Source organism: Hemiscyllium ocellatum, chromosome 9 (assembly GCF_020745735.1).
Source record: "Hemiscyllium ocellatum isolate sHemOce1 chromosome 9, sHemOce1.pat.X.cur, whole genome shotgun sequence".
In the NCBI taxonomy this organism is placed as follows: Eukaryota; Metazoa; Chordata; class Chondrichthyes; order Orectolobiformes; family Hemiscylliidae; genus Hemiscyllium; species Hemiscyllium ocellatum.
The window spans coordinates 105,185,931-105,330,109 of NC_083409.1; the positions used below are offsets into that span (position 1 = coordinate 105,185,931).

General features: G+C 43.9%; 1 protein-coding gene across 1 annotated transcript; it reads right to left on the reverse strand.

The window, feature by feature from the left end:
* Positions 1 to 14,357: 14,357 nt before the first annotated feature.
* On the reverse strand, positions 14,358 to 116,493 carry LOC132818557 (vitellogenin-like). Its single transcript, XM_060829615.1, is given in 35 exon segments — positions 14,358 to 14,479; positions 17,236 to 17,397; positions 21,119 to 21,124; positions 24,272 to 24,431; positions 28,553 to 28,647; positions 29,138 to 29,232; positions 29,321 to 29,498; positions 32,155 to 32,284; positions 35,970 to 36,108; positions 36,207 to 36,349; positions 40,802 to 40,930; positions 41,611 to 41,823; positions 43,974 to 44,149; positions 49,928 to 50,413; positions 69,506 to 69,545; positions 69,548 to 69,650; positions 71,337 to 71,522; positions 73,290 to 73,378; positions 75,812 to 75,972; positions 77,281 to 77,410; positions 77,523 to 77,559; positions 79,271 to 79,299; positions 79,392 to 79,516; positions 84,609 to 84,706; positions 84,786 to 85,003; positions 87,478 to 87,696; positions 91,908 to 92,033; positions 93,721 to 93,886; positions 95,006 to 95,163; positions 96,538 to 96,691; positions 97,909 to 98,057; positions 108,744 to 108,905; positions 109,959 to 110,210; positions 114,980 to 115,131; positions 116,427 to 116,493. Coding segments are annotated over 35 exon segments (5,055 nt in total).
* Between the last annotated feature and the right edge of the window lie 27,686 nt (positions 116,494 to 144,179).

The window sequence follows — 144,179 nt, forward strand, 5'->3', positions numbered from 1 at the left end:
ATCCGGGAGATAGGGTCTTAGTAAAATCATGGACAGGGACTAAATTGCAGCCGGACTGGGAAGGGCCGTACCAGGCTCTTTTAACGACTGAAATGGCAATAAGGACGGCGGAGAAAGGCTGGACCCACTACACTCGGATCAAAGGGACAGTGGAATCTCCAGTTGAGGAAGAAGTCTGGACAGCCGAATCAACACAAGACCCGCTGAAACTCAGACTAAAGAGACTTTGAGTAACTGATTATACAGTGGTGACGCGAGCGCGGGGATTATTTCTGTAGGATTGTGTATTAAGTTGTTTCGTGTTTCAGCATGATGCTTAAAGTACTGGGACTGTTTAGAGTTATGATGCTATCCCTATTAGTATTGGGATTTTGTCAAATATCCTTTTCATATATATTATTAATGGTTCCTGAGTCTGATAATCCACAAGTAATAGACGCTGATGCACGCAGCTTAGTAAATTGTGGGGATGTAGATAATCAGAGACAGTACCGCAGCACTGAGATACATCTTAAGTCCTATGGGGATGGCCTTGGGGATGGTACTTGGTATCATAATCTCGTCACAGTACACCGGACCCCCTTCCAACAAGCTTGCGTTTGTCCCGATAAAAAGTGTAACCCAATATACCTGACAATAAAGAAAACCACATGGCATGAAGCAATTTTGGGCGGGGGCACCTATGAGATACAATTAAATGAAACATTTGGGATAGAAATGAAAGCACATGGGAAACATTTCGTGGGCTGCTGTTTTCGAATTAGCGTAGGACAGGGAAAACGGGCAGAATTACTGGATAATGAGATACAACCTTTCATCCCTCCCACTGATCCTAAAGTAGTAAAAATTATAGAGGTAAAGGACTTGAAACAGACCATCGAAATAGAAGCTGGGTATGGGAATGCAAATGCCTAGGTTGAATGGGTAAAGTATACTGTAAAAAGTCTGAACAAAAGCAATTGCTATGCATGTACCTCTGGTAGGCCAGTGGCCCAGGTGGTTCCCTTTCCGCTCGGTTGGAAGCGAGACAGGCAGAGCATGAAATGTATGGTAGCCCTGTACCAGGATGAGACTGCATGGAATGATAGGAATTGCACCTCCCTATCTCTGATGTTCCCTCCCTTGGAGAAGAAAGATGCAAAAGATCCCCCTGCATTTTTCACCGCAGTTGGAAATCACACGTCGTGTGTGTGTAGACGAGGTACAAGTCGGTCTAGAGATTTGGAGGAGCTGAAATTGTGTACAGAGATTAAAAATGCTACCGAAACGAAGAAAAGAGGGAACTACTCAGCACTAAAGGTTCCCCGAGCGGATCTGTGGTGGTACTGTGGAGGCAAAATACTGAGGCCCACCCTACCTCCGGATTGGAGAGGGATATGTGCAATTGTAGAATTGGCAATTCCATTTACCCTGGCATTTGAGAAGGAAAAGATAGTAGGGAAACAGGGAAGGGATAAGAGATCACTGTTAGACACTTCTTTCAATGACAGGATTTATCTCCATTTGGTAAAAGTCCCGGGGGGGGGGAGGCGTGGAGAGGAGGGGGGTGGGGGGTGTACCTGATGAATTCAAGGCTCATAACCAGATTGCAGCAGGCTTTGAGTCAGCTCTCTTTTGGTGGGTAACAATTAATAAAAATGTAGATTGGATAAATTACATTTTCTATACTCAACAGCGATTTATAAATTATACAAGAGATGTGGTTAAAGGAATATCAGACCAGCTTGATGCGACAAGTAGGATGGCTTGGGAAAACAGAATGGTCCTTGATATGATTTTAGCAGAAAAAGGGTGTGTGTGTGTGTGTGTGTGTGATGTTAGGAGGAAGCTGTTGTACCTTTATTCCTAATAACACTGCGCCTGATGGTTCAATTACTCAGGCCTTAAGGGGATTGACTACCTTAGCAGAGGAACTGGCTGAGAATTCAGGAGTAGACACATCTCTCATGGGATGGCTTGAATCATGGTTTGGAAAATGGAAGGGAGTGGTGGTTTCCATCCTTACTTCCCTGATAGTAGTAGTCGGGGTATTGGCGGCCATTGGCTGTTGTATCATACCCTGTATACGGGGACTCACCCAAAGACTGATTGAGACAGCCTTAATGAAACAGATGCCCCTAAAAGGGAATCAGACAGAAGAACTTTATCAACTAAATATTGAGGAGATGAGTGAGACCAAGTTGGATGAAATTTCCTGAATGATGCTGGCGAATTTCGGGAGCAATGCTTAAAAGAACAAAATGCAGAAGGTAACAAATGGTAAAGAAGGAAAAAGGGGAAATTTGTGGGATATAGGAAATTTATGTTTCTTCTGCAATTCTAAAATTCAATATATAAAAAATAACTGAACTCCATCAGTGCGTAATTGTTTCAGCCAGGAGCTGAGTCAACAAGAATGTGAACTCTGTGGAGGAAATGCTAATTGGTTTGCTGAGGATGTAACAAATGGTATCCCCATTTAGAAGGGCTTCGTGATAAGATGCTGGGAAGACAGACAGTTAAACCCAACATGCCTGTATAAACAATTGGTATAAACATCTGTTTCCCACTTTTACAGAAACACAGGAACAAATCCCATTTAGAAGGGCTTAGTGATAGGATGCTGTGAAAAGACAGGATGAGGGCAAATGGCCTGAGAACAGGAATGAGCATGTTTTTCACAGACAAGACCGGATAAGACACGAGATAAGCAGGAGGGTCTCAGGGAAGTGGAGGATGTAAACAGAGGGGGGAAACAATTAAATAAGAAAAAAAATAGGAACCAAATTGCATAAATATCGAATATTTGTTGAATTCGGTGTGTGTTTTGTCCCTGCCTTGTGTACATCACACCCACTTGCAAGTGTGAAATAAAGAGCTCTGCTGATTCAGATCTTGTCTCGCATTGAAATTATTGCAGTGAGTGAGCTTTGTTTCTCACACTTGTAAATATTCACATACACGCAGACACACAAGCCCTGTAAATATTCACACACAGAGAAACCTTGTAAATATTCACATACACACACACTCACACAAACCCTGTAAATATTCTCTCTCTCTCTCTCTCTCTCTCTCACACACACACACACATACACGCACACACACACATACAAAAGGAGAAAGTGGGGACTGCAGATGCTGGAGATCAGAGTTAAAAAGTGCAGCACTGGAAAAGCACAGCAGGTCAAGCAACATCCAAGGAGCAGGAGAGTTGACATTACAGAGAAAAGCCCTTCATCAGGAATCAGGATTCCTCTAGATGTAGGTTTGCTTGCTAAGCTGGAAGGTTCATTTTCAGACATTTCGGCATCATACTAGGTAACATCCTTAGTGATCCTCCGGACAAAGCACTGCTTTCTATTTATATGTTTGGGTTTCTTTGGGTTCGTGATGTCATTTCATGTGGTGATGTCATTTCCTGTTCTTTTTCTTGGGGGTTGGTAAATTGGGTCCAAGTCAATGTGTTTGTTGATCGAGTTCCGGTTGTAATACCATGCTTCTAGGAATTCTCGTGCATGTCTCTGTTTGGTTTGTCCTTGGATTGGATGCGTTGTCCCAGTTTAAGTGGTGTCCATCCTCATCTGTATGTAAGGATAATGGTGAGAGAGGGTCATGTTATTTGTGGCTAGTTGATGTTCATGTATCCTGGTGGCTAGTTTTCTGCCTGTTTGTCCAACGTAGTGTTTGTTTCAGTTCTTGCACTGCATTTAGTTTCGCTTGTTGTCTGTATAGGGTCTTTCAAGTTCATCAGCTGCTGTTTTAGTGTGTTGGGCTTGTGTGTGTGTGCATGAACGTTTACAGGGTTTGTGGGCTACCATGATGCCAAGGGATCTGAGAAGTCTGACAGTCTTTTTCGAGATATCTTTGATGTAGGGAAGAGTGGCTAATGTTTCTGGACCTGTTTTGTCTGCTTGTTTGGGTTGTTGCCGAGAAATCGGTGGACTGCGTTCATTGGATTCCCGTTCTTTTTGAATACATTGTGATTTTCCTCTGCTCTGAGTAGTTCCTCTGTGCTGCAGTGTGTGATGGTTCTTTGGAATAATGTTCTGATGCAGCTTCGTTTGTGGGTGTTGGGGTGATGCTTCTGTAGTTCAATATTTAGTCCATATGTGTTGTTTTCCTATAGATGCTGGGTTGAAGTTCCCCATTGGTTGTTCACTCTACTGTGACATCTAGGAATGGCAGTTTGTTGTTGTTTTCCTCCTCTTTAGTGAATTTTATGCCAGTAAGGGTATTATTGATGGTCTTGAAGGCTTCCTCTAATTTGCTTCATTTAGTGATAACAAAGGTGTCATCCACATAGTTTGGGTTGGTGGTTGGCAGAGCTATTTGTTTGAGTCTCTGCATTACTGTCTCTACCAAGAACCCTGATATCAGAGATCCATTGGGTGTTATATTGGTTTGTCTGTAGGTTTTGTTGTTGAAGGTGAAGTGGGTGGTAAGGCAAAAGTCCACTTGCTTGATGATACTGTCCTTGCTGATGAGTTGGTGGTGTCTGGTGAATGTGTCTTTGGATCTTCTAATAGTATAATCAGGATTCCTACTGTGGTTGTCCAGCACCGCACTCTCGACCCACACACAAACCCTGTAAACGTTCATGCACACACAAGCCCTGTAAGTATTCACACACACATACACAAACCCCAGAAAACATTCACATTCACACACACACACACACACACACACACACACACACACACACACTCATAAATCCTGTAAATATTCACAGTCGAAAAGTGTGGTGCTGGAAAAGCACAGATGGTCAGGCAGCATCCAAGGAGTAGGAGAATCAACGTTTTGGGCATAAGCCCTTCACCAGGAATGAGGCCTGTGGGCCGGGGCACTGAGAGTTAAATGGGAGGGGGGTGGGGCTGGTGGGAAGTTAGCTGGGTATACGAAAGGTCGATGAAGGTGGGCGTGAAAGTGATAGGTTGGAGAGGAGGGTGGAGTGGAGAGGTGGGAAGGAAGATGGACAAGTAGGACAGGTGAAAGGGGTGTTGACAAGTTGGAAGATTGGGACTTGGATAAGGGGGGATGGGGAAAATGAGGAAACTGGTGAAATTCACGTTATCCTATGCAATTGGAGGGTCCCAAGGCAGAAGATGAGGCGTCCAGGTAGTTAGATTTTGGCGATGGATGAGGCCCAGGACCTGCATGTCCTTGGCAGAATAGGAGGGGGAGTTAAAGTGTTACAGTGGGCAGTAGAGTTGGTTAGTGCGTTGTCCCAGAGATGTTCTCTGAAATGATCCGCAAGTTGGCATCCTGTCTCCCTGATGTAGAGGAGACCACTTTGTGTCCAACAGATAAGAGTAGATAACATGTGCGGAAGTACAGATAAATCTCTGTCGGATATGGAAGGATCGTATGGGGCCTTGGACTGTAAATGTTCCCATGCATAAATTCTGTAAATGTTCACAAACACCACCCCACTATAAATATTCACCTACCTCATAAATATTCCAACATTCCACCTCTCCAGTAAATATTAAAAGCAAAATTACCATTGTCTCTTTCTGTCATTAGAGAGGAACAGCAGATGGTTGTTTAACCTGAGGGTCACCACGCCTCAGGCAAGAGGTGAGGTCAGGAAGGTAGAAATTCCATGGTGACCTCAGTAGGAATTGAACCCACACTATTGGTGTCACTCAGTATCACAAACCAGCTCTCCAGCCAACTGAGTGAATGCAAATACTAATGTACGTCACACACGCTCTAAATATTAACACAAAACTGGTTTCAATTTTCATTTCCAAGTCCTGACATGCCAGATGTTTTGGTAGAAATCCCATCACCCAAACCTGGCCTTTAGAAATGGCCATCCATGTTTGCGATTTTCTTTCCTACAGTTTGGACTGGATTAGGAATGGGAGCTGGCACCCTAGGGAGATCCTGAGAAGCTGATGGCTCCTGAGCCAGGCTGCATTGATAGCTTGCCTGTGGTCTCCTGCAAGTGTTTGCAGAATTTCCTGGAAGCATCATTGTGCACTCACCCATTGTCCCAGCCTCACCAATGTATGGTCCTGCACCTACTTCCCTTGACATTTTAGGATAAGGACGGCAGTTTCTTTCCCTGAAGGACATTAGTAAACCACCTGGGTTTCTCCTGACAATTGGTTCATGGTCATCATTAGACTCTTAATTCCAAAATTGTGTTTTATTGAGTTCAAATTCTATCATCTGCCATAGCAGAATTGGAACACAGGTCCCCAGAATATTACCTGGGTCTTTGGATTAACAATCCAGTGATGGTACCACTTGCCTCCCTCAGCAGTTATGGAACAAAATGGCAAGCTAAAAGGATTCCTGAAGAAGGGCTCATGCCCGAAATGTCGATTCTCCTGCTCCTTGGATGCTGTCTGACCTGTTGCGCTTTTCCAGCAACACATTTTCAAGCTAAAAGATAAACCCTCCTTGATGTTCAGTGAGCTGACCCCCAAGGACTGACCTTGGCTGACCCCTTGATCAGCCCTGACCGATGGGTGACAGTGGGCCCTCTGACTGAATTCAATACACTTCCCTGGCTGACTTCCGGCCACTCTGTAGATTGGTTTGAGTGGAACAGCTGGACTGACTGTGGTCTATTCCCTGGACTGTAATGATACAGAGACACACCCCCTGTCCCTTCATCCTCAAACCCCAAAACCTCCACTTGACTCTGACCACCCTCAAGTGGACGATTGACTATGCCCCAGTCCTTGGCTGTTGGAAGCTTACTGTGCCAAGAGCCCTGACTCTTAATTCTATGTAAGAGTATTGTGGATTCTTGATTCACTTGAGAAACATCATCATGTAATCCAGGCTAGCAGTACTGCGAGTTGGAGTTCTGATCTCTGGTTAAGTTTGGGGGAGGGGGCAAGATCTGATAGAAATCTATGCAATTCTACCAGGACCAGACAGGATCAATGTAGGAAAGATCTTCCCAATGACTGGGAAGTCCAGAACCAAGGGATCACAGTCTAAGATATGGGGTGGGGTGGAAGGGTGGCCTTTAGGGCTGAGATAAGGAGTCGCATCTTCACCCAGAGAGCGGTGATGCTGTGGAATTCATTATCACAAAAAGGGGTTGACGCCAAAACATTGAATGTTTTCAAGAATGAGGTAGGTTCAGGCTAAAGATGTCAATGGATGTGGAAGCAAAGTAGGGACAGGGTACTGAGTCGGATGAATAGCCATGATATTTTGAACATCAGAGCAGACTTGAAGGGCCAAATGGCCTGCTCCTGCTCCTACGTTCAATGTTTAAGGCTTAGTCTGTCCTTTCAGGTGGACCCATAACATCCCATGGGAGTAACTTGAATTCTCCCCAGCATCCTGATCAATGGAAAAGTCAAGGTTCATGACACATTTCCAACTTTACAGCAATGATTAAACTTAAAAAAAAATGTTTTTTTAAAATTCGCTAATGGGACATGGGTGTTGTTGGCTGGTCCATTGTTTATTGCCCATCCCTAGTTGCCCTTGAGAACGTGGTGTTGAGGTGTTTTACTGAACTGCTCCAGTTCATGTCCTGGGTGTTCTTGTGCATGAATCGCAGAAGGTTGGCCTGCAGGAACAACAAGTAATTAGGAAGGCAAATGGGATTTTGTCTTTCATTGCTAAAGGGGTTTAGTTTAAAAGCAGTGAGGTTATGTTACAGCTGTACAAAGTGTTGGTGAGGCCACACCTGAAGTACTGTGCCCAGTTTTGGTCTCCTTAATTGAGAAAGGATGTATTAGTAGTGGAGGGGGTGCAGAGGGGGTTCATTAGGTCGATTCCGAAGTTGAGGAGGTTGGCTTATGAAGAGAGATTGAGTAAACTGTGATTATATTCATTGGAATTTAGAAGAATGGGGGAGATCTTATAGAAGCATATAAAATAATGAGGGAATAGATAGGATAGAAATAGACAGGATGCTTCCACAGTCGGGTGAAACTACGACAAGAGGGCATGGCCTCAAGATTAGGTTTAAGACTGAATTGAGAAAGAATTTCTTCATCCAGTGGGTTGTGAACATATGGAATTCCCTGCCCAGTGAAGTCGTTGATGATACTTCATTTTTAAAATGAAGACAGATTTTTTTTGAATAAAGGAATTAAGGGCTATGGTGAGAGCGTGGGTAAGAGGAGCTGACTTCATGAAAAGATCAGCTATGATCTTATTGAATGGTGGAGCAGGCTTGAAGGGCCAAATGGCCTCCTCCTGCTCCTAGTTCTTATGTGCTGTAGACAGATGCACAATGTTGTAGGGAAAGGCGTTCCAGGATTTGACCCAACATGGAATCATAGAGTCATAGAGATGTACAGCATGGAAACAGACCCTTCAGTCCAACCCGTCCATGCCGATCAGATATCCCAACCCAATCTAGTCCCATCTGCCAACGCCTGACCCATATGCCTCCAAACCTTTCCTATTCATATACCCATCCAGATGCCTTTTAAATGTTGCAATTGTACCAGCCTCCACCACTTCCTCTGGCAGCTCATTCCATACTCATGCCACCCTCTGCATGAAAAAGTTGCCTCTTAGGTCTTTTTTATATCTTTCCCCTCTCTCCCTAAACATATGCCCTCTACTTCTGGACTCCCCAACCCCAGGGAAAAGACTTTGTCCATTTATCCTATCCATGCCCCTCATGATTTTATAAACCTCTATAAGGTCACTCCTCAGCTTCCAACACTCAAGGGAAAGCAGCAGTGGCCTGTTCAGCATCTCCCTATTGCTCAAACCCTCCAACCCTGGCAACATCCTTGTAACTCTTTTCTGAACCCTTTCAAGTTTCACAACATCTTTCTGACAGCAACAAGACCAGAATTGCATGCAATATTCTAACAGTGGCCTAACCAATGTCCTGTACAGCCGCAACATGATCTCCCAACTCCTGTACTCAATACTCTGACCAATAAAGGAAAACAAACAAACACCTTCTTCACTATCCTATCTAGCTGCGACTCCACTTTCAAGGAATTATGAACCTGCACTCCAAGTTCTCTTTGTTCAGCAACGCTCCCTAAAACCTTGCCACTAAGCGTATAAGTCCTGCTAAGATTTGCTTACACCATGGAAACAGACCCTTTGGTCTAACTTGTCTTTGCTAACCAGATATCCCAAATTAACCTAGTCTGAGTTGCCAGGATTTGGTCCTTATCCCGCAAAACCCTTCCTACTCACAAACCTATTCAGGTGCTTTATAAATGTTATAATTGCATCTAGGAACAGTGCAAAGTTCTGTTTTGCGTGCAGACAAAACAGACAGGTCACACCACACATAAGGCATTAGGATAATAGACCAGAGCGCGGAAAATAATATTATGGCTGCAGAGAAGGTGCACAAAGAATGAGGTCAACATTAAATTTAAAAGTTGAGCGCTCCATTTGGAAATCTAATAACTGCGGGGAAGAAGCGGTTGTTGAAGCTATTGGTATCTGTGTTTAAACTTTTGTATCTTCTGCCCAATGGAAGAGGTTGGCAGAGTTTATAACCAGGGAGGAGGGGTCTTTGATGATGTTAGCTGTCTTTCTGAGGCAGTGAGAAGTGTAGATGGATTATAGTATCTATGGTGTTCCCAGTGTCCTCAAGTCATTCTCTACCTTCATTAATGATAAACACTCCCCTCTCCCTTACCCTTCCATCCCATGGGTGCTTTAATAATCTCTGCCTCCTGAATTGTTCATCCTTTTGAATGATAGCTCACACCCAGCTCTAATCCTCAGGCAATCACCAGCCTGACTTAAAGACATCAATGATTCCTTATTATCACAAGACCAATATCCTCAGGTTCTGTACCTATTGTAACTTTGCTGGCAGGTTCATACAGAGAAATCCACTGGTTTAAGGAGGTGTCTCATGAACACCCTGCCTGCATTCCTCACACACCCCAGGAACAAAGATCTTTTCAAAATCATCCCCAAACCTTCATCAACCATGTTCAGGCATCATCAGCAAAAGACACACTCATGTCAGCAATGATACAATGTTCTTGCAAAATCAAAATGAGGGGAGTTCCAATTGAATATAATGATAAATTTTCCAATGGAAAACCTCCCCAGCCTCCCGAATGCCTGACAGATACAGGAACTGGTACATAACAGGCAAAATTCATGGCAATTCAATTTCTGCCTAATTTCGATTCCCAGTGCATGCAAAAAGCTAAGAAAGATTTGCATTCATTTCGCATTTTTCCTGTCTGACAATTTGATTGATTGATTTCATTTCTTGTCACGTGTACCTAACTCCAGTGAAAAGCTTTGTTTATGATTAAGTACAGGCAGATCACGATAAGCAAAGACATACAGATCATAGGGTGAAGAATACTTGGCCAGAGTGAGGCATACAGGTTACACTGCACAGGACGTATATGAGGCAAGATCTACATGAACAAGTTCAACATTGTTTCGAGTTAGAGAGGTTCATTCAGCAGGCTAATAACAGCAGGGAAGAAGCTGTTCTTCAACCTGTTGGTCTGTGTTTTCAGGTTTCTGTATCTTCTGCCTGACGGGAGAGGTTGTAGCATTACCGAGGTTGGAGGGGTCTTTGACGATGTTGGCAGCCATTCACTGGCAATGAGAAACACACAGAGATGGGAAGTTGGCTTCTGTAATATCTGGGCTGTGCACACAACCTTCTGTAGTTTCTTAAGGTTCTGGGCAGAGCAGTTGCTATTCCAGGCCGTTGTGCACCCGGACAGTATGGTATTCCATGAGATCCAACCTTGCCACTCAGTGTCCCAGAATGCCTCACTGAAGTCCACATTGATCACGTCTACCTCTGTGCCTCATTAATCCTCTTTGTTACTTCTTCAAAAAACTCAATCAATTTCATGAGAAGTGATTTCCCACACACAAAACCATGTTGACTATCCATAATCAGTCCCTGCCTTTCCACATACATGTATATCCTATCCCTCAGGATTCCCTCCAACAACTTGCCCACCAATGATATCAGGCTCACTGATCTATAGTTCCCTGGTTTTCCTTACCACCTTTCTTAAATAGTGGCACCACTTTAGACAACTTTCAGTCTTCCGGCACCTCACTGTGAATATTAATGACACATATATCTCAGCAAGGGGCCCAACAATCACTTCCCTACCTTCCCATAGAGTTTGAAGGTACACCTGATCAGGTCCTTGGGATTTATCCACCTTTAATCATTTCAAGACATCCAGCACATCCTCCTCTGTAATATGGACATTTTTCAAGATGTCACTATCTATTTCCCCACATTCTATATCTCCCATGTCCTTCTTCACAGTAAACACTGATGCAAATTACTTGTTTAATATCTCCCCCATCTCCTGCTTCTCCACACGAAGACCGCCTTGCTGATCTTTGAGGGGCCCTATTCTCTCCCCAGTTACCCTTTTGTCGTTAATGTATTTATAAAATCCCTAAGGATTCTCCTTAAGCCTATTTGCCAAAGCTATCTCATGTCCCCTTTTTGGTGTCTTGATTTCCCTGTAAGTATATTCCTACTGCCTTTATACTCTTCTTCTAAGGATTCACTTGATCTAACCTGTCTATACCTGACATATGCTTCCTCCTTTTTCTTAACCAACCCTCAATTCCTTTAGTCTTCCAGCATTCCCATACCTACCAGCCTTTCCTTTCACCCTGACAGGAATATACTTTCTCTGGATTCTCATTATCTCATTTCTGAAGGTTTTCCATTTTCCAGCCATCCCTTTACCTGCAAACATCTGCCTCCAATCAGCTTTTGAAAGTTCTTGCCTAATACCGTCAAATTAGCTTTCCTCCAGTTTAGAACTTCAACTTTTAGATCTGGTCACTATTTTAAAACTAATAGAATTATGGTCGCTGGCCCAAAGTGCTCCCCCACTGACACCTCAGTCACCTGCCCTGCCTTATTTCCCAAGAGTAGGTCAAGTTTTGCACCTTCTCTAGTGGTACATCCACATACTGAATCAGAAAATTGTCTTGTACACACTTAACAAATTCCCCTCCATCTAATCCCTTAACACTATGGCAGTCCCAGTCTATGTTTGGAAAGTTAAAATCCCCTACCATAACCACCCTATTATTCGTACAGATAGCTGAGATCTCCTTACAAGTTTGTTTCTCAATTTCCCTCTGACTGTTAGGGGGTCGATAATACAATCCCAGTAAGGGTATCATCCCTTTCTTATTTCTCAGTTCCACCCAAATAACTTCACTGGATGTATTTCCAGGAATATCCTCCCTAAGCACAGCTGTAATGCTATCCCTTATCAAAAACGCTATTCCCCCTCCTCTCTTGCCTCCCTTTCTATGCTTCTGTAGCATTTGTATCCGGGAACATTAAGCTGCCAGTCCTGCCCATCCCTGAGCCATGTTTCTGTAATTGATATGATTTTGGTGTTACATCACCAAAAATTAATAGAAAAGTCAACATTTTACACAAAATCTAAGTGGGAAATTTGAGAGATCTAATGTGAATTTAGAGAGTTGTGACTTATCTTGGGTTGGCCCCAGAAGAAGTGAAGAAAGCTTCAAGACCCTTGTGAATAACTAAGGGAATCATTTCAGGGAAGAAGAGAGTTAGAACCAACAAAGTATTTGTTAAGTTAATAGTGCCGACTTTGTTCAATTTTGTTTTTAATTAGTTTTTGTTTGAAAACGTGACATCATGTGATAGTTTACTTTCAATTAATTACTACATGTCCAAATTTCTCTTTAAACATGAATGTTCTCTAACAGGTTTATAAAGCAGGACTCAAAACTGCAGATTGACCAAAGCAGCGCTAGAGCTTTTAATAGTACAGGGAGGCATAAGGAGTGGTGCCCATGGATGAGGAAGGATAAAGAGTCACTTAAAACTACCTTCAGAAGGGAGTGGGAGCCGATGGCAACTAACTGCTGCAATCTTCACCCGAGGACCTAGCAGGTCTGTCACAAGAGATCAATTGACCTGTGACCAAGATGAATATAACTTCAATTATTTTAAGGTGAGGGGTGAAATATTTAAGAGACCTGAGGGGCAAACTTTTCACACAGAAGGTGATTCATATGTGGGATTAACTGCCAGAGGAAACTGCAGATATAAGTACTGTTACAACATTTAAAAGACATTTGGATGGGTACATGAATAGAAAATGGTTAGGGGGATTTGGGCCAAATGTAGACAGGTAGGACCAACTTATTTCAGGAATCTTGATCAGAATGGACAGGTTGGACAGAAGAGTCTGTTTCCAAACTGTATGATTCTAAGATATTTCCTACTCATTAAATGCAAAATACTGCAGATGCTGGAAGTCTGAATGCTGGAGAAAATCAGCAAGTCTGGGCAGCATCTGTGGAGATAAAGCAGAGTTAATGTTTTGAATTTGGTATGACTACACACACACACACACACACACACACACACACTGTGTTGGCCTTTCCCTCTATTAACACCTGCATACACACAAACAAACTGACTCACTGGACTTTCCCTCCATTAGTCAAGACGCATCAAGACTACTTGTAGCAGCCATTCCTGTTCCACTGTCTAGCAAGACAGATAAAACACTCCTGTTGTGTATACCTGTGTGTAAATCTGTGATAAATCTGTGTAGATATCAGTGATTTATCTGTGTGTAAACAAGTGATATTTTTGAGATATATCTGTGATACTTCTGTGTGTATATCTGTGATATATCTGTGTGTAAATCTGTGATATATCTGTGATATATCTCTGTGTATATCTGTGATATATCCGTGTGTATAACTATGTGTATATCTGTGATATATCTGTGTGTATGTCTGTGATATATCTGTATGTATATCTGTATTTATATCTGTGATATATTTGTGTATAAATCTGTGTTATATGTGCATGTATATCTGTAATATATCTGTGTATATGCCTGTGTTATGTATGTGTCTATATCTGTGATATATTTGTGTATAAATCTGTGTTATATATGCATGTGTATCTGTGATATATCTGTGTATATGCCTGTGTTATGTATGTGTCTATATCTGTGATATATCTGTGTATATTTATGTGTCATGTATGTGTGTATATCTGTGATCTTTTTGTGTATATGTATGTGTTATGTATGTGTGTATATCTGTGATATATCTGTGGTTCTTTCAAACAGTTACTAAATGATCTGGGAGAAGAGTGAATTCCCCAACATCTCTTTTTGTAAATAAAGCTTATATTTAAAAAAAATGATTTACTGTAACACAGATTATGTGCAACATACAAACTGTGTGCTCAATGAGAAAATTGCTTGCTAAAAGCTGATTTATTGAGTTCTACAAATGACAATTCACTGCATCTAAAACTAATTCATTTTAAAAGTTATTGAATGTGTCCTTATTTCATTGCGTCTTTATCTCTTCAATTGCAACTGTTGTACGGCTATTTGGTTACAGTCTTTGCATCAAATCGACATAAATTCCAGTCATTTTGCTTAACTGCAGCCGGAAGGACATGAACAGGCGATGTGAGCTTCAACCGTGTCTGTCAAGTCTTCAGTTTTCTGACCAAAAGTGGTGGACGCCAGCAACTCATCGCTAGGATTTGCTTGAGAATCTGCAAAATATTACATTGTGTTTACTTTGGCCTGTGGGTAAAGCTACCCAGTGTATTATAGTGACACTGCTGTTCGACTGAGATAAGGAGACTGTGGTCAAGACTCCCAGAAGCATCTCAAAGCAATCCCCATATAACGATGATGGCAGTGAACAACAGGAGAACTTCAAATAGTTCCAAAGTATCCAACTAAACTGTAGGGAACCAATTTGGTATCCTCAAGTGAAGGAGGTAACAAAGGTGAAGAGATTTAGAATCTTAGAATTGAATTATAGAATCCCTGGAAGAACAACACCAACCCTCCAAAACATATCTCACCTAGACTTACCTCCTATCCTATCCCTGTAACTCTGCATTTCCCGTGGTTAACCCACCTCATCTACACATCCCTGGACATTATGGGCAATCTAGCATGGCCGATCCACTGAACCTGCACACCTAAGTGTGAAGTCATTCACTTTGGTAGGAGTAACAAGAAGATGGATTAGTGGGCTAATGGTAGGCTACTTGCTAGTGTGGATGAGCAGAGGGATCTTGGAGTCCATGTACACAGATCTCTGAAAGTTGCCACCCAGGTAAATAGTGCTGTGAAGAAGGCATATGGTGTACTGGGCTTTATTGGTAGAGGAATTGAGTTCCAGAGTCCTGAGGTCATGTTGCAGTTGTATAAGACTCTGGTGCGGCCTCATCTGGAGTATTGTGTGCAGTTTTGGTCGCCATACTATAGGAAGGATGTGGAGGCATTGGAACGAGTGCAGAGGAGGTTTACCAGGATGTTGCCTGGTTTGGTAGGAAGATCGTATGAGGAAAGGCTAAGGCACTTGGGGCTGTTCTCATTGGAGAAAAGAAGATTTAGGGGAGATTTGATAGAGGTGTACAAGATGATTAGGGGTTTAGATAGGGTTGACAGTGAGAACCTTTTTCCGCTAATGGAGTCAGCTGTTACTAGGGGACACAGCTTTAAATTAAGGGGTGGTAGGTATAGGACAGATGTTAGGGGTAGATTCTTTACTCAGCGGGTTGTGAGTTCATGGAATGCCCTGCCAGTAGCAGTGGTGGACTCTCCCTCTTTATGGTCATTTAAGCGGGCATTGGATAAGCATATGGAGGTTATTGGGCTAGTGTAGGTTAGGTAGACTTTGGTCGGTGCAACATCGAGGGCCGAAGGGCCTGTACTGCGCTGTATTTTTCTATGTTCTATGTTCTTTTGGACTGTTGGTGGAAACCATGCAGACACGGGGAGAACGTGCAAACTCCACACAAACAGTTATCTGAGGGAGGAATAGAACCCTGGTTTCTGGCATTGTGAGGCAGCAGTGCTAACAACTGAGCCGCCTTGCTGTCCCATCAATATGCAGTTAGGAAGAGAGCTTTAAATTGCAAGAAAATACTGATGGAAGGTTCTGTTACCGCGGAGTTGGGTGGACTGTGGATTGGAAAGGCAAAACACAAAGCCAGGGAATGCGACTGACGGTAAGTGTACAGAGGGATTTTTAAACATTGAAGAGAATTCCAAAAGCAGCATGCCTCGTGATAGGCTCAAAGTGGAGGTCAACGAGAATTACTCATGGATCAGCGCTCTTCATATTGGAAAGCATGGAGAGGGATAGCATTATTTATAAATGCTCTCCGAATCTCAAATCTACTCCTACTGGCCTTGCATAACTCACTTTTCTGTTCTATATAGAGTTGTAAAAAAGTTGTTTCTGTTGAAGAGATTATTAAAACATATGGGATCCTCAGTTTCAATAATAGAGGCAAAGAATATAAAAGAGGGGAGGCGATGCCCTAATGGTGTTAACACTGGACCGTTAATCCAGAGCCTGTGACAATGTCCTGGGACCCAGGTTCGAATCCCATCAGGTCAGATGATAGAATTTGAAATCAATAAAAATCTGGAGTTATGTGTCTAATGAGGACAGTGAATCAATTGTCAGGAAAAAATCTATTTCACCAATGCCCTTTCGGGAAGGAAACTGCCATCCTTACCTGGTCTGGCCTACAAGTGACTCCAGACCAAGAGCAATGTGGTTGACTCCTAACTGCTCTCTGGGGCAATTAGGGATGGGCAATAAATGCTGCTGAGCATTTTAAAAAGCAAGGATATTAACCATCAGTAAACAGCTGATTAGGTCTCAGCTGCAGCATTATGTCCAAAAGAATGTAACTTGAAGATAAGTAAATGGGTGTATTTTATTTTATTTTCTCAGAAATTCTAATCTCCTGATTATACACATCTTTTATTTTCCCCCAACACTATTGCCATATTGCAGTGGATTTCATATTCCTCAACACTTCCTCCTTGTATGTGTGCAGATGCAAGATACAGTGAAAAGCACTAAGTGAAAATAATGTAATTAAAATTCCACTACCAGAAAAGACACACGTGCGGCCGATGAACCAGTGACAAGCAGAGCACAGAGCAAGCAACGCTTATGTGAAAAAGGTGATGGGGAAGGTAGGGACTAAAGTCAAAACAGAATTAGAGGGAGAAATAAAGCACTTCACTCCCAGCAATACCTACCACTCCCTAAAGAGGTGCAAAGTATTTGTGACTGGGTTCATGAGGAAAGGATAGGTGGAGTGGGTCTGATTGGGCAGGTCTTAACACACATTGGCACAGGTGTAACGGACCAAATGTCATCTTGTCTGCCTCGTGGTTCTATTCTGCAATGACCATAATATCAAATTCATTCACTGTTATGGAATAACAAAGACTGGACAGCACAGCCACACAAACAACCGAGGAAACATACCGGCTGGAAGGCAATGAAAGCCATAGACAACTGGGACTGTCTGAGTTGGTGTGCATCCAACCTGGCACCGTAAAACAGGGTCAACAGTGTAGCATTTGGATTCCTGTCCGTGTATGTTGACTGAGTTCTCCAGCTTCACAGTCTGTTTCGTCAGTTTGCAACCTGAAAGAGTAGTTAAGACAAAAGTTAGCTCCTGCCCACGGTCATGTATGATAACTGGAGTTAGCAGACTGTTTCTGATGGCTCTGGGACCTGGATTTTCATCAGGTTCAGTCTTGAGTGGCAGAATTTGAACAGGAGGCAGAGTTTGGGCTGGAGACATTTTCTTAGTTTCCCACAGGCTGTATCTGGATTTTGTTTTAGGACTTCCCATATTGATCTTGGTGGTTGATAAGTTGTTGGAGGGAATCCTGAGGGACAGGATGTACATGTATTTGGAAAGGCAAGGACTGGTTAGGGATAGTGAACACGGCTTTGTGCGTGGGAAATCATGTCTCACAAACTTGACTGAGTTTTTGAAGAAGTAACAAAGAGGATTGATGAGTACAGAGTGATAGATGTGATCTATATGGACTTCAGTAAGGCATTTGACAAGGTTCCCCATGGGAGACTGATTAGCAAGGTTAGATCTCATGGAATACAGGGAGAACTAGCCATTTGGATACAGAACTGGCTCAAAGGTAGAAGACAGAGGGTGGTGGTGGAGGGTTGTTTTTCAGACCGGAGGCCTGTGACTAGTGGAGTGCCACTAGGATCAGTGCTGGGTCCTCTACTTTTTGTCATTTACATAAATGATTTGAATGCGAGCATAAGAGGTACAGTTAGTAAGTTTGCAGATGACACCAAAATTGGAGATGTAGTGGACAGCGAAGAGGGTTACCTCAGATTACAACAGGATCTTAACCAGATGGGCCAAAGGGCTCAGACGTGGCAGATGGAGTTTAATTCAGATAAATGCGAGGTGCTGCATTTTGGGAAAGCAAATCTAAGCAGGACTTATATACATAATGGCAAGGTCCTAGGAAGTGTTGCTGAACAAAGAGACCTTGGAGTGCAGGTTCATATCTCCTTGAAAATGGAGTCACAGGTAGATAGGATAGTGAAAAACGCGTTTGGTATGCTTTCTTTTATTGATCAGATTATTGAGTACAGGAGTTGGGAGGTCATGTTGCAGCTGTACAGGACATTGGTTAGGCTACTGTTGGAATATTGTGTGCAATTCTAGTCTCCTTCTTATTGGAAAGATGTTGTGAAACCTGAAAAGGTTCAGAAAAGATTTATAAGGATGTTACCAGGGTTGGAGGATTTGAGCTATAGGGAGAGGCTGAACAGGCTGGGGTTGTTTTCCCTGGAGCGTCAGAGGTTGTGACCTTATAGAGGTTTACAAAATTATGAGGGTCATGGATAGGATAAATAGGCAAAGTCTTTTCCCTGAGGTCGGGGAGTCCAGAACTAGAGGGCATAGGTTTAGGGTGAGAGGGGAAAGATAGAAAAGAGACCTAAGGGGCAACTTTTTCATGCAGAGGGTGGTGTGTGTATGGAATGAGCTGCCAGAGGAAGTGGTGGACGCTGGTACAATTGCAACATTTAAGAGGCATTTGGATGGGTATATGAATAGGAAGGGTTTGGAGGGATATGGGCCAGGTGCTGGCAGGTGGGATTAGATCGGGTTGGGATATCTGGTCGGCATGGACGGGCTGCAATGAAGGGTCTGTTTCCATGTTGTACATCTCTGTGACTCTATTTGGACAAGTGTTAATGGTGTAACATTATGTGACATCACTCTGTAGTAAGAGGTGAGAGGACAATATTTTGAAGACGCTTTATATTTAATAATTTTTGTGGGCCTTTGTAGTCAAATAGTGGAATGCTGGCCTTCATATCTAAAGGCCTGGAGGTTAGGGATGCAAACATTATGCTGCTGTGAAATAAAATCTGAATAACCCCCAGTTAAAACATGTGAGAAAACCTGGGCACCACACCACAGGAAAGATGCTTTGTTCCTGCAGGGAGCTCAAAGCAGGTTTACAAGAAAGATACCCAGACTTCAGGGGTTAGGTTATGAGACAAATTAGTCCTTTATTCTCTAGAATATTGAAAGGTTAAAGGTTGATCTAATTGAGGTGTTCAGGATATTTACAGGGAAAGACGGGGTGGATAAAGATAAACTATTTCCACTGGTTGAAGATTCTAGATCCAGGGGAGCATTGTCTAAGAATTAGGGCCTAGCTATTCAGGAGAGACATTAGAGAAAAACTTCTACACTCAAAGAGTAGTGCAAGTTTGGAGCTCTTCCTCAAATGGCAGTCAATGCCAATACAATTGTTAAATTTAAATCTGAGGGAGACAAATTTTTATTAAGCAAGAGTATCAAGAGATATGGGCCCACAGCAAGCATATAGAGATCGGCCCACTCCTGCTCTTATGTTCCCCTGACTCAAGTTTGAAGGATTTTGAAAATGTCTGAGTTGCCTTTTTTTTGTAAAATGAAGAGATAGTGAAGAAAAAGAAACAGTACGTTGGACTATTTCTTCTTAAACAAGGCATGTCTTGGAAACTACATTATTCCAGATCATTGCTGGGTGGCACAGTGGCTCAGTGGTTAGCCTCACAGTGCCAGGGACACAGGTGCAACTTCACCCTCGGGTGACTGTGTGGAGTTTGCATGTTCTCCCTGTGTCTGTGAGGGTTTATTCTGGGTGTGCTGGTTTCCTCCCACAGTCCACCAAATATGTAGATTGGGTGGACTGGCCATGCTAAATTGCCCATAGTGTTCAGGGATGTGTAGGTTAGGTGGATTAGCCATGGAAAATGCGGAGTTACAGGGCTAGGAGGTGGAAATGCTCCTCAGCGAGTTGGTGTGCACTTGGAACATAGAACAGTACAACGCAGGACAGGCCCTTCGACCCTCGATATTGTGCTGACCTGTGAACTAATCTAAGACTATCCCATCATCATCCATATGCTTGTCAAAGGATTGTTTAAGTGCCCCTAATGTGGCTGAGTTAACTACATTGGCAGGCAGGGCATTCCATACCCTTACCACTCTGTAAGTAAGGAGCCTGCCTCTAACATTTGTCTTAAATCTATCACCCCTCAATTTGCAGCTATGTCCCCTTGTACAAGCAAATGTCATCATCCTTGGAAAAAGGCTCTCACTGTCCACCCTACCTAATCCTCTGATCATCTTGTATGTCTCTATTAAATCCCCTCTTAACCTTCTTTTTTCCAATGAGAACAGACCCAAGTTCCTCAGCCTTTCCCCATAAGACCTTCCCTCCAGACCAGGCAACATTCTGGTAAATCTCCTCTGCACCTTTTCCAATGCTTCCACATCCTACCTGGAATGGGGTGACCAGAACTGCACACAATATTCCAAGTGAGGCCGCACTAGCGTTTTGTACAAATACAACATGACATCACGGCTCCGGAACTCAATCCCTTTACCAATAAAATCTAACACACCATATGCCTTCTTAACACCACTACCGACCTGGGTAGCAACTTTCAGGGATCTATGTAGATGGACACCAAGATCCCTCTGCACATCCACACTACCAAGAATCTTTCCATTGACCCAGTATTCTGCCTTCCTGTTATTCTTCCCATGGTGAATCACCTCACGTTTAGCTGCATTGAACTCTATTTGCCACCTCTCAGCCCAAGTTTCTCCAAGCTCCCTGCAACCTGAAACATTCTTCCACCAACTTTAGTATCATCTGCAAACTTACTAGCACATCTACTTATGCCTGTGTCCAAATCATTTATAAAAATGACAAACAGCAATGGTCCCAAAACAGATCTCTGTGGCACACCAGTAGTAACTGGACTCCAGGCTGAATATTTTCCATCAACCATCACTCGCTGCCTTCTTACAGAAAGCCAGTTTCTAATATAGACTGCTAAATCACCTTCAATTCCATACCTCTGCATTTTCTCCAACAGCCTACCATGTGGAACCTTATCAAAGGCTTTACTGAAGTCCATATACACTATGTCAACTTCCCAACCCTCCTCCACATGCTTGGTCACCTTCTCAAAAAACTCAATGAGGTTTGTGAGACATGACCTGCCCTTGACGAATCCATGTTGACTATTTCTAATCAAATTATTGCTTGCTAGATGATTATAAATCCTATCTCTTATAATGCTTTCCAAAACTTTTCCTACAACTGACGTAAGGCTCGCTAGTCTATAATTACCTGGGTCATCTCTATTGCCCTTCTTGAACAACCGCACAACATTTGCAATCGTTCAGTCCTCTGGTATTAAACCTGTAGACAATGATGACTCAAAGATCAAAGCCAATGGTTCGGCCATCTCCTTCCTAGCTTCCCAGAGAATTTTCAGAAAAATCCCATCTGGCCCAGGGGACTAACCTACTTTCACACCTCCTTACTAAACTCAATCCTTTCAAGTCTAATAGCCTGTATCTCAGTCTTCTCCTCTACAGTATTCTCCTTTTCCTGAGTAAAAACAGATGAGAAATATTCTTGTTGGGCTGGAAAGCCTGTTTCCACACTATAGGGATTCGATGATTGCTCAAACCCACTTTATGACTGTTTTATAACAGGGACCTATGTCTGCTCCTCTGTTCACAAGGTTGGGGTTTGAGTTTAAATTGCCACTTTGGGAACACTTGCTCCAGAATCAGCTCTCAGCTCGTGTTTCCTGTTTCTGAGATATCTTTGATATGAGATCAAGTCGAAATATAATAGTTCTCCAGACGAAAACTTCTCAATATTACATTTCCTGAGCAAGCTGTGTTTGCCAAGTCTCTAACGAGAATTGCACATGATTATGGACATGACCACTTGTGCAACAGTACCAGAACATCATAACCCCAATCCTTTTTCTCTTCAAGAGCACCCACCATTCACAAGAAAGTGCTTTTCTTTTTAGAAAGAATCTCTACAGAGAGAAATTTCTTTTGTTCCCAAAGGATAAGCATTTATTTTTTCAGATTACAAATCATGTGCCTTGACCAATTTTGCATCTTCATTGTATTTATTTTGGTGTATAATCAATCAAGTTTAGAATCCTCGAGTACTTACTGTGTAGTAAGAGGGCTTCAGCCCATTGAATCTACACCTAGTCTCTGAAGAGCAACTCATCCAGACCCATCCCTCTACCCTACCCCCATAACCCCATATTTAACATGGCTAACCCACCTAGCCTGCACAACCCTGACACTATGGGTAACATAGCATGGCCAATCCATCTAACCTGCACATCTTTGGACTGTGGGAGGAAACCCACACAGACACAGGGAGAATGTGCAAACTCTACACATCAGTTACACAAGGGTGGAATTGAATCCAGGTCCTTCGTACTGTGAGGCAACAGTGCTAACCACTGAGCCACCGTGCCACCAATTCATTAAAGAAACCTGACTAGAACAATTATGCACTCTTCCAGCTTCCAATGCAATGACAGCCAGTGCCTTTTGGTGTACAGTGTCACCATATGGGGAGGGGCAGAGGTTAATTATTGTGGGGGAGCTGTCTGGCTGCATGTCTCTACAGCATTCTCTCAACACAGTCAGGGAACTTGCTGCAGGGCCCATGACAAAACCTCGCATGCGGAATCTCTTAATGTGGGGAGGCTGCTGTGTTGCAGTTACCCCTTGTTCTGTTGACCGGGAAATCTTCCTGTTCTTACTGCCTGCCTTAGGTGTGTTGGAAGGACTTACAGGCTGACAGTCATACAAGCATCGAGGCACACTAAAAGGCCCTTTGACTCATCGAGGCTATGCTAGTTAAAAAGCAACCACCGAACTATTTTAATTTAATTTTCCAGCACTAGGCCCATAGTCTTGTATGTCTTGGCACATCCAAACACCTCTTCAATGTTGTGAGGGTTTTTTCCTCTCCCACCCTTACAGGCTGTGACTTCCAGATTGAAAGCTGGAAAAGCGCAGCAGGTCAGGCAGCATCCAAGGAGCAGGAAAATCGCCGTTTCGGGCATGAGCCCTTCTTCAGGAATCTGTTTGAGAACGTGGCTGAAGAGCTTCTGGGCAGAGGAGATGACCTGGGGTGTGCAGTGAGAGAGGGACTCACTGAACTCCTTGTAGAGGGAGGAAGAGAGCTTCTTCAAGGAAGGCATCCTTGCAAAAGGATTCGCAGTAGGTTAAAATCTTCTAGGAGAAGGTGAGGACTGCAGATGCTGGAGATCAGAGCTGCAAATGTGTTGCTGGAAAAGCGGAGCAGGTCAGGCAGCATCCAAGGAGCAGGACAATCGACGTTTCGGGCCTGAGCCCTTCTTCAGGCATGAGTGAGTTCCAAATTCCCTACCACCCCTCTGGGTGATAAAGTTTGCCCTCACATCCCCTCTAAACCTACTGCCCCTCAACTTAACTCCATGCCTCCTCATTAATGATCCCTCCATCAAGGGGAATAGTTTCTTCCTGTCTCCATCCGTCACAGTTTTATGCATCTCAATCATGGCCCCCTCCCCTCCCCAGTCTATTCTGCTCAAAAGAGAACAATCTCTTCATGTGCTGAATGAATGAATGAATGAATGAATGAACTTTATTATCACATGTACTCAAATGAGTACAGTGAAAGGTTTATAACTCGCCACTGAATACTGTGAGGAAAATGATTCAGTTCAAATCCTTTTGAACATGGAAATCATATCCTGACACATTGGTCCGAATGCATCAAGAATAGCTGCTAGCAAGTATTTGGGACACATTAACCAGTTTGGGATCTGGAAGAAGGTGAAAGTGAGGACTGCAGATGCTGGAGTTCAGACTCAAAAGGTATGGTGCTGGAAAAGCGCAGCAGGTCAGGCTGCATCCAAGGAGCAGGAGAGTTGAAGTTTCAGGCATAAACCTTTCATCAGGAACTCGTGTTCATGTGATGCAAATCAGGACCTCCTGATGAAGGGCGTTTGCCTGAAACATCGACTCTCCTACTCCTTGGATGCTGCCTGACGGCTGTGCTTATCCAGCGCCACATGTTTTGACACTGGGATCTGGAAGATCCCAGGATGCCGAAATTCCTACTCACAGAAACAGAAATGATATCTTTACCGTCTTTACAGCTTTCCCCTGGCAGTAACCACGAGTGTGCGAATTTCAGAATTTCTCTGGTGCTGCGTTTATTTGGTTGTTGATATTCATTTCTCCTCAGGGAATCACTTTGCCCACACAATCCACATGTATTCTCAGCCATCCACGGCATCACTGAAACCTGGTTTGGAAAGGCAGAAGGAGAATTTCATGAAGTTGCAGGATAATCCTTCATTCAAGGCCAATCAAGTAACATTTCCGCCACAAAAATGTCAGGCAATGATTATCTCCAATAAGAGACACTCTAACCACTGTCCCTTGACCTTCAATGCAATTACTACCACTGAATCACCCACTCGCAACATCCTTGGGTTACCAATGACCAGAACTGATTTGGATTAGCCACATAAATATGGTGCTTAAAATAAAGCAAAGAACTGTGGATGCTGGAGAGATGAAACAAAATTGCTGGAGAAACGCAGCAGGCCTGGCCATATGTGTGAAGAGTTAATGTTTCGAGTCCAATTAACCTTCATTAGAACAGTGAGGAAAAAGTGGCATTTATGGTGAAGATGAAATTAGGGCTAAGGTGGGGAGAGGTGAGCAGAGAGGTGGAGACAGAGTCCAGGGAGAGAGAGGGGTATGAAAGGGGGAGGTAAAGGGGATTATTGATTGTATACTAAATACAGGATCTATAAGAACAGGTCATAGACAAGTAACACATCTCCTGGTTCTCTGAAGCCTGTCCATCATCTACAAGACACAAATCAGGAGTGTGATGAAATACTCCTCAATTGCCTCAATGCAGCTCCAATAACATTGAAGAGAAACACCATCCAGGACAAAACAGCTTGCTTGATTGGCATCACATGCACAAACATCCACTCCCATCACCATCGACACTCAGTAGCAGCAGTGTGTTAATCTACAAGATGCACTGCAGAGATTCAACAAAGTTCCACAGACAGAACTTTCCAAACATTACACCGCTTCCATCTAGAAGGACAAAGGCAGCAGATCCATGGGAGCAGCCCCACCTGCAAATTCTCCTCCAAGCCACATTCCTGAGTTGGAAATATATCGCTATTCCTTCAGTGTCATTGCTTCAAAATCCTGGAATTCCCTCCCTAATAGCATTATGAGTCAACCCACAGCTCATGGACTGCAGCTGCTCAAGGCAACTCACCCCCACCTTCTCAAGGGCAGCTAGGGACGGGCAACAAATGCTGGGCCCAGCCAGCAATGCCCATATCCATGAGTGAATAAAAAATATTGTTCTGATGAACATGATGATTTTAACTCCCTCAGTGCGCTAGGATTTATAGGCAGATTTGTAACGATGCTGCACCTTTAACAAGGTTATGTTATCCTTAGTTTTTTTCTCAGAGGGGTCATAAACGCAGAGATTCCAAAATGTCTGGGTTTATCCATTTGAAGAGGCTTTTAAGTTTGTTTTTTATCAAACCCTTGTACAATGAAAGGGGAGTGGCCAGTTCTCCCAGCTCAGGTTTTCTCTAATTTGGTTTGGGTTTGGTTTTAGCAGGCAGTCGGTGTTTGAGGCTGCTTGTCAAAGAAACATGACATGGAAGAATCTCTCAGCCATCTCTCCCTCTCTCCCTCTCTCCTGGAAGAACCTGTGTTTGATTTTTCCTTTTTGCCGTGTGGTTATGGGGACTGTTACAGGCACTTGGAATAACATCATTAAATAGTGATAAGAATCGATTGGGCTTTTAAATACTTAAGTTACTCCATATTCTGTTCTCTCTTGTTTGTGTTTTGTTCAGTAATCTTGCAAATAAATTCTGTTTTTGTTGAAAACTGAGGGTTTGACCAGCTGCATCACACCTGGATTATCCACATTACACCTGCTTAAAACAACGAGCAAAGTTAGGGTCTGGGCTACTTTCTTGAAATGTTTTGAGGGGGTCTGGCCTGGTCTATAACAGATTGTCCTACTGCTTTACACCATTGGATTTGCTCGATCTGATTCAAGTGGGAGTCTGTGATAGAAGTTAAGAAAATAGGCTTGATTCACTAATGGAAGCGGCAAGGACAGACCACTATAAATGCCGGAAGAAACATCAAAGAAGCGCTTCGCAGGAGGCTCCAGAGCACTGATGATGTCCCCTAGCCAGGGGACGAAAAGTTTGCAACAAAAACCTCCAGCTCGGCGAACAGAACCACTACAACAAGCACCCGAGCTACAAATCTTCGCACAAACTTTGATCACTAATAAAACGTTTAAAATCCACATCAAAGCCAAAAGGCACAGAAAGCTTAAAGCCATTGTGGGGAACAATTCAATAAAAACCATAGGGATGTGCAGTGTAAGCTTCAATGAGAGTGGACGCTGACTGCCCTGTTATCTATCAAGCTTTAAGATAGAAGCTTGGGGTGGCACGATGGTGCAGTGGTTAGCACTGCTGCCTTACAGTTCTGGATTAGTGGTGCTGGAAGAGCACAGCAGTACAGGCAACATCCAAGGAGCAATAAAATCAACGTTTCGGGCAAAAGCCCTTCATCAGAAATGCTTTTGCCCGAAACGTCGATCTTACTGCTCCTTGGATGCTGCCTGAACTGCTGTGCTCTTCCAGCACCACTAATCCAGAATTTGGTTTCCAGCATCTGCAGTCATTGTTTCTACCACATTGCTGCCTTACAGTACCAGGGACTCTGCATTTGATTCCCACTTTGGGCGCCTGACTGTGTGGAGTTTGCATATTCTCCCCGTGTCTGTGTGGGTCTCCTCCGGGTGCTCCGCTTCCTCCCACAATCCAAAGATGTGCAGGTCAGGTGAATTGGCCATGTTAAATTGCCAAGTCGAGGGTAAATTAGAGGGTAGGGGAATGGGTCTGGGTGGGTTACTGGGTGTGGACTTGTTGGGTCGAAGGGCCTGTTTCCATACTGTAGCGAACCTAATCATAGGTGTCACCCAGGACTTTCCTCACCTAGTACCAGTGAAGTGCAAAGTTACTGGTACTGACAGATTAGAACTGCCAGAGAGTGGCCCCTTAGCTTCTATCAGATGCAATAGCTCTTAAACCCTGTTGTTTCAACCATTCCAGTATTACTGCTTCCTTCTATGGGGAGTAACTGAAATCCTCAGAGGCCACCATCTCATCACCAATCACCCTTTACTTACAAATATGTAGTCTTTGACAATAGCACGGCCTCTCACTGAGTCAGGCATTCAGGGTCTCAATATCCCAGTCATTTTATATCAGCCAGAGCTTCCTGATTGGATCAGATTAACAGCCCCAATCAGGGAACTCATGTTCTATGAGGTGCAGTTGGCTGACCTCGTTACAATCATTACACTCAACGCAACACCAACACCTTTCCTCATCTCATAGGTCTGGGGTCAGAAATCAGGGACCCCAGAGCTGCTCCTGTCCAGGGCCCACAACCCCAGACTCTCAACTACCTCCCCTCCATCTTCGCTTTGTGCGCAATACCAGCACAGTGGCCTCATGTCTGAACTGAACACAAAGGCTTCACCCAACCTGAGACACAGTGAGGCTTCCAAGATCCTGGGGGTCTCTTTAATGATAGAGAAAGGATATAGCCCCCTTTCCTAAGCCCTTAGCATTGCACTGAGGGGTCAGCCTAGGGGTTATGTATTGAAGTCTCTCGTGTATAGAACATAGAACAATACAGCGCAGAACAGGCCATTCGGCCCTTGATGTTGCGCCGCCCTGTGAACTATTATCAGCTCGCCCCCTACACTATCCCAAAATCATCCATGTGTTTACCTAAGGACTGTTTAAATCTCCCTACTGTGGCCGAGTTGACTACATTAGGGCATTCCACGCCCTTACCACTCTCTGTGTAAAGAACCTGCCTCTGGCATCTGTCTTAAATCTATCACCCCTCAATTTGTAGTTATGTCCCCTCGTACAAGCTGACGTCATCATCCGAGGAAAAACACTATCAAATCCCCTCTTAGCCTTCTTCTTTCCAATGAGAACAGGTTCAGGTCTTTCAGCCTTTCCTCATAAGACCTTCCCTCCAGACCAGGCAATTGCCTGGTAAATCTCCTCTGCACCTTTTCCAATGCTTCCACATCCTTCCCGAAATATGGGGACCAGAACTGTACACAATATTCCAAGTGTGGCCACACCAGCGTTTTGTATAGTTGCAGCATGATATTCCGGCTCCGGAACTCAATCCCTCTATGAATGAAACCTAACACACGGAATGCCTTCTTAGTATAGTGGCAAGGTTTGTATGGTTCACAAACTAAATTCTGTTTTTATAAAAGTTGCAATTTTTAAAATCTGAAATGAAGATAATGGTAAGCACCTTAATCTCTTTTCCATCGAAGAAGAGATTTTTGAGGCCAACTTCTGGTGCTTTGATGGTCAGATTATTGTCACTTCTCTCAATGGCCAAGGATCCTGGAAAAAAAATAACAATCACAGTTAGAGAGAATCAATCACAAGTTGACCAGAACTTGAAGAGGAAGTTACAAATAAAAACAGAAGTTGCTGGAAAAGCTCAGCAGGTCTGGCAGCATCTGTGGCGAGAAATCAGAGTTAATGTTTCAGGTCTGGTGACCCTTCCCCAGTTCTGAGAAACATGAACTCTGATTTCTCTTCACAGATGCATCCAGACCTGCTGAGCTTTTCCAGAAACTTCTATTTTTGTTTCTGATTTACAGCATCTGCAGTTCTTTTGGATTTTATCCAACATTTTTCTAAACTGCTTCCTGCTGGCGACAAATCAGTTTGAGCCCTGAAATTGTGATTATTCAGATTAAAGTTTTATATTTTGCAATGCAAAATAATTCATAATTTAGTTCTTCCACACTACATTCCTTCTCTGCAACTCTTGAGGGCTTGGTGTGAAAGAAAGGCTTTCAACATTGATCTTGAGAAAGTATTGTACTTGAACCTGGAAGTGGTAGGCTTTTGACCAACATCTTGGTTCCATTGATGAACAGTTGGATCTTTCCTGCTTTTGTCGACTGTATTTCTATTTGACTTTTACAAAAGAAAAAGACAGTACGTTAGTCAGATGTGTAACCTCGTTGAATGCTTCTCATGGGCTGAACACATGCATGTCCCTTACCTGAAAGGTAAACTCAGCTGTACAATCAGTGATTCCGCACTGCGTCTTATCAGTACGATGAATTTCAGTTCAGGAGTACAATCTTGGACCAATACATGAGCACAGCCTTCAGGCATTTCATACTCAAAACATTCCTTGTTAAATGGGGTGAATTGGTTTTGCAAGACCCTGCATTCAGCTGTGAAACAGAAAAAAAATACAACAATCAGTTGCTTGGATTTCAGTAATAAACTGGTTTTGCGTTGTGGCGTTAGCATTTATGAATCCTCTCAGAAAACAAGCAGTACTCATTGAGGGCGCTGGATTTAGTATTTATCCCTTTATTAGTGGCACTCTGAGCACCATCTGCAGAGTGCATTGGCTCCCCAGACTCACTCTGACTGAACCTCCAGCACTCTGTGACTTCCACTGCTCAGAAAGGAAACAGTAAGAATGTTGTGGGAAAACCGTCTCCATTAAGGTACTCATTGAGTCACACAGACACAAACATACATCACCATTTCTTCATCATCTCCGTGTCTATAACCTGGAAGTCCCTACCAAACCACAATGGGACCACCAGCTGCACAAAGACTCCATTGGATAGTGGGAAAACCTGCTATTGCTTTCTCAAGGTGTTGTGCAATGATCATCCTAATGGCACCCAGTTCAGGGGAGTGAATCTTGCAATAGGAAAGATTTCATTCTTCCCAATATCTCACACCACTTCTGCAAGAATTGATGACTGAGGTCAAGTTTCAAGGACAATTTTGGTAGCTCACAAAGTGGAAGCTCTTGTGTGAAGCTTCATCAGCTTGTGTTGCCTGGCAACTTAGTCTTGGGAAACATTTTTGCTTTCTTTTATTCAGTCATAGGGTGTGGGCAACACTGCCTTGGTCAGCATTTATTGCCCAGAGGGCAGTTAAGAGTCAAACGCATTGCTGTGGGTCGGGAGTCACATGAAGGCCAGACCAGGTAAGGGCAGCAGATTTCCTTCCCTAAAGGACATTAGTGAACCAGATGGGCTTTTCTTGACAATCAACAATGTTAAGAAATAGATTCTTAATTTCAGATTTTCAAAAATTGAATTCAAATTCCAGCATTTGCCATGGCAGGATTCAAACCCAGGTACACCGAAATACTGTCTGGGTCACTGGATTAACAGTACAACAATAATACCACTTGGCCTTTACTTCCCCATCACATCACCTAATGGCAGATTGACCTTCTTCTACACACACTTAATCAGAACAGCTGTGGTCTTTGACCTCAACTTCTTTTACTAACTTTATCTTCACATCTCTTGATTCCCTCAGATTTTAAAATATCTGTCAATGTCAAGTTTCAATACATTCATTGATTGAGCATCCATATATCTTTAAAGTACAGAATTCCAGGATGACCCCCATATTCTGCAGCTGTGTTCCCCCGTCCTAGACTCTGGACACAGCGCAAAGAGTCTCTCGATTTTTACTCTGTAAAAGCCTCTCAGGATCCAAAATGTGCCACCATCTTCAGTCACTTCTCATAAGTCTGCAGAACTCAGGATGTTGCATAAAGGACTATTCCCATTTAGCTGATGCTCTCAATTTGCATTCATCATTCTAACAGTGACAAACATCTGGACCAGAATGTAAATCATAAGTTATGAAGTTAAAAATCACATAACTCCAGGTTATATTCCAACAGGTTTATTTGGAAACACTAGCTTTCAGAGCACTGCTCCTTCATCAGGTGGATGGACTATAACCTAGCGTTGTGTGACTTTTAACTTTGTCCACCCTAGTCAACACCGGCTTCTCCACATTATAAGTTCATTCCAGCAGATGAACTGGCCTCTGTTTTGTGCAGCTTGGAAAACCCATAGCAGATTAACTGTCAGGCAAAGGCCCAACATTGAATGCACATTGAATCCTTAAAGGAGAACTCTAAAGTCAGTGTACACATACAACAGTACAGAGTTAAGAACATGGGAACATAGGAACACAAGTAGGCCATTCAGCCCCTTGAGCCTGTTCCACTATTCAATGAGACCATGGATGGTCTGTGGCCTAACTCCATATATCTGCCTTTGGCCCATATCCCTTAATACCTTTGCTTAACAAAACTTTATCTATCTCAGATTTAAAATTAACAATGGATCCAACATCCAGTGCTTCTTGTGGAGGAGAGTTCCCAACATCTACCACTGTCGGTGTGTAGAAATGCTTCCCAACAATTTAGATAATATAATCTAAATCAATAATAGGATAACATTTAGATAATAAAAGGACAGGAGTAATAATGTTTTTACACAGAGAGTGGTTCATGTGTGGAATAAATGTCCAGAGAAAGTGGTGGCTGCAGGTATAGTTACAACATTTAAAAGACTTTTGGATAAATTGATAAATAAGAAATGTTTGGAGGGATATGGCCCAAGCACAGGCAGGTGGGACTGGTTTTTTTTTGGGACATGGTCGACAGGTCTTTTCCCTGGGTTGGGGGGGTCTAGAACCAGAGGGCATAAGTTTAGGGTAAGGGGGAAAGATTTAAAAGGGACCTAAGAGGCAAAATTTAACACAAAGGGTGATACATGTGTGGAATGAGCTGCCTGAGGAAGTGGTGGAGGCTGGTACAATTACAACATTTGAAAGGCATCTGGAAGGGTTTAGTGGGATATAGGCCAAGTGCTGGCAAATGGAAAGCAGATGTATTTAGGATAGCTGGTTGGCATATCTGGTTGGACCAAGCATTTGTTTCCACACTGCATGACTCCATGACTCTATGTCAGTTGAGAATTCCATTTTACTTGTTATTTCGCAGACTGAGGTCTAACCAAAATAAGATGCAAAAGCAGAGAGAATAAAATAATGTACCTGTAGATGTTGGTGAAACCATAGCTGGTAAATCAGCCAGGACAAGCAATCCTCTTTGCTGTACTGAGGGAGAGTTCACATCGAAAGGTAATGGTGCTGGGATGAGAAGGTTTCTGCGATTGAAGATATGCTGAATAGAAAAAGAAACAGCATCATGTTCGACTGAAAACAAAATTTGCTGGAGATCACAGAGGGTCAGGCAGCATCTGTGGAGAGGGCTAACATTTTAAGTTTAGGTGACTGTTCATCAGAGATGACATGAAATAGTGGGTTTGATTTAAAACACTGAGGGTGAAACTGTCTCCAACTAAATCCTAAACCTGCTCATAATAAGTGGATTCAAGGTTTCTGCAAATTTTTTTATTCATTCACAGGATGAGAGTGTCACTGGCTAGGCAAGCATTTATTGTCCATCCCTAATTGCCCAGAGGGCAGTCAAGAGTCAACCACATTGTTGTGGGTCTGGAGTCACATGTAGACCAGACCAGGTAAGGATGGCAGTGTCCTTCCTTAAAGGACATTAGTGAACCAGATGGGTTTTTCCAACAATGGAATCCTGGTCATCATAATTCCAGATTTTTAAAAGCAATTGAATCCATCTGCCATGGTGGGATTTAAATCTGGGTCCCCAGAACATTATTTGGGTTTCTAGATTAACAGACCAGCAAAAACACCACTCGGCCATCACCTCACCCAAGCAGAGAGGAAATCATATTACTATGAAATATCATTGCAGTACAGCCTTGTTCATTGTGTTTCTTCAGTACGAGCTCAGGTCTCCCAATCCGTGACTTAACGAAGGAAAACCAGCCAGGATTCCCACACCTAATTACATTCATGTTATGATTCCATATGATGGTCCCAGCAGGTAAGAAGAGAGAGGCATGTATGTTTTCAACTCCTTTTCATGCCCTCAGGACATCCCAAGATCATTGATGAAGTGGGTGTGTGTTTGTGAGAATAGTAAACAGCAGGATCACAAGAACAAAGAAACAAAGTGATTGCGGCCAGATACAGAGATTTTCAGTGAAGTTGTTTGAGGGGTATATGTTGAGTGGGACACCAATGAAAATTTCTTCCCCCTTTCTTTCTATTGTATCTTTGACATATGCCGAGAAGGTGCCTCATTTTAATCTGAGGAACATCCCACCCAACGACATAGAACATAGAACATAGAACAGTACAGCACAGGAACAGGCCTTTCAGCCCCCGATGTTGTGCCAAACATGATGCTAAATCAAACTAGACCCTTCTGCCTGCCCTTGGTCCATATCCCTCTGTTCCTTGCATATTCATGCTCTTGTCTAAAAGCCCTTTAAAAGCCCCTATCGTATCTGCCTCCACCACCACCCCTGGCAGTGCAGTCCCCACTCCTACCACCACCATCACCCTGGCAGTGCAGTCCCCACTCCTACCACCACCAACACCCTGACAGTGCAGTCCCCACTCCTACCACTCTCTGTATAAAACAAAACTCACCCCTCACATCTCCTCTTAACCTCCCCCCTCTCATCTTCAATGCATACCCCCTAGTTGTAGATGCATAGACCGAGCATTCTCACAGTTTCAAACTCATGAGGGGGTTTGCACAAAGCTGGTCGAGAGATACTCTGACTGCTCGTGAATTGATCGAAGACAAGCTATAAAGTATTTGGTGAACGAAGCAAAGGTATAATGTGGAGAAACGTTTGCACACAATGAGTGGTGAGGTACCTGCCAATCTTCTTCCCACTATCCACTCCATCCTCCTCTCTGACCTATCACCTTCAACCCCACCCCGATCTACCTATTGTACTCTTTGCTACCTTCTCCCCAGCACCACCCCCTCTGATTTATCTCTCCATCCTGGAGGCTCCCTGCCATCATTCCTGATGAAGGACTTTTGCCCGAAACATAGATTTTCCTGCTCCTTGGATGCTGCCTGACCTGCTGTGCTTTTCCAGCACCACTTTAGTCTCGACGCTGATTTCCAGCATCTGCAGTCCTCACGTTCGCTGAGTGGTGAGGTTGGTCTGGCTGTGAATGTGCTGGAGGAGGATGGCATAAGAGTTTACTGCAGCTGACACCTCACTGTGCCAGGATCTTACATAGTTAGGGTAACTGGCACCAATTCGCCTTGTAGTATTAATATAGGGCCCGTAGAGGCACAAGAGTAACTTGAGTAACAAATGGTAGCTTATTATAGAGTAAAGTAATAATGGGTTACATTAGCTTAAGATTGGTTAACAGCCCTACACTGATATAAAAAAAGAGGGTCTCTCCAACCAGCAACCAGGCTAACCACGTGAATAACCATCAGCAGTAATGGGAAGGTGGACAGACTGGAATAAGACTAACAGACAATGAGAACTGTCTAGCTCCTCCAATAGACTCTCATATCAGAGGATGGAGTTATACAAAGTTTTTGGAGTTAACTCATTCAGGTCAATCTCCTCATACAACAGTATATTCAATTCAAACAGTCAAAAGGGAATTAGATTGTGATTGGTAAAGGATTACAGGGAGAAGGTCAGAGACTGGCACCCGCTGCATTGTTCATCCAAAGAGCCAGTGCAAACACAATGGGTCGAATGGCCTCCTTCTAGTGATGATCACTGGAACATACAATTGAACATTGAACAGTACAGTGCAGCACTGAAACAGGCCTTTTGGCCCACCATGTCTATGCTGATATGATGCCATTCTAAACTAATCCCATCCGCCTACACATGGTCAGTATCCTGCTATTATTTGCCTGCTCATGTGTCAGTCTAAATGCATCTTAAAGGTTAAGATTGCATCTGCTTCTCCCACCTCCCCTGGCAGTGTGCTCGAAGCAGATACGATAGCAACCTTTAAGATGCTTTTTGTCAGACACATGGACATTACAAGGGTTATGCTAGAGTGTGCATTACACTTTCATGGGCAGAAATCAAACCAATCAAAACCTTTTTCCTCAGCACTGAGCCACAGTTAAAGATGAGGTTTAAGGTTTGATCCCAGGTCACCCTTGCTTCCTCTGAGCACTATTGGGCACTACAATTGGTTTCAGGAACCATCTTTCAAAAAAGGAAAGATTTGCTCCCAGTGGAATGGTGCCCATTGACCAGGCAAAAGCAACAGTGTCTTCTGTCAACCCTCTGATAGGTATAACACCTGAAAACAGTATGAGCCATTCATCATGAATGGCTCCTGGCAGAAGCTCCGGAATTTAAAAAAAATCATTCACAGGATGAGGGTGTTGCTGGCTGGACCAACATTTATTGCCCATCTCTAATTAGGTAGATAAGGGGTAAATGTAGGGGTATGGATGGGTTGCACTTCAGCGGGTCGGTGTGGACTTGTTGGGCCGAAGGGCCTGTTTCCACACTGTAAGTAATCTAATATAATCTAATATAATTGCAGTTATGAGTCAATCACATAGTTGTGGGTCTGGAGTCATGTGACTATATAAGGCTAGTGGTTTCCAGCTGTAAAGGACATTAGTGAACAACAAGGGTTTTTCCTGACAATCGTTTCATGGTCAACATTAGACTCGATGTGGAGCAGCTGGTGTTGGACTGGGGTGGACCAAGTTAAAAATCACACAACACCAGGTTTATTTGAAAGCACTAGCTTATGGAGTGCTGCTCCTTCATCAAATAAGCCTGTTAGGCTATAACCTGGTGTTGTGCGATTTTTAACATTAAACTCCTAATTTCAGCTTATTTTAAATTGAATCCAAATTTCGCCACCTGTTGTCCCAGGATTGACAGTCCAGTGGTAATGCCACTAGGCCAGCTGCTCCGCATAGTGTAGCAACACCACAGAGACAATGTTAGTGAATTGGGAAATACCTTTGGAGTTCGCACCACCACATCCAGCGTTCGCTGAGATGTTGCTGCCATAATCACCGAAAGCCGATGAGCGCGACTCCTTTGATGTCTCTCAGAGAATCCAAACAGGAAGGCGATTCCTGCGAGCTGGTCAGCAAGGCTGCAAGGGAAGTCAGGGGAGTTAATCTTCAGCTCATTGCTCTGAGTACACAGGAATGAAGTGGTAATTGTCAGTTAGCTCAGTAGACTGGCTCCTACATGTCTGCGGTTTCTTTCAGGCTTTGAGGTATTATGTCCCATTGTGCTTTAACCATTACTGCGGGATGGTGTTCAAAACGGCCTGTAGATGCTTTGGCCGCAATCCTGTAGTCTTGGCAATTTTTGCCCCATTTCAATGATGCCTGAAATTTTACAGATTCAGAAATGTTATTGCAGTTCATCAAATGCAGCAAAATTATTAAAAGGCTTTTTTACATTGTGATGCACCCTGTCCCATCTCCCAGAAACATCTAATTTGTGGTTTTTGAGCAATAAATTAAGTTGAAGAGTAGTTTGATATGTGACAGAGGCAAAATCCTCTCATATATTAAAGTTGAACTTTCTCTGCATCTTCTCTGTAGCTGTAACACTATATTCTATATTCTGTTCTGTACCCTCTTTGTTTTAATTAAGCACAGCAACTTCCTTCCAACAATTGACAATGGTCGCATAGACATCACCAAACTTCAGTTCCAGATTGTTAAAATTGAATTCAAACTCCACTATCCACTATGGTGGGACTCAAACCCAGGTCACTGCGGTATTGTGAATGCTTGCACCCTATCCAGGCAAATCATACTTTACATAAATACATCAGGATAATATGGTTCAAATTCCTGGTAAGCAAAGGCATGAGAGAATATTGGAGGTCGGTGGGAAAGTGGGTTTTAGATTACAGCCATGATCTTATTAAATAGAGGGGCACTATCAAGAGGCTGAATGGCCTAATTCTGCTCCTTTTTTGTGCACATGCATGGTAGCACAGGAGGATATAATTTGGCCCATTGAACCCATGGTAGTTCTCTATAAAGAAACAAATAAGCCCCATTGACTGCTCCAACTCTACTGAAAATGTGTTGCTGGTCAAAGCACAGCAGGCCAGGCAGCATCTCAGGAATAGGGAATTCGACGTTTCGAGCATAAGCCCTTCATCCTGATGAAGGGCTTATGCTCGAAACGTCGAATTCCCTATTCCTGAGATGCTGCCTGGCCTGCTGTGCTTTGACCAGCAACACATTTTCAGCTGTGATCTCCAGCATCTGCAGACCTCATTTTTTACTGCTCCAACTCTACGCCCTGCAGGCTTAGTTATGAGCATCTATTCAAATTCCTTTTGAAATTAAAATGCTGATATGTCTCCAAGAGTGGAAAATAACTCAGCTGCCTAGGTTCCTCTGCCAACACCTTCTAAACCCATGGCCCCTACCACCTAGCAGCACATGGGCAGCAGAGAAATGGGAATACCATCATCTGCAAGCTCCCCCTCCAAAGCTACACACCACCCTGACATGGAAATATATCGTCGCTCCTTCAGAGTCACTGGGTCAATATTCTGGCGCCCCCTCCTCATGGACATTATTGCATCCCCATGAACTGCAAGGCTTAAGAAGGCAGCTCACCACCACCATCTGGTGGGGTAATAAATGGTAGCTCTACCAGAGATGAGATTGAGGTGACAGGGACATCAGGCAACAACTCTAAGATGACTCTGAGGTGACAGGGACATCAGGCTGAGCTATTCCTTCCGATGAAAAAGTGTTTTGTTACTTTTGCCAAGAAATTCCAACTGAGTCATTGCTCCTTTATTCTAGATGTACAATCATTGTCTATAACAGTGCTCATAATGAATAGGAAAGGTTTAAAGGGATATGGGTCAAATGCAGGCAAAGTAGGACCAGACTGTTTAGGATACAATAGACAATAGACAATAGGTGCAGGAGTAGGCCATTCTGCCCTTCGAACCTGCACCACCATCCTCCACTGTCATCCCTGCTAAGGTATTGCACCTTTGGCCAGCTCCTCCCTCATAGCTCCATAGTTCCCTTTATTCAACAAAGTACTGTCACTTCTGATTGTATCCGTTCCCTCTCAAATTGCAGATTGAAGCTTATTGAATTATGGTCACTACTTCCCAATGGCTCCTTCGCTTTGAGGTCCCTGATCAATTCTGGTTCGTTGCACAATACCAAGTACCTGGTTGGCATGGGTGAGTTGGACCTAAGGCTCTGCTTCCATGCTGTTTGACTCTATGAGTACATAATAAACCTGAAGACCATCCTATGAACAATAAAATGTTTCTGATGATTCTGCATCCCGTTTTGACCCACAATGTTGGTTATTCCATTTCAAAAGTGAGGATATTATTTCAGAAAGTTTACAGAGGAGTAACAAATTATTCTTGAGTTTAGCAGGCTTAGTTCAGAAAATAGGCTCAAGTGTCAGTTTAGTTTTACTGAACCAAAGGGACATATGGTCACACATTGGAGACAGCACAGATGGAGTCTATTTGATTAATTTCCACTGGAGCTGCCAATCCTCCCCAATCCTCGATCCCATATTCTTCCTTTTCAAATATGAGTTTTCAAAAAAATGGAGGTTGTCGACATAGAAACTGCTTAGACTCTGTGACTGGAAAGAGAAGCTCAGCAATGATGAACAAGGATTGGAATCAGGGATGTATCTCAGAGAGGTTTGAGGGACAAGTCATATGAGAAAGATTTGCTGAACTCTGTTGCAGAAAGATCTGCAGCTTTGTTAAATCTTGTTGTCAGATCAGATCTGGCCTCAGGTGAGTGAATCGTAACATGCTTTATAAAACATTACCATATACAGGGGGTGGGGAAAGATGACATCTTCTGGACATCGATAGTTTCAGGCTACGGTTCTGTGACAATCAGATGTTACTATGACATAGCTACTTACACATGCTCAATAGCTATTCTTAGATTAAAAGTATATTCAAACCTTTACTTCACCACGCTCAGTGACCTCCATCAGCAGGAATCATTCCAGTTTCTTTTAACAAGTCCTGACTCATCCTGAACTGCCGATATCCTTTTCTTGCACTCTCATCCTCACTCCCTCCATTCCTCACTCTCTCTCACACTCGCTCATTCCCTCCCTCGCTTGCTCTCATACTCACTCATTTTCTCCCTCCCTCACTCTCACACTCACTCACTCCCTCTCTCACTCATACACTCACTCTTATTCTCACTCATGCCCTCACCCTCACACCCACTCATTCCCTCTCTCATCCACCCTCACACTCATTCATTCCCTCCCTCTCTCACTCTCACACTCAGTCATTCCATCCCTCCCTCAGTAACACTCACATTCACTCATTCCGTCCCTAACTCACTCACTCTCACACTTGCCCATTCCCTCCCACACTCACTCATTCCCTCACTCACTCTCACATGCACTCATTTCCTCACTCACTCATTCTCACATTCACTCCCTCCCTCACTCATACAATCACTCTTATTCTCACTCATACCCTCACCCTCACACTCACTCATTCCCTCCCTCACTCACCCTCACACTCATTCATTCCCTCCCTCACTCACCCTCAAACTCACTCATTCCCTCCCTCACTCACTCTCGCACTTGCTCATTCCCTCCCTCACTCACTCTCACACTCACTCATTCCCTCTCTCACTCACTCTCACACTTGCTCATTCCCTCCCACACTCACTCATTCCCTCACTCACCCTCACACTCACTCATTCCCTCCCTCTCTCAGAAACACTCACATTCACTCATTCCCTCCCTAACTCACTCACTCTCACACTCGCCCATTCCCTCCCACACTCACTTATTCGCTCACTCACTCTCACACTCACTCATTTCCTCACTCACTCATTCTCACACTCACTCCCTCCCTCACTCATACAATCACTCTTATTCTCACTCATACCCTCACACTCACACTCACTCATTCCATCCCTCACTCACCCTCACACTCATTCATTGTCTCTCTCCCTCAGTCACACTCACATTCACTCATTCACTCCCTCACTCACTCTCACACTCACTCATTCCCTCCCACACTCACTCATTCCCTCACTCACTCTCACATTCACTCATTCCCTCCCTCGCTCACTCACTCTCATACTCACTTATTCTCTCCCTCCTCCCCTCATTCACTGTCACACTCATTTCCTCACTCAACAAAGCTCTGTGTCAGAATCAGCACCTTGTGAAGAAACCCTTTTCAACCCTGGTGCATAAGGTCATAAGAAATAGGAACAAGAGTAGGCCATTTGGCCCCTCACGCCTCCTCCACCATTCAATTGGATCATGGCTGATCCAACATTCCTTATGTCCACTTTTCTGCCCTCTCTCTCTATCCCTTGGAGGTAAAAGTCCATTTTGTGAAAGTAACATGATGCGCCAAGCGCTGACACAAGCAAAGTCTTTTTTTAGGAATTGGGAATGCCATCCAGCTCCTGTGGCCTGTTCACCCATTCAGTCAGACCATGGCTAATCCGAATTGCAAATCCTTTCTCTTTCTTTCCACCCATTGATGTCTGAAGTAGTTGCACAGAGTCCGGTGTCCAGTTACCAAGTCACCTGTTATTTACACCTGCATAGTACCCTGGCTGTGACCAGCCAGCTCAGAGTGAGCTGAGGAGTTTCTAATCTCCTGGTGATAATTTTTTCTTTCTTTTTAGAGAAACAAACCAAAAATCCAAAAACACAAAACAAAGGAGGGCAATGTTTCAGACCTAGAGTATACAGACAGTAGCCAGCCAGCTTGGAGGCATCTGAGGAGATTCTAATCTCCTGGTTTTATATAGATACATATATTTTACATTCTCCTTTTTTGTTTTAGTGGCAGTCCTAGGCAGCAGCAGCAGAAGTGCAGGCAAGGCCCAAGCTACGGTGGTAGGAGCAGGCCCAGGCTCAAGCAGTAGCAGCAGTAGTGGTGACTGCCTGTGCAGCTGAATACAGTTCAAACATAAAGAGAAAAAAACAAGCACAAACAAACAATAAAGAAACCTAAACTGAAAAGAAACAAATATCTTCCCTCAACAAAAAAGGAGGGGGATGGGGAAAAGACACTCTTCTCTCCTCAGTACCAGCAGGAGCACATTGACTATAGCACCAGCCAGCTCAGAGTCAAACCTCAACTGGGGCGATTCTAATCTCCTGGTTTCATATATATACTTTCCTTTTCCCCTGGTTATATCGGTCGGCCAAAGCATTCCTGATTGTCCCAGGTTAACAACCCCAATCAAGAACCTCGTAGTTAACAAGGTCCACCTAGTTCCAATCACTACAATATCCTTCGCTTCCACAAATCTATCCACCTGAATCTTGAACAGTACAATTGTCTCTCATCACCTTTGTAGATTTCTTCTGTTTTTAAGAAAATTGTGCTTCCTGATTTTCGTCCTGAACAAATGAGTTCTAATTTTGAGATTATGTTCTGACATTCTTGAGAGAAAATTGGGTTTCTGTGTCTATGCTATCTAATCCTTTTTTCTTATTAAACCCTTCCAGTAATCCAGTACTGAATATTTGGGCATCCTAGAGAAGAAAATGTGGATTTTTTTAGTGTTCTATCCAGAAATAATACAGATTTTGATCAGACCCATGTGGTTTCCCTGTTGTACATTACCAATGCTCTGTGCACGTTAGGCATCTCAGCATCAACACAAGCTCGCCAGCTTCCTCCTTCTTGAAGTTCATCCACAAATAGTTGTAATGCTCGTTGGTCCATTGAATTATCCATATAGGCCTTTGTCTCATAGCCTTTCTCTTTGTCATCCATCATGATGGCTCGGGTTAGCAGTGAAAATATTGGTGGCACAGAGTCTCCAAGGAACAAAGACTGAGGGTGGAAAATTTAAATAAGAGCACACAGATTCTTACTCAGAAATATTCATGGAGAATGCTTCAGGCCATTGCATTTAATTGTAAATGTAACAGCCATTTATGTCATAACTTTAACATAGTTAACAACATTCCAAAATGTTTCACAGACAATGTTTAACATTATGTCACCTGGAAAGTTTTAGGGAAAGGGTTGGCACACTGAAGGACAAAGAAGGAAGGATATGCGCGGAGTCAGAGAAAATGGGTGAGATTCTTAATGAGTACTTTGCATCGGTATTCACCGAGGAGAGGGACATAGCAGATGTTGAGGTTAGGGATAGATCTTCAATTACTTTAGGTCAAGTCAGCATAAGTAGGAAGTGTTGGGTATTCTAAAAGGCATTAAGGTGATCAAGTCCCCAGGTCCAGATGGGATCTATCCCAGGTTACTAAGAGAAGGGAGACAGGAAATAGCTGGGGATTTAACAGATACCTTTGCAGCATTCTTGAATATGAGGGAGATGCTAGGGGACTGGAGAATTGCTAATGTTGTCCCCTTGTTTAAGAAAAATAGTAGGGATAATCCAAGTAATTATAGAGCTTTGAGCCTGACGTCAATGGTAGGGAAACTACAGGAGAGGATACTAAAGGATAGGATATATACCCATTTGAAAGAAAATGGGCTTATCAATGATAGGCAGCATGGTTTTCTACAGGGAAGTTCATGTCTTACAGATCTAATAGAATTCTTTGAAGAGGTGACAAAGTTGATTAATGAGGGAAGGGAAGTAGATGTTGTATGCACGTAAGGCATTTGATGATGTTGCCCATGGTAGGCTGATGAAGAAGGGGAAGTCGCATGGGGTCCAGGGTGTTCTAGCTAGATGGATAGAGAACTGGTTGGGCAACAGGAGACAGAGTGGTAGTGGAAGGGAGCTTCTCAAAATAGACACCTGTACCAGTGGTGTCCCACAGGGATCTGTGCTGGGACCACTTGTTTGTGATATACATAAATGATTTGGAGGAAGATGTAAGTGCCTCATTAGCAAGTTTGCAGATGACACTAAGATTGATGGAGTAGCAGATAGTGAAGGGAACTGTCAGAGAATGCAGCAGAATATAGATAGATTGGAGAGTTGGGCACAGAAATGGCAGAGGGAGTTCAATCTGGACTAATGCGAGGTGATGCATTTTGGAAGGTGCAATTCAAGAGTGAACTATGTGGTAAATGGAAAACTCCTGAGGAAATTGATGTACAGAGAGATCTGGGTGTTCAGGTCCATTGTTCCCTGAAGGTGGCAATGAAGGTCAATAAAGTGGTCAAGAAGGCATATGGCATGCTGTCCTTCTTCAGACGGGGTATTGAGTACAAGAGTTGTCAGGTCATGCTACTGTTGTATTGGACTTTGGTTCAGCCACATTTGGAATACTGCATACAGTTCTGGTTGCCACATTACCAAATGGGTGTGGATGCTTTGGAGTGGGGTGCAGAGGAGGTTCACCAGGATGTTACCTGGTATGGAGGATGAGGTTGAGTGGATTAGGATTATTTTCATTGGAAAGAAGGATGTTGGGGGGACCTGATTGAGGCCTACAAGATCATGAGAGGTATAGACAGGGTGGATAGCAAGAAACCTTTTCTCAGAGTGGAGGACCCGATTACTAGGGTTCACGAGTTCAAAGTGAGATGGGAAAAGTTTAGGGGAGATATATGGGGAAATGTTCTTCACTCAGAGGGTGGTGAGTACCTGGAATGTGTTACCAATGGAAGTGGTAGGGATGGGAATGATAGAATCATTTAAGATGTATCTAGCCAGATTCATGAATGTGCAGGGAGCAAAGGGATACAGATCCTTAGAAAACAGGAAACAGGCTTAGATAGAGGATCTGGATCGGTGAGGCTTGGAGGGCGGAAGGGCCTGTCCCTGTGCTGTAAGGTTCTTTGTTCTTTGTTCTAAATGGGACTAGTTCAGTTTAGGAAACCAGGTCAGCATGGATGAGTTGGGCCAAAGGCTCTATGACTCTATAACACCAGACCATTCAGGTTAACCATTACCTGCCAGAGATATTTAAGCAGAGACCATAGATGTTTGCTGCAGTTGCCTATAACTCATTAGTCAAGCTATTACCAATTCTGGTTATTCGAATAATTTAGCTATCATATACCTGCTGCGATGAAGATGAAGATGAAGATGAAGATGATGAAGTAGATGAGCTCGAAAAACTCGCTGTAGATCCTGAGCTGGATCTAGATGATGACTCAAAGCTTAATCGACCTTTGTTTCGTGACTGGAATTGAAGATCACTTGCATGAGTAAAATCTGGGAACTTTACCAAATACCCTATATATGTTTCATAGATAGAGATAGCAAGAGACAGAGAAAGAGAGAGATAAACAGAAAGACAGAAAGAGAGACAGAAAATGAGTGATAGATACACACAAATTCACATTCAAGCAACTATGGTGACTAGGTGGTTAGTAGTGTTGCCTTACAGCGCCAGGGACCTGGGTTCAATCCCATCCTTGGGTGACTATCTGTGCAGAGTTGGTACATTCTCCCCGTGTCTGTGTGGGTTTCCTCTGCTTTGCTCCCACAATCCCAATGACCTCCAAATCACAACTGTATGAGGGTGATGTGGATTGGTCACACCAAATTGGCCACAGCATCCAGGGATATGCAGGCTAGGTAGGTTAGTCATAGTAAATACAGGGTTATAGTGTAGGGGTTGGGATCCTCTTCAGAGGGCTGATGTGGACATGACGGGTGGAATGGCTTGCTTCCACACTGTAGAAAGTCTATTCTATGATTCTTTAAAATAATATCCTGAAGTTGTCCCAGAATATTTCATACCAGACAGGTATCACTTCAGGGATGTTTTCATTGGTGCTATATAGTCAAATGGCAGTAGCCAATTTGTGCAAAGGAAGGCCCACATACAGGAACTGAAATAAACAATTACTTTGGTAGTGCTTCTTAGAGAACAGGCAAAGGTGAGGACTGCATTTCCTGCTCCTTGGATGCTGCCTGACCTGCTGTGCTTTTCCAGCTTCTCTACTTGGAAAACAACTGTTGCTTCGGATACTGGGAGACTGTTGTGCTTTAAATGATTGACTTGAACAAGCATTCCTCCCTGGTTTAACATTTCATCCAAAAGACAACATCTTTGAATCTCTAGATTCTGCAATGTCAGTCCAGATGGCTTCCAGGAATTCTTAATTCCAGCTGTTGCTTTGTCAGGAGTACAGAAGAAAACCCATTTAGAGTTTTGGGTGACTGAAACTTACACAGTTTAGGTGAGAGAGCAGGAAAATACTGTTACAGGTAGTGTGTAGTGGTGACAAAGAATAGGTGAAAGATTTGAAGCAGTTGGAATTAATCATGGTTGAAAATACTACAGAGCTGTAATCCAATGGTCTTTATGATGGAGAAGATACTGATGTTTGGAAATTTGGCTTGAAGTAATCAGACTGGGAACATCCCTAGTTCAAATTTAGCCAATCAAAGGGAGTGGGAGTGGGAGAAGGAAGGGAGTGTGTTGGTGGTGTAGATGAAATCGGTTGGAACTGTTGATGACAGAAACTGAAGACAATATCTTTCTACTGTTTAACTGGAGGGAACTATTGATCACCAAGAATAGCAGTCTGGCCACAAGGGCATGTGGAGACATGGAGGACTTGAGAAAGGTGTTCAAGAAGCAGAACTGGGTATTGTCAGCACACACACAGCAACTGCACAGTTTCAAATGATGATCTGCCATATTTGATGTACAGGAAGAGGGAAGTGACAGATTTAACCCTGGAAGTCTGCTGATATGGGAACACAAGCTAATGCTGGATATGGCTTGATTGGATCAATAAAAATTGGAAGTGTAGCGGACAGTGGAGAAGGTTATCTCAGATTACAAAGACGTCTTGATCAAATGGGCTAAGATGTGGCAGGTGGAGTTTAATTTCACTAAATGCGAGGTTTTGCATTTTTTAAGACAAACAAGGGCAAGACTTATACAGTTAATAGTAGAGTCGAGAGTGTGGTGCTGGAAAAGCACAGCAGGTCAGGCAGCATCTGAGGAGCAGGAGAATCAAACTTTTGGACATAACTCTTCATCAGGAATGAGGTTTGTGGGCTGGGGGGGGTGAGAGATAAATGGGAGGGGGATAGGGATGGGGCTGGGATGGAGGGTAACTGGGAATGTGATAGGTACATGAAGAAGGTGGTGTGATAGGTAGATCAAGGTGGGGGTGTGATAGGTAGATCAAGGTGGGGGTGTGATAGGTAGATCAAGATGGGGGTGTGATAGGTAGATCGAGGTGTGAGTGTGATAGGTAGATCAAGGTGGGGGTGTGATAGGTAGATCAAGGTGGGGGTGTGATAGATAGATGAAGAAAGTGCTGTGATAGGTAGATCAAGGTGGGGGTGTGATAGGTAGATCAAGGTGGGGGTGTGATAGGTAGATCAAGGTGGGAGTGTGATAGATAGATGAAGAAAGTGCTGTGATAGGTAGATCAAGGTGGGGGTGTGATAGGTAGATTAAGGTGGGGGTGTGATAGGTAGATCAAGGTGGGGGTGTGATAGGTAGATCAAGGTGGGGGTGTGATAAGTACATGAAGAAAGTGCTGTGATGGGTAGATGAAGGTGGGGGTGTGATAGGTAGATCTAGATGGAGGTGTGATAGGTAGATCAAGGTGGGGGTGTGATAGATAGATGAAGAAAGTGCTGTGATAGGTAGATCAAGGTGGGGGTGTGATAGGTAGATCAAGGTGGGGGTGTGATAGGTAGATTAAGGTGGGAGTGTGATAGGTAGATCAAGGTGGGGGTGTGATAGGTAGATCAAGGTGGGGGTGTGATAAGTAGATGAAGAAAGTGCTGTGATGGGTAGATGAAGGTGGGGGTGTGATAGGTAGATCTAGATGGAGGTGTGATAGGTAGATCAAGGTGGGGGTGTGATAGATAGATGAAGAAAGTGCTGTGATAGGTAGATCAAGGTGGGGGTGTGATAGGTAGATCAAGGTGGGGGTGTGATAGGTAGATCAAGGTGGGAGTGTGATAGATAGATGAAGAAAGTGCTGTGATAGGTAGATCAAGGTGGGGGTGTGATAGGTAGATCAAGGTGGGGGTGTGATAGGTAGATCAAGGTGGGAGTGTGATAAGTAGATGAAGAAAGTGCTGTGATAGGTAGATCAAGGTGGGGGTGTGATAGGTAGATCTAGATGGAGGTGTGATAGGTAGATCAAGGTGCGGGTGTGATAGGTAGATCAAGGTGGGGGTGTGATAGGTAGATCAAGGTGGGGGTGTGATAGGTAGATCGAGGTGTGAGTGTGATAGGTAGATCAAGGTGGGGGTGTGATAGGTAGATCAAGGTGGGGGTGTGATAGATAGATGAAGAAAGTGCTGTGATAGGTAGATCAAGGTGGGGGTGTGATAGGTAGATCAAGGTGGGGGTGTGATAGGTAGATCAAGGTGGGAGTGTGATAGATAGATGAAGAAAGTGCTGTGATAGGTAGACCAAGGTGGGGGTGTGATAGGTAGATTAAGGTGGGGGTGTGATAGGTAGATCAAGGTGGGGGTGTGATAGGTAGATCAAGGTGGGGGTGTGATAAGTAGATGAAGAAAGTGCTGTGATGGGTAGATGAAGGTGGGGGTGTGATAGGTAGATCTAGATGGAGGTGTGATAGGTAGATCAAGGTGGGGGTGTGATAGATAGATGAAGAAAGTGCTGTGATAGGTAGATCAAGGTGGGGGTGTGATAGGTAGATCAAGGTGGGGGTGTGATAGGTAGATTAAGGTGGGGGTGTGATAGGTAGATCAAGGTGGGGGTGTGATAGGTAGATCAAGGTGGGGGTGTGATAAGTAGATGAAGAAAGTGCTGTGATGGGTAGATGAAGGTGGGGGTGTGATAGGTAGATCTAGATGGAGGTGTGATAGGTAGATCAAGGTGGGGGTGTGATAGATAGATGAAGAAAGTGCTGTGATAGGTAGATCAAGGTGGGGGTGTGATAGGTAGATCAAGGTGGGGGTGTGATAGGTAGATCAAGGTGGGAGTGTGATAGATAGATGAAGAAAGTGCTGTGATAGGTAGATCAAGGTGGGGGTGTGATAGGTAGATCAAGGTGGGGGTGTGATAGGTAGATCAAGGTGGGAGTGTGATAAGTAGATGAAGAAAGTGCTGTGATAGGTAGATCAAGGTGGGGGTGTGATAGGTAGATCTAGATGGAGGTGTGATAGGTAGATCAAGGTGGGGGTGTGATAGGTAGATTAAGGTGGGGGTGTGATAGGTAGATCAAGGTGGGGGTGTGATAGGTAGATCAAGATGGAGGTGTGATAGGTAGATCAAGATGGAGGTGTGATAGGTAGATCAAGGTGGGGGTATGATAGGTAGATCAAGGTGGGGGTGTGATAGGTAGATCAAGGTGGGAGTGACTGTCAAGTCTCTTCCAAGGATGCTTACTTTGAAGAGGTTCTCCTTGTCTCTGTACAAGTTTTCTCCTTGTTAATAGTAAGGCCTTGGTTAGTGTTGTTGTATAAAGAGACCTAGAAGTTCAGGTAGTTAATTCTTTAAAAGTTGACCACAGGTAGACAGGGTGATTGAGAAGGCATTTAACACACTTGCCTTCATTGCTCAGACCATGAAGTCTAAGAGTTGGGATGTCATGTTGAATTGCCCATAGGATGATGTCACTTGGTGATGGTGATGTCACTTTTGGAGTACTGTGTACAGTTCTGGTCACTTTGCTACAGGAAGGATATTATTAAATTGGAGAGGGTTCAGAAAAGATTTACAAGAATTTTTCTGTGGCTGGAGGGTTTGAATTAAATAAATAGGCTGGATAGCCTGGGACATTTTTCACTGGCGCTTTGGAGGTTGAGGGATGACCTTATAGAGGTTTTTAAAATCCTGAGGGGTATAGTTACAGTGAATAGCAAAGGTCTATTCCCTAGAATAGAGGAGTTTAAAACTAGGGAGTATATTTTTAAGGTGAGGGGAGAAAGGCTTGGAAATGACTTGAGGGGCAACTTTTTCACACTGAGGATGGTTTGTATGTGGAATGAACTGCCAGAGAAAGTGGTAGATGCAGGTGCAGTTACAACATTTACAAAACATTTGGACAGGTACATGAGCAGGAAAGGTTTGGAGGGAAATGGGCCAGACATAACAAATAAGATTAGGTTAGTTTGAGAAACTTGGTTGACATGGATGAGTTGGACTGAGGGGACTGTTTCCATGCTTTATGACTTTATGACTCTATAACAAGGATAGAAACAGATGAGGACAATCCCATTGTGCTGGAGAATGGAGCATGGTCAAATGTGTTTAAGAAAGCAGAAGAGATTGAGATGGCAAATATCCAAGTAGCATTCATTTGAACATATGGACTATCCCCCATTACAACACCCCTTAAATATTTATTTTAGCATTTCAGCAAGGCAGTATAGCAATGCTACAAATGAAATTTGCTGTAACGCCATTGACAAATTGGAGATACTGGTTCTAAAGTGCAAACTTTTAAAGCGTGTGTTGGCTGTAATGTGATTACATCGCCAGCATTTCAAGCGCTGTTTCGAAAGCATGATTTCTCTGTAATGCAGGGTTGCATGTTATAGAAGAACTGTCTGTCCTATCTGACTATAGATCTGATGTATTTGCTCAAGTCCTGCAGTGGAGCTTGAATTTAACAGGCCACTGATTCAGAGTTGAGAGTGTTAGGTGAGAGTGGAAGCTTAAAAGTTAAAATGGGAACCATTCAATTAATAACTCCAGGCAAAGCCAGCAGTGGAATGAATTAAATGCTCCTCCACAATAATCCACATTGGATACACATGCAATGGTGAAGACAAAGATATTTGTTGGACCCTCAAATTTATCATACCGAGTAACTATGAGGTTCAAAACGGAGCTGGAACATGTTCGAGTTGGCTTCCTCCTACAACGATAGACAAAATAAAAGCATATTGTCAGAAGTACTTTGTAGCATTCCAAAACATAGTGGTTAAATGAAGGTGCGGCAATGCTGAAAGATTTTACCTGTACTGATTTTGAGTCAAAGATCCAGGTCCTATGGTCTCTCTTAAATTTATGTACAGTGGTTGACTGTGATTTGATAATTTCATGGATACATCTACCATTTTTGCATCTTTTGGTGGCAGCGCGTTGCTTTGGAGAAGACCATGCCTTTTGCTGCCAAGACATGGTACTGCTGGAACTGCTGGAACTTCTGGAACTTCTGGAACTGCTGGAACTGCTGGAACTTCTGGAACTGCTGGAACTGCTGGAACTGCTAGTTTTTGATGAAGAGCTGGATTGTTGCCGTCTAGAAGGTTTACTGCGCCGGCCAGACAACCGGCTGGAGCTTGACTCACTTGATGATGAGGAGCTTGATGATGTGCGCTCAGGGCTTGCATTGTACGTTGACTCTGACTTACTCGAGGATGAAAAGGAGCTGGATTGGGCACGGGACTCAGTTGAAGACAAAGAGCTGTTTCTGATGTTGGGCCTGTGGGCAGGTCTTTGGAGCTGTTCTCTGTTACAGTTGCCACCCTTACATTTTACTCTGTTGTCAGGGAGATGATGTGCTGGTCGTGTAGGTTCTTTCTTGTGCCCTGACTCAACTGAAGAAGAACTACTGGAGAGCGAAAGGCTACTTTGTTTACTTAATGATCTCTCATGAGGATGTGCACCATCCCTTTTCTTTGATTGCGATGAAGATGAACGAGAGGAGGTTGAACTTTGACTCCCTGGTCTCAATCTTTCACGCTGATGGTGTAAATTATGCATTCCCTTTGATTGTGACGAAGATGAACTAGAGGAGGTTGAACGATAACTCTCTGACCTCCGTCGTTCATGCTGATGGTTTGAACTATGACCTGATTGTGACGAAGATGAACTAGAGGAGGTTGAACGATGACTCTCTGACCTCCGTCGTTCATGCTGACGGTTTGAACTATGACCTGACTGTGACGAAGATGAACTAGAGGAAGTTGAGCGATGACTCTCTGACCTCCGTCGTTCATGCTGACGGTTTGAACTATGACCTGACTGTGACGAAGATGAACTAGAGGAGGTTGAACGATGACTCTCTGACCTCCGCCGTTCACGCTGACGGTTTGAACTATGACCTGACTGTGATGAAGATGAGAGAGAGGAGGTTGAACGATATGACCTGTGGTATGATTCTCCATGCTGAGGATTTCCATGATGGTCATTATTTTCCTCATTTGAAAGTAACATTCCTTTTGGCTTAGGTTGCCCATGCTTGTTAGGCCCATGTTTGTTATTTTGTTGACCGTGCTTGCGGTGATCCTGGGGCAAGGTATCCATGTTCCTGGGTGTTGTCTGGGTTCTGTGTTGGTTCGGCGTCTGCTGTTTCTTATGTTCATGTGATTTTCTGGTGGTTCTTGTCAACTTTCTGCTTGACCCTCGGGAACTTGTTGACGAACTGCTTGTGGTGTACCTTTCTTTCTGCCTGACCTGTTGACAAGTTAACCCATAAGTGACAATTATTTCTGAGAAATAGCTTATATAAAAAAAAACATTGATGCACTTTGGAAGAAGGTGATACTCAATGAATAATAGCTCAGTCAGAAACTCCGAGGAACAGAGGCATCTTGGGTGTTTGTCCTCAGATCCATGAAGGCGATGGACAATGGTTTTTAGGGTGATTAAGAATTTTTTTATGGGATGTTAATTTTAATCAGTCCTGATGTAGATTATAAGAGCAAGGACGTTATGTTGGAGCTGTATAGAACTTTGATTTGGTCACACCATGTGTAGATCTGGTCACTGCATGATAGAATCCCTGCCTAAGGGAAGCAGGCCATTCAGCTCACACTGACCCTCTGAAGAACATCCCACCCAGATCCACAACACCCTACCCTATCCCTGTAACCCTGCATTTCCCAAGGCTAATCCACCTAGTCTGCACATCCCTGGACACCACCGGCAATTGAGCATGGCCAATACATCTAACCTCCACATCTTTGGACTATGCAAGGAAACCAGAGCACCCGGAGGAAACCCACGCAGACATGGGGAAAATATACAAACTCCACACAGACAGTCACCCGAGGGTGGAATCAAACCTAGATGTCTGGCGTTGTGAGGCAACAGTGATAACCACTGAGTCATCATGCTACCCCGAAGGAAGGGAGCAAGGATGCGATTGCACTGGAGAGGTGCAGAGGAGATTGACTAGAATGTTGATTGGGATGGGTTCATGGGAGAGGCTGGATAGCGTCAGGTTATTTTTTTAGGGGCACAGAAGGCTGAGACAGGTCTGGACTGAGGTCTATAAAGGGCAAAGATAGGGTAAATAGAAAGCAAGTGTCCCTCTCATTGAAGGGTTAATAACAAGAGGTGTAATTTTAAGGTGAAAGTCAGCAGGTTCAGGCAAGATTTGAGGATAAGTCTCTTCACCAGAGGAATCTAGTATGCACAGAGTGGGAGGGTAGTAGAGGCAAGAATCCTCACAAACTTTAAAAAGTACTTGGATGAATACTTGAATTGTCATAACATTCTAGGCTAGAGTGGTGCTGGAAAAGCATAGCAGGCCAGGCAACATCCATGGAGTAGGAAAATCGACGTTTCGGGCAAAAGCTCTTCATCAGGAATAGAGGCAGAGCGTCTGCAGAGTGGAGAGATAAATGAGAGGGGGGTGGTGGTGGGGGAAAAGTCACATAGAGTACAATAGGTGAATGGGGGTGGGGATGGAGGTGATAGGTCAGAGAGGAGGGTGGGGGAAGGTAGCAAAGAGTACAATGGGTGAATGGGGGTGGGGATGAAGGTGATAGGTCAGAGAGGAGGGTGGAGTGGATAGGTGTAAAGGAAGATAGGCAGGTAGGACAGGTCATGAGAGCGGTGCTGAGCTGGAAGGTTGGAGCTGGGGAGAGGTGGGGGAAGGGGAAATGAGGAAACTAGTGAAGTCACATTGATGCCCTGGAGTTGAAGTGTTCCGAGGTGGAAGGTGAGGCGTTCTTCCTCCAGGTGTCGGGTGGTGAGGGAGCGGCGGTGAAGGAGGTCCAGGACCTCCATGTACTCGGCAGAGTGGGAGGGGGAGTTGAAATGTTGGGCCACGGGTTGATTGGTGTGGGTGTCCCGGAGATGTTCCCTAAAGTGCTCTGCTAGGAGGCGTCCAGTCCCCCCAATATAGAGGAGACCGCATCGGGAGCAACGGATACAATAAATGATATTGGTGGATGTGCAGATAAAACTCTGATGGATGTGGAAGGCTTCAAGACCCCAAAAGAATTTCTGCCAACTTGCAAAAACAAGAGTCTTGAAATCAGCTGCTAATGTCAATGATTAGATTAGCTTACTTACAGTGTGGAAACAGGCCCTTCGGCCCAACAAGTCCACACTGACCCGCCGAAGCGCAATCCACCCAGACCCATTCCCCTACATTTCCCCCTTCACCTAACACTGCAGGCAATTTAGCATGGCCAATTTACCTAACCTGCACATTTTTGGATTGTGGGAGGAAACCTGAGCACCAGGAGGAAACCCACGCAGACACAGGGAGAATGTGCAAACTCCACACAGTCAGTCACCTGAGGCAGGAATTGAACCCAGGTCTCTAGCGCTGTGAGGCAGCAGTGCTAACCACTGTGCCACTGTGCTAACAGATTCATTTCGAAAAGCTTGTAACATCATCTCACCATCTCCTCATGGAGAACCCAGCAATTAACTTACAATTTCTTTACACGTCCATCTCTTTGAAGTAACTTCTTATTTGTAATTTGTGTCTAATTTGGAGTATCACTATTTCTTCCTACGTTTATTTACTATTAGTAAACTCATTATGTTTTCAAGAAATACTGGTTAAGTTGGCCCCTTTTCAAACATAAATTTATTTGGATCTTGGAGATAAGTATCCAAGAAGGGTGAGCAATTTTGTAACTTGATCTTGTTGTGACCAGCTGAGGGACTGGGTGAATTGCCCAAGGGAGCCAACTTATATTTCCTCAGCGTCTAGTTTGACAGTGTAAGGTAATCTGCCTGGAAAGTAATAATAATTTGGGAGATATCACTGGGGATCTGATTGCAATGTCACCCAGGATCCTCTGCTTCTGTTTCCTTTTGGGAATTCTGCCTTTAAGTTTACATTGTCTCTCCTTGTTCTTCCTATAAAAATGGATCATTTCTTTCTCACTCATAGAGCCACACAGAAACATGCCCTTCGGCCCACTATGTCTATGCCAATAAACAAACATCAACTTACACTAAAGCCAGGTAACTGCACTTGGTCCATAACATCTGGTATTTTAAGTGTTCACTTAACTATTGCCTGAGTCTCCCTGAAGTGCATTGATTTATTTTTCACCTTGTTAAATGAACACCATTAATGCAAACTGTTGTTTGGAGTTTGGAATATCTCATGAGAAGCTGTCATCCACTGGAGAAACTCAACCAGCATCTGGGACCTCAGACCTCGACTCTGAAATTTGCTCCACACACTGTTTTAGTCTCGTCACCTCTCCCTCCTCCTTCGAGGTTTTGCTTATACTTTACGTACTTCAATGAATCGAAAAGTGTGGTGTTGGAAAAATACAGCAGGTCAGGCAGCATCTGAGCAGCAGGAGAATCGACATTTCAGGCATAAGCCCTTCATCAGGAATTCAAAATGTCGATTTTCCTGCTCACAAGGTTACAAATACGTCAATGGGGGAGATAATAAATATAAAAGATGGTGGCTGGGTGATACCCATGTTGTTCACGTGGTCTTTTGGGTAGTGCAAAGCTACTTGGTGGAACTGTACTCATCCAGCCAGGTTCATGGATGCAATGTAGACAATTGTTGCATATGTCGAAATTCTAGGTGGGAGACTTCAATTGCCATCGTGATGATGCTGCTCCTTTAACAAGGTGATGTTGTCCTGGGTTTTATTTTCAGGAAGTCGAAAAAGCACAGGTTATGAAAAGTCTGGGGTTGAAGGGTTTTAGAGCCAATTTGATTGCAGCTAATAGATACTGAGTCAGGCAAAAGGCTTTTAAGTTAAAACAAAACCCTTATCCAATGAAAGGGGACTGGCCAGTTCTCCCAGCTCAGTTTTTCTCTGGTTTGGCTATTCACTGAAAGCAGTAAGGAAGTTGTAAAAGCTGCTGGATCCAAAGAAGCAGATCAATGTTGATCCTCTACTCTCTCTGACACCTCTGATGTAAGATGCTGTATTTGATTTTACCCTTTGTGTTTATGTGAATTGTTGCAATTATTTGGAACAGGATCATTAAGTTGGCATAATTTGTTGGTTTTTTTTGGATAGGTTAAGCTAATCTATATTCTGCTGTCTTTCGTTTGTGTTTCATTTGATAATCTTGTAAATAAAATTCTGTTTTGTTTAAAACTCCGGGGTTTGACCAGCAGCATCCCTCCTGAAATATCCGCATTACACCTGCTTTAAACAATTAGCACAATTAGGGTCTAAGCTACTTTCTTGAAATGCTTTGAGCAGGCCTGGCTGGATCCATAACACCATCAATAATAGACTTGTCACACTTGCATTAGTCTATGACAGTGCTGGTAGGAATGATGGTGGCTCAGTGGTTAAAACTTCTGCGCTATGGACCCGGGTTTAATTCCATCCTCGGATGACTATCTGTGTGGAGTTTGCACATTATCCCTGTCTCTGTGTAAGCTCCCTCTGGGGTGCTCGTGTTTCCTTCCACTGTCTAATGATGTGCAGGTTAGATAGATTGGCTGTGCTAAATTGTGCATTGTGTCCAGGGATGTGCAGGCTTGGTGGAGTACAGAGAACATTAAACATTACAGTGCTGTACAGGCCCTTGGCCCTTGATGTCGCGCTGACCAATGTGAAGGTTGTCTGGACTTGTCCGACCTGCCTAGCCCCTTTTCCACCTATCCACTCCACCCTCTCCTCCCTGACCTATCACCTTCATTCTCTTCCCCACTCACCCATTGTACTCTATGCTACTTTCTCCCCACCCCCACCCTCCTCTAGCTTATCTCTCCACGCTTCAGGCTCACTGTCTTTATTCCTGATCAAAGGGCTTTTGCCCAAAATGTCAATTTTGCTGTACTTTAGATGCTGCCTGAACTGCTGTGCTCTTCCTGCACCACTAATCCAGAATATGAAGGCTATCTAACCTACACTATTCCATTTTCATCCATATATTTATTCAATGACCATTTAAATGCCCTTAAATTTGGTGAGTCTACTACTCTTGCAGGCAGTGCATTCTACGCCCCTATTACTCTGAGTAAAGAAACTACCTCTGACATCCTTTCTATATCTATCACCTCTCAATTTAAACTCTATACAAGGAAAAATCTCATTGTCCACCCTATCTAACCCTCTGATTATCTTATATGTCTCAATTAAGTCACCTCTCAACCTTCTTCTCTCGAATGAAAACAGCCTCTAATCCCTCAGACTTACCTCCTAAGACCTTCACTCCATACTAGGCAACATCCTGGTAAATCTCCTCTGCACTCTTTCGAAAGCTTTCACCTCCTTCCTCCAGTGCGGTGACCAGAACTATGGGAAATGCAGGGTTACAGGGATAGAGTAAGGGAGTGGGACTAGATGGGATGTCATTTGGAGGGTTAGTCTGCACTTGAATGACCTGCTCCCACACTGTAGGGATTCTATGATTATATGATCACTGCGTACTTCTGCCACTGTGCTAGATTGGGTTAGACTTGCAAGGAACTTGGGCCATTAGGAGCTGCACAATTGTATTTGACCATAATCTGTAACTTTGTGGCCTAGCATATCCCACACCCCACCATCAAGTATTGTTCAATGAGGAGTTCAAAGTCTGTCAAATCAGCATTACGTGGTCTGATCAATCTGTCTTAAAACTGAGGTGTCAACCTGTTTCAGTGACAACACAAGACTGCTTTAATGCTAACCATCTGAGACAGCAAATGAAAGATAGAGCTAAGTGAAGGCTGGTAGGTATAGGGAATGCTGGATGACTAAAGAAATTGAGGCTTTGGTTAAGAAAAAGAAGGAAGAATATATCAGGTATAGACAGGATAGATCGAGTGAACCTTCTGAGTATAAAGGCAATAGAAATATACTTAAGAGGGAAATCAGGAGGGCAAAAAGGGGACATGAGATAAGTTTGGTAAATAGAGTTAAGGAGAATTGAAAGGGTGTTTACAAATACGTTAGGGACAAAAGGGTAACTAGGGAGAGAATAGAGCCCCTCAAAGATCAGCAAGGTGGCTTTTGTGTGGAGCCGCAGGAGTTGGGAGAGATACTAAACGAGCATTTTGCATCAGTGTTTACTGTGGAAAAGGACATGGAAGATATAGAATGTAGAGAAATAGATGGTGACATCTTGAAAAATGCCCATATTATAGAGGAAGATGTTGGCTCCCACCCCCCCCACTCCCCCCACCCCTCATGTGTCTCTCCACTCTGCAAGCTCCCTGCCTCTATTCCTGATGAAGGGCTTTTGCCCGAAACGTGGATTTTTCTGCTCCTCGGATGCTGCCTGACCTGCACCACTCTAATCTAGACTCTGGTTTCCAGCACCTGCAGTCCTTGTTTTTACCCTGTCTTGAAACACATAAAACAGATAAATCCCCAGGACCTGATCAGGTGCACCCTAGAACTCTGTGGGAAGCCAGGAAAGTGATTGCTGGGCCCCTTGTTGAGATAGGTAATTTGAATCCTCCCACTTCCTTCAGACCAAAGGGGTAGCCATGAGCATCCGTATGGGCCCCAGCTATGCCTGTCTCTTTGTTGGCTACGTAGAACAGTCGATCTTCCATAATTACACAGGCACCACTCCTCAGCTCTTCCTCCGCTACATTGATGCCACCTCGTGCTCCCGCGAGGAGGTTGAGCAATTCATCAACTTCACCAACACATTCCACTCTGACCTTAAATTTACCTGGACCATCTCTGATACCTCTCTCCCCTTCCTGGAGCTCTCCATCTCCACTAATGACGACCGACTTGACACCTACATTTTTTTACAAACCCAACGACTCCCACAGCTACCTGGATTACACCTCTTCCCACCCAACCTCCTGCAAAAATGCCATCCTGTATTCCCAATTCCTCCGCCTCCACTGTATCTGCTCCCAGGAGGGCCAGTTCCACCACAGAACACACCAGATGGCCTCCTTCTTTAGAGACTGCAATTTCCCTTCCCACGTGGTCAATGATGCCCTCCAACGCATCTCGTCCACATACCGCACCTCCACCCTCAGACCCCACCCCTCCAACCGTAACAAGGACAGAACGCCCCTGGTGCTCACCTTCCACCCTACCAATCGTCGCATAAACCAAATCATCCGCCAACATTTCCGCCACCTCCAAACAGACCCCACCACCAGGGATATATTTCCATCCCCACCCCTTTCTGCATTCTGTAAAGACCGTTCCCTCCGTGACTACCTGGTCAGGTCCACGCCCCCTACAACCCACCCTCCCATCCTGGCACGTTCCCCTGCCACTGCAGGAATCGTAAAACCTGTGCCCACACCTCCTCCCTCACCTCCATCCAAGGCCCTAAAGGAGCCTTCCACATCCATCAAAGATTTATCTGCACATCCACCAATATCATTTATTTTATCAGTTGCTCCTGATGCGGTCTCCTCTACATTGGGAAGACTGGCCGCCTCCTAGCAGAGCGCTTTAGGTAACATCTCCAGGACACCCGCACCAATCAACCACACCGCCCTGTGGCCCAACATTTCAACGCCCCCTCCCACTCTGCCGAGGACATGGAGGTCCTGGGCCTCCTTCACCGCCACTCCCTCACCACCAGATGCCTGGAGGAAGAACGCCTCATCTTCCGCCTCAGAACACTTCAACCCAAGGGCATCAATGTGGACTTCAACAGTTTCCTCATTTCCCCTTCCCCCACCTCACCCCAGTTCTAACCTTCCAGCTCAGCACTGTCCCCATGACCTGTCCTACCTGCTAATTTCTTTTCCACCAATCCACTCCCCCCTCCCCTCCGACCTATCACCTTCATCTCCTCCCCCACTCATCTATTGTACTCTATGCTACTTTCTCCCCACCCCCCACCCTCCTCTCACTTATCTCTCCACCCTTCAGGCTCTCTGCCTGTATTCCTGATGAAGGGCTTTTGCCCGAAACGTCCATTCTACTGCTCCTCGGATGCTGCCTGAACTGCTGTGCTCTTCCAGCACCACTAATCCAGACCCTTGCTGAGATATTTGTATCATCAATAGTCACAGGTGAGGTGCTGGAAAACTGGAGGTTGGCTAACGTGGTGCCACTGTTTAATAAGGGTGGTAAGGACAAGCAGAGAACCTGTGAGCCTGACCTCAGTGGTGGGCAAATTGTTGGAGGGGATCTTGAGGGACAGGATGTACATGTATTTGGAAAGGCAAGAATTGATTAGGGATAGTTAACATGGCTTTGTGCGTGGAGAAAGTGAGGACTGCACATGCTGGAGATCAGAGCTGAAAAATGTGTTGCTGGAAAAGCGCAGCAGGTCAGGCAGCATCCAAGGAGCAGGAGAATCGACGTTTCGGGCATAAGCCCTTCTTCAGGAATGAGGAGGATGTGTCAAGCAGGCTAAGATAAAAGGTAGGTAGGAGGGACTTGGGGGAAGGGTGTTGGGAATGCGAAAGGTGGGAGGAGATTAAAGTGAGGGTGATACTCGGCGAACAGAACCACAACAACGAGCACCCGAGCTACAAATCTTTGCACAAACAGTGAGGGTGATAGGCCGGAGATGGGGTGGGGGTGGAGAGGTCGGGAAGAAGATTGAAGGTCAAGAAGGCGGTGCTGAGTCCAAGGGTTGGGACTGAGATAAGGTGGGGGGAGGGAAAATGAGGAATTTGGAGAAATCTGCATTCATCCCTTGTTGTTGGAGGATTCCTAGGCGGAACATGAGGCGCTCTTCCTCCAGGTGTAGTGTTGCCATGGTCTGGCGATGGAGGAGGCCAAGGACCTGCATGACCTTGGTGGAGTGGGAGGGGGAGTTAAAGTGTTCAGCCACAGGGAGGTTGGGTTGGTTGATGCGGGTGTCCCAGAAGTGTTCTCTGAAACGTTCCGCAAGTGGCCTGTCTCCCCAATGTAGAGGAGGCCACATTGGGTGCAGCGGATGCAGTAAATGATGTGTGTGGAGGTGCAGGTGAATTTGTGGTGGATATGGAAGGATCCCTTGGGGCCTTGGAGGGAATTGAGGGGGGAGGTGTGGGCGCAAGTTTTGCATTTCTTGTGGTTGCAGGGGAAGGTGCCAGGATTGGAGGTTGGGTTGGTGGGGGGTGTGGACCTTTCGAGGGAGTCCCGGAGGAGTGGTCTTTCTGGAACACTGATAGGGGAGGGGAGGGAAATATCTCCCTGGTGGTGGGGTCCGTTTGGAGGTGGCGGAAATGACGAAGGATGATATGATGTATCTGGAGGTTGGTGGAGTGGTAGGTGAGGACCAGTGGGGTTCTGTCCTGGTGGTGATTGGAGGGGTGGGGTTCAAGGGCGGAGGAGCGGGAAGTGGAGGAGATGCGGTGGAGAGCATCGTCAACCACGTCTGAGGGGAAATTGCGGTCTTTGAAGAAGGAGGCCATCTGGGTTGTTTGGTATTGGAATTGGTCCTCCTGGGAGCAGGTACGGTGGAGGCGAAGGAATTGGGAATATGGGATGGCATTTTTACAGGGGGCAGGGTGGGAGGAGGTGTAATCTAGGTAGCTGTGGGAGTCAGTCGGTTAATAGTGAATGTCCGTGTTGAGTTGGTCGCCCGAGATAGAAATGGAGAGGTCTAGGAAGGGGAGGGAGGAGTCTGAGATGGTCCAGGTAAATTTGAGGTCGGGGTGGAAGGTGTTAGTAAAGTGGATGAACTGTTCAACCTCCTGTGGGAGCATGAGGTAGCACCGATACAGTCATCGATGTAGTGGAGGAAAAGATGGGGGGTGGTGCCAGTGTAGCTGCGGAAGATGGACTGTTCCACATATCCAACAAAGAGACAGGTATAGCTGGGGCTTTGTGCATGGGAAATCATGTCTCAAAAACTTGATTGAGTTTTTTGAAGAAGCAACAAAGAGGATTGATGAGGGCAGAATGATGGACATGATCTATATGGACTTCAGTAAGGCTTTTGACAAGGTTCCCCATGGGAGATTGATTAGCAAAGTTAGATCTCATGGAATACAGGGAGAATTCACCATTTGGATACAGAACTGGCTCAAAGGTAGAAGTCAGAAGGTGGTGGTGGAGGGTTGTTTTTCAGACTAGAGGCCTGTGACCAGGGGAGTGCCACAAGGATCGGTGCTGGGTTCTCTGCTTTTTGTCATTTACATAAATGATTTGGATATGAGAATAGGAAGTATAGTTAGTAAGTTTGCAGATGACACCAAAATTAGAGGTGTAGTGGACAGTGAAGGAGGTTACCTCAGATTACGACAGGATCTTGATCAGATGGGCCAATGGGCTGAGAAATGGCAGATGGAGTTTAGTTCAGATAAATGCAAGGTTCTGCATTTTGGGAAAGCAAATCTTAGCAGGACTTACACACTTAATGATAAGGTCCCAGGGAGTGTTGCTGAATGAAGAGACCTTGGAGTGCAGGTTCATAGCTCCTTGAAAGTGGATAGTGAATGCTTTCCTTTATTGGTCAGAGTATTAAGTACAGGAGTTGGAAGGTCATGTTATGGCTGTACAGGACATTGGTTAGGCCACTGCTGGAATATTACATGCAATTCTGGTCTCCTTCCTATCAGAAAGCTGTTGTGAAACTTAAAAGGGTTCAGAAAAGATTTACAAGGATGTTGCCAGGTTTGGAGGATTTGAGCTATAGGGAGAGGTTGAATAGGCTGGGGCTGTTTTCCCTGGAACGTCAGAGGCTGAGGGGTGACCTTATAGAGGTTTATAATATCATTAGGGGCATGGATAGGGTAAATAGACAAAATATCTTCCCAGGCAGTCCAGAACTAGAGGGCATAGGTTTAGGGTGAGAGGGGAAAGATACAGAAGAGACCTAAGGGGCAATTTTTCATGCAGAGGGTGGTATGTGTATGGAATGAGCTGCCAGAGGATGTGGTGGAGGCTGATACAATTGCAACATTTAAAAGGCATCTGGGTGGGTATATGAATAGGAAGGGTTTAGAGGGATATGGGCCGGGTGCTGGCAGGTGGGACTGGTTTAGGTTGGGATATCTAGTCGGCATGGACAAGTTGGATTGAAGGATCTGTTTTCATGCTGTACATCTCTATGACTTTGACTCTAAGTGATCCCATAATCAAGTGATCAGATGAAAGCTCTGCAGTCACCAATTGCAGCAGACAATTAAAATGATAACCAAAGGTGGCAGCTGTCAAAAACAGACAGGATATCAGCGCGAAAGTCAAAGGAAAAATGCATTTGCAAATATTTTCAGCCAGAGGAACAGAGTAGATGACCCACCTGCTGCTTGCTGTGATACACCATCAAAGAAGGTAATACAGAAGATTAGTTATCTCTGATATAAAAGAATATTTACCTGATGCCGAACATTGTCATGAGTTTTTCTCTTCAGTTTCAGAAGGGCTAATTTGCCTTTGGGCATTGTGGGATCTGACAAATCTGTGTCACTCATGTTACTTTTTCTCATCAAATGACGAACTCTTCCAATCAATTGCTCCCCAGATTGCAGCTGCAATTCGACTTGTAATTTTTTGATCTCTGTTGGTGTGATAACTACAAATTCAAAATGAAAAAAATCCTTGTTAATGTGCGTGATACATCTGTCCTGAACCAAAAACACAAAGGTCTGAACTGTCACATCCAATGTTCCTGCAGTTAACCCGTCACTTTTATGTTCCAGTTAAGAATGTTGCTGTCTCACAATCATGCAAAAGTGCTATTATAAGTTTCATTTCCAGATGTTTTGTTACTTTACTAGGTAACATCTTCAGTGGACCTCATGCTGAGCAATGCTGAAAATTCCTGCTTTCTATTTATATGTTTGGGTTTCTTTGGGTTGATGATGTCATTTCTGGTGGTGACGTTATTTCCTGTGGTGAAGTCACTTCCGGTTCCTTTTCTCAGGGGGTGGTAGATAAGGTCTAACTCGATGTGTTGACAGAATTCTGGTTGGAATACCATGCTTCTAGGAATTCTCATGCATGTCTTTGTTTGGTTTGTCCTAGGATGGATGTATTGTCCCAGTTGAAGTGGTGCCCTTTCTCATCTGTATATGTGGATACAAATGAGAGAGGGTCATATCTTTTTATGGCTAGTTGGTGTTCATGTATCCTTGTGGCTAGTTTTCTGCCTGTTTGACAAATGTTGCGTTTGTTACAGTTCTTGCACGATATTTTGAAACCCAAACATATCAATAGAAAGCAGGAATTTTCAGCATTGCTTCACCTGAGGTCCACTGAAAATGTTACCTAGTGAGGTAACGGAACATCTGGAAATGAACCTTTCAGCTCAGAAAGCAAGCCTACATCCAATACCTCAACCTGAGCTACACGTCTCAAAACTTGCTAAGCGCTATTTTAAATCAGGGCTAGGTCCCAAACAGATTCACAGGGAAAAGTGAAGGCCATTTAGCCCCTTAGGCCTGTTCTGGAATTCAATGAAACTGTTTCGGCTCTCTCCCTCAATTCCATTTTAGTATCTTGCTGTACATTCCTTGATCTAATTTATCAAGCACCAATTGTAACCTAAAAAAAGTTTCAATTATCTGAATGATACTATAAATAGCTCAAGCTCAAGCTTAAAAACAAATTGCTCACGGCAAATTGGTGTAGGGTAAATAAGGTCGAAGAGTTAAAGGCTCAAAGATTGGTGTGAGCAGAAGTGGGGTTCAGTCTTTTTACTCACTCATGGGATGTGGACGTTGCTGGCTGGGCCAACATTCATTACCCGTCTATAGTTGCCCTTGAGCAGATGGTGGTGAGCTGCCTTCTTGAACCGCTGCAGTTCGTATGCTGTCGGTTGACCCACAATGCATTAGGCAGAAGTGGGAACTGCAGATGCTAGACATTAGAGTCAAGATTAGAGTGGTGCTGGAAAAGCACGGCAGGTCAGGCAGCATCTGGAGAGCAGGAAAATCGATGTTTCGGGCAAAAGCCCTTCATCAGGGCTTTCTGGATGGGATTGGCTTGGAGGGGAACTTGCAGGTGGTGGCATTCCCATGTATGTGCTGGCGTTGTCCTTCTAGATGGAAGTGGTCATGGGTCTGGAGAGTGCTGTCTGAGGATTAGATTAGGTTAGATTCCCTACAGTGTGGAAACAGGCCCTTCAGCCTAACAAGTCCACACTGATCCTCCAAAGAGTAACCCACCCCCCTCTGACTAATGCACCTAACACTATGGGCAATTTAACATGGCCACTTCACCTGACATGCACATCTTTGGATTGTGGGTGAAAACTGGAGAACCCAGAGGAAACCCACACAGAGACCAGGAGAATGTGCAAACTCAACACAGACAGTCGCCCGAGGCAGGAATTGAACCTTGGACCCTGGTACTGTGAGGCAGCAGTGCTAACCACTGAGCCACCGTGCCACCCCAGAGATATTTGGTGAATTTCTGCAGTGCATCTTGTAGATAGTACACACTGCTGCTACTGAGTGTCAGTGGTGGAGGAAGTGGATGCTTGTGGATGCAATGTCAAACAAGGAGCTGATTTGTTCTGGATGGTGTCACGTTGCTTGATTGTTGTGGGAGATTGTGGGGTATTGGCAGTGGTAGAATGGAGCAGTTCTGATGGGACGGGAAATAGACAGGTAATAAAGAGTGTCAACAGATAAGTATAAATGGTGTGCGTAGAGTGTCAGCAGGCTAAGTAAAAAGTCTTTGCAGGTGATGAAAAGTGTCAGATGGTGTGAGTAACGTGTTAACAGCTGAATAGCTGAAGGGATGACCTATGAACCAATTAATTAACACAAAGAGATAATTACAAATAATCCACCTGAAAAGAGTTGTTATTCTGTGCTTCCCTCCACTTCACCTGATGAAGGAGCGGTGCTCTGAAAGCTTGTGGGTTCAAGTAAACTTGTGGACTATAACCTGGTGTTGAATGGTGAGTAAGCTATTTGGAGGGGATTCTGAGAGAAAGGATTTACATGCAATTGAAGAGGCAAGGACTGATTAGGGATCATCAACATGGCTTTATGTGTGGGAAATCGTGTCTCACAAACTTGTTTGAGTTTTTTGAGGACATGATCAAGAAGATAGATGCAAGCAGAGTGGTAAAAGTTGTCTACATGGACGTTTGCCAGGCCGACGATAAGGTTCCACTCGATAGGCTAGTTAGTAAAACTGGATCACGTGGGATCCACAGAGAGTTAACCAATTGGATACAAAATTGGCTTGATGGTAGGAGATAGAGGATGGTGGAGGGTTGTTCATTGGACTGGAGGCCTGTGACCAACAGCATTCCACAGGAATCACTGGATTCACTATTGTTTGTCATTTATATAAATGATTTGAATGAGAATGTAGCAAGCATGATCAATAAATTTGCAGATGACACTACAATTGCTGGTATAGTGGACAATGAAGAAAGTTACCTCAGAGTACAACGGGATCTCGAGCAGAAGAGCAATGGGCAAAGGAGTGACAGATGGAATTTAATTTAGATAAATATGCATGTTGCATTTTGGTAAAATAAACAGGGGCAGGGCTTACAGAGTTAATATTAGGGCACTGGGGAAAGTTGGTGAACAGAGTGGCTCAAGGGGTTCAGGTACATAGTTCCATAAAAGTGACGCCACGGATAGACTGGGTGGTGAAGAAGGTGTATGGCACACTTGCTTTTATACGTCAGAGCACTGAATGCAGGAGTTAGGATAACATGTTGCAGTTTGGAAAGATGTTACTAAATTGGGAAGGGTGCAGAAAAGATTTACAAGAATGTTACCAGGATTTGAGTTATTAGAAGAGGCTGGAAATGCTGGGACTGTTCTCCCTGGAGCTTTGGAGATTGAGAGGTGACCTCTGAGGGGTTTATAAATTCATGAGGGGCTGAGATAAGATAAATAACAAAAGTATTTTTCCCACCCGTAGGGGAGTTCAAAACTAGAGGGCATAGATTTAAGGTGAGAAGGGAAAGATTTAAAAGGAACCTGAGGGGTAACTTTTTCACATATATGTGGAATGCACTGCCAGAGGAAGTGATAGATGCAAGTACAGTTACAACATTTAAAAGACAATTGGACAGTTACATGGATAGGAAAAGTTTTGAGGGATATGGTCAGAAATCACACAACACCAGGTTATAGTCCAACAGGTTTATTTGAAATCACAAACTTTCAGAGCGCTGTCCTTTGTCACTTCAGAAAGGAGCAGCACTCCAAAAGGTTGTGATTTCAAATAAACCTGTTGGATCATGATCCGGTGTCATGTGACTTCTGACCTTGTCCACCCCAGTCCAACACTGGCACCTCCACATCATTGAGGGATTTGGGCCAAACACGTGCAAATGAGACTAGTTTAGTTTGGGAATCCTGGTCAGGATGGACGAGTTGGTCTGAAGGGTCTGTTTCCATGCTGTCTGGCGCTGTGACTCTCTATGCATACAGGCTTACAAAGCAAGAGGATGTGACATCATCACAGGGCAGCTACTTGGGTAATAACACCCAGAGTAGAACAGGAAGGATCAGATAATACAAACATAGAGAAACAGCAGTAAATAGGTTCAAAAGAAAAGAAAATGGTAAAAGTATAAAATTAATAGCTTTTTGTTTGTTGTTTGTTGTGCAGTAACTGCACAAATAATCATATAACCATTAGGAGACATGGGAACTAAATATTTAGAGGAATGTGATATTTCAAAACAACAAGCAGACAGAAAGAGCGATGGGGTAGCTTTGTTAGTATGAGATAGTATAAATAAAATAACAATAAATGTTATTGGACCAGAAGATCAAGAATCCATTTGGGTGAAGGTAAAATATTAAGTGTTGAAAAAGTAATCGATCACCTCCCACACCCCAGTAGCAGCTGTATGATAGGACAGAGAAAAAATCATGGAATCATGAGGGTGTTTTAAAAAGGCCATACCTTAAATCTTCATGTAGATTGGGATAGTCAGATTTGCGCAGGTGGCCACAAGGGAAAAAAAACCATAAAACATATTTGGGACAGTTGTAATGGATACAACCCAGGATTAGGCTATTTATGATTTAGGAATACATAATGAGGCAGACTTAATAAACAATGTTGGAGTTAAAAGAAACAATGACCAAAACATGTTTGATATTAACATTCAGTTTGAGAGGGAGAAACCTGGGTCAGAAAACTCTGTGCTAACTTAAAAAAAAGGGTAATTACAAACTTATGAGGCCAGAGTTAGCTGGCAAAATTGCTAAGTAGCAAAGACATTAAAGGAATAATGGTAGGTGTTTAACTCAATAGCTCATTGCTCCTATAGGAAGGGTGATGTGAAACTTGAAATGGTTCAGAAATGATTTACAAGGATGTTGCCAGAGTTGGAGGGTTTGAGCAATAGGGAGAGGTTGACTAGGCTGGGGTTGCTTTCCCTGGAGCATTGGAGGCTGAGGAATGACCTTATAGAGGTTTATAAAACCAGGAGGAGCATGGATAGGATAAATAGACAATGTCGCTTCCCTGGGGTGGGGGCATCCAAAACTGGAGGGCATAGGTTTAGAGTGAGAAGGAAAAAGTTTAAAAGGGACCTAAGGGGCAACCTTTTCATGCAGAGGGTGGTGCGTGTATGGAATGAGCTGCCAGAGGAAGTGCTGGAAGTTGGTACCCCACCACCAAGGATATATTTCCCTCCCCTCCCCTATCAGCGTTCCGCAAGGACCACTCCCTTCGTGACTCCCTTGTCAGATCCACACCCCCCACCAACCCAACCTCCACCCCCGGCACCTTCCCCTGCAACCGCAGGAAATGTAAAACTTGCGCCCACACCTCCACACTCACTTCCCTCCAAGGCCCCAAGGGATCCTTCCATATCCGCCACAAGTTCACCTGTACCTCCACACACATCATCTATTGCATCCGCTGCACCCGATGTGGCCTCCTCTATATTGGTGAGACAGGCCGCTTACTTGCGGAACGCTTCAGAGAACACCTCTGGGCCGCCCGAACCAACCAACCCAATCACCCCGTGGCTCAACACTTTAACTCCCCCTCCCACTCCACCGAGGACATGCAGGTCCTTGGACTCCTCCACCGGCAGAACACAACTACACGACGGCTGGAGGAGGAGCGCCTCATCTTCCGCCTGGGAACCCTCCAACCACAAGGTATGAATTCAGATTTCTCCAGCTTCCTCATTTCCCCTCCCCCCACCTTGTCTCAGTCGGTTCCCTCAACTCAGCACCGCCCTCCTAACCTGCAATCCTCTTCCTGACCTCTCCGCCCCCACCCCACTCCGGCCTATCACCCTCACCTTGACCTCCTTCCACCTATCCCACCTCCATCGCCCCTCCCCCTAGTCCCTCCTCCCTACCTTTTATCTCAGCCGGCTTGGCTCTCTCTCTCTTATTCCTGATGAAGGGCTTATGCTCGAAACGTCGAATTCTCTATTCCTGAGATGCTGCCTAACCTGCTGTGCTTTGACCAGCAACACATTTGCAGCTGTGATCTCCAGCATCTGCAGACCTCATTTTTTACTCTACAATTACAACATTAAAAGACATACATGATGAATAGGAAGGGTTGAAAGAGATATGGGCTAAGTGCTGGCAAATGGGACTAGATTAATTTAGGATATCTGGTCAGCATGGATGAATTGGACCAAAGGGTCTGTTTCTGTGCTGCTCATCTCTGACTCTACATATCCCAGTAATAAATAAGGATTACAAAAAAATGAAAAGACAACCATGGTTAACCAGGGATGATAAATATGGCATCAAATTGAAAGAAAAAATGTGCACAATTTAACTTAGTAGAAAGTTAGAGGATCAGTATAGGGCTAGAAAGTTTCTAATATTGAAGTATCATTACTGTGCAATAGATGTACATCAAATCTGCCACTTGTTAAACATCACATGAAGTATGTTAACATGGCAGACGATGTTGCAGATGGACTGCAGCTGTTTAACTTCACGCAGCTCTCAAGAGCTTCCATCCCTAAGAAAATTTCAGGACTTTGGAAAATGAACTCTTAATGAGCTCCTTAATATTGCAAATATAGCCAAGGCATGCGACTGTCCCAAGCTTGGGAATGGAGTCGCACATCTGGCAGTGACATTGGCACCATTCTTATTGGCGACCTACTTCTGAAACAGCCCCATTCAGGGAACAACAATCCATCCCCAGGTGTCCATGCTTACTCAACATAACAGAATTGTTAAGGTACATAAGGAAGCCATTCAGACCACCCAATGTGAATCACCTGCCTTTTTCCCATCTCTCTGCAACCATTTTCATCCAAAGAGGAAGGAGATTGACACTGACACTGAACTTGACCTATGAAGGGCATTACAATGTCTTGACATGGTGAAAGGAGCTTTATAAATGCAAGTTTTGTTTCCTTTCATGAATGCCTTTACCTGGTTTGACTGTGACTACAACTGATTTATCGCCAATGAGTCTATACAATGGTGAGCTGCTGGTGAAGGCAGTGTTTTCAGTGCTAGTCTTGTAACAAACTTGAACTCCAAACGTGTTGAACTTAGCACAAGCCTGGCGGACTGTTGGGCTTGGGACATCAGGTTGATCTTCAGCAGAGCACACGGATCCTTGTGGTATAGCTAGAGGCAAGACTTTCTCCTGCAGGGCAAGCACACATTAAAACTGTTGAAGCACTCCACAACTGAAACCCCAAGGAGAAAACAACTAGAGAGTCTTTGTCATTACCATCACTCTCTCTTGATCTGCTGTTGAATTTTTTACTAAATTCAATTCTCTGTTCATCATTCTGAACTCCCTGCTCGATAGCAGTGGAGTGATTTTCGCGGAGGTTGGGTCTTCAATATTTCTCGAGAAGGCAAAAGCCTGTGACCTATGTAGACATTAAAACAGAAGCAGAGATCAATGGCATCATCAAGCTCACTTCATGTCAAATTCATCTGCTAGTGTCCTCTCTCCAACTCACCTCCATCAGAAGTTTCAGGGTACACAATCTCACAATATAGACATGAATACAAAATCTAGGTTGGCATTCCTTTAAACATTGAGATCCTGACATTTTTTGTTATTTTTGATCTTCTTTTATTTCTGCTGCTCTTCTTTTGAGATTCTGGTTTTGTGACATTGAATGCTGCACTCATGTCTTTCTCTACTTGAGTATGCACATGACAATAAAATCCACTTCTAATTTTAAAATCTAATTCTAATTCTGTGCACTACAGAGGGAGTGCTGCACTGTTGCAGGCACGCCCGCTCGATGGAATATTAAACATAACCCTCTCGAGTGAATATAAAAGATCCCTCTTATCCTAACCATTACTTAAGCCTCATCTACACTGAACAACACTGAGGCTGCATTGTTTTCAGGCAGAGCTTGCTGCCTGAAAATTAACTACTATGATCGCTAAAAAATAAGAGTGATCATAGTTTAAAAACATACCTACCTGGCTAGAAAGCACTTGATCTGTCTGGCAATGTCTCTTTCACTGACCTGATGCTTTCAAAGGTGACGTTAACGCCATGAATTCAATTTTTACACTTTTGAAACCTCCAGGCTCACCTATCCTCCACATTTTCTATTGACCCCACACCATTCAAAAACATTCACATGAAAAAATCCATTATATCACTCCTTATTATAATGTGAGCAGATCATGTCTTGTTCATTAAGTGAATGAAGCAATATGCAAATAAGGGCAAATGAATATCATCGATACAGAACTCTATGGAATGCCACTTTCAGATCTCTACCCTCCTGGTACCCCACATTACAAAACTGTCCATGCTTTGAAGATACTTCATCAGTACTAAACTGATTTGGATCATCCTGAGGTCACAAAATGGGCTCTACATGTGCAAATTATATTTCGCTCTATGTTCCTTTAGCCTTCCTGATTACTTACAGTGTGGAAACAGGCCCTTCGGCCCAACAAGTCCACACTGACCCTCTGAAGAGCAACCCACCCAGACCCATTTCCCTACACTTACCCCTTCACCTAACACTACGGGCAATTTAGCATGGCCAATTCACCTGACCTGCACATTTTTGGACTGTGGGAGGAAACCAGAGCACCCGGAGGAAACCCACACAGACACACGGAGAATGTGCAAACTCCACACAGATAGTTGCCTGAGGTGGGAATTGAACCCGGGTGTCTGGCGCTGTGAGGCAGCAGTGCTAACCACTGTGCCACCGTGCCACCCGTGATTGAGAAATGCAAATTAAGTATAACAGTGAAGGGTGTACCCTGCATTAGGTTTCTATACTTAGTTGATTATGTGGACCTCTTGATCAATTGGAAGAAAAATGAGAACATAATAAGGAGCAGGAGTAGGCCATTTGGCCCGTTGTGTTTGCTCTGCCATTCAATAAGATCATGGCTGATCCTGCTTATGGACTCAGCTCCACTTACCCGCCCGTTCAACATAATCCTTAAATAATTTCATTTTGCGGCACACTTCTGGTCCTGTAGATGCCCGTTTGCTGTAAATACAAATCGTGATAGACCAGAAAAAGGAACATTTCAAGATTGTTTGAGTTGGTTAGGATTTCTGTTACCTAGCAGAAAACAGCTCATCTTCCTGTTTCCATGGGGGTGTTTCAATTTTGATATTACTCTTCTTTAAGTTTACTCTCGCAGTGAAGTTCACGGGGACAAAAGTGCTTGTTTTCAATTGTATTTCCACACCCGTTTGAATCAGAGGGGTGTTTATTCCCATGATGGCGATGACATCTTTGACCGAACTGCAAAGAAAGATCGTAAAAGGAAAAGTCTGAGAGGCAATACCTTCAGAAAGTCAAGATGAAAAGAGATCTGCTTGACAGAAATTCATAGGTGAAAAGATGTTTCACCCTGGCAGTTCATTCATGACTGCCAGAAGCAAATACCTTGGTGTGAGCTGGACGTCTGTCTGAATGGTGGTGTTCAGGAACTGAACCATGGTAACATTGGAAGGGACGGGATTGAACTTCACATTGGCTGTTGGAAGAGTTAATTTAGGAAACACAACAAGAAAAATTAGCAAAACAAAATAAAGAACTGCAGATGCTGGAGAGCTGAAACAAAGAGTGAAATTGCTGGAGAAACTCAGCAGCTCTGGCAGCATCTGTGGGAAGAAAGCAGACTTAATGTTTTGAGAACTGAAGAGTAACTGGACTCAAAACATTAACCCTTTTTTCTTCCTGTGGCTGCTGCCTGACCTGCTGAGTGTTGCCTGTAACTTCTGTTTTTGTGTCATTTAAGTGAATTGGGTTTGCCAACCTAAACCGCAAATACCGGAATTCTAGAAAAAAGGATGGAAAATATTGGAAATACACAGTCAATGTTGGAATTGGAATAAAAGACCGGCCAATATTTTGTTGAAGATGTGAGGAAGATAATAATCAACTCCTCCAGTTTTGCCTTGTTCTGACTAATAGTGCCTCTATTAGTCAATAAAAGACAGCTCACGGCTAAAATCAAGAAAAACAGAGGGGCGTTTTCCAATAAGCTGGCTGAAATTTCTCATTTAACAACACCCTCAAGAGCAGAGTCAATGATTTTTCATCTGGTTACTTTGAGACCTTGTACTGCACAAAATTCTTGTCCCGTAAGCTTAGATAACAATGATCACTCGGAATAAGTGATGAAGCGTGGAGCATTTTGAACATGTTTAACTGATTCAATGGGATTGATAGAGGGAAACTGTTTCCTAAAGAGAGTGGTCTAATTAGAGTCATTCAGTGCAGCAACAGGCCCTTCGGCCCACCATATCTGTGCTGACCAAACAATCACCAAGCTACACTAATCCCATGTATCTGTAGCCTGCTATCTAATGTTGGACCACATTGAATCCAGACAGAGTGGAAACAGGCCATTCACTCATGTCTACACCAAGCCTCTGTAGAGTATCCAACCCAAACACATCCCCTACCCTATCCCTGCAAATTCCATGGCTAACACACCTAACCTACACATCCCTAGACACTATGGGCAACTTAGCACGGCCAATCCACCTAACCTGGACAGGTTAGGATTGTGGGGGAAAACCAGGACAAGAAACCAGAGGAAACCCACACAGACAGGAGAGAACGTGCAAACTCCATACATACAGCTGCCTGAGGGAGGAATCGAACCCAGGTCCCTAGTGCTGTGAGGAAGCAGTGCTAACTACTGAGCTACTGTGCTGCCCAGGCATTTTAAGTGCTCATCCAGATGCTTCCTAAATGTTGCGCGAGTACCAGCCTCTACCACCCTCTCAGGCAGCGCGTTCGATATATCCTCTAGGTGACAAAATGTTTTTCTCAGATCTCCTCCAAACCTCTCACTCCTCACCTTCAACTGATGCCCTCTGGTCTCAGACATGGTTGCCATTGAGAAAGGATTCTCACAATCTACCTGTCTATGATTCTTAATGTTAAATTGTTATGAAGGAAAATCAGTCGGCATTTTATATCAGAATCCCAGAATTTCTGTAACACTGATAAAGGCCATTCGGTCGGGACCCTCATATCTTCCCCTGGCTATATCACACAATAAGCAGCAGAAACTTGGAATCCTCTTTCCCAGAGGGCCGTGAATGTTTGTGTACAATTGAAGCCCTGAAGTCTGAGATGGACAACTATTTGATAGGCAAAAGATTCCAAAACTGAAAGGGAAGGAAGATAAATAGAACTGAGATACAAATCAGCAAGAGTTTGGTGATATTGGAATATCTCAGTGGGAGGGCCAGGGATTTAAATGTGTCATCCTATTTCAATGTTTCTCAGAGGTACAATGAAACTTGATATACATGGAAGCTTACTCTTTTTAAAAAATATTTACCTCTTTATCCACCATCATTTACTCCCTTTTGGAGTGAATTGTCCCAGCACCGGGTGGGTATTGGAACGGAGCAGAAGCTGGGGAGGTTCACCAGTGGATGGTTGCTAGGCCAGTTGCTAAGCGGCTTGTCTTCTTGCTCCATGAAGCCATCATTCAACCTCCCATTACTGGTTAGTTTACAGGGTGCTGGCATTTAGTTGATGCTGTGTGAAGAGGGAGTGGGGTGAGGGTGGGTCGGGGTAGTGTTTTTGGAAACTGGACCATCCCAGACAGATTGCAGAAATGACAGAAACCCCCTTGCCCCAATGTTTTGCCTCAGGGACCTTCCTATTGATGGATGGATGGATTGATTTACCATTTCATGTACCAAAGTACAGTGAAAAGCTTTGTTTCTGAGCAGTACAGGTGGATCGTAGAAAGCAAGGCTGTACAGATCAGAAAGACATAGACAGAGGCATTCAGGTTACATTGCACAGGGCGTGCACTAGGCAAGATCAGCGTTATAGCAAGTTCAGTATTATTTGAGGCTAGAGGATCCATTCATCAGGCGAATAATGGCTGACAGAAGCTTTTCCTGAACCTGCTGGTGTGTGTGTGTGTTCAGGTTTCTGTATCTTCTGCCTGACGGAAGAGGTCTTAGGAGAGCATTACAGGGATACAATGGGTCTTTGATGATGTTGGCAGTCTTTTCTTGCCAGTGAGCCATTTAAATGAAGTCCTTCCCATTGAAACATTTGATCACATCCTCCTACATTTAAATTCTTTACATTCCCTGCTCACAGGGCATGTGTGTAGAGGTCTCCTTGCTGGCCCAATGGCGCCCAGAGGTCTCAGTGCGGGTGCTCAGACTTCACAGCATGCTTGTTATAGCTTCATGAATCTGCAGGTCCATCTGCTTTAGGCTGTAGGTGGTCAACTGAGAGGCCAGCAGTAATTTTTTTCTATCATTCACAGGATGCTGGGTCACTGTTTAGGCCAATATTTATTGCCCATCCTTAATTGTCCGGAGGGAAGTTAAGAGTCAATCACATTGCTATGGGTTTGGCATTACGTATAGGCCATGAACCACCTGATGAAAGAGCAGCGCTCCAAAAGATAGTGCTTCCAATTAAACCTGTTGGACTATAATCTGGTGTTGTGTGATTTTTAACGAACTACATATAGGCCAGACCAGGTAAGGATGGCACTGAAATGTAGGAGAGAGAGAGAGAGAGAGCAAGCGAACATTTTGAGTCTAGACAACTCTTCATCAGAGCACTGATAAAGAATCAGTTAGACTTGAAATGTTAGCTTGGATTGTTTCCACGGATGTTGCTTGACCTGCTGTGATTTCCAGTATTTTTTTGATGTCACTACAGATTCCAGTTTCTGTAGTAATTTGCTCCTACAGGTAAGGATGGCAGCTTCCTTCCCTAGAGGATATTACTGAGCCAGATGGGTTTTACTTGACAATTGACAATGGTTTTATCATCATTAGACTCTTAATTCCTGATTTGTTTTTGGATTGAATTCAAATTCTACCTTCTGCCATAGTGGGATTCGAACCTGAGTCCTCATAGCATTGGATCAATGGTGTAGTAACAGTGCCACTAAGCTATGACCTTCCTGAGCTGTTCCTACTGACAGCAAGTTTCCCCAAGGCCCCCCTCAGTCACAGAAACTTACAAAACTCCGAACAGGTGTAGGCCATTCGGTCCCTCCAGCTTGCTCCGCCTTTTAATAGGATCATGGCTGATCTCATCACAGCCTCAACTCCACTTTCCTGCCTACTCCCCAATACACTTTAACACATTACTCATTCACAATCTGTCTATCCACTCCGTAAATTTATTCAATGTCCTGGCAATCCACTGCACAATGAATTACATAGATTCATGACCCTTTGAAAGAAGCAATTCCTTCTCATCTGTGTTTTAACTTTGCCATCCCTTATCCTAAAACTATGACCTCTCATTCTAGGTTGCTGCATGTGAGGAAACATCCTCGCTACATCTAATTTGTCAAGTCCCTTGTATGTCTTACATAACTCAAATAGATCTCCTCTCACCCTTAAACTCTAGCAAGTACAGGTGTAAACGATTCAATGTGTCCTTTTTAGATAACCTTTCATCTCCAGAATTAATCTAGTGAACCACCTCTGAATGACGTCCAGTGCAGGTACGTCCTTCCTTAATGGGGCCAAAACTATATTCAGTACTCCAGATACAAAGCCTTTACCTTGTGCTGTAACTGCTGACACGACAGTGTAGTAAAACGTCAGTTCCATTGGCAATCCAAGTGATGTTGGCACAATGTGCCGGATCTCAGATGCCAGCAACGGTTTGGTCCACTGTGTTGTGATTCCTTGCTGAAGTTGATTTATCAGTTTCTTGATGAGGTTGTCCATTCTCCCTTGGTTGCTGATGAGCTGTGTGAAACAAAAAAAGGAAAGGAACACAGTGAAGTTGTTGTGCTGGATCTCCCTGACCTAGATCTTGGAATTCCACCACTCTCCCACATTATCTCAGGCAAAACCCACAGGTCAAAGGAAAATAGGAGTGAGGTTTGGCCATTGGATATGCCCTGCCATTCAATACAATAGTGACTGATGTTCTACCTTAACTCCACTTTCCTGGTCTCGAGACTCAGGAGCAGCATGTTCCTTCTGACTTTGGGAATTTCTGCTCGATCCTTATACAGAAAGCACCTTCATCCACTCCTTACATGTTAGCCTAAAAGGTCACCCCACCTGCGGAATTTCAGATCCAGAATACACTGAGGGAGCTGAAGTATGTTTACCTCCCTGGAAAGGGGTCTAGGTTTGGGCAGGAGAGGGAGGGATGTCTACTTTGGCCATGCAGTGTGAAGAAGTGGTAAGTGACAAAAACAGGATGAGATGGAAAAACTCAACAGGTCTGGCAGCATCTGCGGAGAGAAAGCAGAGTCAATGTTTCACGTCCAGTGACCCTTCTTCAGAAGTGGTGAGTGATCTTTACACCTGTCTCCCTGCAAAGCACAGCAGGTCAGGCAGTATCCGAGGAGCAGGATGCTGCCTGACCTGCTGTGCTTTTCCACCACCACTCTAATCTAGACTCTGATCTCCAGCATCTGCAGTCCTCACTTTTGCCTCCTTGCAAAGCAGTAGAGTGGGTCATAATATCTCTTTGTGGATGCACGAAATAGGAGAATGAGTAGGGTATTCAGCCCCTCAAACCTACTCTGCCATTCAGTGGGATCATGGTTAATTGATTTTGTATTTCTAATTCACGTTCACATTGACCCTGCTAACTCTTGATTCCCCTGCCTCATTTTGCCACCTCTACATTAAAAATACTCAATGGGTTGGAACTGTGTCAAATCCCACGTTGGGACTTCATCAAGTTTTCCAGACCCTGGGGGGTGGTTGGGAATTGGAAATGATCCCATAGTGTTGTGGGTGCGTGACAATCCTGTGCAATTGAGATGACTTCCTACTGACACTACTAAGTTCATTATTGGGTTTAAAGCAATCAAATCACCATTTATTCAGGAGGTGATGGGGCAGTGGTCATGTCACTGAACTCGTAACCCCGACCCCCAGGATAGTACTTGGGAGTCATGAGTTCAAATCTCGCCATGGTAAATGGTGAAATTTGAATTCAATGATAATCTGTAATTAAAAAGCTGGTCTAATAGTAAATCATGTAAAATTCCACCTCTTCCTCACTGATACAATCCAACTCAAAAGCGTAGTCGATACCTTAATGGCCTCTTGTATATTATTCTGGTCAAGTTCGACAAAAGCAAGTTCTTGACCAAACAACTTGATGTAGGCAACTGCCAGGGCTTTTTTTGTGGGTATTGGTTTCCAACCAGGTACCTAGAAGGCAGCAACAAACAAATGAGAAGAGGAAGATGTGAAAACACGTTATAAATCTGAAACAAAATTAGAGAATGGCTATGTTTCTCAGCAAGGTTAATATTTCTGCGAGAGCTTTGAGGAGGAGTTTACTCTCTGAACTGTGGTGCACCACATGGCATGTACTTCAATAATTTTCCAATGGCTTCTTGGAATGTATCCCTTAGAGCTGGATGTCCAACACCTACTTGCACCAGGGCACAACTGCATGGGAATAGCAACGCCATCAAGATGCCCTTTGAGTCACAGCTGGACATAAATCAGCCTGCCCTTCATCAACAGCGGTTCAAGACCCTCGAACCTGACAGCACTGCGTGGAATATCTGGGCCAAGTGGTGGTAGCAGTTGAAGAAGGATCTTTAGTACCTTAATTCTCAAGATAGCCAGGGATGGGGCTTTCTTAGAGTGCCTGTATCCTGGGAATCAATTAACAATGATGCTGTTGGAGAAGACACCAGCTGACGCTGTAATTTTAAAAAAGGCCTGAGTCTTAGAGTCATGCAATTGCAATGTGATCCCAAAATCAGACAGTACTCTCTTTATGAAGTTTCATGCTGGGAACTTGGACTTGGTGAATGTAGCCCCCCAAACACAGTGAAATTCACAGCCATTAGAAAATAATCAGTCCGATTTGGGGAGTGACTCCAATTTATCCCCCAGTGTCTGATTTAGACTGAGGTCAGGCAAGACATTATGAGGGAGAACTTGCTTTTACATAGCTGTGTCCATGATCTCAGGTCATCCCAAAGGGCTCTGCAACCTATGGAGACCTTCTGAAATACAGCCACTGGTGCAGTCAGGAAAACACATCCACCAATTTGTGCTCCACAAGCTCCCACAAATGGAAACAATGTTCCAAAAGCCAGTTAATCTGTTTTCAATCGTGGTGTTGGTCAAGGGGAACAAAATAATTGGGATACTCCCCCTCTTTGAAAGAGTGTCAAGGGATTAAATTCTTAGTGAAAAAAAAACAACTTGAAGCATATTAAGTTATTGATGTGTAATGCCCACAATTCTTAGTGTGTAAGGTAAAGTCACCAGAGAACCATAAGGCTGCCCTCTCATTACAGGGAGGGAGAAAGAGAGATAATTGGTGATGAGTTTAACCTGAGGACCACTATGCCTCAGGTAAAGGGTAAGGTTGACAAGGAGAGCCATTCATGGTAATCTTGGTAGGTCTGAGTGCAGCATGAAAAGCACAAATGAAGGTTCATGTTGTTGATCAGCAAACAATTTGTGCCCCTTGATGGGAAGCACATAAAGGTAGAAGTTGCGTTGTGGAAGGTTTGTGCTTCACTGTTTTGTCCATTTTAGTGGAAGAGCCTGACAGAAACTAATATTATAGACCGTGCTTCATAGAACCATGGAATCCCTACAGTGTGGAAACAGACCATTCACCCCATCGAGTCCACACTGATCCTCCAGAGAATATCCCACCCAGACCCATGCCCTACCCTCTCTCTGTAGCCCTGCATTTCCCATGTCTAATCCACCCTGCCTGCACATCCCTGAACACTATGGAGCGATTTAGCATGGCCAATCCATTTAACCTGCACATCCTTGGACTGTGGGAAGAAACCGGAGCACACGCGGAGAACTTGCAAACTCCTGAATAAGATACCAGATGGTGCCTCAATGCCAGAGAAAGGATTGCTAGCAAAGGTTTTCACAATAGGAAGGAAAGAAAAGTTGGGGAGGGGTGGGGGAATGGGAGTGTGGGGTGAGGGGTAGGGGAAAGGAATTCTTCTAACCTTCTTCGCTATGTGTTCATTGTTATTGATCCTTGGTCCTCTTCGAAGAGGTTGACCGTACCTCCACTCTCCCTCTGCTTGGATACCAATCTTTAAAAAGACAAGTACAAAGTTATTATGTTTAGAAACTAAGCTGAAAGCAGTAGGTACACCTCCTTGTCTGTAATTCTTGGTTAAATTACCTCCAGAAAATCTGTGGAAACTCCCAGCCCTTGAACTTTGATGTTGGCAATGGCAGAATTTGGCAGAATGCTCTCTGACTTCTTCATTAAGTAAATGTTGGTATCAAATCCAGCCAAAAACTTATCTGCAGGAATATTTCCAACAGTCATTATTGCATTGTCAACAGCCCTATTAGCGAGTATTAGAAATCTTACCAAAATACAGCTCTGCATTTCATAATCTAACCATATTATAATTTTAATTGGGCCTCTGATTGACAGAGCAGCCTAAAGTGGAATGGATAATTAATAACTTTTGCCGTTTGTGATTGGGCAGTTTTTGTTTCTCATCTCACAATGCTCCGTGGTTAATTATTTAGAGATGGACTGAAGCAACAGGTAGATCAGAAAAGATCTTACATCCTACCCTGGAGGGTTTTAATGAGTGATTGAGAGGTTATATTAATTCCGCGGCTTCAATCTCTATTCTCTTGTGCTAGCCTACAAATCCCCAGATGTATTGAAGAGAGTCTCACAACTCGTCACATTAGAATTCACAGCCTTGGGCTGTTCAGTAACTCAGGCTTGTGGTACTTCCCCAGGTCACCATGGCTGACACCTTGTGGGATTTGTCACCTCAATGAGTAAGTGGTGTAGAAGAGGTTTGAGATAGTCCAAGACCACCAATCCTTCTTCATCTTTGCTTTTTCTTGGGTCTAGCTCATGGTTATAGAAGATAGAACAGTGCAGCATAGGAACAGGCTCTTCGATCTACGATGCCAATTTAAACTAATCCCTTCTGCCTGCCCTTGGTCCATATCCCTACATTCCTTGTATATTCATGTGCTCATCTAAAAGTCCCTGAAAAGCTCCTATTGTAGCTGCCTCAACCACCATCCCTGGCAGCAAGTTCCAAACTCCTACCACTCTCTGTGTAAAAAAGCTTTACCCCTCACAGCATGGTGGGTCGGTGGCTAGCACTGCTGCCTCACAGCACCAGGGACCCAGGTTCGATTCCAGCCTCGGGCGACTGTGTGTGGAGTTTGCACGTTCTGCCTGGGTCTGCATGGGTTTCCTCCCACAGTCCAAAGATAAAGATTAGGGTATATTTCCCCATGGTGATCAGGGATGTGTGGGTGCATTAGTCAGGAGTAAATATAGGGTAGGAGGAATGGGTCTGGGTGGGTTACTCTTCGAAGGGTCGATGTGGACTTGTTGGGCTGAATGGACTATTTCCACACTGTAGGGGTTTGATACATTCTACCTCCTTTGAAATTTCCTCCTTTCACCCTAAATGCATGCCCCCTAGTTATTAATAATGCAACTCTGGGCAAAAGGTTCTGACCGTCAACATAATCTATGCATGTTGTGGTTCTGCTCGCCGAGCTGGAAGTTTTTGCTGCAAACGTTTCGTTCCCTGGCTAGGGAACATCATCAGTGCTGTTGGAGCCTCGTGTGAAGCGCTGCTTTGATGTTTCTTCCGGTATTTATATTGGTTTGTTCTTGCCGCTTCCGGGTGTCAGTTTCAGCTGCAGTGATTTGTATGTGGGGTCCAGGTCGATGTGTCTGTTGATGGATGTTCTTGCCGTTTCCGGGTGTCAGTTTCAGCTGTAGTGGTTTGTATATGGTGTCCAGGTCAATGTGTCTGTTGATGGAGTTTGGGGATGAATGCCATGCTTCTAGGAATTCTCTGGCTGTTCTCTGTCTGGCTTGTCCTATGATAGTAGTGTTTTCCCAGTCAAATTCATGTTGCTGGTTGTCTGAGTGTATGGCTACTAGAGATAGCTGGTCGTGTCGTTTTGTGGCTAGCTGATGTTCATGGATGCGGATTGTTAGCTGTCTTCCTGTTTGTCCTATATAGTGTTTTGTGCAGTCCTTGCATGGTATTTTGTAAACTACGTTAGTTTGGCTCATGCTGGGTATTGGGTCCTTTGTTCTAGTGAGTTGTTGTCTGAGCGTGGATGTTGGCTTGTGTGCTGTTATGAGTCCTAAGGGTCGCAGTAGTCTGGCTGTCAGTTCTGAGACGCTCCTGACGTATGGTTATGCAAAGGTTAGAACACACAGCCATACCACAAATCCAACCTAAACTCTGGATCAGATATGTTGATGACACCTTTGTAATCATCAAAAACACAGATATAGAAAAAACACACCGAATCATCAACGCCACACTCACAGGAATCCGATTCACACGAGAAGAAGAAAAGGATAGCCAACTCCCATTCCTAGACGTGTTAGTAGAGAGAACACCCAACGGAGAATTCACCACAAGGGTACACAGGAAACCAACACACACAGACCAAGTCTTAAACTATGAAAGTAACCACCCCAACACACACAAACGAAGCTGCATCAGGACACTATTCAAAAGGGCCACAACACACTGCAGTACACCAGAACTGCGAAAAGAGGAAGAGGAACATCTATACAAGGTATTCGCCAAAAACGGATACCCACGCAACTTTATCACCAGATGCCTAAGAGATAGACCGAGGAATGAGGACATGCCACAACCAAAAGGACTAGCCACTCTACCATATGTCAGGAGCGTCTCAGAACTGACAGCCAGACTACTGCGACCCTTAGGACTCATAACAGCACACAAGCCAACATCCACGCTCAGACAACAACTCACTAGAACAAAGGACCCAATACCCAGCATGAGCCAAACTAACGTAGTTTACAAAATACCATGCAAGGACTGCACAAAACACTATATAGGACAAACAGGAAGACAGCTAACAATCCGCATCCATGAACATCAGCTAGCCACAAAACGACACGACCAGCTATCTCTAGTAGCCATACACTCAGACAACCAGCAACATGAATTTGACTGGGAAAACACCACTATCATAGGACAAGCCAGACAGAGAACAGCCAGAGAATTCCTAGAAGCATGGCATTCATCCCCAAACTCCATCAACAGACACATTGACCTGGACACCATATACAAACCACTACAGCTGAAACTGACACCCGGAAACGGCAAGAACATCCATCAACAGACACATCGACCTGGACCCCACATACAAATCACTGCAGCTGAAACTGACACCCGGAAGTGGCAAGAACAAACCAATATAAATACCAGAAGAAACGTCAAAGCAGCGCTTCACACGAGGCTCTAACAGCACTGATGATGTTCCCTAGCCAGGGAACGAAACGTTTGCAGCAAAAACTTGCAGCTCGGCGAGCAGAACCACAACAACGGATACCCGAGCTACAAATCTTCAATCAGTTTTTATAATCTATGCATCTTATGACTTTATAGGCCTTTATCATGTCTCCCCTCAGCGTCTGCCACTCCAGAGAACAACTTGAATTTTGTAGTGACTGGAATTGAATGTAATACTCTCAGTGTGGCCTAACAAAGGCCTTATAAAGCTGCAATATGACATCCTGACTCTTGCACTCAATCCCCTGACCAATAAAGGCAAGCATGCCATATACCTTCTTTACCACCCGAGATTAATAGTAGAGGATATACCACTTTACAGATGAGGCACTGTTTTAAAATACCAAGAATGATTACAAGTACTTTTGGCCAGGCACAATGATTAGGATCTTAGAGAGCTGGTACTGACACATCTGTACCCTCAAAAGCTAGTTTAGAACTCCTTGTGTCCACTTATAGTCAGTGGGAAATAGAGGACCAAAGATGTAGACTACTCACAGAGGTATGTAAGAGAAATTATCGGCTAATTATATCAGAGGCTTTCAACTTCCCCAACATAAATTGGGAGAGTCATAAGGTTAAAGGTTTAGAGGGGGATGGATTTCTTGAAATGTGTCCAGGGGAGGTTTTTGTATCAATACATAGAAGACCCAACAAGGGATGGTGCAATACTGGATCAGGTTTTGGGGAAAGAAGCCAGAGAAGTGTTTGATATGGCAGTGGGAGAGCATTTAGATAATAGCGACTATAACACAGTACGGTTCAAATTTGTGCTGGACAAGGAGAAAGATGGCCTTCAAAAGAAAGCTTTGTGAGAAAGCAGATTTTATTAGAATCAAGCAGGACGTGGCTACAATAAATTGGAAACAGCTCCTTGCATTTCAGTGCAGTGGAGCAATGGTGGGCATTCAAAAAGGAGCTGGGGAGAGTACAGGTCCAACATGTGCCTTAGAGGGAAATGTAGGAGCAATAAGTTCAGAGAACCCTGGATGTCTAGGCCAATTAAGGTCTAGAGAAGGAAGAACAGAAATGTTTTTAGAAAGTCCAAAGAGAGCAAATCAGCTGCGCTCCGAGTAGAATACAGAAAATACAGGAGGAAACTTAAAAAAAATGAGAAGAACATAAAAAGAGCATGAAAGATGACTTGCAAACAGAATTAGGGAGAATTGTAAAATTGTAAGTACATTAAAGGGAAGAGATTAATCAAGGAAAGAATAGGGCCCATTGCGGACCAAGGGGGCAACCTGTGTGTGTGAGGTCTCAGGGTATTTGAAGATTATAGAATGAAAACCTCTCTTCAGTCTTCACTCAGGAAAAGGAGAAAGTAGGTATGGAAATCAGGAAAAAGGACTGTGAGGAATTTGCCCAGTTTGACATGGGAAATAGGGAGGAGTTAGAGGCTCTGTCAGCCTTTAAAAGACAAATTTCCGCCCCAGATAAATTGCATCCCAGGCTGCTATGGGAGGCGAGACAGGAAATTACAGCAGCTCTGACACAAATGTCTTCTGGAAAACTAAATACAGTACATCCTTCCGGGTCCTTTATCCACAGTGTATGTTTCCTTATCAAAGGACTGCAATAGATTTTTCTTTCACAAAACCATGTTGACTTTGCCTGATAACCTTGAACTATACAAGTGCTCAGATACATATTTTTTAATAACAGCTTCCAATAATTTCCCTTTAGAGAGTGAGGTCATGTTTTGAAGCATTGTAATGGAGGGATGTGTTGTAGGAAATAGGACAACCAATGCTTTCACAGCAACAATAGGATCATCTGCTTATGCTGTCATATTGGTTCAGCAACAGATAACGGTCAGAACACAGGAATTACCTTTCCTGCTCTTCTTTGAAATAAAGCCATGGGTTTTTCATATTGACCTGATAGGGCAGGCACCTCTACTGGGTGGCTAATTCGAAAGATGACACCTCTAACCATGTCACACACTTACACTGAGGCTGTCACACTGGATTATGATTTATTTTCTCTTTCTTTTCCTGTTAAGTCTTTCCTGAGAAAGGGAAAACGTTACGGAGCAACAGATTGTAGTCCATCCTTACCGTTAAATGTTCCAAAATGTAAACCTTTGCTGTACCGATAACTGAGCGAATCACACTTTTGGTTCAAACGTTTGATGGCGATGTTACAACTTGCAGCCCTATGAAAAGTATCTGGGTTAGTAACTGTTTTAGCTGACCTGCATGCTGCTCAATCCTTCATGATTTCTTCATACTCACAGTGACTGAAGTTCGAGGACTGATGACCCTGCCAGAGATTTCATGTAGGAATAACCAAAACTAGCCAATTGCAAGTTGGTCTCTCTGAGCAGCGTGTCAGTCACTGTTGCAATTAAAGCCAAGGATGGTTTGGTTTCCAGCAAGACAATAAAAGCTTTCATTCGTACTTCAGCTTGGACCTTTCTATTCATAAATAACTGAAGAGTGAGGGCTTGAACCTGCATAAGAGATGGAAGCAGAGTTAGGTCTGCCGCACAGAAGCTTTGAACTTAGGTGCAGGATTTGGTTCATTAAGGCTGTTTACAAACTTGATCACATAGATGGAAAGAAACAGGAAGACTTAGAACACAGAAAATAAAATATAGAACTGTACAGCACAGGAATGGGCCCTTCAGCCCATGGTGTTGTGCCGAACATGACGCCAAATTCAACTAATCCCTTCTGTCTTCCCTTTGTCCATATCCTTCCATTCCTTGCTGATTCATGTGCATATCCAAAAGTCCCTCAAAGGCCCCTACCGTATCTACCTCCACCATTATCCCTGGCAGCATGTTGTGGACTCCGACCACTCTCTGCCCCTCCCCCTCTCACCTGAAATGCATGCCCCTTAGTTTTAGACATTTCAACTCTGGGAATAAGATTCTGACCCCATTAGCCCTATCTGCGCAACTCGTAATTTTATAGACTTCTATCAAGTCTCCCTTCAGCCTCCACCGCTCCAGTGAGTTTTTTTAGCCTGTCCTTAAAGCTCTCTGCATTTATATAGTGCCTTTCCCTCAACAGGATGCACCAAAGCACTTGACAGCTAAATTTAGTGCTTTCTGAAGTGGGTCATTGTTGTAACAGAATGAATTGGATAATTCATGCACAGAATGATCCCACAAGCAGCAATGAAATTACCATTCTTTTAAAAATGATTGTGGTTGAGGGAAAAATATTGACCAGGGAAAATCAAGAAACATCCCAGTCCTACATTGAAGTTATGTCTTTTAAATATCCCTGAGAGGGCACATGAGTCTCTGTTTAGTATTTTGCCTGACCCCCCCTCCTCCCCCAACCATGCTGCACGCCCTCAGTGCAGGGAAGACTACAATATGATCGCAGGCAACAAAGGGCTGTGCTGATCGGAGAAAGGTTTGCACAGCTTGGGCCTTGTTCTCTTTAGGACAGGTTTTAGCCTGGGTCTGCGTTTGTAGCTCACCCCTGAGACAGTGCATTGCTGAAGCTGGATGTATTGAAGTTGGAGATTGGATCTGTTCTGCACATTCAGGATTAGCTGCTAAGCTCAACCTACTCCGCGAAAATACTGCAGAGACTTTGCCTTCTTGTTTTGGACTCCCCCACCCTAGGGAAAAGACTTTGTCTATTTATCCAATCCATGCCCCTCATAATTTTATATACTTCCCCTCTCACCTTCAAACTATGTTTCCTAGTTTTGAATCCTGGGGAAATGACCTTTGCTATACATCTTATCTACACCCTTCATGATTTTATAAACCTGTATAAGATATTCCTGATGAAGGGCTTATGCTCGAAACGTCGAATTCTCTATTCCTGAGATGCTGCCTAACCTGCTGTGCTTTGACCAGCAACACATTTGCAGCTGTATAAGATCACCCCTCAATCTCCAATGTTCTAGTTTAGTCCTAGCCAGTCCAGCTTCTGCTTATAACTCAAGTTCCCGATAACATCCTTATAAATCGTTTCTGCACCTTCTCCAATTTAATAATATCCCTTCTATAACAGGGTAACCAGAACTGTACACAATACTCCAAAAGTGACCTGACCACTGTCCTGTACAATCTCAAAGTGACATCCCAACTCCATACTCAAAGGTCTGAATAATGAAGGCAAGTGTGCTAAATGCCTTCTTAACCACCATTTCAACTTGAGATGCAACAGACAAAGAACAATGTAGCTGAACCTCTCAGTCTCTCTGTTCAACTTCATTCTCCAGGGCCCTACCATTCGCTGTATAAGTCCTGCCCTTGTTCGACTTACCAAAGTACAAAACCTCACATTTATTTAAAGTAAACTCCATCTGCTGCTCCTTTGCCCATTGGCCCAATTGATAAAGATCCCTTTGTAATCTTAGGTAACCTTCTTCATTGTACACGATACAACCAATTTTGGTGTCATCTGCAAACTTACTCACCAAAATTCTCATCAAATGATTTATATAAATAACAGACAATGGTGGACTCAGCACTAATCTCTTCAGAACTGTTCTGTTTTCTGAGCGTCCTTCACTGTTCTGAACAGGAGTCATACTGGACTCGAAAAGTTTACATTTTCTCTTTCCCATCAAATGCTGCTGAGCTTTGTTTTTCTCTACAGGTGCTGCTTGACTTGCTAAGTTTTCCCAGCATCCTCTCTGTTTGTTTCACAGTGGGTTGGCGGATTCTTACAATAGGAGAAAGTGGTAGTGTGGCTGACCAGTCTAAGGTGCTGGATTTAAGCTCGGGCTCTTACAGTAGTTCCTCTGGTAAAGATTCACAGAACTTGAAAGGTTAACTCTCCTGGTCCGTAAATGGGTGCTGTGACAGGGTTTGGGTTACATGAGAGCCTTCTATTCTTTTAGTAGATCACCACCTCCTCCTTTGTCTTGTCTTTTCATCATTCACCCTATTTTGCCAGTCAGTTCTTATTAAGACACACCCCACCCAGGAGAACATTCACCGTCCTCTCTCACCTTGCGCGGCTCCTTCTTAGCGATGTTGCGGAGCGCCATCACGGCCTCTGCATGGATTCTGCTCGAGACGCTGCTGGCGACATTCCCGAATCCGGGCAGGAGTTTCTGGATCCGCTTAAGACTGGCTGGCTGTCCCGCGTTGCCAATGGCTTTGAGGCCCAGGATGATTTCCTCTTCATGCCCTTTGCTGCCGGCTTCAACCACAAGCTCATGGAGAGGCTGTGAAGGAACACAATATCAGTGTACAGTACAGGTAACGTCACTAACGATGCTGAGGACAAATCATTTAGACTCAGCTTGCCTCAATTCCAGCTGATCTATCGAAGATGGGTGAGTGACTTACTCCATCACTGGGGAGCCCGTGGTCAAGTGATACTATCGCCGGACTGTTAATTCAGAAACTCAGCTTATGTTCTGGGTAAAAGTGAGGACTGCAGATGCTGGAAACTAGAGTCAAGATTAGAGCGGTGCTGGAAAGGCACAGCAGGTCAGGCAGCATCCGAGGAGCAGGGAAATCGACGTTTTGGGTAAAAGCCCTTCATCAGGAATGGAGGTTAATGTTCTGGGTACCCAGGTTCGAATCGCATTATGGTAGGTGTTGGAATTTGAATTTATTGAAAAAAAAGGTCTGGAATTAGGAATCCACTGATGACCACGAAACCATTGTTAATTGTCATAAAAACCCACGTGATTCACTGATTTAAGTTCAGGGAAGGTAATCTGCCATCCTCACCCGATCTGGCCTACATGTGACTCCCGACCCGCATCAATGCAGTTGACTCTCAATTGCCCTCTGGGCAATTAGGGATGGGCAATGACTGCTGGCCTAGCCAGTGACGCCTACATCCTGTGAATGAATTAAAAACGTGCTTGCGGAGTTCAGATGATTAAAAAGGTTTTCAGTGCAGGTATCTTAGTTAGTAACAGAGGAATGTAAAGTTAAAACTGGGATGCTCACTGATGATGTATGAAACACTTCAAAGGGTAAGTGAAATCTGGGATTCTATGTCCGAAAGTGTTGTGGAAACAGTGAAAAATTCCATTAAGTGATTTTTAATTCAGTTTGGAACTGGGACAAATAGTTAGCATTAATATGTAGTGCAGTCACAATCTCACTGAATGACAGAACAGGCTCGAGGGGATCAATGGCCTCCTTCTGCTCCTATCCTCTGTAAATGTCTAGCATCACAGTTGCATGCGATGGCCATTATAATGCAGCAGTGTCACTGGCATATCTTACCAATCTCAAGGATATTGCTAGTTATTCTTGAATAAATTAAATGAGGTGTATTGTGCAATGCAACACCACATTACAACAGACCACGTCTGGAATAATGTGTACAGTATTGGTGTCCTTATTTTAGTCAGGATGTAAATGTGTTGAAGGCGGTCCAGAGAATATTTACCAAACTAATATCTGGAATGAAATAAAATAATGAGTTCAGAAGAAGTGTCACCAGACTTGAATTGTTAACTCTGTCTGTCTGTCTCTCTCTCTCTGATGGAAGGGCTTATGCCCGAAACGTCGAATTGCCTGTTCCTTGGATGCTGCCTGACCTGCTGCGCTGTTCCAGCAACACATTTTCAGCTCTCTCTCTCTCCACACGTGCTGCCAGATCTGCTGAGTCTCTTCTGTTTTTGTTAATATCTGGAACGGGCAGGTTGCCTTATAAGAAAAGGTGAGACAGGCTGGGCTTGTATCTACTGGAATTAAGAGGCAACTTGATTGAAACATCCTGAGGGATCTTAACAGGGTGGATGTGAAGAAGAGAATGTAGATCTAGGGGTCACTGTTTAAAAATCAGGAACTCCCCAATTTTGTTTTCTCTCTCCCACAGGGGTGATTTTTGGAAATTTCTTCCTGAAAAAGTGCTGGAAACAGTGTCTTTGATTATTTTAAGGGAGAGGCAGATAGGTTCTTAACAAGGGAGGGTGAGGGGGGTGGGGGGTGGTGGGGAGGTGAAGATTATCAGGGAGAGGCGAAAATGTAGATTTGAGGTTACAATCAGATCAGCCATGATCATACTGAATGGTGTAGCTGGCTAAAGGGATTAAATTCCTGAAGAAGGACTTATGCCCGAAATGTCGATTCTCCTGCTCCTCGGATGCTGCCTGGCCTGCTGTGTTTTTCCAGCACCCCATTTTTCAACTCAAGGGATTAAATGACCTACTCTCACTCCTTGTTGGTACGTTGATGTAATTGTATATGACCATCTTCAGGGCTCAGTAACACACCATTAACCTACAACACTGAAAGGGAACATTAAGGGGGATGATCTGGCTCAGTTGGTGAGATCGCGAGCATCAAACCAGTCAGACAGAAATGACAGTATTGGAGACACATATTCATTTGTGTAACATGAGTTTGGAACAGACTTCTCAATTTCACGTATCACTAATTTCTTCTTCAGATTTGGTTTTGCCAATACTGCTTATCAGGGAGGGGACTGTGTGGTGGTAGTATTGCTAGAATATTAATCCAGAAACACAGCTAATGTTCAGGAGACCCAGGATCGAATCCTGTCATGGAAGGCAACGGAACTTAAATTCAATAAGAATCTACGAATAATCACGAGTCGATTGTCAGAAAAAAACCCACCTGCTTTTCTAACGTCTTTTGGGGAAGGAAATCTGCCATCCTTACCTGGTCTGGCCAACTTGTGACTCCAGAACCACAACAATGTGTGGTTAACTCTCAACTGCCGGCTGAATTGGCCTAGCAAGCCACTCAATTCCGAGGCAACCAGGGATGGGCAATAAATATGAGCCAGCCAGCAGTGCCCACATCCCACGAATGAATTAAAAGAAGAATGCAGGTTTGATTCCTGGACAGTTGAAAATGTGTTGCTGGTTAAAGCACAGCAGGTCAGGCAGCATCCAAGGAATAGGAAATTCGACGTTTCGGGCATAAGCCCTTCATCAGGAATGAGGAGAGGGTGCCGGGCAGGCTAAGATAAAAGGTAGGGAGGAGGGACTTGGGGGAGGGGCGATGGAGATGTGATAGGTGGAAGGAGGTCAAGGTGAGGGTGATAGGCTGGAGTGGGGTGGGGGCGGAGAGGTTAGGAAGAAAATTGCAGGTTAGGAGGGCGGTGCTGAGTTGAGGGAACCGACTGAGACAAGGTGGGGGGAGGGGAAATGAGGAAACTGGTGAAATCTGAGTTCAGGGAAATGAGGAAACTGGAGAAATCTAACCTGGACAGGCTGAGCTAGATGTTGCGACCTGCCTTCTGTCTTGTCCACCCGAGAAGGGAACACAATGGTAAATTACAACCGAGGGGAAAACCAAACAGTCGAAGCTGCAGCATGATAAGGGAGGCAGTGGCCTAGTGGTACTATTGCTGCTGCACTGTTACTTCAAAGACTCAGGTAATGTTCTGGTGACCCAGGTTAAAATCCTGTAATGGCAGGTAGTTTAGTTTGAATTTAATTTAAAAAAATGCTGGAATTAAGAGTTTAACGATGACCATGAGTCTATTGTTGGGACGAAATCCATCTGGTTCACTAATGTCCTTCAGGGAAGGAAACTGCCATCTTTACCTGACTCCAGACCCACAGCAATGTGGTTGACTCTTAACTGCCCTCTGGGCAATTAGGGATGGATAGTAAATGCTGCCTACCCAGTGATGCCTTAATCCTGTGAAATCATATTTTTTAAAAAATCATCCAACAACAAAGGGCAGAACAGTGACTCAGTGGTTAGCACTGCGCCTCACAGCGCCAGGGACCTGGGTTCGATTCCCGCCTCAGGAAACTGTCTGTGTGGAGTTTACACATTCTCCCTGTGTCTGTGTGCCTTTCCTCCAGGTGCTCTGGTTTCCTCCCGCAGTCCAAAGATGTGCAGGTTGGATGAATTGGCCATGCTGAATTGCCCACAGCATTCAGGGGTGTGTAGGTTAGGTGCATTAGTCAGGGGTAAATGTCGAGTAATCGGGTAGGGGAATGGGTCGGGGTGGGTTACTATGTGGCAGGTTGGTGTGGACTTGTTGGACCAAATGGCCTGTTTCCACACTGTCAGGATTCTTCAAATAAGGTAGAGACTTACTTCAGGGTAGGATATGAACAGGTGAGAAGGGTTAATCACCCAAAAAGTAACTGAACAATAACATGGTGGAATTTGCTGAGGCTCTCTATGCACAGAGTGCATCTTAATATGAAGTGAGCTGGTGCATACATGCAGCTGTTTCTGCGTGGGGAAATAAAGAGGGCATTTGTAACACGTGATCATGAAATTGACACTGGTAGTCATTTTTCCACTATTATAAGTGACCGCATTGTTTAAACATGCTGAAGATAGCACTTTTTTCTGAAAAAGATAAGGGTCTGATTTTTTTTTTGTTTTTGCCTGTTCTCTGTCCAGCACTCCCAGTTTTTCTCCAATTATTCGCTGTCTCGTCCCAGCTGAAAATCTGTTGTTTCCAATACTCACGTACCCGGAGAGCTTCGTCTGGGCAAACCCGGAGGGTCGCACAGTATTTCTGGACCAGGGATCCATAGGCAAGCAATGTGACCTTTCGAAAGATGGGACTCCTCTGCATGTAAGGGCTGGACAGAAGTATCTTGGGAGAAGCAGACATATTTTGCTGTCAGTTGCAAAGGAACTTAAAATAACATAGATGACTGGAGTACACTTAGAGCTGGGATGGTGGGAATTGTTTGTATAGGGCAATGTTGTGAGTAAGGCACATAAGGAGAGGCCAATGTGTGGTTGACCCTCAACGGCTCTCTGAGATGGCCTAGTAAGCCATTCAATTCTGAGGCAACTAGGGATGGGCGAGAAATACGTGCCAGCCAGCCCCGCCCACTTCCCATCAACGAATTTAAAAAAAATAGTGTGGGATCAATTCCTGAGATAACAGCCAGTGATTGACAGCTTTTCTTGGCATTAACTAGAGCAGTATGGTGGCTCAGTGTTAGCACTGCTGCCTCACGGTGCCAGGGACCTGGGCTCAATCCCATCTCAGGCGACTGTCTGTGTAAAGTTTGCACGTTCTCCATGTGGGTTTCCTCGGGGTGCTCCGGTTTCCTCCCGCAGTCCAAAGGTTAGGTGGATTAGTCATGGGAAGACGTTGTAAGGGGGGGGTTAAGTGTGGGTGGGATACTCTTTGGAGGGTCAGTGTGGACTGGATGGGCTGAATGGCCTGCTTCCACACTGTAAGGATTCTGAAACTCTCATATACACCAGACTAATTGGAATAGAATGGGTAGATGGTGCAATTAGGTAGACCAGACCTGAAAGGCCTACTTTGGCCTCTTTATTCCTAAGTATGTGTTGCTGTTGTCCTTATAAGGGCACCACAAGAGGGTGTCTCTCACTGCCCAGCAAACTCCTGTGTCTTCCATGGCACCTGATGTATTTCTGAGTGAGCTGGCATTTTGAATAACAGAGTTAGATCCCATCAAAAGGGGTGGGGGTTGGGGTGGGCATGGAACTGTTGGCTGGAAGCAAGGATGTGGGAGAGAAGCTTAAGTGATGAGAGAACTGGGAGACTTGGAGAAACAGAAGGGCCCTCACATCGAATCCTGAGAACTGGCACCATTGAGCACCTCCCCCGGTCTCTTTCCAATTAAAAAAAAATGTTTTTAATCAATCTTAACATTTGTGTAGGAGGAATTTAGAAGAGTAGGAGACATAAATGTCAACAGTTCATAATTGTTAACCTGTAGTTGGAATCCATTTATTTGTGAACAGTATTAATTACTGTTAAGTACAGTGCCTGATCAATAGTTTCTAACGTTGAGTCTTTCAGGCAGGTCAACTGGATACTTTGATAAAACTGTGAATTCTTTTTACCACACTACTCTGGGAAGGCATAACAGTTGTAAATGTGATCTGTCTAATAACTGCCAATAACAAAAGTTCAGTAGAAAACATATAATATTGTAGGTAGGTTGCACCTTTGAAACCCCACGCTACTGAAGGGGATACCAACTTATGATTCACCAGAATTAATGTATAACCCAATAATGCCTAAATGATTGTGTCTGGCTGATTGTTCTTCTCTGAGTGCAATATTCTGCTGGAATCCTTTAATCAGTGTTTGTCAGTGAGTATGTACCCACCATGAATTGGTGTCTGAACTGGTCATTTGGCTGTGAAACAGCCTGAGCCCAGGATGAGGGCGATATAAAGGGCAGACTGGTACGTTAACAATTATGGACGATAAATTGCATGCAGTCTCCTTTAACTAAGTCCCCTTATATCACGAAGCACATCATCACATGACTGGAGAAACTAGGTCATACCGTAGCATTATCTACACCATGGCAGTCGGCTTTGATGGAGTGCAGCACAAATATCAGAGCCTGGGTTGCTTCAAACTGCGAGAGGTCTCCCTGCTCAATCCTCGTTTGGATAAACTGAATTGAGTCCGGGGTCGCAACAGTTGGTAAGGTGTCCAAAATCCAGCGCCTGTGTTCACAACAAGTAAAGTCAAACATTGAAAACACAAGAACAGAGCAGGCCATTCAGCCCATGATCTCTCAGTCAGAGATCAGGATTAATCTGGATCAGAACTTCATTCACCTGCCCCATATGCTCTCATATCCTTGCCCAACAAAATTTATCAATCTCAACTTTAAAATTTCCAGTTCATTCATCCAATCAACCACACTTTTATATACCTTTCACTAACACTCCATATACCTGCTCCACTAACACCCCCATACCTGCTCTGCCACCACTCCATCATACACCCTCACTACCAACCCTTCACACCCTGTCACTCACCCATTCATGCCCCTCACTATCATCCCTCCTCATTACCCTGCCTCCAACATTTCTCATTACTGCACCTTTACCATCCCTCACTATCAGCCGTCACTACCAACCTCCACTTCCACGTCTCCATACTCCCTCAGTATCGCTCGAGGAGAAAGTGAGGTCTGCAGATGCTGGAGATCAGAGCTGAAAATGTGTTGCTGGAAAAGCGCAGCAGGTCAGGCAGCATCCAAGGAACAGGAGATTCGACGTTTCGAGCATAAGCCCTTCATCAGGATTCCTGATGAAGGGCTTATGCCCAAAACGTCGAATTTCCTGTTCCTTGGATGCTGCCTGACCTGTTGCGCTTTTCCAGCAACACATTTTCAGCTCCCTCAGTATCGCTCCCCACAACCACCCATCTCCAGCTATGATTGACACCCACCCTCCCTCTCCACCACTTACCATCCACCATCTCGAACTACTGCCCCTCCCACATTCCCTCATGATTATCCCTCATTAGCCCCCCTCCACAAGCACTCAGCAAGCATGACTCACTTTGCCCCCATTCTGAGATAAACGCGCCCCACCTCCCTTGGTCTATTTCTTCCCAACCATGGCTGAGCCAGGAGGCAGTCAAGAGCGTGGTACTGGAAAAGTACAGCATCCGAGGAGCAGGAGAATCGACGTTTCAGGCATAAGCCCTTCATCAGACAAGGAGTGTTCCTCCATCCGAACTAGTGAGGGTGTATGGATGAAGCCAAATTGGGCCTGGAGGCTGAAACTGCTTTTGGAACCCAAACCTAGTCTCTCTTGCCTCTCCATACTTACCTCTGGTGGGGTTTGGATGTGCTCTTGCCCCAAATACTTTGAAGGCTTCCCAAGCTTGCGGAACGTAGGAGCTGAATGAGTTGCAGGAACCTCTGCGGGGCATCAGGATGAGCTCTCTCTCGGTTAATCTGGGCCAAGTTTTCCAGTGCTTCAACAATCTGTTACAACAAACCCAGCATGGATGAGTTTACACTCCATTGACATGCAAGCTGAGTGAAAGTTGGCTCAAATATTTAGCCATGAGAGTTGTGTTTTCTTCAACGATCTATGAAATGATATGAAGAGCAGAAGATTTAAAGGAGGTGTGAGGAAAAGTGTTTTTCACCCAGAGGGTGGTGGGAATCTGGAATTCATTAAGGATGGTAGAGGTAGAAACCCTCATAGCATGATGCCAAGGCATACAAGGCTATAGACTAATGCTAGGTAATGAGATTAGTGGTTGTTTTTGATCAGTAGGGACACAATGAGTTGAAGGGCCTTTTTCTGTCCTGAAGATCTCTATGAATCTCCGGTGATAACTCAAGACTCATTGATGATTATATAATTACCAGTGCAGTACTTTAACTCTGAAATAAGCAAAAGCACTGGACACTGTAAGGTTAAACGATTGCAGGGCAATTGTAAGAAAAAGGCTACATGGTACCCTGGGCTGAGTCTAGCTTTATTTGAACCATTCAGAAATTGATCACATGTTAAATCAGTAGATAATCTGGGATAGATCATGCACGTAGATCAATCAAAGGGAGTGGAACGTAAGAATTAGGAACAAGGAGCAGAAGTAGACAATTTAACCTCTTCACTTTGCTCCGCTAGTCAATATGGTCATGGTGAATCTCATCTTGCCCTCAGTACAGCCAAAGGATAAACGGTGTCTAAAGGCCTTCATCTATATATTGGGTGTGAGACTATCGACATAAAAAAAAGTCTTGCTGGAAGAGGGTTGGTCCCTGTCAGATCAGATCCAACTCAGTTGGAGCCATCAACTGAGATTGACTATCTACGGGTAACTGCAGATTTCCTAATTTCCTCACTGTCTTTTGGTATTTATTCATCAATGAAGTTGATCAGAATATAGAACACAGACCTGTACAGCACAGCAATGTCCCCTTCGGCTCACGGTTTGTGCAGAACATGACATTAAATTAAACAAATCCCTTCCGCCTGCATTGGTCCATATCCCTTCATTACTTGTTTATTCCTGTGCTTATCTAAAAGTCCCTTAAACCCTCCTATCATATCTACCTCCACTACCAGCCCAGCAGTACATTCCAGACTCTGGGCGAAAAACTAGCCCCATCCATCTCCTTTGAATGTTCCCCTTCTCACTTTAAATGCATGCCCCCTAGTATTAGACATTTCAACTCTGGGAAATTTGTACTCTTCAACTGCAACTTGACCACTTTGATAGCCACAAGTATTATGTGTGGGGTGAGTAAATGCTTGGATTCTGCCATCGCACATACTATTTTAATCTTACTGGTGACTAAAGTGCCAGTGTCCTATATTTATCCAAGAGATTTGGTCAGATGTACCTTACTGGTATTGTTAGTGGAAGGCTTGAGAAGCTGTACTGGTAACTGCTGCAGTTCATTGGAAAACTGATATTTCAGAGAGCCCCGCTTCTCCAGGTGCTCGGTTGATGTGGGTGGTGACTGATTTTTGCTCTCCAGCAAGACAAGATGCTGCCTGTTTCCAAAACCAGAAATAAGTGATTAGCAGAATGTCAATTTAAAGAGAAACATTGAGCTACCGTGCAGCCAAGCAGGTACTGAGAACAGCCAATTTCAATCGTCTGTCATGATTGATGGAACTCATTGATAAACGAGGCAAAGTTGTGGGATTATCGCAATAAAGCTGTCCCTAAAGGTCAGAGTGCACCCTGCTGTTAATAATGGGAAATACCCATTGTCAAACCTAACATCGCCAAGGTATGTAGAAACAGAAGGCTCAACATAAGCAGGATGGTGGTACAGTGGTTAGCACTACTGCCTCACATCTCCAGAGACGCGGGTTCAATTCCCACCTCAGGTGACTGACTGTGTGGAGTTTGCATGTTCTCCTTGTGTCTGCGTGGGTTTCCTCCGGGTGTTCCGGTTTCCTCCCACCGTCACAAAGATGTGCGGGTCAGGTGAGTTGGCCATGCTAAGTTGCCTGTAGTGTTAGGTTAGGGGTATGGACTTGTTGGGCTGAAGGGCCTGTTTCCACACTGTATGTAATCTAATCAGGACTTGGACAATAAGGAGACATTGTTGAAACACTCTCATGTGCTTTAGGACTCCCTGTGTTTTGTGGCTGAGGCATGGAGAGATTGCGTGATTTATCCTGAACATCAATAGAAATTAAACCCTAGAGAGTAGCTGATTTGAGACCGCCATTTTGCAAAATTCATCAAAGTCAGAAATAACCACAGTAGTGTATATCAATATCCAAAGTGAAAGAAAACTGCACAATAATTAAACATCAGATCTGCTGACTGTTATTAGGAAGCTAATCCTTAATTATTCTATCAAATTTCTTCATAATTTGAATGTATAACATCCCTAATCTGACTGCCATTGCACCCGTCTTTGTTTCTGAGGGTTGAGCTATGGACTTCAATCTGGTTAGTCCATACTTATGGGTAAAATGCTACAGTAATTTGTTATTGCTTTCTGCAGAATGGCTGAAAAGCAAACGCCCCTCCAAACACCAGCTACTATCAAGAAAATTCTTAGGAGTCATAGTGGTCATTCAGCCACATTATGACGAAGGGTCATCTAGACTTGAAACGTTAGCTTGCTCTGTCTCCATGGATGCTGCCTAAGCTGCTGTGATCTTCAGCATTTTGCATTTCAGTACCAATTGTACACTTTCAAAGTTCAGAACTTGGCTCAGACATTTGTAGATGCAAGAAGAGGAATTACCTTGATTCTGTGCTGGCAGCACCATCAAGTTCATTAAACGGTGTGAACTGATGTGTCTCTTTACTTACAACTTCTATTATCACCGCTCCGTCTTCGGTACCTTTTATGGCGTAGGTGTAGGTGGAGACACTCCGCAGGCTCCTGCCTTTCTAGATTATAATACAACAAGAGAATATCTGTTTATAGCTGCCTTTTCTGAAATTTCTTTGCATTTGCATAAGGTTAACATAAAAACTAGGAGCAGGAGTAGGCCATCTGGCCCATCGAGCCTGGTTCACCATCCAATAAGATCACGGCTGATCTTTCCGTTGCCTCAGCTCCACCTACTCACCCTCACACCATAACCTTTAATGATCTCACTGTTCAAAAATCAATCTATCTTAGCTTTAAAAACATTTACTGAGGAAACCCCAGCTACTTCCTTGGGCAGGGAATTCCACAGATGTACAGCCCTCTGGGCGAAGAATTTCTTTCTCAATTCAGTCCTAAATCTGCTTCCCCTAAGCTTGAGGCTATGTCCCCTTGTCCTAGTTTCACCTGTTAGTGGAAACAACCTCTCTATTTCTATCTTATCTATTCCCTTCATAATTTTATGTTTCCATGAGATCCCCCCCATTCTTCTAAATTCCAATAAATATAATCCCAGTCTACTCAATCTCTCCTCATAAGCCAACCCCCTCAACCCTGGAATCAACCTAGTGAACCCCCTCTGCACCGCCTCTAGTGCCAGTACATCCTTTCTCAAGTAAGGAGACCAAAACTGCACACAGTACTCCAGGTGTGGTCTCACCAGTACCCTACACAGCTGCAACACAACCTCCCTGCTTTTAAATGCAATCCCTTTAGCAATGAAGGACAAAATTCCATTTCCCTTCTTAATTACCTGCTATACCTGCAAACTAACCTTCTCTGATTCATGCATAAGAACAGCTGAAAATGTGTTGCTGGTTAAAGCACAGCAGGTTAGGCAGCATCTCAGGAATAGGGAATTCGACGTTTCGAGCATAAGCCCTTCATCAGGAATGAGAGAGAGTAGCCAAACAGGCTAAGATAAAAGGTAGGGAGGAGGGACTAGGGGGAGGGGCGATGGAGGTGGGATAGGTGGAAGGAGGTCAAGGTGAAGGTGATAGGCCGGAGTGGGGTGGGGGTGGAGAGGTCAGTAAGGAGATTGCAGGTTAGGAGGGCGGTGCCGAGTTGAGGGAACCGACTGAGACAAGGTGGGGGGAGGGGAAATGAGGAAACTGGAGAAATCTGAATTCATACCTTGTGGTTGGAGGGTTCCCAGGCGGAAGATGAGGCGCTCCTCCTCCAGCCGTCGTGTTGTTATGTTCTGCCGGTGGAGGAGTCCAAGGACCTGCATGTCCTCGGTGGAGTGGGAGGGAGAGTTAAAGTGTTGAGCCACGGGGTGGTTGGGTTGGTTGGTCCGAGCGGACCAGAGGTGTTCTCTGAAGCGTTCCGCAAGTAAGCAGCCTGTCTCCCCAATATAGAGGAGGCCACATCGGGTGCAGCGGATGCAATAGATGATGTGTGTGGAGGTACAGGTGAACTTGTGGCAGATATGGAAGAATCCCTTGGGGCCTTGGAGGGAAGTGAGTGTGGAGGTGTGGGCGCAAGTTTTACATTTCCTGCGGTTGCAGGGGAAGGTGACCGCAGGAAATGTAAAACTTGCGCCCACACCTTCACACTCACTTCCCTCCAAGGCCTCAAGGGATCCTTCCATATCCACCACAAGTTCACCTGTACCTCCACACACATCATCTATTGCATCCGCTGCACCCGATGTGGCCTCCTCTATATTGGGGAGACAGGCCGCTTACTTGCGGAACGCTTCAGAGAACATCTCTGGTCCGCCCGGACCAACCAACCCAACCACCCCGTGGCTCAACACTTTAACTCTCCCTCCCACTCCACCGAGGACATGCAGGTCCTTGGACTCCTCCACCGGCAGAACATAACAACACGACGGCTGGAGGAGGAGCACCTCATCTTCCGCCTGGGAACCCTCCAACCACAAGGTATGAATTCAGATTTCTCCAGTTTCCTCATTTCCCCTCCCCCCACCTTGTCTCAGTCGGTTCCCTCAACTCGGCACCGCCCTCCTAACCTGCAATCCTCTTCCTGACCTCTCCGCCCCCACCCCACTCCGGCCTATCACCCTCACCTTGACCTCCTTCCACCTATCCCACCTCCATCGCCCCTCCCCCAAGTCCCTCCTCCCTACCTTTTATCTTAGCCTGCTTGGCTACTCTCTCTCATTCCTGATGAAGGGCTTATGCTCGAAACGTCGAATTCCCTATTCCTGAGATGCTGCCTAACCTGCTGTGCTTTAACCAGCAACACATTTTCAGCTGTGATCTCCAGCATCTGCAGACCTCATTTTTTACTCATGCATAAGAACACCCAGGTCCCTCTGCACAGCAGCATGCTGCAATTTTTCACCATTTCAGTAATGATCCTTTTTACTGTTATTCCTACCAGAATGGATGACTTCACATTTATTAACATTTTACTCCATCTGCCAGACCTTTGTCACTCACTTAAACCATCCACATCCCTTAACAAAGTTTCACAGTCCTCTGCACACTTTGCTCTACTACTCATCTTAGTGTCATCTGCAAACAATTGACACACTATACATGGTCCCTAAATCCAAATCATCTATGTGAATTGTGAATAATTGCAGTCCCAATACTGATCCCTGAGGCACACCTCTAGTCACTGATCACCAATCAGAAAAGCACTCATTTATTCTCACTGTTTGGTTCCTGTTGGTTAACTAATCCTCTATCCATGCTAATACATTGTCCGGAATGCCATGCATCTTTATCTTAAGCAGCAGCCCTTTGTGTGGCACCTTGTTAAAAGCCTTTTGAAATTCTAGATACACCACATCTATTGGGTCTCTGTTGTCCACTGTGTTTATAATGTCTTCACAGAATTCTAGTAGATAAGTTAAGGATGACTTTCCTTTCATTAACTTATGCTGCCTCTACCCAATAGGGCAATTTCTATCTGGATATTTTGCTATTTCTTTCTTGATAATAGATTCAAGGATTTTCTCCACTACAGAAGTTAAGCTAACTGGCCTAGAAATCCCTACCCTTTGTGTACCTCCTTTTCTAAACAGTGGCATCACATTTGCTGTTTTCCAATCTACTGGAACTGCCCCAGAGCCCATAAAATTACCACAAGTGCATTTGCTATTTCTCTCAGTATCTCTTTTCGTACCCAAAGCCAAAAGACATGTCTACCTTTAGTTCCATTAGCTTGCTCAACACTACCTCTTCCATGATAATGATAGTTTCTAGTTCCTCACCTTGTCAATTACTGGCATGTTATTAGTGTCCTCCAACACAAAATACCTGTTCAATGCTTCAACCATTTCCTCATGTCCCACACCTGAATCCCTTTTCATCCTCTAAAGGACCAATGCTTACCTTCTTCACACTTGTTCATTTTATATATTTATATAAAGTTTTGCTATCTGTCTTTATATTCTTAGCTAGTTTATTCTCATAATCTGTCTTACTTTTCTGTCTAGTTTTCTTTTCCTGTGGCTTTCTGTTGACCTTTAAAGTTTTCTCAATCTTCTAGTTTCATGCTGTTTTTGGTCACTTTATATGCCTTCTCTTTCAATTTGATAGTCTCCCTTACTTCCTTAGACATCATCCCTTTTCCTACAGCCCTTCTTTTTCACTAGCATATACTTTTGCTGAGCACTTTGACAATATTGTTTTGCAAGTACTCCACAGTTTGTAAACCGTCCCACCATAAAGTCTTTGCTTCCAGTCTACTTTAGCCAACTCCATCCTCATCCTATTGTAGTCTCCTTAACTGGGGTATATTTTCATCAGGCAGTTACCTAGTCAGGTGTCTTAATAGCCTGTTTTAGAATTCAAACCCATTTTCATGTAATTCAAATTTGCAATGAACGTTGGTTGTGAGAATTGATTGAGAGGAGACATTGATGGAGGAGGGGAGGGCCTAGTGGTATTATCACTGGACTTTTATGCAGAGACTCAGTTCTGGGGATCCAGCTTCCAATCCAACTATGGCAGATGGTGGAATTTGTTTTTAATTAAAAAAAAACTGGAACGAAGAGTCTAATGATGAGCAAGAATCCCTTTTTGATTGTCAGGAAAAGTCCATCTGTCATTTAGGGAAGGAAACTGCCACCCTTACCTGGTTTGGCCTACATGTGATTCCAGACCCACAACAATGTGGTTGCCTCTTAACTGCCCTTTGGGCAATTAGGGATAGACAATAAACACTGGCCTGACCAGACGAATTAAAAAAAAATATTAGCATGACAGGACTAGGTTGAGTGGGATGGAACCATTCGCCACAGCAGATTCACGGGTAACGATTAGCCACTGCCCTTTGACCACTGAAGATGATTCGTCACCGCAAATAAGTTTAAAATGTTAGAGAACAAGCATATCTAAACTATATAAAATTGCCGTTATATTGGTTAAGGTAGTGTTTGCGTTGTTTCAGTAACAACTTATTTTCGTTACAGGTGAGTGTTTTTTAAGCTTGTGTTTTTTTTTCCATTTACCCTCATGTCTTCAAAATGGAAACAGAAATTATTAGTAAACGTGGAAATAAGAAATTTTACCACGATGGTTTTATATATGTTTTTGATAAACATTCCAAGAGTGATACAAGTATTAAGTTTTGGTGATGTGAACATTCTTATAGCGTCCTCATTAACGAATGTGTAGCTGATGTTCCTCAGTCAGTCCGAGCATCTTTACCGACGACAAGCAGCATGAGGAAAATAATTCGATGATAAAGGAATGATGGGAGACGCAGATGATAGAATACAAAATATTGTTCTCGAATATGGTGAAAGAGATTGTTTGGAATATCTTAGAGGAATGGCGCATTACTATCAAATGAACTAAAATTTCATTGTTTAATATTAATGTAAGATTTTACTGCCATTATAAAGATTTTAAAAATATATTTCCTTTTTCTGGTTAAATTTGTAACTCATTTTTATATATATACCAATAAAATAATATTTATTTTACCTCTTTTTTAATCAATATGTAGTATGAAAGAACAGGCGGGAGGGAAAACAATATATACATTTCTGGTGCCGAATAATCTCCAGAGGTCAAATAACCCCAGTGGAGAAACGTTGGTGGAGAACCGGCAGTGGCTAATCATCAGCGGTGAATCTGCCGTGGCAAATCGTTACCAACTCAGGTTGGAACTCACTAGAGTTTAGGAAAATGAGAGGTGGTCTCATTGATACATATGGGATTCTTAAGAGGTTTGACAGGGCCAGTGATGAGGGAAATGTTTGCCGTTATGTGCGCGTTTAGGACCAGGAGGCGCCATCTCGGAATAAAGGCGTGCTGATTTAAGTTAAAAATCACACAACACCAGATTATTGTCCAACAGGTTTATTTGGAAGCACTAGCTTACAGAATGCTGCTCCTTCAACCACCTGATGAAGGAGCGGCACTCCGAAAGCCAGTGCTTCCAATTAAACCTGCTGGATTGTAACCTGGTGTTGTGTAATTCTTAACTTTGTATACCCCAGTCCAACACCGGCATCCCCAAATCAGGCTAATTTAAGGCTAAGATAAGAGGATGTTATTTTCACAGGTGGTTGAGTGCCTTAGGAATTCCTTGTCACAGAGAGCTGTGGAGGCATAGTTCTTGTATCTATTTAAGGCTGAGAGAGATAGATACTTGACCAGTCAGGGAATTAAGGGTGACAGGGAAAGGGCAGGCAGGCGGACATGAGGAATGTTGGATCAGCCGTGATCTTATTGAATGGTGAAGCAGGCTTAATCCACCTAACCTGCACATCTTTGGATTGTGGGAGGAAACCGGAGCACCTGGAGGAAACTCACGCAGACACGGGGAGTATGTGCAAACTCCACACAGACAGTCGCCCGAGGGTGGAATCGAACCCAGGTCTCTGGTGCTCTGATGTAGCAGTGCTAACCACTGAACCATGTACCACAATTCCTAATTGCTCTTGAACAAAGTGACAACTATTTCAGATGGCTGTAAAGAGCCAATCAATACAATGCTCAAAGTCTGGACTCTCATGGAGGTCAGACCAGATAAGAAAGACAGAAATTCCTCCTTACAGAGCGGGAATGAACCAGATGGGTTTTGATAACAGTCAATGATCATCAGCATCACTGAGAGTAATCTTCAATGCCACCTTTATAAATTTACATTAAATTCCACTGACTGCCATGGCGTCTCTAGCTTGAGACTCTGGCTTACTAGACCATAAGATGATAAGAAATAGGAACCAGAGTAAATTGCCCATAGAGCCTATGGATGTGTAGGTTAAATGGATTAGCCAACATGGAATGCAGAGTTACAGAGATGGGGTGGGTCTGGTTGGGATTCAGTTCAGAGGCTCGGTGTGGACTTGATGGGCCAAATGGGCTGCTTCCACACTGTCTGGACTCCATGGTTGCCAATAAATGCAGGCCTTGCCAGCCTTGCCTACATCCCATGAAAGACTAACAGTACCATCTGAAATGGTGAACATGAAAATTTATCAGGCACTGTCTAAAAACCTCTCACCAATGGGAAAAATAAATTCTCGTAGCTTCCATATTACTGCTACTGTTTGTAGGATAGGTAGGTTTTAATGTAGACAAATAGGAGGTAACCCACATTGGACCTTCAAAGACAGATCAAGGTACTTTACAACTGGTGAAAACTTAAAAGTACTGGAGGTCCAGAGAGTGTTGGGGGTCCAGGTACATTGATCCTTAAAATGTGATGAGTAATTCCAGAAAATAACTAAAAATGCTCATGAAATTCTAGCTTTTATATTTGGAGTAATAGAGTACAAGAGGGTAGGTGACTGGGAGTATCATGAGCAATAGTAGGTTTCAGATATGAGAACGGCAGCATTGATTACCAGAATGATCCCTGAACGTCAAGGGTTAAATCACAAGGCAGGATTGTGTAATCTTGGCTATAGTCTCTAGAACATAGAAAGTTTAAGGGGTGATGTGACTGAAAGGTTCAAAAGATTGAAGGGGATGGATAAGATTGATAGGTTTCCACAGACTGGGGAGTCTAGGACGAGGGAGTGTAATTTGATGATTTAGAGCCAGACCTTTAAGTAGTGCAGTTAAGAAACATTTATACACACAATGAATGATAGAACTTTTGGATATTTCATCTGCAAATAGAAGTTGATCCTTTGCAAAGGTTGATTTTAAATTTACACTTAACGGAAATCAATGAACCAAAAGTATGTTAGGTGACAGGCAAGAACAGAAATGTGGAGTTAATTGTAAATCTACCAGGATTTTACCAAAATGGCAGAGCAGGCTTGATTCTTAATAACATCTTCCTGCTCGTATGATTTAGATAAAGGATGCACACACTGGTCCAAGTTAGGACCAAGAGTTTTTAAGAATGCGGATTTACCATTTGGCTTATTAACTTTTTTTCGCATATTACAGCAGACGGATCCAGTTCCTTCCAATTCATTTCTTCTCCACATACTTTTATACCTTCTTTCAACTCCTTGTGTGAATATATCTTTCTTGGATTTGCAATCTTCCTTAAGCTTTATTGAAATCCTTAGACCCTGACCCTGGAGGGATTTCCTTAACATGAAGAAGGGTTAGCCTGCCAATTCCCTTTATCATTTGAACACTTTGATCAGACCATGATACACCTTATCCCTTTTAGTGAATGTTGCAATCCTCTGCTCCAGGTTGTACCCTCTACCTGTGTTCACTTATCCCTACCTCACCACCCTGAATTCCTCTCCCCCCCACCCTCGACTTTATCTGTAGTTCCCCTTACATCCACCCCGTGTCCTGAAGAAGAGATACAAACGAGATGTTGACTTTTGCACTCCTGAAGCTGGCTGGCTTGCTGTGTTCTTCCAGCCTCCTTCTTGTCAATCCTCAATAGTAGCTCCCTCGTTCCATCCTCTGCTGAACATTCCAAAACCTGGTCGCAAAGATTTGTTTGCGATTCCACACGCCACCATGTTTCCTTCTAATCTTAGGTGTCATTTATCTCATTGTCTTAGTAAGTCTAAGTCAATTTGAAGTTTATAGGGCAATCGTTGAAAAAAAAACCTGCATTCTCTTAGCTTTGAGTCATGATAGACTTTGTGTGGCGATCTGAAGAATTCTTACATTGACTTCAACATAAATAAAAATTGGGAAGGAAAACACGGGCTAGCGATTTCCTGTCACTTGTTTGATGCTATTGAGCAGAATTAGAATGACCTCCATGGACAACTGTACTGGAATGAATTAATTCCTTTGCTGTTGTCAGAGGGTGAAGGGAATATGAAAGTGACAGCTTAATGGGAAAGTTGGTTTGGTGAAATGATTTAAGCATGACAAACAAATATTATATAGAGGTGTGAAGTACTTAGCATATTACTTTCCACCAATAAGAATCAATGCTGATGACACATGAGACCATTGTTGGTTAAGAGAACATCATAGAATCTCTAGAGTGTGGAAGCAGGGCATTCAGCCCATCAAGTCCACATCCACCCTTTGAAGATCCAGCCCTGTCTCCATAGTCCTGCATTTCTATCATAGAATCCCTACAATGTGGAAACAGGCCCTTCAGCCCAATATCGACCCTCCGAAGAGTATCCCATCCAAACCCACTCCCCATTATTCTACATTTAACCCTGACTAATGCACTTAACCACACATCCCTGAACATTATTTCCCCACAGCCAATTCACATAATTTGGTGCATCCCTGAACACTATGGGCAATTTAGCATAGCCAGTCCACCTAACCTGCACATCATCGGACTGTGGGAGGAAACTGGAGCATCCAGAGGAAACCCACACAGACATGGGAAGAATGTACAATAGTCACCCTAGACTGCAATCGAGCACAGATCCCTGGCACTGTGAGGTAGCAGTGCTGACCACTGAGCCACCGTGTTACCCTTAGGGGGACATATTGAATCAGAATACAGTCATAAGATGCTGATCTTGAATTTACAAGCTAAAGACTGCCACAAGAAAGTGAGACTGAGGCACAAGAATAATTCTACAATTTGGGAAAATGGATTTTAAGGTACTGCTTTGAATAGTTTACATATTTATTCAATTTTTCACAATTTTAGGCCACCCGTACTTTAAGGTCCATGCATTATCTTGACATTAAATCAAAGTCGCAAGGTGGGGAAACATTCTCCCACAGAAGAAAATTAGCCAAATGATCTGATCATGAGTTTTTCATCTCTTCTGCAAGGGATACATTTTTCAAGACTTTGGGAGAGCTCTTTGCTTTTCATTGAGGAGTACTTTCAGATGCTTTAGAGGGAAACTACAATTGCTGTTGAATTGAGAAGGAGGATAACACGCTTGCATTTGTTCAGCATCCTTGAGATGTTGTCCCAACCATTTGACACTCAAAATATAGTCATTGAGCAAAATGCAATTTTCCAATCAGAGCACAGCAAGATCCCACAATCAGCAATTGTTCAGACATTTGTGAAGTTAATTAATTGAGCGATAAGTATTGGATAGGACACAGGGTTATTGGGATAGGGTGGGGGCTAGGTCTGTGTGGGACGCCTTTTGGAGGGTTAGTGAAGACTCAGTGGGCCGAATGGGCAGAGAGTCATTGAGTTATAGAGATATACCATATGGAAACAGACCCTTTGATCCAAGTCATCCATGCTAACTGGATATTCAAAATTAATCTCGTACCATTTACCATTACTTGACCTATATCCTTCTAAACACTTCCTATTCATATACCCATCCAGATTCCTGTTAAATGTTGTAATTGTATCGCTTCCTTTGGCAGCTCATTCCACACATGCACCACCAGCTGAGTGAAAACATTGTCCCTTAGGTCCCTTTTAAATCTTTTCCCTTTCATCTTAAACCTATGCCATTTAGTTTTGGACTTTCCCATCCGAGGAAAAATACCTTATCTATTTACCCTATCCATGCCCATCATCATTTTATAAACCTCTATGATGTCACCCCTCAGCTTCCGACGCTCCAGGGAAAACAGCCCCAGCCTGTTCACCCTCTCCCTATAGTTCGAACTGTCCATCCCTGGCAACATCCTTGTAAATCTTTTCTGAAACCTTTCAAGTTTCACAACATCTTTCCGATAGGAGAATTGCATGTAGTATTCCAATAGTGGCTCAACCATTTCCCTGTAAAGATGCAACATGACTTCCTCACTCCTTTACCCAATGCTCTGACCAACAAAGGCAAGCATACAAAACACCTTCTTCATTATTCTGTCTACCTGTGACTCCACTTTCAAGGAACTATGAACCTGCACTCTGAGGCCTCTTTGTTAAGCAAAATTCCCCAGGACCTTACCATGAAGTGTATTAGTCTGCCCTGATTTGCCATGGGGTGCCTTGGTTTAATATCTCATTCAAAGATTGCATCCCTTGCAGTGCAGCATTCCCTCAGTACTGGCACGTGTGTGTCAGCCTGGACTATGTACTCAGGTCATTGGAGTGGGACAGAGTCATAGAGAAAACAGACCCTTTGGCCCAATTCATCCATGGCCAACAGATATCCTAAATTAACCTAATCCCATTTGCCAGCAGTTGTCCCATATCCCTCCAAACCCTTCCTTATTCATATACCCATCCAGATGCCTTTTAAATAATTGTACAGCCTCCATCACTTTCACTGGAAGTTCATTCCATACACGTACCACCCTCTGTGTGAAAGAAATTGCCCCTTAGGTCCTCTTAAATCTTTCTCCTCTCATCTTAAACCTTGAACCCACAACTATCAATTTATGAGATCGATCCTCAACATTTCTGTTTATTATTTCATTTTTGAGTAGAAATGTAATTTATGCACTTACCTGTTGGCAGGTCTCACATAGCTGAGCATAAGCAGAACCCTTGGTCTCTGAGATTTTCTCCTGACAGTTATTCAGGTCCTTCGATTTTGTGATCGTGACTACTCCACTTTTCTTGTTCTCCTGAATTGCATAGCTTGCATGGCAGATGCCTTCTACACCACTCTAGACACAAGTGCAGACTGGATCAGTACATGTACAGTACAACACGGAATTAATATGGTCAACGTTACCCATTCCATAACTGGCTGAAGGATGAAGACAACAGAGGGACATCTTCAAACTCTCCTCCCCCTATACCTTATCTGGATTTGGAATTATTCCCTTCACTGTCACTGGGTCCAAATCCTGGAACCTCTGTCTGATAATTAACTTCACCACCTTCGATGTCCAACCTCAGCACTATCTTCTCAATGGTAACCAGAGATGCTCCAAGGCTGGATGTTATATATAGAGGGAATAAATCATCTTCTGACCACCAGAAACCTTTGCACCATTGACAAGGCTTAAGTTAGCAATAAATGGAACACCTCAAAATGCCAAAAGGAGTGCAGTTCCAGTGACACTCAGGCAAGCAGGGATAAAGCACTCTGCTTGATTGGTAACCCAGCACTCACTCATACCTTCATAGCCCTGATGCAATGAGGCTACAGGGTGCACTAACTAGTAGAGGCTAGTTAGCTCAGTTAGCTGGACAGCTCTGTTTGGCTTCAGTTTCTGTACTGGCTCAGGTTACAATGAAGGACCTATCTCCTTGACCTTGCCCCCTCACCTGAGGTGAGGTGACCCTCAATTTAAACTCACCACAAATCATCTCTCCCTAATGAGAGAGAGCAGCCCAAGCCCATCTAGGATTACTCCGACTTTACCTAACTACTGGATGCAATGCAGCAAATCACCAAGGCTTCCTCAACACCAACACCACCTTCTTGGCTGCCCCACTTAGCAGGACAAAGGCAGAAGATACATGGAACACTGGGTTACTTTTCCAGTTCTGCATCCATCCTGACTTGGATATATTTTGGTGTTTCTTTCTTGAGAACTGGGTCAAAATTCTAGAATTTGTAACCGAATGTTGTTGTGAAAGCAAATTCACCACATGGTCTGCAGCAGCTCATGATGGTTTGTTTCCAACTTTTCTTGGGATGGGCATTAAATACTGACTGTACCAGTCTGAACACCTGGAGAATGAACATCACTTTGAGAAAATCAATGTACCTCCTGCAGCTCATAGATGTTCTGTGACTTTTTAATGCTGATCTGAAGCATGTTGAGAATACCCCTGTAGATGTTGAGGATGTTTTCAGATAGCTCTGGCTGGGCATATATATTTCCAACGCGTCCATGGCTGTATTCAAACAGTATCGGTTTGCTCAATTGTGCGGCCAACCTCCGAGTCAGCTTCCGTGCTGGGATAAATCGAGCATTCGGCCAAACCCCGCTGTACTCTTCAATTTGAGGTGAAATCAGCTGAAGGGTGGAAGAGCAAAAAGTCACTATCAGGGACCATTGTCGAAAAGTATAGCGCTGGAAATGTACAGCAGTTCGGGCTGCATCAAAGGATCAAGAGAAACAATATTTTGGGCATAAGCCCTTCATCAGGAATGTTGGGGGGAGTGTTGGTGGGGGTAAGATATTTGAAAATTAAATAGGAGGGGGGAGTGCGGGGCTGGGGGGAAGGTAGCTGGGAAGGCGATAGGTAGATGCAGGTGGGGGGGATGATGTCGGAGGAGAGGGTGGAGTGAATAGGTGGGAAGGAAGATGGACAGGTAAAGAGTGCGGTGCAAAGTTGGAGGGTTGGATCAGGGACCATTTACCTACGTTTTTAAGGATTTGGGTTATTTTGGATTATTATCAATTGGATTGCCATGGGGCATGACTGTGTATCACAGGCAGTTTTAGTTATGGTTCAATACCTCTGGTCACAGTTGTATTGTGAGACCTGCAGCCAGCAGTACTGCTGTTACAGCAATTGTGTTGGAAATTTCTACCAAGAGAAAATTTTATCATCAGACAAGGAGAGAAATTGGTTCTTGATCCATACTTTGGTAGTGGGGTTTTTGGAGGGGATGCAAAAAGGACAGACTTTGGCAGGTTCTGGAAAGAATGCCTGAAATATCTTGGTGACTTTGGTCATTATTGGGTTTTCCAGGAGGCAGCCTTGAACAAACATTTAATCTCTTTGTGAATGTTAGTGATGGATCTTGCACTGGTTCAGGGTTTCTGTTGAGACTTGGGTACCATGCCCACTACACTATGATTTCTGGCTGTTTCCTGTGACCTATAGACAACAAACAGGAACATTTTGTTTCAAAATTTACTGCAATTGGAGGCAGATCCATTCATAGTCATAGAGACACAGATACACAGCACAGAAACAGGGTATTCTACTCAACTTGTACTCTACAGCCTTATTACAACCAACAGCTATGAAAATGCACAGATGATACAATTCATTTCTTTGCACAATTGAAGCATAGAAATAACAGAAAAAAACTAAATTCTAAAAATCTCTGCCCATCCTTCAGTGAGGACACTGTGGGCTATCTTTGGCATTGCTCTTTAGGAAGGATGTAAAGTATATTGAGGAGAACAAAGGGGATTGAAATGCTTTGTTTTATTTGTTCATGGTATGTGGCCATCAATGGTTACACCAGCATTTAGACATAAAGCCACAAAGTCATAGAGATGTACAACACGGAAACAGACCCTTCGGTCCAACCCGTCCATGCTGACCAGATATCTCAACCCAATCTAGTCCCACCTGCCAGCACCCGGCCCATATCACTCCAAACCCTTCCTATTCATATACCCATCCAAATGCCTCTTAAATGTTGCAATTGTACCAGCCTCCACCATTTCCTCTGGCAGCTCATTCCATACACGTACCACACTCTGTGTGAAAATGTTGCCCCTTACATCTCTTTTATATCTTTCCCCTCTCACCTTAAACCTAAGCACTCTAGTTCCCCACCCCTGGGAATAGAACTCATCTATTTACCCTATCCATGTCCCTCATGATTTAATAAACCAATATAAGGTCACCCCTCAGCCTCCATAAGCCCCAGCCTATGCAACTTCTCCCAATAGCTCAAATCCTGCAACTCTGGCAACACCCTTACAAATCTTTTCTGAACCCTTCCAAGTTTCACAACATCTTTCTGCTAGGAAGGAGACCAGAACTGCCTAACCAATGTCCTGTACAGCTGCAACACGACCTTCAAACTCCTGTACTCAATACTCTGACCAACAAAGGAAAGCATACCAAACACCTTCTTCACTATCTTATCTACCTGTGACTCAAGTTTCAAGGAGCTATGAACCTGAACTCCAACGCCTTTTGTTCAGCAACACTCCCTAGGACCTTACCATTAAGTGTATAAGTCCAGCTAAGATTTGCTTTAACAAAATTCTGCCCATCCCTAATTGTGCAGAGGGTAATTAACAGTCAACCTGTTGCTGTGGGTCTGGACCAGATAAGGACAGCAGATTTCCTTCCCTAAAAGAATTTGTGACAGAAACATCATGGACATCAGTAAATGATACCAAGAATTGTATTGAGGTACTGGAGGAGCCAGCATTGTTCTCCTCAGGTCAGGGAAGGTTAAGGTGAGAATTCTAACAGGTGGAAAAGTCAGCAACAACAAGCCACAGTTATAAGATATAAAAACTGAAATTGCTGGAAGCACTCAACAGGTCAGGCAGCATCTGTGGAGAGAAAGCAGTGTTGACATTTTGATCTGATGTCACTTCTTGAGAGCAGATTTACGAAAACTGGGAAAAGAACCTTGTTGCGTTGTGGTGGGGTGGAATGATCTTATTTTTACACAGCAGGTTACTGTAATCTGGCATGCACTGCCTGAAATGGTGATAGATATGAGTTCAATTATAAACTTAAAATGGAAAGCAAAAAGCTGGGCAATGGGTGCAGAGCAGGGGGAGTGAATCAATTGGTGCATTCTTTCAAAGTGTTATTGTTGGATTAAAAGGTGTTTTTTGATGGTGTTGGAATTTATGATCCATTAAAATGCATTTATGCTGATTTATCAAGGAAATTTACAAATCCAATGATGATACAAAATAGCTGAGAAGATGTCACAAGATTTTAAACATACTTTTCAGGCTTAACACTATCTTTGTGAATTGCTATAGCAACTGCCTAATTTACGTGGTAAAAACAATGACTGCAGATGCTGGAAACCAGATTCTGGATGAGTAGTGCTGAAAGAGCACAGCAGTTCAGGCAGCATCCAACGAGCAGCGAAATCGATGTTTCGGGCAAAAGCCCTTCATCAGGAATAATTCTTGATGAAGGGCTTTTGTCCGAGACATCGATTTCGCTGCTCGTTGGATGCTGCCTGAATTGCTGTGCTCTTCCAGCATCACTCATCCAGAATGCCTCATTTACATGTACACAGTAAGAAGGGAAGCAATGGCCTAGTGGTGTTATGCTGGATTATTAATCCAAAAACCCAGCTAATGTTCTGGAGACCCAGGTTCAAATCCTGCCACAGCAGAAAGTGGAATTTGAATTTAATAAAAAATATCTGGAATTAGAGTCTACTGATGACCATGAAACCATTGTTGGGGGGAACACCCATCTGTTTCACTAATGTCTTTCAGGGATGGAAATCTACCATCCTTACCTGGTGTGGTCTGACATGTGACTCCAGACCCACAGCAATATGGCTGACTCTGAACCTCCCTATGAAATGGCCCAGCAAGCCATTCACCACCATCTTCTCAAGGACAACTCGGGATGAGCAATAAATGCTGGTCAGCCAGTGACTCCCATGAGTGACTACAAATAAAATTAAAGGGAATAACAAATGTTTGTTTCCCACTGAGTGGATAAGGGTGGTGGGCGTTTGGAATGCATTGCTAGCAGAGGTGGTAGAGGCAGGCACGGTAGATTCATCTAAGGTGTGTCTGGACAGATGCATGAGTAGGTGGGGAGCAGAGGGATACAGATGCTTAGGAATTGACCGACAGTACATTTGGATTGGCTCAGGCTTGGAGGGCCGAAGGGCCTGTTCCTGGGCTGTAAATTTTCTTTCTTTGTTACTCAGTCAGTCTAAGCCCGTGGGACAAGTTAAAAATGGCATCTTCGTTTTGGCAAAATTTGGCAACTGTTAAGGATGGTTACAATTCAATATTACTTACATAGAGATAGAATACAATGATGATAAAAAGAAACCTCGTCGTCGAAAGCTAAAGTAAGATCAGAACATTCTGAGAATATACTGTAGGCAAAAGATAAAAGTGTGCTAACGTTTTGAATTTTAGAACTGTAAAAGGAGAAACTTTGGATTCTCTTCCCAGGCCCTCTGTCTCCCTTAATCCTCTTACCGAATGATAGGGTTGACTGAAGCAAAATTGTTAAATTAGAATTTAGGATTTGGATTCAGACCTGCGCTCCTGAATTCCAGTTTACTTTTATTCAATCGAATTTTCATTCCTACACCACATGGACTGTAGGGGTTGAAGAAGGCAGTTCGACCCTCGCCTTATACAGGATGGGCAAGAAAGGCTGGTTTCTGAGAAATTTGCTTAACTGAGTGTTAAGCTGTTTTTTCTTGCTTCCCCCACCCTTACACCAATGACTGTTAAACCTCGTCTAAGTTACTAGGATTCACTGTGCTCCCTTGCCCCACTCTCATGTTAATTGGTCCAAGTGGAAATCCACTGTACAGAATCACGTAGTGGGAGGTGTTTGGAAACTGATGATTCTCAACAGCAGTGTATAATTAGAAAATCTATTCTTTTATTTTGGCACAAATTAACTCATAGAGTCATACAGCACAGAAGAGGTCCATCATCCCATCAGATCTATGCTAACTAATCGCAATTCCCCCTTGGCCAATACCTTGTAACTAGATTAGATTACTTACAGTGTGGAAACAGGCCCAACAAGTCCACACTGACCCGCCAAAGTGCAACCTACCCAGACCCATTCCCCTACATTTACCCCATTCTGTTAACACTAGGGGCAATTTAGCATGGCCAATTCACCTAACCTGCACATTTTTGGACTATGGGAGGAAACCAGAACACCCGGAGGAAACCTACACAGACACGGGGAGAATGTGCAAACTCCACATAGTCAGTCACCTGAGGTGGGAATTGAACCCGGGTCTCTGGTGCTAACCACTGTGCCACCGCGTCACCCAGTATGTTACGACATTCTGAATGTTCTTTATGTTAGCTAATTGTTCTTCTATTATCCAAATGCTCCTTACCTTCAGAATATGGCTCTTTAGTCCAACTGAATTAATTTGCACTTTGCTGGTTATCTTCAGGCCTCCCTTAGCCAGGCCATGTTCAGGTAGCCCTGTCAGAACAATCCCTTCGTACTGGTAAACGTACGTCTTGCTTTGACTGAAAGAAGGATCTGTGAGTAAAGGAAGTTAGTGACAGTTTAAGAATGGGCAATGTCAGCAACAACCCCCAAAAATCTTCAGCCGTTTGAAATCCAGAAGAAAAATATATCCTTACCATGATGTTGACTCCCTGTGGGAAAATAAAGAGAGGCAAGTCAGAAAAAGTCGATTATTCCTGAAGTACTTTTCAATTTTTTTTCTGTTTGAATAATTCTCATAAGTAGTTAAACTGAATATGTTCAGTGGATCATAGACATTTACAGTACATGAGGATATAAGAACATAAGAACTGGGGCAGGTGTCAGTAATTCATCCACATGAGCCTGCTCCACCACTTGACACAATTGTGGCTGTTCTAATCTCGGCCTCACTTTCCTGCCCACTCTCCATAACTCTTCAGCCTGTTACTAATTAAAAATCTGCCTATTTTCTCCTTAAATTTGTTCAGTGTCCCAGCAGCCACTGCACTCTGGAGTTGTGAATTCAACAAAATTGCGATCCTTTAAATCATAGAATCCCTACAGGATGGAAACAGGCCATTAGGCCCTACAGGTCCACACTGATCCTCTGAAGAGTACTCCACCCAGACCCATTCCCCTACCCTATTGCTTTACATTTCCATGACTAATGCACCTAGCCTACACATCCCTGAATACTATGGGCAATTTAGCACAGCCAATTCACCTAACCCACACTGTCAGAAGAAACCAGACCACACAGAGGAAACCCACACCGACACGTGGAGAATGTACAAATTGCACAATGACAGTTGCCTGAGGCTCGAATTGAACCCGGGACCCTTGTGCTGTGAAACAGCAGTGTTAACCATTGAGTCATTGTGCCACCCGTTTTGGCGTAATTTCTCTTTATCTCTGTTTTAAATCTGATACTCCATACAAAGGGCCATTAAGCCCATCGTGCCTTACCGACACTTAGAAAGAATTAATTCCAATGCCCTACTCTGTCCCTGAAGCTCTACAATTATATCCCTTTCCTAATTCTTGTTTGATTTCTTTTTAAACATTACAACTGAAGTTCCAAATGTGAACCACATTCTATTATCTCACTGTAAGAAAAATCCCTTACCTCCTCTCTTGTTATTTTGTCAATTCTGTAAAATCTGCTTTCTCAATTTACCAAGCCTCCCAATGAGGGAAACATTTCTCCTGAATTACTCGACCAAAGCCCTTCATAATTTCATACGCTTCAATCCTCCCATAATTCTGGTGGCTCTATTTTGTCCTCGAAACTGACAACCCACATTCTTACCATTCCAGAAAATCTTCTCTGCAATCTCTTTCATAGCCTGTTGACTGAGGCATTGAAAACTTACCCACAAGAGCAAAGGCCAGTGCAAAAATAATTCCCCTCATCATAATAAATCTCAAATGCAGCTGGTGTCTCTCCGTCTACCCCTTTATAACAAATGGTCACTGCATGTGACCACGTGTGCCCTGTCCTTTGACCAATCAGTTTTCCATCAGATTGGTTTGGATTCATGTTAGCGAAGGAAAACGTATTTATTTTTTCTTTTGCAGGTATCAAAGCTTAGTCAATAAACATGATCTTTGATGAGTGACAGTACAGGAGATTTTGAGGCGAGATATGCTTTCCTGCTTTAAAAGTTTATTTGCCATCTCTCTGCGCCACACTTGGCACAGTAATTTGGCACAGTCCCTCTGTGTGGGTTACAGTGACCTAGATTCTGAACAAATGTCCCCCATGTCAAAGAATCACTGTTATCTTTCTGCTTTAGCAGTGGAAATATAAAACTAACTAATTTTACAACATGTAATTTGAGAATGCCCCTTTGAGTGCATCACTTGTGTCCAATTGGCAGAAAATTCTAATCAATGTTTTCAGTATAACTTGGGGTATATGCCATTTTTCTGCAGAATTTAGCAAACCCAAGGACTAAAGAAATAATTAACTTTGTAGTACATTCAGGTATAGCGATGTTCAACATGGAAACCGACCTTTTGGTCCAACTCATCCATGCTGACCAGATAGTCTACATTAATCTAGCCCCTTTGCCAGCACTTGACCCATATTACTCTAAGCCCTTCCTATTCATATACACATCCAGATGCCTTTTAAATATTGTAATTGTACCCGCCTCCACCACCTTCTCTCATAGCTCATTCCATACATGCACCACCCTCTGTGTGACAAAATTGCCCCTTAGGTCCCTTCTTAATCTTCCCTCTCTCACCTTGAACCTGTACCCTCTAGTTTTGGATTCCCCTATCCTGGGGAAAAGACCTTGACTATCTACTCGATCCATGCCCCTCATGATTTTATAAATCTCTACAAGGTCATCCTTCAGCCTCCGACGCTCCAGGGAAAACAGTCCCAGCCTATTCTGCCTCTCCCTATAGCTCAAATCCTCCAACCCTGGCAACATCCTTGTAAATTCCTCTGAGCCATTTGAAGTTTCACAACATCCTTCTTGTAGCAGGAAGACCAGAATTTCATGTGGTATTCCAAAAGTGGCCTAACCAATGTCCTGTTCAGCTGCAACATGACCTCCCAATATGTCCACCCAATGCACTGACTAACAAAGGCAAACATACCAAATGCCTTTTTCTTCACCCTGTCCACCTGCTTTGTGGTCAGCTTTTTCTTAAGAGTTTGAGACCCGGCTTAAGCAATTGGTGTCACCAAAGAAGATGAAGTTAGATTATGAACTCAGCCACTCCCATGAGTCAAAACATTACTGCACAAGGACTCCAGAGAAAAGATTGAATGTGGGGAAAACCCACTATAGAAATTTCCCATGGAGAAATAAGAACAGAAGTAGACCACTCAGCCCATCAAGTCTGTCCTGACATTCTATAAAATCACAGCTAATCTGCCCAAGGTTCAAATCCTCTTTTCTTCCAGCTGCTTATATCTCTCTTGACATTTTAGAAAAAATGTATCAGCTTTCTCTTTAAACTCTTTCAAAGACATTCCCTTTTATTCTGTGACTATGTCCCCCATTTTGAATCCACCTCCACCCCTACTACTGGAAACATTTTCTCCACAGATTCTCTGCCAGGACCCCTCTGAATCTTTGATTAGATTAGTGTGGAAACAGGCCCTTCGGCCCAACAAGTCCACACCGACCCACCAAAGCGCAACCCACCCATTCCCCTACATTTACCCCTTTACCTAACACTACAGGCAATTTAGCATGGCCAATTCACCTGACCTGCACATCTTTGGACTGTGGGAGGAAAGCGGAGCACCTGGAGGAAACCCACACAGACACGGGGAGAATGTGCAAACTCCACACAGTCAGTCACCTGAGTCAAGAGTTGAACCCAGGTCTCTGGCGCTGTGAGGCAGCAGTGCTAACCACTGTGCCACCCACAAATCTTGTATGTAGCTTATCCCAGTTATTGCCTCTGCAAATCTCTACCTACCTTGGAACCAATCAAATACAATGAAAACCCAGCCTACACAACCTTGATTCAGCTAAACTTAGAGTAATGTGAATAGTTCTGGTCTCCATATTATACAAAGGATATAGAGACACTGGTAAAGGTGCAAGGAAGATTTAATAGCAATAAAATCATAATGAAGGAGCTGTAATGATCAGGGGAGAATGAATTAGGATGAGGGTTTTTACTTTCAGTTTATGATCGGTTAGGTGTAAAGAAGACTTTCCACTAGTGGCGGAAATCAAAACTATAGGTCCAAACTCTAAGATGCAATGAATTCAGTAAAGAATGCAAGATAAAATACTCAGTATGTGGTTAAAAATATTCATCTTGCTGCAGTAAAGGTGGTCAAGGCAATGGGAATAGATCAGAGTGAATGTAAAGAAATGGAAGGAAAGATTGATTTGATTAGGTGAGATGACATCAACCACTTAACCTGTGTCCATGTCCTATCTCCACCGTAATTAAATTTTCCTCGATTAGATTACTTACAGTGTGGAAACAGGCTCTTCGGCCCAACAAATCCACACCAACCCTCTGAAGAGCAACCCACCCAGACCCATTCCCCTACATTTACCCCTTCACCTAACACTACAGGCAATTTAGCATGGCCAATTCACCCTAACCTGCACATTTTTGGACTGTGGGAGGAAACCGGAGCACACAGAGGAAATCCACATAGACAGTTGCCTGAGGCTGGAATTGAACACAGGTTTCTGGTGCTGTGCAGTAGCAGTGCTAACCACTGCGCCACCGTGTAATAGGGTTCTGTCTAGTTTAAAAATAAGGGGTCACCCATTTAAAACAGAAATGAGGAAACATTCTTTTTGCTCAGTCTTTGGAATTCCCTTCTTCAAAAGGTAGTGGCTGCAGAATTGTTAAATACTTGGAAGGTAACCATGATGTGGAGGTGCTGGTGTTGGACTGAGGTGGACAAAATTACAAGTCACACGACACCAGGTTATAGTCCAACAGGTTTATTTGAAATCACAAGCTTTCAGAACGCTGCCTTCAGCCATTTCCTTGTTCCCCAATATTATTTCTCCAGCGTCATTTTCCAGTGGCCCAATGTCCACTTTAGCCTCTTTAGCCCTTTATATCTTGAAAGTAACTCTTACAGTCTTCCTTTATATTACTGGCCAACCTACCCTCATATTTAATCTTCTCCCTCCATTTTTGTTGTTGCCCTCTATTGGTCTTTGTAAGCTTCCCACTGGTTTCCTACTGCCCTTCACCACATTATATGCTTTCTCTTGTTTTTGTGCTATCCTTGACTTCCCTAGTCGCCCCATCCTCCCTGTACCATGCTGCTTTTTCCTCGGGATGAATCTCTGCTGTGTCTCCTGAATTACTCCCAGAAACTCCTGCCATTGCTGTTCCACTGTCTTTCCTGCTAGGCTCCTTTCCCAGTCAGTTCTACCCAGCTCCTCCCTCATACCTCTGTCGTTGCCTTTATTCAGCTGTCATACCATTACCTCTTAGTCTCTCTTCTCCCTCTCAAATTAGTTAGCGACTGAAAGATTCACTGACATCACAAGATAAAGTCCGTCCATTGTGAGATAAAGAATGCTCCCAGGATGAGATAGCTGGCATGCTCAGCGAGCGTCATGTTGTCCCATGTGTGTACCAACATTTTTTTTATTTATTCCTTTTTGGGACATTGACATCGCTGGCTGGGCCAGCATTTATTGCCTGCCCCTAGTTGCCCTTGAGAAGGTGGTGGTGAGTTGTCTTCTTGAACTGTTGCAGTCATTTCCTCATAGGTTGAGCCTGATAAGAGTGAATTACGTATCTCAGATGTAACATAAGTAGCTATGAAGTGTATTCAAATAAACTTTTTACTGCTTATCAAGTTTGACGGCTCCTGCTCCTGCACACGTTGTGTGTCCATCCTTTTCTTCTCGATGGCTTTGGCTCAGACTAACAGCAATATGAAGAATTGGTGACAGTGAATCTATCACCAATGGGTTCACCTCACCATATTGTAGATAGTGACAAAGGATTTTGCCCATTATAAGATGGTGGCAGCTCAGGTACCCCTCACTCTATTGGAGTCATCCAGGCACAGTGACTTACAGTTGAGTAGGAGTTGCCTCAAATGTCCTCAACACTGTCTCCAGACTCCATCAGTGCAAAAGATGAAGCCGAAGCATTTTCAGTGATCTCCATTCAGGAGTAACACGTAGAAAAATAATTACTCTTCAAGAGTATTCAATTGGCTGTGAAGAGCTTTGGGCCATACTTTTGTTTTTTTTCATTGACTTGCGGGATGTGGGTGTCGCTGGCTGAGCCAGCACTTATTGCCTGTCCCTCGTTGGCCTTGAGAAGGTAGGGGTGACCTGCCAATTGAACCACTGCAGTCCACACGCTGTAGGTTCCGAGATTGTTAAGGGCACTGCAAAGACATGGGAGTGTCTTCTTGGAAGGTCAAAGGAAGGTCAAAGGAAATGAGGAGCTAGGTGGAGAGGGAGGTCAAGAGAGAATGAGAGAGAAAAAGCATTTGGCAGACAAACCGATTGTTGATAATAAGCCAGGGAAGGAGAGCAGCTGGATAAGTGCTAATGGGGCAATGAATAGTGGAAAATAGGTTGGCTGTGCTGAAAGCAGCCCATTTCATGCAAAGAACTTGGGCTTGCGAGGGTAAGCAATAGACAAGGGAGAAGGTGTTTATGATTTAAAATTGTTAAACTTGCTGTTGAGTCCTTACTACCAAAAATTTCTGTTTCTGTTTGTTTCAGGTTTCCAGCTTCCACAGTTCTCTGATTTATTTTGTATCAGACATAACTGTTCAAGACGAAAGCTCACTGTTACTTCTCTACAATAAACGCTGACCTTGCCAGTGAAAACGATACATTGAGACTAGATGCAATGAAACAATTCATGTACCATACCTCCCCAGAAACTGGAGAACAAAGAAAAAGAATCAAAGAAAATTTACAACCCAGGGACAGACCCTTCAGCCCTCCAAGCCTGAGCCGATCCAAATCTACTATCTAAACCTGTCACCCAATTCCTAAGCATCCGTATCCCTCTGCTCCCCACCTACTCATGGATCCATCCAGATGCATCATCAATTAAACTACTGTGCCTGCCTCTACTACCTCTGCTGGAAACGCGTTCCAGACGGCCACCACCCTCTGTGTGACGTACTTGCCGCATGTATCCCCCTTAAACTTTCCACCTCTCACCTTGAAAGCGTGATCTCTCGTGATTGAATCCTTCACCTGGGAAAATGCTTGTCTCTCCACCCTGTCTATACCCTTCATGATTTTGTAAACCTCAATCAGGTCCCCCCTCAATCTCCTTTTTTCTAATGAAAATAAACCTAACCTACTCAACCGCTCTTCATAGCTAGCACCTTCCATACCAGGCAACATCCTCGTAAACCTTCTCTGCACCCTCTCCAAAGCATCCGCATCCTTTTGGTAATGTGGTGACCAGAACTGTACACAGTATTCTAAATGCAGTCGAACCAATGTCTTGTACAATTTTAACATGACCTGCCAGCTCTTATACTCAATACCCTGCTCAATGAAGGCAAGCATACTATATGCCTCTTGAACACCCTATCCACCTGTGCAGCAACCTTCAGGGTAAAAGGGACCTGCTGTCCCAGATCTCTCTGCCTGTCCACTTTTCCCAAGGCTCTTCCATTCATTGTATAGTTTGCTGTAGAATTGGTCTTGCCTAAATGCATCAGCTCACATTTGTCTGGATTGAAATCCATCTGCCACTTTTCTATCCAACTCTCCAGTCTATCTATATCCTCCTGTATTCTCTGACAGTCCCTTATGCTTTCTGCTACTCTACCAATCTTCGTGTCATCTGCACACTTGCTGATCAGACCAACAGTGCCCTTTTCCAGACCATTTATGTATATTACAAACAACAGTGGACTCTATGCTGACCTCTATGGAACACCACTGGTCACCTTTGTCCAGTTTGAGAAACTCCCTTCAACTGCTCCTCTCTGTCTCCTGTTGCTCAACCAGTTCTTTATCATCTAGCTAGAACAACATGCACATCATGTGACTTCACTTTCTCTATTAGTTTACCATGGGGAGTCTTATCAAATGCCTTACTAAAGTCCATGTATATGACATCAACAGCCCTTCCTTCATCTATCAACTTGGTTGCTTCCTCAAACAACTCTATTAAGTTGGTAAGGCATGATCTCCCCCGTACAAAACCATGTTGCCTATCACCGATAAGCCCATTCTTTTCTAAATATAAATAGATCCTATCCCTCAGTACCCTCTTCAGCAACTTCCCCACCACCAACGTCAGGCTTACTGGTCTGTAGTTACCCAGAATATCCTTACTACCCTCTTGTACAGGGGGACAACATGAGCAACCTTCCAGTCCTCCGGCACCTCACCTGTATTTAAGGATGGCACAAAGGTATCTGTCAGGGCTGCAGCTATTTCCTCTCTCGCCTCCCTCAGCAACCTGGGATAGATCCCATCTGGTCCTGGGGATTTGTCCACCTTAATAACCTCTAGCCTACCCAACATATCTTCTCTATGTATGTCAACGTAGACAGCCAGAGAAATGTATATGTGGGCATGGATGTTAGTTTGCTTGCTGAGCTGTTTTCCCAGTTATATTTATGGAGTCTGTTGTGGGCATCATTAATCATTTCTCTAAGCATTCTGTGGCCGTTTTGCTCTGCTATTCTTTTGGCTATTGGGGCATTAATGGGAGATTTATATTTAAGACATTTAGGTAATACGGGAATTCGTGCAGGAAGTACAGCTGTTAGCTGGTAGTGCTCTGTTAGATGGCATTGGTTTCCTATTCTTGGGCAAGTTTGAGCTGCTCAGTAGGCAAACTTATCCAGAGCCTCAACCCGAGCTGCAAATCTTCTCAAAACCTGCTAAAATGTGGGCATGTTTACTTCAGTCTGCAAATTTCTTATTAATTCAGCACAACATGGAATAAATTTACACCCTGCTCAATATTTATTTAGCACATTTTTATCATGGGGGAATGTCTCAAAGTCCTTGACAGAATAAATTTCTTTCAATGTATAATCACTGTTAAGTGGAAAGAGAATAAATGATTTGCATTTGTACAGCACCTTTTAAAATCAAGACTTTTCAAAGGGCTTGACAGCCCTCAGTTTGACATGTAGCTATGTTACAGAAACATTGAAACCTAGAGGCAGGGGAGGGCCATATGATGCCTTGAGCCTGGTCCTCCATTCTATATGGTCAGCCATATACAGGCGGCACGGTGACTCAGTGGTTAGCACTACTGCCTCAGTCCTGCTTAGTTGTAAACTGTCCAGTTTGTATTGGTCCCACCTCCCCCAGAACAGGAATCTGAAAACCTCCCCTTCACACCATCTCTTTAATCAAGTTATTCCTGCTATTTCTACTCTCCCTTGCATGTGGCACAGTGGTAATCCTGAGATCACTACCTTTGAGATCATACTTTTCAACTTGCTTCATGCCTCTGTATGTTCTGCTTTTTGGCCCTCCTCCCCTTCTTTTTACCTATGTCATTGGTACCCATATGTACCATATCAATGGCTGTTTACTCTTCCCCTCGCAGATGTTTGGACAGCACGGTGGCTCAGTGGTTAGCACTGCTGCCTCACAATGCCAGGGACCTGAGTTCACCCTCAGGTGGCTGTCTGCATGGAGTTTGCATGCTCTCCTTCTGCCCTTCTCTGGGTGCACTAGTTTCCTCTCACAGTCCAAAGGTGTGCAGGCTAGGTGGATTAGCCATGGGGATTGCAGGGATATAGTTGGGCAAATGGGATGGTCTTTGAAAAGGTCAACATGGGGCCAATTAGTCTGGTTTCACACTGTAGGGATTCTATGATGTCCTATAGGCATACTGAGACATCAATGGCCTCAGCACCAGGAAGCAAAATACTACCCTAGCGTGGTACATGCCATCTTATAATATTAGAAACAATGGTAACCAATTTAATCACAGCAAGCTTCCACAAACAATGATGCTTTCAAATAGAAACTGTCTGAAATATTCAACTGATCAGGCAACACCTGTGGAACGGAGCAAATGGAATTAAGGACTGGCAACACTAAGCACTACCCCACCTGATTCAACACCAGATCGGCACTTACCTAATTGACGATGGAGTCCTCATTATTGTCAGGGAGAATTTCCATCCTCTGAGATCTGCTGGCCAATCAGAAGTCAGTAGCTCTCCAGTGCTGGAAGTGCCACGAGGAGCGGTGGTCACTGCTGGTACTGCAGTAGATCCAGGGTGAGATCATTGTTAGTGGTGTGTGCGAAAGTAAGTAAGGAATTAGTAGGCATTGGTCAGTAAATTTAATATCATTGTAATTCAATATAGCCCTTCTTTAACTAATCCACCACTTTCAATAACCTTTATTCGCCTTTGTTTTGTTCCTGCGTGATTGTTCCATGTTTGTGTGTTTTAACAAGGTTACCTCATCTCGATATGAAGCTTCTGACAATTAACACTGAAATTCAGCCTTTTGTGCTGTAATTATGTTTCACAAACAGAATGCCATTAAATAAAATGTCGCTCATTCACATCACCCATACACCATTCCCAGATATTGTGTGCAGTTCTGGAATCCACATTATAGGAGGGATGTGATTGCAGTGGAGAGAGTGCAGAGGAGACTTACCAGGATGTTGCCTGCACTAGAGAGTTGCCGTTATGAAGAGAGCTTGGACAGACTGGGGTTCCTTTCATTGGAGAAGAGGAGACTGAGGGAAGATGCGTTGTGGTTTGATTTGATTTATTATAGTCACATGTTCCTAAGTACAGTGAAAAGCTTTGCGAGCAGTACAGACAGATCATAGCAAACAAGGACTCACAGATCATTGGGAGCTGAGACAGAGTGAGGCATACAGGTTACACTGCAAGATCAACTTTATTGGAAGTTAGAGAGGTCCATTCATCAGTCAGGGAAAAGCTGCTCTTGAACCTGTTGGTGTGTGTGTTTTGTATCCTCTGCTTGATTGAAGAGGTTGTAGGAGAGCATTACTGGGGTGGGAGGGGTCTTTGATGATGTCGGCAGCCTCTCCATGGCAACAAGAAGTGTAGATGAAGTCCATGATGGAAGGTTGGCTTCTGTGATGGTCTGGGCTGTGCACACAACCTTCCGTAGTTTCTTACTGTGCTCTCAATGGTGCATCAGTAAACGTTGGTGAGGCTCCTTGATGATTGAAATACATAAAATTATGAGTATCATGGATAGGGTAGGCAGGAAGGAACATTTCCCTTTGATGGAGGGTTCAATGACCAGGGGACACAGCTTTAAGGTGAGGAGCAAAAGTTTCAGAGGGGATGTGAGGAAATACTTTTTTTCATCCAGAGGGTGATGGGAATCTGTGACTCACTGCTTGTAAGGGTAGAAGAGGCAGAAACCCTCAAAACATGGAAGCGCTGTGGTGGCTCAGTGGTTAGCACTGCTGCTTCACAATACCAAGGACCTGAGTTCAATTCCAGCCTTGGTTGACTGTCTGTGTGGTGTCTACACATTCTCCCTGCGTTTATGTGGGTTCCTCCCACAGTCCAAAGATGTGCAGGTTGGGTGAACTGGCCATTCTCAGTTGCCCATAGTATCCAGGGATGTGTAGGTTAGGGGAATGGGTCGGTGTGGAATACTCTCCAGAGGGTTGGTGTGGACCTGTTTCTACACTGTAGGGATGCTATGCTGATGATGTGTAGTTGTGGGGCAGTTCAGGAAAATGAGATGAGATGCTTGTTCTTGACTGGTGAAGACATGATGAATCAAAGCACGTTTTTTTTGTGCTGCCGACTTTTATGATTCTATGACTCCCTGCTTCTGCAGGTCTGTGAGACTTCAAACCATGATTTGTGACCGAGAGGCGTAAGTGCTATTGGCTGAGCTAAACTCACATGAGATTGAGCACAACAAGCTCCACGTTACGAAACTGCAGTTCCAGGTCATGGTGACTCCATGCCACAGTTTGTTCAGATTACAGTTCATGGAGAGAAGTTTACTCAATTAGGTAGATAAACACAACGGGCTTCAGTCTGAATCAGTGATCCTAAAATGTTTGATAATTGAGTTCAACATGAAAAGTTGTTGGCCTGTTCAACCTGCATCAATTGTTCAGAAATGATTTCAAGAATATAATTGTGTGGATATTTCAAAATGAGAAATGGCCATTTGTCATAACAGAAGTGTTTACAACACTAAAGGTTTAGTTAGATTGGATTCAAAGACTTTTTTTCTGACTGTTGTGTCCAAAGTTTAAGCACAAAGGGTCATGTTTACTCTTAGGGAAGTTAGCAGAGTTGTGGCAATGTCATTAGACAAACAATCAAGAAGCCCTGTTGTGTCTCTTTGGGACATAGGTTCAAATTCCCACAATGGCAGTTGGTGAAATTTGAATTTTATAACATTCATTCACGGGATGAGGGGGTCACTGGCCAGGTCAGCATTTATTGCCCATCCCCAATTTCCCAAAGGGCAGTTAAGAATCAACCACATTGCTGTGGGCCTGGGGTTTCACATTGGCCAGGCCAGGTAAGGATGCCTGTTTCCTTCTCTAAAGGACATTAGTGAACCAGATGGGCTTCTCCTGACAATCGACTCCTCATCATCATAATTCCAGATACTCATTGAATTCAAATTCCACCATCTACTGTGGCAGCATTCAAACCCAGGCACCCAGAGCATTACCTGGGACAAGAGTCCAGCGATAATACCACTAGGCCATTACCTCCCCAAGGCAACAAATTTAAAAAAGTTGAATTTTTTTTAAAAAACTGGAACAAAACACTAGCTTTTTGTCAACCATGTAATCACCTCTGATTATCATACAAAACCCATCTGATTAACTCATGTCCTATACGGAAGGAAATCAGTCCTTGTCTGCCTTCCTGCTCTAGCTGGAGGAGAAAGTGAGGACTGCAGATGCTGCAGATGCTACAGATCAGAGCTGAAAATGTGTTGCTGGAAAAGCGCAGCAGGTCAGGCAGCATCAAAGGAGCAGGAGAATCAATGCTTTGGGCATAAGCCCTTCTTCAGGAATGAGGAAAGTGTGTCCAGCAGGCTAAGATAAAAAGTAGGGAGGAGGGACTTGGGGGAGGGGCGATGGAGATGCGATAGGTGGAAGGAGGTCAAGGTGAGGGTGATAGACCGGAGTGGAGTGGGGGCGGAGAGGTCAGGAAGAAGATTGCAGGTTAGGAAGGTGGTGCTGAGTTCGAGGGATTTGACTGAGACAAGGTGGGGGGGTGGGAAATGAGGAAACTGGAGAAATCTGAGTTCATCCCTTGTGGTTGGAGGGTTCCCAGGCGGAAGATGAGGCGCTCTTCCTCCAACCGTCGTGTTGCTATGGTCTGGCGATGGAGAAGTCCAAGGACCTGCATGTCCTTGGTTGCTTCCTGCTCTAGCCACCATGTGACTCCACACCCACAGTAATGTGGTGATGCTGATTTGTCCTCTGGGCAGGTGGGGTCGGCATTAAATGTCAGGCTTGGCAAATATGCTCACATCCCATGATGAGTAAAACAAAATTAAAAACAACACAAGAAATATGAAGGCCAAAACAGTTTTCAAAAACTAAAAAGATGGTAATTATCGCAGAAAATCAGATCGATTGTGACTATTGTGAGGTTTACAAGATCGTCATAAGGTCTAGGACTACAGGTTTGTAAAAGTGTTCTAGTTTGGTGCTGTATCTTTAAATTTAAGATAAATGAAAGGGGTCATTTGACATGCTAGAGTCTGCATGATATTAAGTGTGGATGGTTCAATTTTTAGAGATCAGAAAAAGACTTATTGTTCTCTTCAAGTACAAGTTATGAACACTTTGGAAGAATGAAAGCTGTTCTTAAATCTACATTGGGTAGACCCTGTGTCTCACAAAGAGATTAATTAGACTCCCTGCAGTGTGGAAACAGGCCCTTCAGCCCAACAAGTCCAGACCAATCCTCTGAAGAGCAACCCACCCAGACCCATTGCCCTACATTAACCCCTGGCTAATGCAACTCACCCTATGGGCAACGTAGCATGGCCAATTCACCTGACCTGCAGGATGAAACCCACACAGAGACAGGGAGAATGTGCAAACACCACACAGACAGTTGCCTGAGGCAGGAATTGAACCCAGGTCCCTGGTGCTGCAAGGCAGCAATGCTAACCACTGAGCCATCGTGCCACCCCAATGATTGAGTAGTAAACCGTTATGCTGTAAATGATTGACATAGGTGTCTGAGATGAAAACCGAAAGCACTGCGGATGCTGTAAATCAGAAACAAAAACAGAAGTTGCTGGAAATGCTCAGCAGGTCTGACAGCATCTGTGAAGAGAAATCAAAGTTAACGTTTTGGGTCAGAACTGAGGAAGGGTCACTGGAAATGTTAACTTTGATTTCTCTTCGCAAATGCTGCCAGTCCTGATGAGCTTTTCCAGAAACTCCTGTTTTTGAGTCTGAGATGAAAGTTGTGTTAAAAATCAAAGATAACTGACTAACATTTTTACTGAGGGACAAATTTTGTTTCTATGTAAAATAAATTAGAGGAAAGTATTTTGCGATCAGGTTACAGGCTTCCTTCGACACCCAGATTTATTACAAACAGATGTTTGCTACAATTTGTGTGGCCTGCAGCCCACTGAAATCTATTGAGCAAGTGGTAGAATTATCCCGGCCTGCACCTTAAGGAGACAAAACTGTGGTTCTAACATTCACCAGCGGGTGGTTGAGAACTTGCACTCAGATTGAAGGCTGAGCTATTGAGCAGTTAAAGAGAGACTGGAAGATATGTCAAGCTTGAAACTAGAGGAAACGTACAGTGTAAACCACACAGTGAAATGCAATTCTAGGACTGCAAGTTACCCATCTGGCAAGGTAGAAGGAAATAACTCACAGGAAGTTGGGAGCAGCTGTGAAACATTTGTTGTGAGTCTTGTGATTTGAGGGAAAATGCTAAGTAACAAGATATTGTTCATTTCAGTAGTTTAAAGTATAAGATTCCTGTTCAAATAAATTGTGTTTAGTCAGTAGTATTTTGCTAGTTGCTTTAAAACAAAATCTTACTTCACCATTATTTCACCGAATAATTGGTACTTCCAATTTCTTGCGAGGAGTTACAAGTCTGTTTAGAAGTCTTGATGATATTTTTATTCATGTTGCTGTTGATTTACTGTCTACCACATGAGCTGTAGTCTTAATTCCACATTTTCCCCCTGTCGCAACATCGATGTATTCATCGTTCCTTCAACCACCCATCGAAAACATTCTTCACCCAGAGTGGTCAGCCTGTGAAATCTTGTGACACAGAAACTGGTTGAGGCCAAAACATTGAATGTTTTAAAGTTCTAATGGCTAAAGAGTTCAAAGAGTATGGATCGAAAGCAGGAATAGGAGACAGAGTTGGATGATCAGCACAATCATATTGAATGGTAGAGGAGGTATAAAGGATCGAATGACCTACTCCTGCATATTTCTATATTTCTAACCTACTTTCTGCTAGGTCCATGGTTTGAATCCTGACATATCAGTGCTGTCGACAAACCTTTCTAAGTACTGGTTACTAGTTCTGTATTTTCTCTCTCTTTCACCTTTGATTTAAGTCAAAGAGTCATTATTTTGAGACTGTGCGTCAATTCGTTGTGGAGGAAAGATGAACAGCTCTGAGTGTATGAGCACATATGTTCTTGATCATACGAAGTACATGCAATGCTGTTGCACATTTCCAGAGATCAGATCAGATATGTAGGCAGACCGACAAGGGGAGAAGCCATTTTGGGTTTGGTGCTCGGCAACGAACCAGGACAGGTGTCAGATCCTGAGGTGGGAGCGCACTTTGGTGAAAGTGATCACAACTGCCACAGATTTAGCATAGCCTTGGAGTGGGAAAGGAACAGTTACTGAGGGAAGATGTTTAATTGGGGAAAAGGAAATTATGACACTATCAGACAGGAGCTGGGAAGTACAGACTGGGAGCAATTGTTCCACAGAAAGGGCACAGCAGACATGTGGAGACTATTTAAGGAGGAGTTGTTGTGAGTGATGCATGAATTTGTTCCTCTGAGACAGGTAAGAAGGGGTAAGATTAAGGAACCTTGGATGACAAGAACAGAGGAACTTCTCGTCAAAAGGAAGAAGGCAGCTTACGTAAGGTGGAGGAAGCAAGGATCTAGCACAGCTTTAGAGGATTACAGGCTTGCTAGAAAGGAGCTCAGAAATGGACTGAGGAGAGCCAGGAAGGGGCACGACAAAGGCTTGGCAAGAAGGATTGGAGAGAACCGAAAGGCATTTCACTCATACGTGAGGAATAAGGGAATGATGAGGGAGAAGGTAGGGCCGATCAGGGGTAGTGGAGGGAACCTGTGCATGAAGTCTGAGCAGATAGGGGAAGCCATAAATGAGTTTTTTGCTTTGGTTTTCACCAAGGAAAGGGAACTTGTTGTAAATGAAAACTTAGAGGAGCGGGGATACAGTCTTGACCAGATCAAGATTGATGAAGTTGATATTCTAGAAATTTTGGAAAACATTAAGATTGATAAGTCCCCAGGGCCAGACCAGATTTATCCTAAGCTGCTCTGGGAAGTGAGAAAGGAGGTTGCTAAGGCCCTGGCGAGGATATTTGCCTCTTCCCTCTCCACGGGAGTCGTACCGGAGGATTGGAAAGAAGCAAATGTTGTTCCTCTTTTCAAGAAGGGTAATAGGAAAATCCCTGGCAATTACAGACCAGTCAGTCTCACGTCGGTGGTCAGCAAAGTTGTGGAAAGAATTCTGAGGGATAGGATTTATGACTATTTGGCAAAGCACAGTGTGATTAAAGGCGGTCAGCATGGCTTTGTGAGGGGCAGGTCATGCGTCACAAATCTTATTGAGCTCTTTAAGGAGGTGTCAAGACAGGTCGATGACGGTCAAGCAATGGATGTGGTGTATATGGACTTCAGCAAGGCATTTGATAAGGTATCCCTTGATAGGCTCATTCATAAAGTCAGGAAGTATGGGATACAGGGAGATTTGGCTAACTGGATTCAGAATTGGCTATCTGGATTCAGAATTGGCTGGCTGACAGAAGGCAGAGAGTGGTTGTAGATGGAAAGTACTCTGCCTGGAAGACAGTGTTGAATGGGGTCCCGCAGGGCTCTGTTCTTGGGCCTCTGCTCTTTGTAGTTTTTGTAAATGTCTTGGATGAGGAGGTTGAGGCATGGGTTAGTAAATTTGCAGATGACACAAGGTGTCATTGATAGTATCGAGGGCTATTGCAGGCTGCAGCGTGACATAGACAGGATGCAGAGCTGGGCTGAGAAATGGCAGATGGAGTTCAACCTGGATAAAAGTGAAGTATGCATTTTGGAAGGTCGAACACGAATGCTGAATATAGGGTTAAAGACAGAATTCTTGGCAGTGTGGAGGAACGGAGGGATCTGGGTGTGCAAGTATATAGATCCCTCAAAGTTGCCACCCAAGTGGATAGGGCTGTTAAGAAAGAATATGTTGTTTTGGCTTTCATTAACAGGGGTATCGAGTTTAAGAGCCATGAGGTTTTACTGCAGCTCTGAAAGTCCCTGGTGAGACCACACTTGGAATATTGTATCCAGTTCTGGTTGCCCTACTAGAGGGAAGATACAGAGGCTTTGGAGAGGGTGCGAAGAAGGTTTACCAGGATGCTACCTGGACTGGAGGGCTTGCCTTATGAAGAAAGATTGAATAAGCTCAGACTTTTCTCTCTGGAGAGAAGGAGGAAGAGAGGAGACCTGATCGAGGTGTACAAAATAATGAGTGGAATAGATAGAGTCAATAGCCAGAGACTTTTCCCCAGGGCAGGGTTGACTGGTACGAGGAGTCACAGTTTGAAGATATTAGGAGGAAGGTATAAAGGAGATGTCAGAGGTAGGTTCTTTACGCAGAGAGCAGTGAATGCATGGAATGTGTTGCCAGCTGTGGTGGTGGAAGCAGAGTCATTGGGGACATTTAAGTGACTGCTGGACATGCACATGGATAGCAGTGAGTTGAGGGGTGCGTAGGTTAAGTTATTATATTTGACATTAGGATTAATCCTCAGCACAACACCGTGGGCCAAAGGGCCTCTTCTGTGCTGTACTTTTCTATGTTCTATGTTTGATGTTCTATCACCTTCAAAAGCCAACAACATCTGGAGGCTTTGCTTTATGTGCTAAGCCATACTTACATCCACAAAGATCTGCGTTATATTCTCTGACTTAACTCTTGTTCTTAGTTTAAGCCTCAATTCACTGGTCTGAACATAGGAACAGGAGGACCTTCAGCACCTTTTCTTTAATTAATTCATGGGATGAGGGCATTGTTGGTTAGGCCAGCATCTATTGCCCCTCCTTAATTATCCAGAGTGTATGTAAGAGTCAACCACATTGCTGTGGGTCTGGAGTCACATATAGACCAGAGAGAAAGTGAGAACTGAGGATGCTGGAGGTCAGAATTGAAAAGTATGGTGCATTCATCCCCGAAACATCGATTCTCCTGGTCCTGAATGCTGCCTGACCTGGTGCGCTTTTCCAGCACCACAATTTTTGACTCACATGTAGGCCAGACCAGGTAAGCAAATTCGGAAGTCACATGACACCAGGTTTATTTTAAGTCACAAGCTTTCGGAAGTCTCAAGTGACTTCACCTGATGGTAGAACGTAGAACAAAGAGCCGAGAACATTACAATGCAGTACAAGCCCTTCAGCCCTTGATGTTGCGCCGAACTGTGAAACCAATCTGAAGCCCACCTATTCGACACTGTTCCATGTTTGGCCATATGTCTATCCACTGACCAGTTAAATGCCTTTAAAGGTGGCAAGTCTACTACTATTGCAGGCAGTATGTTCCACGCCCTTTCTACTCTCTGAGTAAAGAAACTATCTCTGACATCTGTCCTATATCTATCACCCCTCAATTTAAACCTATGCCCCCTCATGCTAACCATCACAATACAAGGAAAAAGAGTTTCACTGTCCACCCTATCTAACCCTCTGATTATCTTATATGTCTCAATTAGGTCACCTCTCAACCTTCTTCTCTCTAATGAAAACAGCTTCAAGTCCCTCAGCCTTTTCTTTTAAGATCTTCCCTCCATGCCAGGCAGGATCCGAGTAAATCTCCTCTGAACCCTTTCCAAAGCTTCCACAGCCTTCCTATAAAGCGGTGACCAGCACTATATGCAATATTCCAAGCGCGGCTGTACCAGAATTTTGCATAGCTGCAGCATGACCTCATGATTCCAAAACCCAATCCCTCTACTAATAAAAACTAACACACTGCATGCCTTCTTAACAATCGTATTAAGCTGGGTGGCAACTTTCTGGGATCTGTATGCATGAACACCAAGATCCCTCTGCTCATCTACACTACCAAGAATCTTACCATTAGCCCAGTATTCTGCATTCCTGTTGCTCCTTCCAAAGTGAATCACCTCACACTTTTCCACATTAAACTGCATTTGCCACCTCTCAGCTAAGCTCTGCAACTTATCTATGTCACTCTGTAACCTATAACACCTTCTGCACTATCCACAGCTCTAGTGACATTAGTATCATCCACAAATTTACTAACCCAACCATCTACGCCCTCATCTAGGTCGATTATAAAAATGACAAACCGCAGTGGCCCCAAAACAGATTCTTGTGGTACACCACTAGTAACTAAATTCCAGGATGAACATTTCCCATCAACCACCACCTTCTGTCTTCTTTCAGCTAGCCAATTTCTGATCCAAACCGCTAAATCACCCTCGATCCATGTCTCTGTGTTTTGAGCAATAGCCCATCATGGGGAATCTTATCATACCCCTAACTGAAATCTATATGCACCACATCAACTGCTTTACCCTCAAGCACCCGTTTAGTCACCTTCTCAAAGAACGCAATAAGGTTTGTGAGGGACAACTTACCTTTCACAAAACCGTGTTGACTTTCCCTAATCAACTTATTCCTTTGTAGATGATTATAAATCCTATCTTTTACAACCTTTTCCAACATTTTAGCCACAATCACAGTAAGGCTCGCTGGTCTAAAACTTCCAGGATCGTCTCTACTCCCCTCTTGAACAAGGGACAACATTTGCGATTCGCCAGTCTTCTGGCACTATTCCCGTAGACAATGATGACATAACAATCAAAGCCAAAAGCTTGGCAATTTCCTCCCTGGTTTCCCAGAGAATCCTAGGACAAATCCCATCTGGCCTAGGGGACTTATCTATTTTTGCACTTTCCAGAATTGCTAACACCTCCTCCTTGTGGACCTCAACCCCACTTTCCTCATTCCTAAAGAAGGGCTCATGCCCGAAACATCGATTCTCCTACTCCTTGGATGCTGCCTGACCTGCTCTGCTTTTCCAGCAACACATTTTCAGCTCAACCCCATCTAGTCTAGTAGCCTGTATCTCAGTATTCTCCTCGACCACGTTGTCTATTTCTTTTGTGAATAATGGAGCAGTGCTCCAAAAACCCATTGGACTAAAACCTGATATCATGAGAATTCTGAATTTCTCCACCTCAGTCCAACACCAGCATCTCCACATCATTGGGACCAGGTAAGGATGACAGTTTCCTTCCCTGAAGGGCATTAGTGAACCAGATGGGTTTTTCCTGACCATAGATTCATGGTCATTATCAGACTTGTAATTTCAGATTTTTTAAAATGCAAATTTCACAACCTGCCACAGCAGGATTCGAACCTGGGTCCCCAGAGCATTACTTTGGGTCTCTGGATTAACAGCCCAATGGTAATACTGCTGGGTTATTGCCACCCCATTTGGTGAGGTTATAGCTGATTTGTAATCAGCTCCACATACTTGGTTATGATCAATGATAACAGAAATGAGGGCTATCTTCCTGGTTGTTTTGGGTGAAGGGATTTGTATTTGGGAGTGAGACCAGGTTGGATGAGAAGCTGTGAGAATGTGGAGGGTAGAACTATGAGAGTGGGAGGAATGGGATTGGATAGCACAGGGGAATGTTTATTCCCCTCATGATTGGCAGGTTGTGTTGGTTCATTGCTGAGGCATTTAAATGCACTTCCATAGACCACTCCCACCTGAACCCCAGCAAGATGCAATGTTTTCATTTCTTCTGTAATCAACTTCTGTTTTATTGTTAACAAAGCAAAAGCTGCAGCATTACATAAAAGTTCATTAATGCCAAAATTGAAAAAAACAAAAAAGGCATTTGTAAAATACCATTCATAAAATATTCACACTGATTTCTCTAGATTTAATACCTCTTTGAGAGACCTGTTGTTTCAGTATTTAGATTGGAACTGTGATAGCTTCTTCTGTTAACAATCATAGATCCACTTCATGTATTTAGATTTAAGTAATCTCTTCAGGGTTTTTCCCCAACTGGTCTGGCATCTGGTCTGGGACTGACTCTAACTTCACACTCTAAGGTAATCTCATTCATTACACATCCTTCTCAGAAGTTCTTTTATACATAGCCATCGAATTCAAGGACTTCACAGGACTACCCCCCACAGTCAAAAGTGAAACTCAGCTATAGCTTTTCCCTTCACCTTACAAAATTGAACCACGCTTCAGAACTCTCCAACTTGAAATCAGTTACCTTTCTGGGTCGCAAAATAATCTAAATAAACAGGTCAATTAGTACTGTGCAAAACCTATTCACTCTAAAGTCAGGATTCAAAATCTTTTAAAAAAAGAATCACTATGGAAACAGAAATATTTACAAGTTAATAATTAGTTTCAGACATACACGTAACTCACTGGTCAGATCACCCATTACTAACTCAATAAACCCAGAAAACCATACTCAAAACAAATAACATTAAAACTTATACAAATCACAGTTTATCAGACATTATTATACTTGCTCTTGGGCTTTAGAACTGACACTATATCTGACTCATCAGAGTGAAGACTCCATTACTGCCTTGGAAGAATGGGAGCTTGGAGCCCCAGTTGCTGATCCCAAAATCCAGAGTTTGGGACCTGTATGTTAAGAGGATGATTTTGTTGACGTTTTCAAGCTATCAAGAGAAATGAAAAGGTGAAATCAAGAAAAACATTTTTCTGCTGGTTGGGAGAGTCTAGGATGAAGAAACAAAGTTAAACATGTAAACCCTTACGCTTTAGGGCAGAATTTAGGAAACATTTGTTCAGGCAAAGACTGGAACCATCTTCCACAGTTTATGTCATTTCAACTTATCATTCCTGCGACTTAGAAATGCCATTCTCTTTGTCTAACGGAGATGACTATTCATTTCAAAAAAGTAAGGAGACAACTCCTCCTTTTTAAAAAAAAATCCCGGTTCATCTTTTATCTTCACCCAAGGAGGCAGGTGGGATTTATTTTATCTGAAAGATGCTTCTTAACTGACAAGTATAGTTTTTGTACTTTTGTGTGTCATTGGCAAGGGAGCTCAATTTTTGCAAACCCTTTTCTGAATTGTGATAAAACTGTTAACTAATGGATACTGAATTCTTTGTGCATCGTCAAGCTGTGGACCATTCATTTATAGGAAGAAGGAAGCAACACCTACATGGTATGTTACAGAGTGACAAATAATCTTCAGAAAACATAATTAATACAGTTTAGATGCCATTAATCAAAGTAGCTATAATCCTCTATGAGCTGAAAATGTGTTGCTGGAAAAGCGCAGCAGGTCAGGCAGTATCCAAGGAGCAGGAGCATGCCCGAAATGTCGAATCTCCTGTTCCTTGGATGCTGCCTGACCTGCTGCACTTTTCCAGCAACACATTTTCAGCTCTGATCTCCAGCATCTGCATTCCTCACTTTCTCCCATAATCCTCTATGAGCCCCAGTTGTTATAATTCTGGATGAGATCATTAAAGTGTTATTTTTAAAATGACAATCAACGTTGGTTACCTGGCTAAGATTAGGATTACTTTTTATTCTAGATTTGTTTAAGAAATTGAAATGTTGCCATCTGCCATGAGTAGGATTCAGTTCTTTGCCCCTAGAGCATTAACCTGGGGTTCTGAACTCCTAGATTAGCATGGCGCTGGAAAAACACAGCAGGTCAGGCAGCATCTGAGGAGCAGCAAAATCGACGTTTCGGGGAAAAAACCCTTTCCTGCTCCTCGAATGCTGCCTGACCTGCTGTGTTTATCCACCACCAATCTTATCTTGACTCTAATCTCCAGCATCTGTGGTACCAACTTTCGGAGTTCTGTACTCCTAGCCCAGTAACATTACCACTCTGCCACACACTCATTGGTTACGCGCCAGGCAACTTGGTCACAGGATCACTTGTGGACAACCAGTTGTTCAACTCAAAAAGAAATCCTTGAGAAACTTATTTCTCAAAGGGGACCAACATTTCAAGAGATAATATAGGTTTCTTTTCCTTCCCAAAAAATAGATGGGTCTTCTCCACGTGTTAGGAGAAAGTAAGGACTGCAGATGCTGGAGATCAGAGCTGAAAATGTGTTGCTGGAAAGGGCAGCAGGTCAGGCAGCATCCAAGGAGCAGGAGAATCGACGAGGAATAAAGAAGGGCTCATGCCCGAAACGTCGAGTCTCCTGCTCCTTGGATGCTGCCTGACCTGCTGCGCTTTTCCAGCAACACATTTTCAGCAGCATCTCCATGTGTTGTACAGATCGACAGCACTGCAAACTGCAGAATAGAGCTGGAATTCTATCGGCTAGAAATAATTATACGATCCATTTGATTTGGTAGAAGTTTCCAAAATCATCAGGTTCAGGTCAGAGTTATAGGGAGAAACTGTACCCATTCGAATTAGATCAATAATAAGAGATGACAGATTCAAAGTAATTTGCAAAAGAAATATGTGAGATGAGAAAATGCTTTTTTACAAGCAAGTGGGAGTGTTGCTGAACAAAGAGACCTTGGCGTGCAGGTTCATAACTCCTTGAAAGTGGAGTCGCAGGTAGATAAAATAATGAAGAAGGTGTTTGGTATGTTTTCCTTTATTGGTCAGAGTATTGAGTACAGGAGTTGGGAGGTCATGTTGCGGCTGTACAGGACATTGGTTAGGCCACTCTTGGAATATTGCATGCAATTCTGGTCTCCTTCCTATCGGAAAGATGTTGTGAAACCTGAAAGGGTTCAGAAAAGATTTACAAGGATGTTGCCAGGGTTGGAGGATCTGAGCTACAGGGAGAGGCTGAACAGGCTGGGGGCTGTTTTCCCTGGAGCGTTGGAAGCTGAGGGGTGATCTTATAGAGGTTTACAAAATTATGCGGGGCATGGATAGGATAAATAGACAACGTCTTTTCCCTGGGGTTGGGGAGTCCAAAACTAGAGGGCATAGATTTAGGCTGAGAGGAGAAAGATATAAAAGAGATCTAAGGGGCAACTTTTTCACGCAGAGACTGGTACGTGTATGGAATGAGTTGCCAGAGGATGTGGTGGAGGCTGGTACAATTGCAACATTTAAGAGGCATTTGGATGGGTATATGAATCGGAAGGGTTTGGAGGGATATGGGCTGGGTGCTGGCAGGTGGGACTAGATTGGGTTGGGATATCTGGTTGGCATGGACGGGTTGGACCGAGGTGTCTGTTTCCATGCTGTACATCGAAATGACTCTATGACACGAAGTGTGCTGTCTGGAATGCATTGTCTGGAAGTCTGAAACCTTGTACTTTCAAATAAACCTGTTGGACTATAACCTGGTGTTGTGTGATTTTTAACTTTGTCCACCCTAGTTCAACACTGGCACCTCCACATCTTATCTGGAAGTGTGACAGAAACTGGTTCAATTGAGGCATTCAAAAGGTCCTTATTTAGTGTGGAGAGGTGGTGGAGTTTAGATAGATAGATAGATAGATAGATAGATGGATAGATAGATAGATAGATAGATAGATAGATAGATAGATAAGAAATTTATAGTTGTGTATACTTTTACATGAAAAATACAGTGAAATGTTTTATCAGCTGCCTCACTGTGGTGCCTACATCAAAGACAAAAGTCACATATAGTAATAAAAAAAGTCAAATTAAAGACAAAGTTCATTATAATTCAGTTAATGACTCCTGGGCGTGGAGAAAGCTGATTTAGGAATGATGGAATACCCTGAGATGCAGCCATGGTGAGACTGTCATGCCTGGCAGCTAGACACTGGGCCAGTAGCCTCTGCTGAAGAAGACCCCATGCTAGGCTCTGGGACAATACCACCTGCCAGACTGTTGGATGCCAAAGATGAAGACATCCACACTGGAACGAGACCAGGATTAGGTAAAAACAAGGACTGCAGATGCTGGAAACCGGATTCTAGATTAGAGTGGTGTTGGAAAAGCACAGCAGGTCAGGCAGCATCCAAGGAGCAGGAAAATCGACATTTCGGGCAAAAGCTCTTCATCAGGGTGCCTGCAGAGTGGAGAGATAAATGAGAGGGGGAGGGGCTGGGGAGAAAGTAGCATAGAGTACAATATGTGAATGGGGGTGGCGATGGAGGTGATAGGTCAAGGAGGAGGGTGGTGGAAGGTAGCAAAGAGTACAATGGGTGAATGGGGTGGGGATGAAGGTGATAGATCAGAGAGGAGGGTGGAGTGGATAGGTGGAAAGGAAGATAGGCAGGTAGGATCGGTCATGAGGGTGGTGCTGAGCTGGAAGGTTAGAGCTAGGGTGAGGTGGGGGAAGGGGAAATGAGGAAACTGGTGAAATCCACATTGATGTCATGGGGTTGAAGTGTTCTGAGACAGAAGATGAGGCGTTCTTCCTCCAGGCGTCGGGTGGTGATGGAGCAGCAGTGGAGGAGGCCCAGGACCTGCATGTCCTCGGCAGAGTGGGAGGGGGAGTTGAAGTACTGGGCCACAGGGCGGTGTGGTTGATTGGTGCGGGTGTCCCGGAGATGTTCCCTAAAGCGCTCTGCTAGGAGGTGTTCAGTCTCCCCAATGTAGAGGAGACCGAATCGGGAGCAATGGATACACTAAATGACATTGGTGGATGTGCAGGTAAAACTTCGATGGATGTGGAAGGCTCCTTTAGGGCCTTGGATGGAGGTGAGGGAGGAGATGTGGGCGCAGGTTTTGCAATTCCTGCAGTGGCAGGGGAAGGTGCCAGGACGGGAGGGTGGGTTGTTGGGGGCGCGTGAACCTGACCAGGTAGTCACGGAGGGAACGGTTTTTGCAAAAAACGGAAAGGGGTGGGGACGGAAATATATCCCTGGTGGTGGGGTCTTTTGGAGGTGATGGAATGTTATCGGATGATTTGGTTTATGCGAAGGTTGGTAGGGTGGAAGGTGAGCACCAGGGGGGTTCTGTCCTTGTTATGGTTGGAGGGGTGGGGTTTGAGGGCGGAGGGGCGGGATGTGGACAAGATGCATTGGAGGGCAACATTAACCACGAGGGAAGGGAAATTGCAGTCTCTTGAGAAGGAGGTCATCTAGTGTGTCCTGTGGTGGAACTGGTCCTCCTGGGAGCAGATACGGTGGAGGCGGAGGAATTGGGAATACGGGATGGCAGTTTTGCAAGAGGTAGGGTGGGAAGAGGTGTAATCCAGGTAGCTATAGGAGTCAGTGGGTTTGTAAAAAATGTCAGTGTCAAGTCGGTCGTCATTAATGGAGATGGAGAGGTCCAGGAAGGGGAGGGAGGTGTCAGAGATGGTCCAGGTAAATTTAAGGTCAGGGTGGAATGTGTTGGTGAAGTTGATGAACTGTTCATCTCCTTGCGGGAGTACGAGGTGGCGCCAATGCAGTCATCAATGTGGCCGAGGAAGAGGTGGGGAGTGGTGTCAGTGTAACTATGGAAGATGGACTGTTCTACATAGCCAACAAAGAGACAGGCATAGCTGGGGCCCATACGGGTGCCCATGGCAACTCCTTTGGTCTGGTGGAAGTGGGAGGAATCGAAGGAGAAATTGTTAAGGGTGAGGATCAGTTTAGCCAAACGAATGAGTGTCAGTGGAAGGGTACTGTTGGGGACATTGGGAGAGGAAGAAACGGAGGGCTTGGAGGCCCGGCTCATGGTGGATGGAGGTGTAGAGGGATTGGATATTCATGATGAAGATGAGGCGTTGGGGACTGAGGATCCATAGTGAACACGAGGGACTAGGATTAGGCTGCCACACAGGGAAACCACCACACAGGGAGACCTTCTCATAGAGAGACTGACCCACAGGGGACTGCCCCACAGGGAGACCACCCCACAAAGGAGAGAGCCCCACAGGGAGAGTGCCACACAGGGAGAGTGCCACACAGGGAGAGAGCCCCACAGGGAGACTGCAGCAAGCTAGTTAGATAGATAGATAGAACAGTACAGCATAGGAACAGGTCCCACAGCCCACTGTGTCTGTGCTGAAACTGATGTTATTCCAAACTAATTCCACCTTTCTGCACATGGTCTGCATTCCTCTATTCCCTGCTTGTACATGTGTCTGTCTAAATGCCTTGCAAACTTTACTATCATCTCTGCTTCTACCATCTCCTGTCGCAGCATGTTCCAGGTACCTACTAACCTCTGTGTAAAAAGCTTCCCTCACACATCTCCTTTAGTCATTTCCCATCTGATCATTGTATTTGACCTATCCACCCTGAGAAAAAGACTCCTATCCACCCTGTCCGTGCCCCTCATAACTTTATGTACTTCTATCAGGTCACCCTTCAGCCTCTGATGCTTGACTGAAAACAACCCTCCAACCTCTCCTCTCAGCTAATACTCTCCAATTCAGGCTACATTCTGGACCCTCTGCAAAGCCTCCAAAGTTTGGGAAGCTCAGTTGGCTGGATAGTTAATTTATGATGCAGAGTGGTACCCACAACATGAGTTCAATTTCCACAGCAACTGAGGCTACCATGAAGGACACTCCTGCTCAACCTCTCCCTCACTTGTGACCTTCAGGTTAAACTGCCATGAGTTGTCTCCCTCTTTCTAATGAGAGTAAGGTTCAGCAAGACCATAACAGGTTTACTTTTGCATAATTATTTAAAGAGAAAGGTAATTGGCACTCAGTCATGATGTTAATGTGGAGAACCAGTACAGGCACAGTGGGCCCAATGGCCTCGTTCTGCACTCTCACATTTCTGTGATTCTATGGACTGGAAAATCTTGAGAGATGCATGCAATATACCAAAGAAGTGCTCCCCAAAACCTTTCCCATTGTGACCCCACTTGGAAGCTTGCACATTGCCACGATCCCCGACCTCTGAGAGCGGGGGAGGGGTTGATGTGGAGATGGTGGGGGTGAAGATCTTTGTCTTTGGTTTGAGGATGAATGTGAGAGGAAGGGAATGAGAGTTCTGTGAAAATGGGGAAATGTCGGAAAGCTGTTTAATTCCCAAGGCTTTTAAGTAAAAGCCATCCAGCTTTCCAGAGGATTTTTTCAGGGAAAGTATTCAGGCTACTGTTTAGAAAAAAAAGCTGCCACCCAATCAAGCTCCATGGCAACCGTTGCCATCTTGGAGCTCGTGACCTCTGACCTTGTTGTGGGTCATGAAACACAGTTTGAGATGCCTGGGGTTAAAGAGTTACTTGTGGATTATACAACCTTGGTTACTCACATGACGAAGGATTCAACAGGCAGCTCTGATGAAGAGTTATCTAGACTCGGAATGTTAGCTTGCTCTCTCTCCATGGACGCTGACTGACCCACTGTGATCTCCAGCATTTGTTGTTTTCAGGCGTATCTTTCTGTAAGGGTGGGTTGACAGGGGCTGAAAGGATTATGAACGGAGTTTATATGATAGTTGTGGTAAAACATTTCCACTTCTGGGAGACCAGTTGCAAATACAAAATAGTAATTAAAAAATTCAAGAAGGAATTCAGAGGAAACTGTTTTATGCAGAGAATGGTGAACTCTCCACCACAAGAATAGTTGAGATGAGTAGCATAGATATATTTAAGGAACATTGGAGCAGGATTAAGCCATTCAACTCTGCCATTTAGTTCGAACATGGCTGATATTAGAATCACAGAATCCTAATAGTGCAGATAGAGGCTATTTGACCCATTGTGTCTCTACCGACCCTCTGAAAAGCGTCCCACCCAGATCCACCCCATCCCTCTCATCCACATTTCCCATGGCTAATTCATTGAGCTTTCACATCCCCGGGTGATGGGGTAATTTAGCACAGCCAATCCATGTAACCTGCACATCTTTGGACAATGGGAGGAAACCCATGCAGGCATGGGGAGAATGTGCAAACTCCACACAGACAGTTGCCAAGCGTGGAATCAAACCTAAGTCTTGGTGTTATGAGGCTAGTCACAGAACCACTGTGCTGAAAAGGCTAAGTTTCCTGGAGGGTTTCTCCTTGTGAGGGTCAGTGGTATTTTTCACCATATCATTTCAAAGCTGCCTCTGAAATTAACTCCAAAGGGGCAGGTATCTCAACACCAAGTCACCCTTACTTTACACATGGAGAGTCCTTGACATGATCCAGCTCCCTCAGAGCCAGTTCTCAGAGTGAACAGAACCTCTGACATTCCTGTTTATATCTGTCAGCCAGGGCTCCCTGATTGGACCAGGTTAACAGCCCCAGTCAGGGAACTCATATTCTGTGAGGTCCCCTGACCGAGCTTGTTACAATCTCTACAGCTTCATTAACTGCCTAGTTCTATGCCAACTGCCTTAACAATGCTCTACTCTGGTGTGAACATGATTCTACCATTTATCAGTCCTGGCACTTCCAAGAGAAAGTCATTTTTCCTATCATCGTTCCACCACCATCTTTAAATGCCTATTGTTCACCTGGGCAGGTTCTGTCAGTCAGAGCTGCCCTGCAAGGTGCCTGA